Genomic DNA, 144179 nt, shown 5'->3' on the forward strand with positions numbered 1-144179 from the left:
AATTCACACTAATGAGCACTTTTCAGAGTACAGAAATTTTGGATTCTTACAGAAACACTGCTCCTCAGTATAAGGAAGGGCAGTGGGATTTGTCTCTAAAGCACCTGCTGCATACAGTGGAATGTTAACCTCAAGGTGAATTTGCCAAACAGGCTACAAGGGGTTAGAACTCATATTCCTGGCTAACAAATATATATTTAGTATATTTAAGGACCTCCAATCTCAGGTGACAGAGACAAATTATCAGCACACACCCCTGCCTAGAAAGACTACAGCCCGCATTTGCCAGGTAAACTGTGTTATTTTGCATTACTGTGGGGTTTTGTGTTCAAATGATAAACTGTGCTTAGTGACATTTTCTGTCATGGTCTTTTGCACTAAACTGAGCTCTGAAGAAATCAGCTCAGCAGTAGCATTTGGAAGAGGGTTAAGTTGCACAGAGAACAAAGACACAAATTACAGCTGAAATGCTTTTATCTGTAAGTACCTGTCTATATCTGCAAAGCTGCAGAAAAGTTGACCAAGAGCAGTGAGAACTACCAGCTGCCTGGAAAGAGGAGGCACCAGCATGCCTTGCCTATAAACCATAGTGTTATGGAGGTGTGCAAACCAGGGAGCACTGAGAGAGAAAAAAAAGATCTTTTTGAAGTTCTGCCTCTTGTACCAGCTCCCTGCACTACCTGCGGTTTCATCGCGCGTGTTTTTCTAACCACCTTTCGGTGATATTCCTTAATTACACAGCACAGTAATGAAATACACTCCAAATCAGTTGGAAATCTGCAAAGCAAATAGACTGTGTACAGCACATGGGGAGAAGGGAATCGGCTCAGCTCGCACTATTCAAACAAAACACCACGCATTTCCAGGAGCTCTACCACTGCCAGGCTGCAGCACGGCAAGGTTTTCAAGTTAAATCATTGCATAATATGATGGTAATGAGTTTCTCAGCAATCATTATGTCTCTGTCAGATGGTAATAAAATGGAGTATTTGTATCTCTTCTTGGTGTGCTTGGAGAATATGCAGATATGCCAGTCCTCATTATATCTTGATAGAAACAAAACCCATTAGCGCAGGTGCTATACGTTTTAATGAGGAAGACATGTAGAAACTAATCCAGGTCAATTATAATGAAATGGTTACACCTAGCTGAAACTGATAAAAATCTAATTACATCCATATCAATGGACTGTTTCATAGATGCATGCTGCTGATCTACTCATGATAGGAGTGTATAATCGGCTTTCAACTAAATGACTTCAGGTAATTTGTAGGTAAGGAATGATGTTTGCATGGTAGGTGCTGGTTTTCAAGTGTGTATCAATATGTAATAGGAGATTAATCCACTGGGGGAAAAATATTTTTAAACAGTTTTGTTTCTTACAGTCAAGAGAAGAGGCTGCCAAGAAAACAACAGATCTTATCCTGTTGGTAAGTTGTAACGGAAACAGTTTGCGGCTTTATGCAAGGCAGTGATCCTAAAATATAAGAGTCAGAACTGAAACCGTGGTTACCATTTTCAGGGCAACCTACCCAGACATCAACATATTCCCTCTTTTCAACTGTACTACAAATAATTTAGCAAGTGGCCACCGGCATAAGGGAATTTGGCTGTTCCAAACTATCCTGCCATACCAAGCTTATCCAGGGCTTGTCCATCCCAAGCCGCATCTGGGATAGAGTGGAGGATGGCCAGCTGTTAAGTACAAGATAGGAAAAGCACGCTCACACCAGGCAGGGAGGATACATGACAACATGTTTCTTTACTAGCATCACCCATTCGTGACACTCACCATGTGCTCAGGAAGCTCAAATTTAAGCTTTTAAGAAGGGAATCAGCCTGCCCTCAGTAGACACCCATGTCATGAGGCTTGCCTTGCTGTATTTTCATAGCTCTGTTTCAGCAGGCCTGCAATCTGCTGAAGCCATCATCTGTTTAAGACTACCAGGCTGGGAGGATAAATGTCTCCAGGCTAAGCTTGATTTTAGCCTCCATGAGCAGTAACCAGACTATGTTTTGGCTTCAAGAGGCCACGTGGAGGTGTGAAATGCTAATTATTTTATTTTTTTTTTATGACTAACATCCTGAAAGGAAATAAAAGCTCTATGAGACCGCTCCAAATGAACACCAGATGAAATCTCCCACTAGCTCCGATCCCCACTGACTTTAGTGGATGCTTTGAACTGGCACAAAGGATAAGTCTGATAGCTCAGAGATTGAAAACGTTTTCACATATATATTTGCTCCTGAAAGCAGTGGAATTACACATGTAACATGGAAGTATAAGCATTTTTTCCCAATCACAGCCATATGCACTAGATAAAACAGTCATAGAGTCTCCTGCCTTCGACAGTTATCTGTACTAGAAGATTCACAGAATTACTTTCCCCCAGTTAGCCATTTATGTACTTCTTTTACCTGCTTTTATCCTTCTTTAGTTCTTTTTTCCCACAGAGAAGTTGCTTTACATTTGTATTTTCAGGTGGTTTACAAGCTATACTTCAGAAAGTTACAATGTTAAAACAATATTTACTCTTTCCATTCAGCTCACAAACTTATTCATGCCATGAAAGGGCACCAGATCTATTTCTGCCATTTATATAGCATCTAAATAGATCCCTTTTCCTTCTGCAGCATAACTGACAGTTTACTAAGAGGGCCTTCAGGTTTCTCCAGGCATGCTATGTACTATTTCCCTAAAGCATAATGATGGGGAAAAGAATTGCAATCAAGTTCACATATTTCTTTGGAAATGGGTTATTTGAAATTCAAATTCACATTAAATAATAATAATTGTTGAAGTAATAAAAAATCTATTTTGCATAAGGGAATTAGCTAAACAGGAATTTAAAAGCCATTTTTCAAAGTGGCTACAAATAACAGTTTCAAGGAAGCACATTTGTTTTCTCATATATATAGATTTGTGTTTTCCCAGACTGAAATCCTACAGCTTGTTTGTGGAAATCCTGTCTTCATTTCAGAAGACCCGTCCGCTTTTCACTCAGGAGGTGCCTCAGCTTAGCATGGGACCAACTCATGGGTTCTCAATGCAGCTCCACACCAGCCATGAATCCAAACAGAGCACTGGGTCACAAGTGTTGTGTCCAGATAGGAAGCAGCCTGGGCACACTGTGTTTACTCCTTCCCATCATTATGGGTGCAAGGAGTGGAAAGACCAAGGGGAATAGCTACAGCGATGAAGAGAAGTCCTACACTACCGAGTGATTCAGTACCAAGCCAGCATTTAAATGGTTGCTCTATTTGCAAACAAGGACAACGCTCTGGTGTCCCTCAGACTGTGGGCAGTTCTAATCTCACTCTCACAGCAACCAACTCTTTGGCCAAGAACACATCATGTAACATCTCTGACCCAAATTCCTCTTGCTTGCAAGTGTTATACAGGGGCCATATTACAGGGACAACAGGCTAAATAAATCTTAGTTGTGCTGAACATAACTGTTGCCATTTGGGTGTCCACCAAACAATGTCCTACGTCAACAGAAAAGTATGAAGATCACAACACACATTTAACAAATTGCTCTCTCCCCTGAAATATTAACCTTCATTTGCTTAGTAGTAATCACAGTTGTGACAATCCTCTTTCTGTGCCTCTGTCTTTCTACCTCCTAAAACTGCCAGAAGAGGACAAAAGCAGGCTTTCTGCCCCAGCTGAACAGGTAGCCAAATTCCTGTCACAATATGAACATGAAAAGAGCTACCATATAAGAGCTCACATTGCCTACAGCAGAGAGAGCTATAGGTGAGACAACACTGAAGCCATGTCTGCTGTTTATATATGCTCTCATTTGCTGCTTACATATTCTCTCAAATTAACAAGAGATAACCTGTGACTGGCCTACTGCCTATTATGCTGGTTTGCAATTTAATGTCTGACCTGGGGCTCTGTACGTCACTGGCTGAGATTAGCTCATGTCATTACACAGTACCTGATAGCCTCTGCAGAGCCAGAGCTGTAGTGGCAAAGCTTAGCACAAAACCTGATAAATACATCATTTATGGATTTCAACAATCAGTAAAGAGCCTCACAGATCTACTCAATACCTTATTTTATCCAGTCTGGTCAACCCCTATATAAATTAGGAGAGGCTCTTTGTCTTTTCCACCATTATTATTTATTTTAAAAGAGCTTATTTAGAAGTTATCAAGAATCCATACACACTTATTCACCAGTGTAATTGCCTGGAAACTTTTTAGCCTTTCTGGTGTGACATTTCTCACCTTGAAAGGGACATTTGCATTGAGAGTTGAAAACAATTTTAAAACTCAAGGCTGAGAACACCTAGGATTGCTATTACTCATCTTTACCAGGCACTGACAGCCTTAAACCTCCTGAGTACTGAGATAGCTATGTAATTTCCTAAGGGAGTCAACTATTGTGCGACACCATTGTTTTCATGTGATAGCACTTTCAAATCATTAGTCCACAGAATTCTATACATACCTGTAAACAGGTATGATTTATAGCTTGTAGGACAGAAAAATCAGACTTAAAATATTACATTTTAAGCGGAAAAAAATATTGTACTAAAAAGCCCCTCTGGATTTCTGGGGAAAAATGCATCAACACTTCATTATTTATACTGGGATATATGAGGAGGGATGAATAAAATCCCCATTATGGTGAGCAGTATGCAAATATAGAAAATTACCGCTCTTTCACAAACAGCTTAGGTATCTTTATGTGTAGAGCTTATTTGAGCCATCACAAGGGACTGAGAATGCAAAAGTCTAAGTATAATTAATGATATCAAAAATGAAATTGGATCCATAACCTTGTTTATTTCCATTTATTTTTCTTTTTAAAAAAAACCTCTCTACCACATTTCAAGAAAAAGGATATTACAGAGTACCTAGAATTTAAATAAGTTTCTTGTAGCTACCAAGGCTGGATCCCTGTGTGATTTGGGATAATGTCTTACAAACTTTGCAAAGAGGACAACAGGTTTGGGTGCAAAATCATGAAAGAAAGAAAACTGGTACAGATGTTAGACAATAAAAAATGTTTTAAGAAACCAAACTGCCTTTCTAACAGACTTAACCAAATGAAGGATAAACATGAGACTTCAGAATTGCATCACTGTGATTAATAAGGGGTACCTAATAAACAAAAGTTCTCAAGGAGCCTCACGGCAAACATAAAACAGAGATGCCAAGAGGTAATTCTCACGGACAAACTAAACTCAACTGTCCTTAATTCTTGCACATATTTACTCAGGAGATGTTCCAAGGCCTGCCCCATTTAGATCTCAATTAATTTAAGTAGATTATTATAATCCACCCTGTTTACTATGTTCTCCTTCACTTCCAAACCATCATCTCTATCCCTGGAGTCAAAGGCCATGCAGCACCCAGTGGCTCTGCCACAGAACTCTAGATACTTTTACCACTGACAATCCAAAGCAAGTATTAAACAACTTACAATGAACCATCCCAACTTTCCTCATCTCCTTCATTTTTGTCTATGTACCACACAAACACTCCCATTCAGTGTCAGAACACAACTTAGTCAACACTAATTTGTCTCCTTAGTGCTGCACTCAGGAAGTGTAAGGATTCATCATTTTCTGGATGAATCTTTTCAAATTCTGTCTTTGCTAACTGCGTCTCAGGCCAAAAACATCTATTTTTTTATCCACATCAAATTCATAATCTCAGAATAACTCACTGGCTTTAATTTTAACACCACAGTGATCTAGTCCCCCATCACTGTAGCAGAATCACGATTATTTTTATTGGGTAGACCCAAGGGAATCCAACACCAAAGCATAACACGGCTCAGTGACATGCAGCAACAACTTGAGGTTCCTTAAAATATCATCTGCAAATCAGCTCCTGCTATAAACTATCAATAGCATAGTATGAAAAAACAACTTTTCCAGTTGCTTGATGTTTTCAAAAATAAAAATATGTGGTTTGGTATTAGGCTGACATGGAACAGAACAGTAGTAAAGTTGAGAATACCTCAGTTGTACCCACCAATAAAACTGCAATTCACTTACTTTTTTTAGTTCAACCAGAAACAGATTTTTACTTTTAAAAGTTTGAAAATAAAGTTTTCAAAAGAAAAACTTTTTAAATTTGAAAAAATCAAAACATTTAAACTGAAAATGGTTTAAAAAGAACAACCATTATAATGCTTTCTGAAAACAAAACAATTTCATAAAATTTGAAAGAACCAATGAGATGCCTTGATGTCTCTGGCTCTGTGTTCCTCAGCAGGTTCTGCTGACACTTTGACCTGGTTTTACCTTGTGTGGTAGAACTTTATCCCCAAATATTTTAACATTAATACTTGAAGTGGGTGAACTCTGACTCCATACAGGGCATAGTGGTAGAGTGATACCACATCTGAATCAAGTACTAAAATCTACATGACTATGACTTCACTTTATCAAGTGGACATCCACAGACCAGAAAGTAGAGTAGTACATTATTCCATAACAGTATCAAAACTCTTCTGGAAGAATACTTAGGATACTCAAGAGACTGGTGACAAGACATTGAGCCACAGTGTATTCTGCTAATAACAGCACCCTCATCTGAAGATTAGCTTGTCTAAAGGGCAAGAAGTGAGTATATTCATAAGGCTTATTCTGTCAAACGTCCACCAGTCTTTTTCCTGTCTATCCTACATAATGCATATTACGTAGGATAATGCAATAATAAAAACTATTCCCCTTTGCTGCCGTAATCAAAGTAATTGTGTTTCACATCAAACCCAGTTATTTATTGCATGGATCAAAGGATTAAATAGTATAGAAGTACTCTGCCCAACACTGTTCCTGTGCTAGCATTCAGCTGCCGTTAATCTCCATACCATTGACACAGTATATCGATAAAACGGTTCTCCTGTTATGGCTTGTTTGGTTGTGATGTATACAAAATTAAAGTAACAAAAATAAGATTCCTAGGTCTTTTTCTCCAATGATGTTAACTCCTCAGCCACCTTCATTAACATGCCATGTATCTCCCGCCCAAGCATCATTTCCTTCTTGCAGAGAAGATAATGGAAATACGTTCCTATTGAACCTGTACATTTGTAGGATGCTTTAAGGCAGCCACACAAAAGGGAGGAGTAAGGGCTGTGCCTGCTCCCAGCTGTGGTACAGTTAAGTCAAACAAGTCGTTAATGTCTTGACCAGCCGTGAGTTAAATCAACTTTCCATTGAGATAACCAATGAGACCTAGGAGTGTCTGCAGTGCACAGCAGAAACCCTCACCCACGAGCTGCATTCATGCACCACAGGGAAGCCATGGCTGCGATAATGCACCCACAGATCTCAGAGGGGGCCACATGGCAACACCAGCTTCAGCTCTAAAAGAGGTACAGCCAAATTGCCCTGTTTCTCTGCCTGAGCTGATAAGCCCTACCCTTCATCAGATTGAATTAGGTTGGGCAGATCATCCAGTTGACGATATTACATTACTCTTAAGTCTGGAGATGGCTCAGGGATCTCACACTGTGTTGTTCGGGGCAAAATGGATATGCTGTAGTTTATAGACAGGAAGATGGTTAATGTAGGTATGAACTGCAGCTATCTAGAAGCCCAGGGGAAAAATCAGAAAATGGTCAAAGTCACTGCTGAAAGAGTGAAAAGCCACTAGGAAACAAATTGTGCCGCAACAAACCCCAAGACGTCTCCTTATCTGGGCTAGTGGCTACAGAACAAGATATACTGCTTCTAACCTGCAAAACACTCACTTTGCTGCTGCATCTATTGACACATTAAATCTCTGTGCTCCCACAGCTAAACATCTATTCTCTTTTCTGTATTTGGCTTCAAGGCAGGCCAAGTCTTAGAAATATACCCAAAAGGAAAATGATTAGAGATATCCACTTCTAGGCAAGAAGAATTAATTTAAATTTTGATTGTTCACTGACTACACCCTGAATTCACCCTTCAGGTTGTTCAGGAATCCACATCTGAATGGAGCTTGAGTGAAAGGAATCTGTACTGGGAATTAGTAAACTAGGTAGTACTAGTACTGATGAATAAGGTGATATCCGTGAGACCATGGTACTTTCTAAGCTAAAGGAGCAGGTGCAGTGAGGCCCAGGCACATCCCATGCAATCACCTATCCTATGTTAAAAATCCAGGCAACTATAACCAAATATACTGCATTCTCTGTTAGTGAAAGTACTGCTCATCTGTTGGAACAAGTCTGTGCACAGTCATGAGAGGGTTTAGAGTAGTTTCCAAATTTAAGAGGTTAAGCCAAGCTACCCTGGTGGAAGGCACAAAATTCCCCTGCTGTTGTGGAACTTCCTTGTGCCCATCTCCCAACACAATGCAAGTAAGATTTTAGTGCTGTCAACCGTCCGTTATGACTGTGCTCATTACCCTTAATACACACCCATGCATCTCTGTTCACAACAAAGTCTACAGCCTGGATAAACTGCCCATGGAAGGTCACCATCAACTGCATGATGCTTGCTCTTCCTTCATGAACAGAGACAGAGTTCACAGTGCTAATTCCTAAAAACATCCATGCCCGGCCCTGGTGTTAGCAACCACAACCAGTTACAGAAGGTGAGGTGCTCTTCACCTCTGATTTGTTGTTTCAGGGTTTCTGCAAATTCACGCAGACATCACTGCATTAAGTTACATCTACTGACAGTTCCCCTAAGAACATAAGGATAAAAATCCTCCCCTTTTTTATCCTCTAATAAGAAGAGGTACATCCACTTATCTCCTGTTCCAAAGAACTTCCTACCTAGTTCTCTGCAGCTTTTGCTTCAAGAATTGTTGACTTAGTCTAAGCAAATATGGCAAGCTAATTTAATATTACTGCCTAATGATCATGAAAGAGGAAAATAGAAGTGTCCCAATCACTCTTTTATTAATCTTTTTTTATATTTTACAGGGCATGTGTTGGTGTGTTTCTGCTGTTGTTTAGGAATACGATGCCTTTAAGGTTTATTTTGTATCTTCATGTTTCTGCTCTTTTGTGATTAAATGCATAAAAGCAAGAGGAATAATAATTATGCAATTTATGTTCATACGCTTCCTCCCACTGGCACGCTGCTTCTTGACTGAAATTGTATTTGATTCATGAGCAGCTACCTATTAAAGATGGGGGGACAGATACTGCAAATCCCTAAGAGCAATCACGAAATAATCTTCCAGCTACACCACTGATGTCAGGTCCATTTGCACATTTTTATCACTGATTCATGTTCTGTAATCTATCGCTTCAGCTGACAGCATTTATCCCTGCTACTTCTGAATAATATTAAAAGCATGTATAGAGGTGAATCATACAAATCTAAGTGTGCAGTTCTCACCATTGATTCAGGAAAAATAGGAACATGATTAACCAAATCTACACATACAGAGAGAAAAATTTTGCAACTGAGACAATTAACTTGTGCGTTCGTGTTGTTTTCCACTCTAGAAAAAGTATTATAACTCACAAGTGCTAAACTAGCTTGTATAAATTAAATGGGAAAAAGGTAAAAGGGGCAACATTTCTACATCCACATCCAGCTCCTGGGTGATGAGACATGCTGTAGCTGAACAGCAACATCCTATGTACTAAACAAGGATGCCTAAAGCCACTGGCCTTCCAGTGTGCCAAGCACTGTCCAAGCTTTTCCCTCTATGGAAAAGGAGTAACAGGGAAATCAAAAGCAGACAGGAGCCAAGTAACTTGACAAACAAGACAAAGCGAGTCAATGGCAGGGCAAGAAATAGAAAACAGATCCCAACATTTTCCAGCCTGTGCCCTAGCTAGTGGGCATCAATTTCCCCCAAGCCCTCAGATGTAGGCATTGTAAACTAAGCTACAATTCATTCAGCTGCAATCCTCCAAGAACAAATTCGCAGTCACTGGACAATACCAATTCTTCATTTAGACTTAATTCTGCCTAAATTAAAGGGAGATGTTTAAGGCTGTGATCTGACAAAGCTAGCTGTTCTTTAGCAAATTCAAGACTACATGACTAAATTACGTTCCATTAATGCTTATTTTCTTGCAAAGCTGCAAAAGGAAGACTGAGTCTTTCCAAAATCGCCTGATCAAAACCAGGTAGCAGATGGTCAGAGGAAGGGCCCCTGCTATTTTAGTCCCTCAGTGTCTCTATTAAGTTTCTGGGTCTAAATCCTTTTCCAGAATACCAAAGATCCCAATGTCTACTTTGATGTTTTGCTGAAAGGACTGGACTGTCAAAGCTGTGGAAGGCTGCATGGCAGCTCTCATGCTATACTGTCTTTAATTCACAGGTTAAGGATTAAATTATTGTCCCACTGCAGTCAATTAAGGACCTCTCATGAGCAGTATATAGAACATTCTGAAGGTTTTCAATTTAGTATCTATAGCCAAACTCAACAATTAAGACTATGTCTTTGCAGCAGGGTTGGTTTTAAGTTACCTATTGTCAGATTGGACCCTCCAAAACTAGTCTAGGTCATCTGAAAGCCAGGTAATTCTGAAGCTATGGGATTCTGTGGCCAACCGACAGCCTGGAAGCAGCTAGCTTGAATTGAAAGTGCTGCCACAAGAGGAAGGTGTGATTCCTTAGAGAATCCTGATTCTGGGCAGCACTCAAATTCAAGTTGAGAGCACTAAAGATGAGCTATTTGCATAGAGAATTGGGTAAATCCTTTTCCAAGATACCATTCATATATTTATCCACATATTCTTGGCCACGGAGAAAACCATATACAAACCACACTCAGCAGTAAGCAGTAACTGCTTTCCAAAAGTACAGAATCCCATACACCTGCCCAACATTTCTACCATGAGTAGAAATATATAATCTTAGAAAAATACTACTTTCCCTCCAGAAGTTTCCAAAGGCTAAAGCAAAAACACCTCCCACACAGGATGTGTACAGCTCCACATCTGGAAGCCAGATGACAGAGCCTGTAAGGCAAATTCATCTGACCCCCACTTACTTTTTTAGTGCAATCCTGCCACCTCCTATGTATCTGTGTATGTCCATACATGCAGTCTCTGCTAGGTTTTGCCCAACATATACCAAAAGAGACAAGAGGAGGGTAAAAGGGCTATGGAAGATCACAGAATTTTGGACACTGTCCCACAAAAATATCTCAAAAACTCATTTAATCCAAACAAAATCGAGTTTGGACCACCGAGATCGCAGTACCTTGACAACAAAGGTGAGATTATTTTAACTGAGAGCAGCATTTTCCACTCCTGCTACAAAGCAAGTATGTTTTACACCACCACCATCCCCACACACACTTCATAAGTATCAAATCTTCCCTTCCCCTGCCACTTACTTCATACTGGAGAGTGTGCATCACTTGCAGAAGACGACAAGGAATCCTGAAGTCCTCACTCCCAGTTCTCTACAGAATCTCATAAAGAAAGAAAGTAGTCCCTTTGTATGCTCAATCTGAAAAACAAACAAACAGAATAAAATAGCAGAGAGTTAATTGTAGGAGATGTTAAAAAATAGCCTTTTCAATACACTTAATTTACTGAATTTTGATGTGGCATCAGTCCCTACTTGAGAATTATTTTCTTTTTTGTTACAGAAAGGAATGGGGACAATGAAACAACACTTCAGTGACACCACCAGACCTCAATTAAAAGTTCTGTGCCACTTGTATTGCTTCAAGGGATGGTTAAGCAATACTGACCCACTGCAAAGTGGTTTATGAATTGCTACTGATGAGAACTCTTGCTGAATAGGCAGAATTGGTTCATTTAATGTCAGTTTCTTATAAACAGCAGCAAGGAGAGGAGAAAGACAATAATTAATGTGTTAGTATCAAGAGAAACAAAGAGCCTGCAAAGGTCTCCAGCCTTTCCCAGATAACAGACTGAGAAAGCTGCTTTAATACAGCTGGTACTGTGATGGTTCATAGAAGCTGGACTGAGGGTAAGCAGTGGTTGACTGATTAAGGTACAATCCTGACAGCATCTTAGAGCCTGGATAAATATCCTTTCCTAAAAGAATAAAACGAGGCTGCAGGCAGTAAGTGAGGCCTGGTATTAGGACACAGGGCACATGAATTTTAAAAGCCAAAACTAATATCACTACTGAATATTACAAACGTCTAATACCATGTTCAGAAGCACAAGAAACAGGTGGATTGGAAATGGAATTTTATCGGCGCTTCGTTAAGACAGCTGATTTCTGGGGCAGTTGGGAGTTTTCTTTCAAGATTAAATGGCAAGATACGTATTCGTACAAAATGGTGAAGAGCTTTGCATTGTTAAACACAACAATAAGTAAACTGTTTCTCCCCTTGTAAACCCAGACTACACTGCCAAAGCACCTCAGTTCTTACAAGCAGCATGGTATGGTCTTTCAGGACTAGACAAGGTCAGCACAAGTTTCACAGCTTACTAAAAAAATTATTTTTTCCAAGAGCGTATTAACCACATGTGGTGCTTCAGCAGAGTCAGAGGGAAAAGCATCACCTAATGCAGAAGAAAAAAGGTAACCGCTTTTTGCAGCACCAGAATCTCCCTTAATGAGCTGCCATGACAATGTCTTCAAAGTCCTGGCTGTGGTACAAGATCCAGCTAAACAAAGTTGCCCCATCTAAAAACATTTGCCAGGCTGCTTCCTCGCCTCAGCAGCACACTCTGGACTGGGGGAATTTCACTCAATTCAATTCACTGCCAATTAACATAAAACTTTAATTACTCTGTTATTGAGGGGAAAAAAAACCAAACCAACCAAAAAAACCCAAACAATGAAACAAACCCTTAGGAAAACACCTTTTTTTGCGCATCACCAGCCTCTAATTCCCTCGGTTTGGCAGCCGGTTTCACCCAGTTCCTGTCCTCCCCGGGGCAGCACAAAATGGCGCCTCTCGGGCCAGCCGGACCTCCTTCTCCTCCGTAGGTCCTCGCTTAGTGCCGCTGCTCTGCCCCGCACAGGTGTTCCGCGGCCGTTGCTGCCCCTGGGTGGTGGGTGGCGGCGCTCCCTGCTCGCCTTCCGACCAGCTGGGAGCGGTTGGCGCCAATTGTGGCCGGCACAGGGCAGCGGGCAGCCTGCTCCGCTCAGGGCGCTGCTTCAGCCCCTGACGCTTGCAGTTCACACACGCGGGGTTTTCTGTGGGGTAATAGAAGGAAATTGAATGATTTCTAAAGGAAAAGATTAGATCGTAAGAGCGAGGGGACTAGTTTGAAAGCGGAGAAGGAACACAAGGTGGCCAGCACAGAAATCACATTTTTCTGCGCTTTTGAAACTCTCAGGGAAAGGCAATGCTAATTCAGAGCTAATGAAAAGGCTGCAGTCAGGAGATGAAATTCTAAGTTAACAATTTCCTAGACTTTTTTTTTCCCCCCTGCATTTCAGGAAATCCTCCTGTAAAAGAAATCCCATGCAGCACTACCTGCCTTTTGACTAACACCCCCGAGTGCCTGCAGGCGTGGGCGCCGAGGACCCCGACACGTCCAACGAGCCGTGTTTCACGTGTGCTCTCTTGAACCTCTATAATGTGAAATGCACCCACACCGAGCTGATTAAAAGCTCCTGTGAGTGTGAATTCTTCTCCCTGAATAGGTTTCTACACCACAAAAGAACATTTCATATATCGCGTTTGAAACAGATTGGAGCCTTAAAAGCAACTTTATTCTACTGCCATTACGAAACAGAGCTTTCATTGTCTGCTGCTGAAATGCTTTGAGTCATCTTCTTCCAGTAATAACTAATCTCTTGCTTGCTCTCTTTGTATCTGACAATTCACAGACAGCCCAATTACAGGAGAGGAAAGCAGCATCCCAGTTTCGGGGGGGGGGGGGGAACGACACAACGACACTCAAACACCCAACTTATGTTAAATGATTTTGGTTTGGAGTATAATTCACATAAGCTTCTTAGTTACTAACATTTCTGTCACTCAAGCAACCTACCATAAAGCCCACTTCACACCAACACAGGTATGTGTGTGAAAGTCTACCGACATGTACATCTCTCTGCATTTCATACAGGCTTAAAATATGGCTGGCACAACTTTGGTGTCAAGGACTTGTCACTTGTTACCCACATGAAAAAAAAAAAAAAAAAAACAACCCAAAAAGACAACAGGAGGAATTTTAAGAACAGCATAATGCCCATGAACACAATTTCAGAGACAACTTTAAATTTGCTCTCTCTTAATTCTCAAGCGTTTGATTATAGAGAGTAATAACATCAGCTTTTTTTTGGTGCAATATCTAATCTGAGGGAAGAAACCTTAAAGGGAATACTTAGAGTGAATTGACAATTAATGTATTTCACTTTCAAGTATCTGCTCAGCAAGATGCACATTGAGCATGTATCTGAACTAATGAGACAGAGGGAACCCTTATCTCCAATCATAAAAAATTAAACGCGGCTAAGATGCGTGCCGCCTGTTCCTGAAGATAATCAGGAGCTTCACGTACTGTACTATGTCAAACCACTTACCTGGTAACGGACTGCTGCTGATCAGACAAGATACAGCTGATTTCCTCCACACACTGAAGAACGCTCATGTAGCACTAAAACCTATCAGGATTTACCTCCTTGGAGCCAGTGGTAAAACTCTGGAGTAAGGCTGTGTAAGCCCACAAAGTAAGGTAAATCCAGAGCATATATTCACGAAAGATGATAACTGAATAGTAACATCTGCACATTAACACCATCAGGGACCTCATTAAAATAACTTTCCCTATTAGAACTGTTCCCTCACACCCTGAGTTGTCTTTTAGGAGTAGATTTGAATAAATGAGAAAGGCGTCACAAATCTAAAAACAACGGTTTATCTCTCTCAACTTACATTCTCATTTTTCCATGATGATTTCTATTATGAACAGAAAAGTTGCCGATTATCTGATGGTTTCCTTTCAGGGAATGCTGTCACACCTCAGAGTTGGACATTTCTAAGACATGCAAAATGATCAAGGAAAAAATACAACTCCTCTGATGCAGCGTGTGTCATATTTCACAGCTACAAACGTTACAATCTTCAATAAAAGGAAGCCAACAATTCCCTTCAAGTCATGAAAGCACAAAGCTTAGTTGTGAATGACTGCCTATAGAACATGTTGTGACACATGCAGGAAGTGTTATGTTTTAGAAGAAGGTTCAGATTCTTCTTGCCAACATGATTTTGATACAGAAGCAAGAGTTTGCCAAAAAAGATACATTTGTTTTCCAAATCCTTACATAGTTCTTGCCACTCACATATTCAAGCTTCTACTTGTATTTACTGGCACACAACACGACTCAAGCTATCACCCTCTCTTCCATTTATAAGCACACAAACCAAGCATGGGAATAAGGGGGCCACACTTTATTCTTCATGCAAGGAAACAGAACAGTAACCTAGAATAAAAAGTATCAGGTGAGAAGTGACAAACTCTTCCTTCCAGCCATATCCCATAGCAAATCCTTTGATCAATGTAAGAATCGTGTCAAGCAGAAAGGTTGGATGGATGTCCTTGATCAAAATGCCTGCACCTCAAGACCACAAACCAACCAGCTTTACCTGTCCCTGTGCGGCTTTATTTCAGGTCAACCTGCCAGCTACTGTTCTAAGCTTTGTGGGGCTGAATGCTTACCACCTGTTTCTGTGAGACCTTACCTGTCCCCGGCTCTTCTGGACCCACGGAACAAGTAAGTAGACACCTCAGAAAAGGCTTGCTTGCTGAGACTCTCTGCTCTTGCTAAGGTCTTCAAACCAACCAATGGGAAAGGCAGAAGTGATTCAGCTGGAGAAAGCTCTCTGGTCTGTCTTGCCTGAGAAAGAACTAAAAGACACTTGCATGGGAAATCCTTTAACTGCAATAATTTCAGAGACATATAATGAATTACTGCAGTTGCAGTTTAAGCCAGCAACAAGCATTTCCAATTCACTTTTTATTCCAAAACTTCTAGGATTAGATTACTAAAACTCCTATACAGAATAAGCTGAATTTATCAATGATCCTTAGTATCATGTTGTATTTTACAATGAAAATGGAATGTTTATTTATTTTCCAGGCGTTTTATCTAGAAATACAACATTTTTCCATAAATACATTATTGCACATTTACTCCTCATCTGTGAGAGCTAAGGGTAAAGCTTTTCTTTTCATTTACAAGTCAATATCATCTTAGCTTCCAAAAACTGCGTTTTATTCTTCCTGCGGTGTTGTAGGTATATCCCAAGGGGGGGGGGGGGGGGGGGGGAATGCATGTAAGTTGGAGCACAAGATACCTTCATTTTTAGTACTAGATCTACTTGTTACTCACCAAAAAGAGCAGGGACAAACTAACCAAGCAAAATTACACTTTCTCCTATATACTGTTTAATTGATACATATTGCAACATCTATGCATAACTAATATCCAAAAATACTCTCTAGTAATGACCAGAAGCTTCATACCCAGGACAACGCTGGAATATCCCACCTGAAAGGTAATGAAAACTGGGCGAATAACCGATACCTGAGGTCTGCCTGACATGACAAAATGATGCCTCCCAGCCAAATGTACACACTTAGCCTTCAGATGGGTGTAAATTCAACAATTTAATGAAACAATTTTGAGTTCACTTTTCAGTCAGGGCTGGAAACTCTCTGTATTTCTATATGTACTTGTACATACATAGATAGTCCTTTCTGTCCACCAGCCTCACTTCTCTCTGTGCTGGGTCTCCAGGGCTGCTTACAGTGATGGCAGAGCTGTGGTCGAAGAGGAGCAGCAGGGAAGGACACGTACTCCTGGCAGATTGCTGACATTCAAGTTCCTATTGACTGACTGGTCCTGCTAATGGCTGTGAAGATGAAGGGAACAGGTCTTTTTGCAACTCTAAGAGCTCCATGGAAAGCACATGGTGCTTTGGTTTTACACAATGACTTGACTACAGTCATACCCACAGCAAGCCTTGATCTGTAGGTAACCAATGAATCAGGTTCATCTGTTAACTTGCAGGTGAGCTCACCCACCCAGAAGTCACCAGATTGGCTTTTAGATATTGTCTCACAGACTGTACACTACTGAACATGGTGATTAAATTCAGTTTTGCCTCTCAGGTTATTCTGACATCTCTAAAGAACCTCCTGACCACTTATTTAGAAAAAAAAGTAACAACAGACAGACCGACCCATCTTTGGCTCTGGCAACTGACTCATCCTTTGCTACGGTGATCGAGCTCACCTTTGTTTCTGTAGGAATAGCAGAAATCCCAATAGAGTTCATCTACAGATACAATCTTGACCTCTGAACAATTACTTAAAAGCTGAATTTCTTGTAGATACAAACCAGATTATTCTGTCCAAAGACACATTTAGGAAACAGATGGTTAACACATTAATTGACTGGCTGGGAAGAGCGACTGCACACTGAGTAAAGACATTCTTGTCATGTACATACCTCCTATTTGCAGCCCTTCTATCAGCAAATTCACCGTGCGCAAGAGCAGCGCATCCCCATCTCATGATTACACCAGCTTTTGGGTCTGTTCTCCTTAGTCCCTAAGTATTACGTTAAAATTATTGTAAATAAATGAATACCACACAGACTTTTATAAAATATTTATTTGGAAAAAAATCACTCTGTACAAATTTAACATTCTCAACACCAGAGTTTTATAAAAACGCTCACACAACAGAAGGACAAGTGGAACATTAAACTGATCTTTTCTTAAATTACCAACGGATTCATTCTAAAGAAGCTGCTGGAATTCTAAACATTAAAAAAAAAAAAAAGAGAGAGAGAGAACTTAATAAGATTTTACATTTTAAATCTATTACAGCCAAATACATGTAGCAAAGGATGACGTTTTCCATCCTTTTTATAAACTTCCCCCCCCAAAACACTGTCCACAACTAAATCAAATACCCTAATTGGTTTACACTTTTACTGTACATAGCTTGTGCTCCAAGAAAAGCCAGCACAATTTTAACATCATCATTTTCTCAGTGCCTAGCAAGAAGTCACCTTTATACATTTGGTACAAAATTCTCTGTACAAACCAACTTTCCTCATGTAAATTTGAAGTAAACTTTAACAAGAAGTTCTTACTTGCACCTACAATTTGGTGTAATGAAGGGACAGTGATTAAGTAAAATTTCACAAAGGAAAATTCAGTAACCGGGAATACTGTGGGTTGGGGTTTTTTTTTATTAATTACCATTATATAAAAAAAAATATACTGCAGATGTTTAGGAATGGCAGACCCTAAATCTAACAGTGCTAGTTTAATAGCCCTCATCATAAAATAAGATCTTTCTATACATTACTTAAGTTTCCCCTCTTCATTTTACACTATTTGTGAATGCTGTTGTTGCATATTAAACAACATTTTTTTTAAAACAGGAGAAAACGTCCCCTCATGAATTTAAAACCAGGAAAATTGTCATATTCCTTTAAACAACATTAAAATGAAAACTGGCAAAATGCAGTGTGACAGGTAAGCCATGGTCTGGGAAGCTTTTTTCACATTTTCTTAACACAATATATGGCTCACACCACAAAGAGCAGCAGAAAAAGCTATTGAAAAATATCAAGTTACAGCCAGGGGTGCCAGGCAGGATCCATACGACAGAGATTATCCAAGCTATTCGCAGCTGCTACCAGAGTGTTGACTTTGCTTTCTCCTCCTTCAAACTGAGCAAGATTATGCAGTCGAGTCATGATAGCAGTAACAGCTTTTTGAACGAGGGAAACCAGCTGCTGGCTGTCCATATTTTCGGGCTGCCCAGCTGCTGAGAGCGGGGAGGAAGTATCCTCTTGTGTTTTTTTGTGCCACGCAATTATTTCGTCCCGCAGCACAGTTTTTAGGATGCCATCAACCTATATGAAAGAGAAACATCATATTATTACATTTCCAAAGAACCATTTTGACACTTTTGGCCCCACTTTGCAACCTCAGGCTTCTCAGGATGAGTGTGGCTTCCAACTGCCTGCACTATTTCCTCTCAAGGATTTTCTCTTCCTTAAAAGCTTTCGTTATGGAAACCCCATACAATGACATAAACTAAAACATACATTAAGATCTTCACACACAAATACAGTTACATATGTTCTATTTTTAAATGACTCCACTGAATTTGACTTTTCCCTCACACATACACAGGAGTCTGGTGCACACCTAAAGAGTGCTCGGCAAAGCTAGGGGTGTGTATGGTTTGGGGTTTTTAGGTAATAGTTACACTCTTGAGGAACACTGCTCTCTGCCAGACAGAGAAAGGGGAAAGGATGCTGACTATGGCATATGTTCTTATGCATATAATACATATATATGTATATACGTATATAGAGAGGACAGTTCTACTCTTGGATGAAAAAGCAACACCTGCAACAAGGAGCTTCCTGTTTTTTCTCATACAATCACAGAATGATCTGGGTTGGAATGGACCCTTTCACCACCTTGGTCATTCTGGACATACTCCAAGAGAATTTTCTGTCCTCCTAGTGAGGCACCCAGAACTCGAGGTGGGGCAGCACCAAATCAACATGGCAAGTCTAATTGGACAAACATCATTCTGATGTTGAATTTACAGGCTGTGTCTGAAAATTGGTCTGCATGTACAGACATGGCTTTGTAAGGTAAGATGGGAATTATAAAAAAAATGAAAAAACACTTTAACACAGCTTTCTGTATTACAGACAAAGAAAAAAAAAAATCACTTTAAGGTATCTTCCTAGCTCACACCACAGCTACAGTTCATTCTGGGCTATGGCATTCTGGTGCAAATTGTCTGCCTAACTGTAAGACAGCTCCTTTTTGGAAAGCACTGATACTTAAAAGGAAGTTAGACAATGTCTTTAGCAAACTCCACCTGCTAAGAGCTAGAATCCATCATAGCAAGAGTGTATCATTAACATTGTATTCCGCTAACAAAGGACTCACAGATTATTAGGAAGATCTATTCACAGATTATTAGGAAGATTCTCAACAATACTGCATTCCTCATTTTACTATTTACCACTGTCAGAATTTGTAAGAATGAGACTAGAGCACTGAAATAATCATCCTGAATTAACATTGCTTGGACAAAAAATTAAGGCTCGAATCACACCTATCTTCCTCCTAATTCTTCCCAAAAATGCAAAGTGCAAACATTTCAGCTCCCCAAAACCAGATGGTTCCGTTTCTATCTTAACCAAGAAACTGCTGTTTGGTTTATAAACTGACAAATATAACATGTCTACAAGCAACCTTTCAAAAGGTATACACACCTTAAAGTTGGGCTGTGCAAAGCAGCGAGCCACTGCGATCATGGAGGCGGTCAGGGGACCTGACACCCCGATGGTGGTGAGGAATTCGGAAATGTTTGGGGTCAGCCGGAACGGAACCGGGCGATTGGCATCCAAATCTCCAGTGGCATCGTTAATGTCAAAGCGGAAGTAAGCTACATTTAGCTTACCAGTATCCTGCATTTCAAAGCAAGATGGGCAAAAATTATTAAAGGAACAGATTTTCATTAACAAAACCAAAAGAAGTTGCACTTTTGTTTACTGTTAATACTCAGCGTACAAATACTGCTCTTTCAGTCAGTTTTAGAGCAAAAAAGTTAAAAAGCAAAGGCATGTACAAAGCCAGGCATGTATTTCTCTCAAAACCTCTTACTAAATACATGTTACGGCAATGGCAAACTCAAGGAATGGCTCCTTCCGCCGCAGAGTCTGCAGGGAATCATGCTGACAGACAGATCTCTAGTCTCTATGCATCCCATTGCTTGCTCTAGGTAACCAACCAAATGCTTATCTAGAGGGATTAAAGAACTTTAATTGCTATACAGAGTATAGCCCTGCACCCATTAAAATGGCATTAAGACTTTAATATATACCACCTTTGCCCCACTGAGGTGGCAAGTCTCATTTTAAATGTTGGGTTAAACCAGAAAAATCCCTATTAATAGGAGCTGTACCTTGACGTGATGGCAATGCTGAAGAGAGAACCGTATCTGCAAGAGGATATTCCCCTTTAAGAGCATGAAGCTCTACTTTTTATTTTTTCCAATCCGTTTGACACAGAGGTTTTCAAAGCAACATATTTGAAGGAGGACTAAAGAGACTCATCAGTCATTTACATGAACATTTCCAATATCTAATAACGATTTTACAAAGTTCTAAATTCTCACCACAGAAGGTAGAGCCTATGTCCACGGGGACTGCAGCTTAAATTGCTGCCCATGTGATGTGCAGTCACATCTCAACGAGAAGCCTACTGAAATGCACTCTTAATTACATACAGCCAATTATCGTTTTGACTCATATCACAAGCACAGTCCAGGATCCCGTTTGATCAAAGACGACAGCGTGTATCTAGAACAAACTAAAGTGTACCTGGGCGATCTGCAGCATTTCAGGGTTGAGTCTGTTTAAATGAAAGATGAATTCTGCAAAGCCAATTAGGGCCAACTGAATAGTGAACATCTTCCGGAAAGTCCAGTAGTCCGTAGCGTTGGGGAACGTGTGTAAAGCCCACTCCTTGAGCATACTGCGTGGCACCATGTTACTCTGGACTTCTTTAAGGATATCTCTGAGGACCTACATGTGAAAAACATTAGTTCAAAGGGATCATTTGTAATCCATTTCTTAGCAACAGACAAATACACCAAAAGCAACTACCCAACTTTTCCTCTCAACTGCTGTGTCCCATCTTAGGAAAAATGGATGCTTCCCATCCAACAGAGTTTCCTGACTCTAATTATTGTGTAAGCTCATCCTCTGCACAGCTACAAAACATTCTTTAAAAAGATGACATTTCTAGTCCAGCCCTATAAGCGTGAGCACTGCAAACAGGCACGTCAGAAAACCTGAGACTGCAAAGTTCTAACCTGATTGGCAATACCTTCCAGTCTTTCAAGACAGTCAGAAGTGAGCAAGAGACATGCAACTCCAGATGCTGCACTTCCTTGTGGGAAACTAACGGAACATGCTTCACTGTTTTTCAGCTTCAGTGCAAGCCGGATGTGCATTTTGCAGCAATAAAACAACCTGCAGCAATAAATCCTGTATTTTAGCATAATGCCACGCTTTGAAATCATACGTTGGCCTTACAAAGCACTCAACCTATGCTCTCTGCACCACGGGAAAGGATTTTTATTACACAAGATAGGGAAAGACAGTGGGTAAAGTAATTTGTATCATGTACTATTACAGTAATATTATGTCAAAACCACAAAAAGATTAAAGCTGAGAGCTATATTCCACTGGATCTGTAAGTGAATACTGTGCAAGAGGTTTTTCCCTGGATGTAAACAACTACCAAAATATTTAATTACTAGAGCACAAACTGGCCTGATCAATTAGAAAAAGAAATACAATCAGAATCTGTTCTGTTACACCAGAAAGCACAATAGTCGTACTCACTTCAATTAAATGGCTTTTAAAGAGTTTCATAACCTGAAGGAAAAACTCTCAAAATAGAAGCAGATGTTACGTAACACTTCTGTTTGTTCTGTAACACAGAAAGCCTGAAAAGAGTCTCTCTAAATGATGCCTGTGATACGTGTCTACCATGTATTTTCTAACAGCTGTATCTGAAATGGGACTGGCGGTTTATATAAGAATTTGCACTAAACTTCAAGATAAAACCCATAAAATAACCTTATTTGTAACAATGTGATGTTTGATGGAGGTTACCAAGAATCATCATTTATTAGGATTAAGATTACTCAACTGTTTCTATTGAACTTAGATGAAATAAATCCACTGGCAATGTTAGGAGACGTTAGAAGAATACAAGGAAGCCGCCTGCATCACGTACCATGCTGTAGCTGCTTAAGTAAATTAGGAATGCTGTTTCCCATGTTATCAATTAATTATTTTCAAAGCACTATATGAAAAGGCCAAAAAGCAATCAATGCCTTCCCTGTTTTCAGCTGCAATTACCTAAACCAACCCCGAGTACAACAAATACAGCTTTTTGAAGCTTTACAAAAGAACACAAAACACCAAAGAAATTTATGAGTTCCCAAGAACACATCAAGGAAAACAAAAAACCCACCAAAAAACAAAACACCAGCTCTGCAATGTCTCTGTCTCACACCTACGAAGAGGTGAATGGTCAGGGCTTTGGGGGGACATTATATATTGGAATTATATTGGACATTATATATTGCAATACCTGATGGCTTGCTTGAGTCCCCCGTGCTTGGACAGTCGCTAGCCTGTCGTAGTAACGAGAAATGGGGTTGTCGTGCTCAATGCCTTTCTTGGCACAGCGCTGCTTATAGATCTCCACCAAGGACAGCGAAGAGGGGTTGTCTTCAACCAGACGCATCTGTGGAGAAACTGCTACTACACGTGGGACTAGGAGAGAACGGGATCAGGGGGCAGAGAGAGCAAAACAAAGCAAAGGAGTGAATCCATAAACCAAGTACTTAGAGAAGAGTTAGCAGGCATGTATCAGCCCCTAAAACACCACTATGCTCATAACTGATTCACAAGCTCAGTTAAAACGCAAGCGAGTAGGAGAGCAGATTTTTATCTTAATAAACATCTCAACTGTATTAGCAAAAAATTCTTCCCACTTCTCTTTATCTGCAGTAAAAGGGAGATATTTTGTTCAGATGCAAATGGGTTTGTAGTATCTGATTACATGACACTGCCATTATGTCAATAAAAATTACTCTGGGAAACGAAACTACTGAACTCAATAGGGTATTTAAAGTGATTCAGAGAAACTGAAAGAAACAAATCTGAACACAGTTGAGGAATAGAAGTTTAAATGACACTATGTGAAAATAACACAGGGAAGACACAGCAAAATATTCAATAAGAAAACTGAAGACACTGAGCTCTTCCCTGATGAGCAGGAAACTTGAAAAAACCTGATCTGCACTTTCATAGTGCTCAACAGAAGCAGCATCCTGCGGAGGCTGATGGAGCCCCACCACCACACCACCAGACTCTGGCTCGCCTGCCCACTGACACCCTGTGTGCTGACAGCGACCTCCAGTTACACCAGACCTGTTCTCTCAGCATTTCCCTCAGCAGCTGTAATAATTAACCTCAGAAATATAGGGAAGAGTTGTTTAAATGCAGTTGAATTGTTTGATGTAATTTCTTCAATCGTGAAGAAGAAAACGAATTCTGCCGAAGGAAGGGGTGTTAATGAGCTACTTTTTCTGGTCTGCTTCCATTAACCTCTGGCAGCAGAGAAAGGGATGTTCTTTAGGTTCTTTCAAATAGCATCAAACCACAAGCACAAAATCATTTCCAAAACCACTACAGTTTAAAAACAGCTCTTTGAAGGAAAGCACGTTACTTTACTAATCATGTTATACAGAGGATACATTTCTGTATCAGTGGCCTTATCAACTGCATTTCTGCCATTCTGCCTTTACATATGTAGAGATACTATATTTACCTTTTCCTAGAACAAATCCCTTGGCTTGTGCATTTGGCTCTTTGTAAAGTTAGAATTCTAGTTCTGTAAGAGCAACTTATATCATCCAGCCACCTAAGCTCATGGCAGCAACTCCAGGTCAACAGACACTATTAGCCCAAAAAGGAGGGCAGATTAAAAAACCCACTCTTTTTTAAAACCACATCTCAGCACTTTTTAAAAGGACAACAGCAAAGTAGCAGCTTTGTCTTTGTGTGTTTGACTCAAGTTTCCCTTATCTATAATATATATCCTGCTCCCCAGCCAAGGATGATTAGAACTGAGCACTGCAATGTGCAGAACTCAGTCGTATGACATCACTGATTCACTGACCTTCTGAAATGGAAAGTATTTATATATTATTAAGAAGTAACTGCAGAGCTGTAAGCTGGAACTTGCCAACAGACTCAGTATGGGGGAAATGCAAGAGTTTAACTATTTTAATGCATTTACATTAGTGTTTCAATCACAAACAGATTGAGTATGTTGCCAGGTGAGATCAATATTCTGTTTCTCATTTCATGAATCAATTTTTTACCATGACACATGAAAAAGACAAGATACATAAGAGAAAGAATTAAGATTGTGTGTTCAGCCTTCATTCCCTGCTTCTGTTTTGAAATGCCTAAATACGTGACCTCTTTATTACATGAGTACATTGGTAATTCATACAACTAAATCACACACATCTCCTTAACACTCCTCACAAAGGCCTCCCTACTGCTGTGTTGGGCAATTCTCTAATGGTCAAGCATTGCCAAGTGATGGTGTCAGCAAAGTGCACCCTCCAAACCCACTTACCTTTCAGAGGATGACAGGAGTACACCCAACAGAAGTCCTGCCTCTAATATCGAGATTATGAATGGATTTTATTTGGCAACAACTAGCAGGTCGGTATATATTCCTGAAGGCTAATATCACCACAGATATATAAAGCTACTTCAAAAATTACAGAGATACTGTCTCATATCAGAGAATTCAGAAACTATATATCACATTCCAAGCTCTACCAGAAAAAAAATAATCTTTCTTATTCTGTGTTATGCGGAAGAAGCAAAGGAAATTCAATTTTTATATATATTGTAACTTGGGGAGAGAAAACTTTCATTCTGTCCTTCCCCAGTTGGGTCTTAATGCTCGTTCTGAAGTACACATATCCATTTCCATAGCGACAGATGGAATGGGCATTCTTCTGCCTTATATATATTATTCACAACAGAACTTTATACCATAAACGATGCACGTAAACTCTTCTAAAACACCCTGGATCACATGCAATCAATTTTATTTCAGCAGAGTAGTGCTACAATGCCAGAAAAAAACTAATCACCTAAACAGCTGTGAATTTGCCTTCTGAATATTCAAAACCTGCAGTACCAGTGATTAGTAGCGGTCAGAAACTTTAGCAATTTTAATTTTGGAGTATAACATGTATTTAAAAATCATGTAAAATCTCTCTTTTCAGTACCTGTAAAAAACAAATGCCTTTTTGTGGTTTCCTTCCTTTTCTCCAAGCAGGGGTTCAGAAGGCGGAGGAGCTGCAGCACCCGCTCTTCTCTGCGGGACTCTGTCAGGCACGCGTCATTCATGACCAGATACGGGTAAATCTTCCCGTTATGGCCTCGGATATAGAGTCTTCTAGCTGCAGTGTTGTGTTTCTGAACTATCTCCACTCTGGGCATAAACCTATCAGGAAGAAAGGGATATTAAAGCACCTGATTTAATCTCCTCTGATATTAAATCATGATGTAAAAAAACCAAACCAAACATAAACCAAAACCAAACCAAAACCACCACAGAAATCAGGTAGTGCAACTGTTAGACAAGGTACATTTCTATTATTCAGCCAGCTGATAGCTTCTACTTTGCAGTCAAAAAGCTCTTCTCTTTGAATTTATTTGCTTTTAAGAAAACACAGTTCTTGAGCAAAATGAATCATTAGCTCAGACCTTTATCACTATTCTGAAGAACAGCACCCCTACTGAGTACAATAGAATTAATCTCAACTTGTGTCATCGTAAAGGTAAAACAAATACACTCTTCCTGTAACAGTACAGTTGCTTAATGAGGTAAATGTGTAAGGATACTGAAGGAGGATAAAATAGGAGAACGGCGTTATACTGAAGTATGACACAGGATACGTAATTTAAATATATGAAGTGTACACGACATCTGCTTTTGCAGACTGGAAGATGTTTTTTCTGTTTTCAGAATTATGACTATCACAGGCAGGTTACCTTGCTATCTTGATGTAGTAATGCGTTGGCTTTGGCATAAGGAATTCTCCAGGTATCTCTACTTCTGCAGTTTGAGCTGAAAAATTACTTAGAAAGCGACACTTCTCCTCTATGAGGAAGAACTTTGGAAGCTGTTTAGTTTTTGCCTCCAGAATTTTGATCCATTTCTTCAGTTTCGAGATAAGATTGTGAAGTTTCATTGACCCTGGGACACTGAAGTCAAAGTCTAAAGGAAAAAATAAATAAATAAATACACATCCTCAGCATTCCAAGTTGTATGCAGAGCATTTAACTGTCAAGTGTTTGAAGTCTGCATCTTCAAAGAGGTTCTTTCAGCCATGTGCCCTCAAGCAAAATACTTTTGGGAGTCCCACATACAGCACACACCCTTGTCTCCAATACTGGTCAAAAGGGAAAGTTACCACAATCATCTACTCAGACCCAAAAAAGAGAGTCCAGCAGAGAAACAGGGCTGCCTGAGAGCTGGAAAGACAAACTGGCCAGTTCGGACAAACACAGAAGAGACAGGAGAATTGTTAAGGCCAAGTCAGAGCATGACTGGTGTAGGATCATACAACAACACTGCAACTGGATGCCAGAGGAGAGCAAATCATACAATCCCATCATGCAAACTGAAGACACACAGAGCTGAACTGCCTATAAATGCCATCATTTCATCTCTACAGCCCATCTTTTAGTCATGTCCTAAAGTTATACATAACTTACACCTGTCAGCATCTGCTGCCTCCTTGCTATGCAGCTCTAAAATACTCTAAAATACTTATTCAGTAATTAACAAACTTCCCAAGATGTTCCTGTTTCACAGCCTTGGAAACATTAGAAAAGCATACTGTGAAAGTTTTAAATACTATCACTGTATTTAAGTGACTAAATAGCAGTAATACCGATTGATCGGCTATCAGGTCAGAGGAAAAGTAAGCCTATTCTACAGCCTAGCACCATAATCTTCTGCCTGCTTCATTACAAGTGATTTAATTACTTATTTAAATCAGTGGAGGCTTTTTACTTTTAAAAGGGATAAAACAGCCTCAACTGAGGTTCCAATGTAGAACCTGTGCACAACATCAGGACAAGTAGTAAAATTGCTGTTACTATTATTCTCCTTTTCTGAGCTGCAAGAAAACTCTCTGTGTGTTCTTTCCAGGCTGAGGTAACAGCTGCCTGCTGCCAGCAGAGGAACAGATCCCCCAGCCTAAGGACAAATGACAACATCACATAAACAGCCTGGCCTTCCCTTTGGAACATAACGGTGCTGAGTGTGGAATGCTCTCCTCTGGCCCATGCCTCAGTGAAGGAAGAACCTTCTCAAGGTCAGTACATGGTCTTCAATGCACTGTGCAGATAATTCTCTAACAGAAATCACTGTGGTACTAGCTGCTTTCTAGGCCAGCAAATACACATCTTCTCAACACTTCTTTGCTACGGTGTCAGAACACAGCAAATGAACAAAGAAATGTGCTTGAATTTCCCATAAGAGGGAAAATTAATAAACCCATAAACAAATTAAATCATGGTTCAGCATTTGAATACAACCAGAAATCAAAACATAATAGAGTTAAGACCAAAAACTCGTTAGTTACAGCATCCCAATCTCTGAAAGTTAACTAACAGACTTGAACTTTCAAAAAGCATTGGTATAACAGGGTCTAAAAGAGGCTGGTTTAAGTTCAACACGTTACAAGTGAAAAGGCAACAGCGAGAGAGGCACAGAGAATGTTTCGGTATTTCTGAGACTTAAGAGCCAGAGCAGAACAGAGGGAACCTTCATGATGGTTCCATACAACAGAAAATTAACACCAGCTCAAAAATTACTTTGCAACTCATTGCAGAACCTACATTTCAGCACATTACATACACACAGTGTTTTCCTAACTTGACAAAACCCAAAAATCATCCCGAACTATGACTGCTGCTCAGAGGGGACATCAATCTGACCACTTAAATGCGCTACAGGAATTTATCTGTGTGTATGTTAACAGTGAAATATCTACATGTGCACAGCAATTGCTGCTTATTAAAGTTTTTCCAATCCAAATTAAACCCACTCAAAACTGATTATCCACAACTCACTCCTACAAACAAGCTTAGAACATCAGTTCTCTTCACCACAAGAGTTCACACAATTCTGTGCATACGTTCTTGTTCTCAGAGTTCTCTTCTTTACATACCCAGGATGCTATTACCAAATAAAACAATGTAACCCAAGATTCATTTTGCTATTCTGTTACTTAAATAAAGCATCAGGGAACACACAGCCCAAGGTAGTGCACCGTACATCCACACTGATATGCTAAAAGCTTTCAGCTAAAGTCTTAGGTCTACTAGCCTAAAATTGAGCATGAAATCCAGCACATACTAAATCCCTTCCACCTGTATAAGAAAAAAAAGACTATAATGAAAAATAGAGTTTCATATTTCTGGATGTTAGAAATTCATATAACTCTGTAATATTGCCTTTTCTTTTTCCACTGGTATGGGCAGTGTATCTACTGCAGCATCACTGTGAAACAATCCCAAGCCTACCCTCTAGTGAGCGCTGGGAGTACATCATTTCATAGAAGTGACAAAATTATTGAATCATTTTATCTCCTGAATCCCTGTAGTGCAGGAAAGTATCCCCAAACTGCAACTAGTTTTGTGCTAATGAGTATTAGCAAAGCAGTAAATTTGTGCATCAATATATACTTCTTACAAAAAAAGTCATCCAGTTCTCCCTGAGAATCTCTCCCGTTGGTTCAAATGCTGATTTTAGGATGTTTGTTGTTGTTTCCCAGAGGCAGATGGGAAAAACAGAGAAGAATTAGTGGTTCTGCTCATGTCACAGAGAGCCCATCTGAGAAGAAATACCACTTTGGCTGGAAGAAAGGGAAATACAAGTCCAGACAATATTTGTGTACAAAGTCTCTCTGCTTTACAGATTGCCTAATCTCTATATATAGGTTTTTTGTTTCAAACACATCTGCTTTTTCAGTACTTACTAATAAAACACATCCTTCTCAAGCTAACACAGACTGGTCTAAAAAGCTTACACTACTTGCACCACCTTTTCCTAAACAGAACAGGAAGTTTACCTTCTTATCTCTAATGGAGATATCCACAGCAGACTGGACACAGGCTGCAACTGGAGAAGAGTGCTCTGTTCTCAGTGCTGCTGAAGATTTTGCTGTGTGATATATGTATATCAAACATGCTCATTCAAAAACTGCTACCTGAACCCACCCAGCCCAGCATAACTGGCAAGTTCATAGCATCCCACACTGGTTTGGGTTGGAAAAGACCTCAGAGCCCCCCAGTGTCACCACTGCCATGGGCAGGGCCAGGCCCACCAGCCCAAGGTGCCTAAAGCCCCATACAACCCGGCTTTGAACCCTGCCAGGGCTCCAGGTGCCTAAAGCCCCATACAACCCGGCTTTGAACCCTGCCAGGGCTCCAGGGGCAGCCCCAGCCTCTCTGGGCACCCTGAGCCAGGGCCTCCCCACCCTCAGGGAGGAGAATTTTTTTCCTAGTACCTAAACTAAATGTCCCCTCCCTCAGTTTAAAGCCATTTGCCCTGTCACTGCCCTTGTAAACTGCTCTTGCCACTCTCAATGAGAGGACAGACAGGGGCACAATCCTCCTCCAGCAGACAGACCTAAAAATTCCTGATGGTTCCTAACACAAGTAGATAAAGTGTAATACTTTTTGAATGAGGGCTGTGCTATAGCTTCTCATGAAGCAGCACAAAAAAAGAATTCACTTGAGTTAGCAAAATTAAGAGTATCGATCCCCCTGTCCACCCAAAAACCTTTATCTAAAGAGCATGGACACAGCATTAGAAAGCAAAGAAACCCCCTCCAAACTAAGATGTAATAAGTAAAACCTCCCTTCTGCTACACCAGCAGAAAATAATTCTAATAAGTTAAAAGGAACTGAGTGCCTTTAGAGCAAGCAACAGTCCATTTGTCAGAGTTTAGAGATTCTTCTGACCACAGACACAGCCTGATTATACTAAAAGTTCATGACCCAGTGATTTCAACTAAAAAGCCAGGAGACCCATCTTGAGAGATGTCACTTCAGACCAAAATGTAAGTTTAGCTTCACAAAGCAGTTCAAATCCTTTATACATCTAATACTGAAGAGGATCCAAGCATTCTCCAAGAGAGAAAAGTCTTGCTTTCTAAGTTGCTCTGCAGGCTTTTACACACTGTACTTTCCCAAAGGTTCTGCTTTGCATATCTCAAGAACTTTTGGAAAGCACCAACAAACATGAAAAAAAATCTCGGGGACAGGCAGGCAGAAATAGCAAGCAGGGCTTGTGGTTTATCACTCAGCTTCAGAAAACCAACACTGCAAAGACCAGATCAAGGTCAGACCTGATGCTGACTCCCATCTCTTGATCTGGATTTTCTGGATAACATCCTGTTATCTCAAACTTTGAAGGGAAGTTATGAGCGAGCTACTGAAGTGATGTTATGCTCACTACTGAGAAAAGAAAGAGAAAAAACCCCAACCCTTAAAAATCATGAAAATTAGCAATGGGGCTCCTTCCTCCACCATATCCCCACACTCCAGAGAAACAGTAGGACTTCAAGAAGCTGCCTTCTGATTAGAGAGTTTCCACCAGCAGTACTGAAGTCATTGTGCTGGGTGCTGAAACTCTCAAGAAAATTATCTTAGCCCTTAAGGGTACAGTTTGGAATTCTTCATTTGTATTCAGCTTCAGGGGCAAGATGGCTGCAGAAAGCAGCCTGATCCAAACTCTGAACTATCATCTGCCCACAAAAGAGCGATTGAGGCAGCTTTTCTGCTTTCACTGCTGAGAGCTCTCAAAGGCAGCATTTCTCAGCATCTGCCCATTCACTGATGTCAAAGGTTTAGTAGAAAAGGAGAGAAGGAACAAAGAACAGATGGTCAAAGAACTGTGCATGTGAAGTTTCAGGAGAGGAAGAAAAAAGTCAAAGAAGAATTTGGTTTTAAAACACATGATGTTAGGATGGAAAAAGTTGACCTATCAAAGCTCCAACAGTCCAGACGGGTTGCAGACAAAGCATTCAGAACATAAGAAATGGTGTGAGAGTCCCCAAGGTCTCCAAAGAGGAATCAAGATGCAACTCAGATGTTGGTGGAAGAGATTATGCAACCAAGCAGAGTTGAAAGTGTCTATAAAAACATAGCTGTCAACATTAATCTGGAAATAACTGTGGAAAACAGTTTACTCCAAGGCAGTTCCTCAGCTTGGATACTTTTGAAAAGGAAGGCAACCACTGTAATTATCTGTCCATCATCTAAACACAACTGGTGCTGAGAATCAGGAAAACAAACACACACAGGTGTTCCAGTGTGACAAAAGGACATGGGAGGCACGATTTACAAATGGATCCTCTGGTGTTAAAACAGCCTTTGCCACCTTTAGTCCAGTAATCATAATTCTATTCATTTATTTATGTATATTCTACTGTTATCCCAAACCCCAACCTTATTTTCATTTTCTGTATAATGAATTAAATGGCAAAAATGCCTAAGTATAACCATCAGTTTAATTTCTTCTCTTTTTCCACCCTTTCTTTGTGAAATAAAACACTGGATTTATTAGATGAAAATAAAATCAAATCTAGCACTAAGCAAAATAATTATTTTAATCCTGCAGACATTGGTCTTTAATCATATTGAAAAATAAAACATGTACTCTGCATCCAAAAAAAAAAAAAAAATGTAATTACTTATTATTAAATGGAATTTCACCAAGAAACACTTCACATGTTCTGACTTCCCATGTTATTTATGTCTGGGCCAATGCTGTTGTTCATTATTCTATAGGTTTATAAATGCTGTGATTAACTGGCCAACCTCAAATGCCATTTATACAGAGACATGCAAAAAATACACAACAGCATATGAAAACTGAAAATATTCTCCATCCTTTAACTGAAGCCTGCAACTAAATTGAAATTAAACTTTAATTGTTTCTCTAGAAATGGACTGAAACATTAGTTTCCATTTGCAGACCCGAGCCTGGGGGTGTATTCAGCTTCCCTTTACACCTCTGAAACCCTAAATGTCTCTACCACTCAAAGGAAAGAAAGAAAAAGAGGTACAACAGACCAAAAATAACTCAAAACCAGCAAAACCTGAGTATACTGACAACCGTAAAAGCAATAAAAAAGTGATTATACCACTTTTGTAATGTAAATACATCTAAGTCATTATTAAAAATGAAAAACAAGTCTAAATTCATATTAAATGTATTTTTCCCCCTGAAAGCTTATGTCAAAGACACACAAAATGTTCTACTTCCATTACCCTGCCCTAGTACACTTCATCCATTAAAAATGTAATCATATGGATCAGGACATTCATTATCTGCTGTCATGCAAGTGCTGTGCCTCAAAAAGGCCATCATGCCACACGCAGCGTGCCCAAGATACACAGGTCATATCTACAAGTGAGTTACTGTCACAAGATTCCCATCAGTTCACATATTTTCACAACGTTATCAATAAAATGCTTGAAAAACCACCACAAGCCTCCTTGTCAGCCTCTAAATACTCAGGATCTGTGCTGACCTCAAGTAATTTTAAGTTGAGGCAACTTTGTGTAACTTAGAATTCTAATGAGAGGAACTTCTCAAGGCAAGATTCACTTCTGCAGAGGAACCAGCTTGATGTGGAAAGCGGGTAGCTTTTTAAATCATTTTAAAAGCTAAGACGGTGAGAGCTTTAACTCATGCCAGAATCATCTAAGGCAGAGTCCCAGTAGGGTAAAGAGAAAAGCAGATTCAGAAGAAGATGAAAACCCAGCTCTTCACAAAGATTCGCTCTTTCTGGGTTTGAACAACTACTGAATTCAACTCTGCTTAAAAAACAAAATCAACCCAAAGAAAAAATCCCAACTGCATTTAACTATTCATTTTTGTCTAATCCTACAGTTACCTTTAAGGAAAAAACAGTGTTGTTCAGATTGGAATCTGCAAAACTCAAAATCCTGGCAATCCCCAACAGTGAGGCCAATCAGTGTCGTGTTCTGACATATAAAGCTGCATGGCCACACCACTCTTTACCAAATATATCAACCCCCCATGCCACCATACACAAGCTTTTCCTAAAATTTTAAATCAACATCAGATACTCAAGCATGTAACTCCTCTGATAAAGAGAAAACAAGTGAAGCAAAAAAGCTACTTAAATATCTTTTTATGAGATCTGATTAAAGTTATCGATTCAATTTATCTAAAAATGATGTAAACTCCTGTAATTGGATTTTTATACTCTAGTTATCCAAACACCGAGTAATCCTCTTCATCAGAAGTAGGCTGGTTTGAAAGACTTCACACAATACTGACAGTTTGGAGTTTTGGGGTGAACGTTTCATTAAATTCTACCATAAGCCAGACACCACTGTTCTCCCTCATCTGGACCAGGCAGAATGGGAGTGGCAAAAATCTTGTAGTGAAGTAATCTAATTTATCTTTAAACACAAATGTGATCTGCCCAAGAGTTTAGGTAATGAAAATACAACAAACTCATTACTGAGGTCAGTTTTCACTTGAATTATCTTTATGACTCCACAGAAGACTGGAACAGAAGAACTGTGTCAGGTTTGTTGAATGACAAAAAGGTTTTCTGCATTTTCTCTCAGGAAAAATAGTGGAAGAACTAAAAAAACAGTACACCTTCACAGCTGAACTTTGGTGAGGAAGTTTCTCAGGAGATTAAAAGTAATATTTTTAAAAAACCAAAACCCAAAGCATTTCAAACATTTACCTGTTGTAAATTGCCCTTTTAACTTCTGGAACACAGGGTCTTGAGCTGTTGCCTGTGCTCTCCTTGCTAGTGACTCTGAAGCTGCACTGGAGAACATGGTGGACACATTAGAGACATTCTCAAGACCTACTCCAAAAGTGCTGACTAACTTCTTGACAAAATTTAGCGTGTGAGGAGTGATTTTGGCATCTGAAACGGCTCCACTTTTCTCAAAGGCAACGGAATAGCACTTCGCCAAGCCCTGCTGCAGCTGTCTAAGGACCTAAGAAATGAAAAACCAAGACGACAAACAGTCAGGAAGATGAGGCTTTCTGCTTTGACACTACATTTTATAGTTATTCCCTCAGAAATATTTATTTAAAACTGTATTTTTGAAGTGCATCAGAGGGTCAGTGAGAATGACAGCACTGATTATTATTAGCACACAGCTGAACCACCTGGGCAGTGGAAATGCAGCATCACAAAGTGACTCCTGCTCTTTCAACAGCAGCAAACTTTTATATTCCCTATTTTGTGATAGATTAGAAAATTGTGTGAGATGAGGAATCCTTCTTCAAACAAACACCGTGCTGAGCAGACAGAACAGAATGGACTGATGCTCTGAGAGGTAAATAATAAAACGAAGTGGCATGTCCATCCCATCTCTGTTTAATTCAAACTTTGGCAAACAATCACCACCTGTCACAGACCACCAGATCAAAGAGGAAACTGGTAACTGTGACTTAGGGTAAGAATACAAATTTTCAGTTAACACAAGCAACAGCTTAAAGCCAAGAGCCACTCATCAAATTAGTAATTTTTGGGAAACCACTCTGTTACTTCCAGAAATAACCAAGATCCTGAAATCTCCAATTGGACCAACCAGTTCTACCCATAAGTCAACTTACTAATCAACACAAATAGCTATGTTTAAAAATAATTATAGCTACATATTTTGCATTTCCACTTTCATATCTATATATCACCTAAGGAAAAGTTCCTAAAACCAAATACCTCTTCGTGCCAGTTCTCTCTGAACCAGACCATCTGATCCACGATGCCTTCCAGAGAAGACAGAAGCGTTGGATGTAACTCTCGCTGCATATGCATGATCCTGCTGCATCGCCACATCGGTGCGGTGGCTCGGATTGGCCCGGGATCCGAGGCAGAGTGGGACTGATTTCCAACTGAACTTGGCTGCTGTTGCCCAGAATCTGGAAAATAAAAACACACACAAAACCAAAACCAACAAAACTAAATTACACTTGATACGTGCCTGCATGAAATGAAATGAATTGTGCCAAGAATATGCTTTACATATTAATCAGGGATTATTTACTGAATTTGAGAATGTTTGAGAACTACTGTTTTTTAGAGAGAAAACTCTGCTCCAATTGCTCTTCAGGGGTACAAACTTCACAAAGTTAGAACAATACACTCTTCAAAACAAAAGGAGGTGCAGCCATAGCTTTTACACCACCAAACCATGCCCTTAAAGTAACCGATCTTGTTTCACACAGGATCAAATTATTTAAATTGGGGGGAGGGGGTTCCCCAAAACTTTTCAGGAGATCTTTGGCACATAAGTGACAAATAAACACGCTGGTGCCAACCCCACACAGATGCTGCAGAGTGTATCTTTTAGCACAACTCAGCTCTTGCACTACAACTATTCCAGGCAGGGACTAAGCACAGAGCTGTGCTTTGGGATGACCCCACCACTCCACACAACCCACCTACACGACAGGAATTGGTCATCACTGAATGTGCATGTGGCAACAGCAAGAATCTGGCACGTGCCAAATGTCACTGGGTATGACTGTATTGAAATATTGGGGTATATGGGCATTTAACTCATACCCTTCAAAACCTTATGCAGAAATTTAGTGAACTGACTCCCAAGTGAAAAGGGCAATTAAATAAACAAACTTGCAGCGAAGAATACAGAACAGAAGGGAGTGTTCTTCAAGCAGCTCTCCTGGGGTTTCCGTGAGATTACAAGGGACGAAAGAACAGTAACATTCTGTAGAATCATTTGACATTAACAACTCTGAAGAGTATCTGTTCTTGGAAAAAAGGTGGTGTGCAAGTCGTTCAATGTTCTCCCCACCTCCCAAACATTTCTGCAAAGCCAAACTTCGTTTTATTTTGCGTAAACTTCCTCGTTTCACTTGAAAACTCACCAGATATTATGGAGATGTTAAAGTACAGCTTACTCAGAGCAGTTTACCTTGCTGGAGTTACATGACTTGATCTCTTAAATTATTCTTGAAAGTTTGACTCATTTGAAAACAAGTTGAATGTTTGCATGGTTCATGCTTCTAAAGTGAAACCTCTTAGAAAACTATGATGCTCTTTTGTATTTGTAATCCAAGAATTTTCTACCTCTTCACCAATTTTTACAGATAAAGAAGGTGTGATTCTTAAAATTAAGGTCACATTAAAGAAGATGAAACTCTTCTTGATGGGTATTTTATTCAAGACAGCAAGCCATCCATAGATTTAACTTCACAGAAACAAATGGAGGCAAGTATCAAGTATTTTTTTTTACCTAGCCTTGATAACCTGGAATGTGTTTTCTAGAGACTCCATCTTCCCAGTAAAACCAGCCAAAACTCAAAATTATACGTAAGTTAGAAAAAGCCCAGACAATTTGATCATTATCAAGCTCACCACTTTTGTAGCGCTCTCGTTGTTCTATCTTCAAGGTCAAATAGAGGGTCCTGATAGGGAAGTAGACAGCTTGGGGATAGACTCTTCCCACCTGTTTGGAGAAATGCATATTTCCCAGTTAAGGAAAAGTGACTGTGGGTCAAATCAACACGTATGGATCCTCTTTGTATATGAGTGCAATTCAAAAAGCATCAGCTCCTTGTTTTAAATAACAGCTTATGGAAAACTAGTAGTTTTCAGGAACAGAAACCCAAAAAAGGATGAAAGGCAACTCCCTATGCACAGTGTTAGGGCATTACCTAATTAGGGCTTCCAGTTCACATTGCCTAATAAACCTGAAAGCAGCACAATGCCTGAGTACCAGCTGGGCCAGCTCACAGCTCCTACTCCTGTGCATAATGGGAGAAAAACAGACATAATGACAGCAGCTAGTCTCTAAATGAGACCGCAACTCCCAGCGAGCCCCGTGATACTCGATATGAAGGCCCATTAGAGAGTAACTTTACTCCACCTAATTGTGGCACTTAATGTAAGAGGATACCAACTTCACCCAAAAATTAATTAAAAAAAAAAGAAAGAGATTTTATGGCTTCTGTTAAAAAAAAGAAAAGGGCTGAAGCGATGCAGCCATTCAGCATCCCCTCCACAGTCTGTCAGTCCCAGTATCTGCTACAGGAAAGACACAACGGGTCGCAGTACTACTCACATTAGAGCCCATCTTAAGACATGATTAGACTTTTCCAGACACAATTTTACTAAATCATGGATTCTTTCTCCATCCTAATGGGTATGGTAAGTGGCAGAAATTTTGCAATGGTATTTCATGTTCAATAGTATGGTGTTTCTGACAGATCACTACCCCGACACACACACACTTCATGCTGCAATTCAAGAGTATATATTATTGTAAAGAATTGTAAGGTTTAGGTTCTAGTACCTCTGCAAACTTGAGTTTAAATCAGGAACACAGAAAAGTTGGTCTTTCTTATTTATATTCCTTCTACAGACCTGAAGTTTAAACACAAGTATCTGCAACATTTACAAGCCCAAGCTCCAACTACAGCAGGGCTTGAGTCAGCACTCACTTCTAAAAACTAAACAGATCTCAACAAACAAAAAAAATGTCTACAGCTCAAAGAAGTGAGGTTTTTCTGCCCGCTGCCAGACAGCTGAGCACACTGGTGCTGCAGGACAATGCCAAGCCACACACATCAGGAATTTTGCCTTCCCTACTTCGCTTTTTTAAGCTGTTTGGGCACGTGGTGGTCAGAGAAGGCAGGACACAGGCACAGGCACACACAGCCTCACTGAGATTTATGTACACAAGTATCAGTGCACGTGCTAACACACATGGACATACCCTCTCTCTGCAAAAATACACATGTTCAGAGCTTTGAAAGATCAAGTGTGAGGGATAAAAGGAGCTGGGTATCAGAAAGTATCTCGAGCCAGGAGGGACACACATGAATCATCAAGTCTGTATCTCAAAAATCAAGAGTGGAGGGAAGGAAAGCAGAATACCGAGGGAATTCAGCACAACAGCTGTGCTCTGCCACCTCTGAGGAAACAGCAGACAGAAGTGAGCTGGGTACAGGCTAAGGCCAGAGCTTCCTATCATCACCAGTGTGTTACTGGGCTTCCCAATTGTTTTACATTAACCTGAACAAGCAAACATCAGAATGCTTCCAGGGGAGCCGGTTAGACCATGAGCTCTTAACATCTCTGAAAACACGATGCTGAACCCCACTTGCACTCAGCCATAATAAAACACCATCTAAACCCACATTAACTGAACGAAATCACTTTATACTGACACACAGCTATATGGTCTTTTCTTAGATTCTGTCTGCTTCAGAGCAGACAGAGATAGGCACCAGAATCTTCAAGTCCCAAAGCAAGACTAATCAAAGCTCCTGTCTGTCAGTTCAGAGGTACAAATCCAGGAAGTTTCCTCATCTAACTCCTAAACCTTATCCTTGTATGTCTAATCCTTTGTCATGCTAAACTGTAAGTGAAAATTTACAAAGCTCCAGTAAAGATTTCTGATGGAGACAGAGCAATCCTTGCCTTTTAAAATCACATCTAATAAAAAACAAAGCACTAATGAAACAGCTTGCCCTTCAGTCACTAAAGCTAGCAATTCTTCATCCCCACTCCTACAGTACAAGCATTTCACTATGTGTTTCTAAATGTGTCTTATAATGTTCATAAAAAAGTGATAAATAGAGTTCCAGAGGGAAAGCTCTAATGCCTCATGCACATATGGCATATGATTTCACTGGATTTCATCTCATTAAATAATACTCACTTGGAAATTTGAAATATTCTGCTTAAAGCAGGGTTTAGATCATCAACAGTTGCAACCCAACTGTATTTTAAAGATTTGGCATTTTGAAAAATGTTTGTACCTCATCTTGAAAACAAAGGTTACAGATCATAAAGAATCCACAATTATCTTCATTACCTGACTAATGAGGTTCAGGAGGAGTTTTCCCTCTGAGCCAACCAGGCACGTCAACAGCTGCGGAATCCAGGCCAGCCACTGGATGGGTGGGACACCGATACAGTACTTGTCCACTGCATCTGCCAACGTGTTCTTATCATCATCGAAACTCAGGAGCCACAGAACCTAGAAGAGAATTTCAAGAAGACATCTCAGGGCCTGTAATTCAAGACACGTAAGTCACAATGCACAAAACCCCACAGATATGTTATTAATATGACAGTGGACTCCTTGCAACTGTTAAAGTTGCCACCGACACAATCATGCACTCATTCTGCCTGGTCAATGTAATTTTTACCCCTTTAAATATTACTTCTAAGGATGCAAAAACCAAACATAAGCATACTGCTCACTATGAAACATGATTAAAAAACCCTAACTATGAACACGACTGCATTTCACAAATTCCTTGAGTTTTTGGTTAGGGGAGGTGTGGTGTGGAAAACACAGCATGTTTACAGAACCTGGAGTGTGCTATTCAGATAAATTAACTTTCATGCAAGAACTTGAGTATTTCTTTGGGTGTTTGTAATTATTTTAACAGTCCACCCTTAATAATACATTTTATACGGTTTAATTTAAATGCAAATACATTAAGCACTGAATAAAAATCACTAACAGATATGCAACCAGATAGGGAGAGTAATACACAGGGTGCTATGGAGGCCACTCTTCATTTAAAAAAAGAAGTAGTTTCTGTGTTTGTTTCATGTTTGAAATAGATTGCCCTCCACAGCCTGCTATCGCTCTTTAAATTCTCTTCATGAGAGAGATTAAACATCTCCCAACTGAGAAACACTTAATACACAGAGCTTTGGCTGAAATACTGTTAAGAGTCAAAATTTACAGAAAGTGCTTATTTAGAATAAAATGCCACATTGAGGTAAAAGTTCAGATGTGTTATCCATAGCAGGCATGAAATTAGTTTACTTCAAGCACACAAGCTACAGCAGTGACCCAACAGTACCCAGATGCAGATCTGTGCCAGAATTAAAGCTTTCCATCAGGTATTTCCCTAACCCCGCAAATCTGGGCACTGAACATTATCCCCAGCCTTTTCTGAAGGGGTGCAGATCCAGTTCTGTTTTAAACATCCCCACCTTACCTTTGCTAAGTATTTTCTTGACTTGCTCTCATTCTGATGGCGACAGGCGTGCAGGTAGCAAGTAATAGCAGAGACACCCAGGTGAAGCTGCCGCTCCTTCACAAAGATATTTTCCAGGTAATCACCCCACATGGCCCATGCTTTCACCAGCACATCATGCATTTGCACAGCTGCAGAAAAAGCTTTATTTGCTTCTTCAGACCTGCATTGTGACAAGTAAGAATATTGGTTTTATACTACAAAAAGGTTGTTAAATTATCTAAGAGTTGCTTAGATATTCAGCTCCTTTCTGAATTCTTGATGCTATTCTTTTCATGAGGCTCTTTAGTGAGTTCTTACACCTGTTTTGTCTTAGCTTTGCTCAAAGTTCAGCACCTGGGAATGCAACTGCTTTGAAATGGAAACAGGTATGTCAACATCTAAGATCCCTGGAGACTCCCAGAAAAAAAACCTCAAAACCTTTCAGTGCCCAGCAAACGAGCAGTGGAGCACGATAGTGGGAAACAAAGAGGTTGAAACACAAGAAAAGCAGAAGCAAACTGCATTAAAAAGTGCTTCTCCACTGAGCAAAAGGAGCAGTAAGAAAAAGCAACACTGGGAAGATGTTACACTAGCTATCCTTTGGAGGACTACATCTGCCTTACCTGTTCCCCCACTAGTGTCATGAAAAAATTTACAATCAACGTTACCTGGCAGGTCAGTTCCTCATCCTACAGCCTTAAACAGTTTACTTCTCAACAGGAAAAGAGAAGGAACATGAAGGTTGATCACACAGCTCTTGGTAACAGAAGTTGCTTCTTCTCTAGGTTTCCTCATGTGTTCCTAGTTCAAGATCTGGCATAATTCACCCCGAAATAAACACACACACACACAGAGCCCCCTGAGTCTATAATTTTTCAGGCTTATAAACAAAGGATGAGAACACTCCCACAAGTGTTACTGAAATGAAGAAACTTTTAAAGCATTCCAGGACTCTTTACTAATAGAAAGCACTTCACCTCCCCCTTATAGAAAAGCTTCAAAATAAACTGTACAATGGTAACATAATGCTTGTTTGACTAATTTTTTTAATTGAATTTTTTTATATAAAAATACAGTTATTTGGAGGATTATAGTGAGAAAACAGTCAGCTATAGAGGCAAAGCTGTAAAGAGAAAAAAAAATTGTCTGTCAAAGTATTTATGAGTTCCTATGTTAAAGGAGTATGTTACTTGCTTCCAGAGGCTTTCTGCACCCTGCATCGAGGTTCTGAAGTGAGCTACCCCAGCAGCAGCCTGATAGATGACTCTGCTTTGCTACTTCCCCTCTATATACAGGAGACTTCTCAGTCGGTTTTCTTTTCTCCTTCTCTACAATCCATCATTCCTGACACCGGAGATGACTGTTTTAAACCAGTTTGTATCACCTTGCTCAGCAAATGGGCAACTCAGGGAGGTGCAAGAGCATAGGTGACCTTTAACTTCCAGTTTAGTTGACACAGGGGTAAGCAGTAACCACCCAGAGTTCAACACTGCCGTTCCTGTGACCTTTCTACACCCCTGACCTCCAATGCAGTGCTAAAAAAATACCTGTATGCTTTTTGGTGAGATTAAGAAACTATAAGTACATCAGAATCATGTTTTTAAAATCATGTTTATCTATTCCATCCTGAAATCCAGACTGTTTACCTTTACCTGCATGAACTAATTAAATAAATAAAGATGAGGGGAGGTACTCTTCCTTCTCTTCGCACCTCAACTGAAACTAACTTCACTTATGGACATAAAAAAGTCCATTGCACTTTCCATCACAGTAATTACATTCTGCCTATTTAAAATTCTCTCTTGCATCCACAGAAGACGATATTCATCATTTCCTGACTTAAATTGCTATGTGAAGTTGCAGCATACAGCTTAAAGCCTGATGGATTTCATTCCGTAGGTGTCCACCCCAGAGTGGTAAAGGAATTACTCCACCGATCCACAACACGCAGCGATGCTGCCATTAAATACCACCCATACAGAGAGCTGGTCAAATCTGAAGGGGGTTTTTGGCATCACCACACAGAATTTGACTCCTAAGATTTGTTTTTAACCAAATTAAAGAGATCTTCCTCAAAATAGTAAAATGCCTGTCAGCACAAAGCAGAAATACTACAGAAGTATCTGTGTGAATGCAAGGCTTGCACCTCAGTGTTTAATTGCTGCAACACAGGATGTCTCCAACACACACTGCATCAGTCTTTTCAGTTAAATTATCAGAAACAAGTGTTGCATTTCCACAGAGATTCAGCTCAGCCCTCAGAACTATTCCAGCACACATTTCCTTATGCCTTGACTGGCTACAGCTGTTACTGGGACATACAGAAGTGAGAGAAACAGAGGTAGGTTCGTTCTGTTTAAGTAGCTGTAAACTTTATTTTTTCCCTCATGTTTTTATATGTAAGAAGCCTCCTTTAGTAAACTACAGCAAGACATCAGTCAGACACCAGTTCATCTAAGTAAGCACTTACAGAACCGGGGAGGAGGGGATAAGGTATCTTAAGGTGCAAAACTTAGGACAAACCTATTCTCCCCACCTCTTCCAATCTCACCCCTTGAAATCTCACCCCTTGAGATTACTTTTTAAAATAAATGGTGCAACTTTCCTTTAACTAGTTCTTTCCTACAACACTTGGAAATATGACCAACCATTTAACTTCAAACCATGAAGGAGCTCTCACATTTACTTTCTTACACAGTTGTGACAAATTTTAGGCTGCTATAAACATATGGAACAACTTTCTTGCTCAAATACTGTGCTGAAATATTTCAGCTTCATTTTTCTCAGAAGTGTGCTAGTGCCTCTTCCATCCAACGTACTTACTTGTTAATCTGTGCCAAGAACATTCCCTTCAGTGCATAAAACTCAGCAGTCATCTCCTTGGTGAAGTACTTCAGATTGGTTGATTCAATAACTTCAAGACCCTGTTAAACAAGCCTTGGTGAGAAAAGCATTCTAAAATGGGAGGTTTTATTAAAATGAAAGCACCATAAAAACACAGCCAAAATATTCTCTTGGAATTTAAACAGCCTGAGTTTCTGGTATTTAACTTTCATTTTAAAAAATCTGAACGGAGAATAATTTTAAGCTTCCACTGGCTTATGCAAAGCTATCAGATACTATAGGCAATGTTCACCAGGTGATGGGTTACATTTACAACCCTGGGGTTTGTGTTTATTATTTATATTGAATCACCTTATTATTACAAGGTCCCAGTTAGCTGCCTGTACAATGCTGTCAGAGGGTTTTGCCTACAACCACATTTTTCAACACATGATTTTAGGTCAGCATGCCAGCGACCCTCACTCCCGAATAAGACACTCCCAACTGACTTGACCTTCAGTTAGTATTGCACTAGTATTATTTCTTTCTATTGCAATTAACATAATTATCAAAGTCCCTTCCATTTATCTATCTTGTAAGATCTCAAAAAAACCCAACTTATTTCCACTTCACTTTGTACCTGGCTAATTTTCAATATATTCACAGTATTCAGAGAGGACAGCTACACTTTTGACTAGGAGCGGAACTTCACACAAGGCTCTACGCATAGTATGACATGGCCAAACAAAATTCAGACCCTGTTCTATATACAGGTAGTTGATTTAAATCAACGTATCTGATGGCCCTTGGGACACTCCAAGTTCCAACCATTTCAGAGCTAAAGCTGCCATACCTGCATACACTCATTTTTGCCCATGACCCCGGCCAGCTGAAGGTAACATTTCACTTGCTGGCGGATCTTCTGGAAGCAATCCACGATGGGCACGGTTGGGATTGTGTGGATGCGACTCAGGATGTCCAGAGCCACGTTGACCAGCCCCTGTTTTCGAGCGATCTTTCCATACTGGATAATTGCTGAGGCAGAGGCATGAACTCCCAACATGGCATTATTGGAACTAGGATCATGTTGAGTACTGTTTTCATATGCAGTTACAATGGCTAGAAATAAAACATGAAATATTTGGCATTAGAAATGCATCTTACACAGCAATAAATATAAAAATGGTGATTTAAGATAATGAAGCATTTAAATGGAAATTGAATAAAACCAAACACTTGTCAAAATCAACAATGTTCCTATAGGCTTAAATACAAAAAAACATACAAAAAAAACTTATTTCAAACTATGCATTGTCTGGAAAATTACATGATGAATGCATGCTGGACCAGGCAGTTTTACCCTGGTAATGATGTTGTCTCCACATGAAAATGCTGCTCCAGTGGGATAAATCATCTGACACAATAGGTAACCTGTTCCTCCACGTCTTTACGACAGTCTTCATATCATGTAAGCTGTTGTTCCTCCCCAGATTAGTTGGTTGCAATCCTGCATTTATTTGGGCTGCTTCTTGAAGTTCAATTATTTGCTGTGCTGCCTAGAAAACAAAAAACAATATCGATATCATACAGTACAATAAGCTGGCTGATTTCACTGCTAGAAAAAACCCACTCTCCTTTGCAGCAGAACCTGTACACAATTAACTCCTTGTCCAGGGAGAACTCTCTCTTAAGACCAGATTCCTTCCTACTTCCTTCCCCTGTTGCAAATCAGAACATTTAGCAACATGAAGTAGAAATGACAGAGGAAAGGTAATGCTCACGTTGGCCAATACCTACAGCACTGTTCCTAAGGGTCACAGTGCTCATCTGAAAAGTGCTTTGCTAACTACACACTTTTACAGGCTTTGGCTCTTTGTCCTTAATGCTTAAGCCACAGGGATGTTCAAAATGTGCTTAGTCTCTTGAGATCAGTACTCCTCAAAGAAACCCTTCTAAATACATTTTTTCCATACTGAACTAACTAATTTTTACAAATAAATAACTTCAAAAAATAAAATTAAGTAAATATACATATAGGAGTACCTTCCAGTTGATGAAATTCCACACCACATTTAACAAAATCTATTCATTAACAAAAAAGCAAAAAAGTACCCATGAGATTGATTCAATTGTCAGTCACTGATTGAAATGCTGAATCCATCCACTGAATCACCTCAGAGAACTTCCCCATGACTTTAACAGACTTACCAGTAGAAACTCCCTGGTAATGATCTGGCTTCTCAATAGAAACCTGACTATACTGTGTGCTCCTGAAGGTTTTACTTCAACATACACTGCAAAGCCCTTTGCTCTGGAGAGTTCACTTAAGTGAGGAATGGTTTTCCACTGATATCTACCCCCAGATAAATGAAAGGAACAAACAGACAACAGCAGCAGCCTCAAATTTCCTAAAGGCACCAGACATTTCCTTAAAACTTCAACAACCCAAAGAAAAGGCCCACAAACTTTAATGGAATTTAATTACCTGTAGTACAATAAAACCAATGTAGTATTCTCTAAGCTACTACTTGGCAGATAACAGTTGTATTCATTGTTAATCAACCAAATAAGATAACAATTAAAAAAAAAAAAAAAGGCAGTCCAAATGTAGAGTGAAATCTCTTGAAACAAAATAAATTAAACAAAGTAATATTTTCCTACAATCATCTCAGTATCAGCTCTCACAGTAGCTTAACCTTCATCCTACACCCATTCATCACGTAAATTTAATTTTCTCACAGGTATTTAATCACATACTATCTGATATTAAAAAAAAAAAGTAATTACTGCAGTGCAAATTCATGGCTGCATTTGTACCTCTGTCAGTCAGTGACTAATTTATCATTTCTTCATGAGGGATATATACATATTAGATTATTTTAAAAGCTTGTTTTAATTGATATCTGAAAACATTTAAATACTTTATTTAGCAAAACTAATCCTTTCATGCTGCAGATACTGCCATTCTTAGGGGAGGAGAAACTCAGAATACCAGGGAGAGCTGGGCAGGAAGGAATTCATTTCGCCAAGGAGCCTTCTAGTGGTATCGTATCAGCTCAGACAAGGGGAGCGCTGTGCCTATTTACTGGACAACTTCCTCACAATGGACAAAACTTCCATATTCATTCCCTTTATCTGATAGATCAACTTGTATTAGAATCACAGAATCACCTAGTTTGGAAAACACCTTTAAGAAAACTGAGTCCAACCACAGCCTGACCCTGCCCAGCCCACCTCTAGACCACATCCTCAAGCACAACATCCACCCACCTTTTAAACCCCTCCAGGGATGGTGACTCCACCACCACCTGGGCAGCCTGTGCCAATACTTGACAATCCTTTCAGTACATAAAATATCCCTGACATACAACTTAAATCTCCCCTGGTGCAATATGAAACCATTTCCTCTGTCCTGTTGCTTGTTACCCAAGACAAGAGACCAACCCCCCACCTCTCTACACCCTCCTTGCAGGTAGTTTTAGAGAGGAATAAGAAAAGGAGGTTGAGGGGAGACCTTAAGACTAAAAAGCCCCAGCTCCTTCAGCCATTCCTCATAGGACTTGTGCTCCAGACCCTTTACCACCTGAACACAAGGTTCATCTTCAAGAAGCTTCTGGAAGCATCTCAAAACCAAATCTCATATTTAAAGATGAGTTTAGGCACCTACCTCCATTTGATTATACTTGGCAATAACATCTACTCTCAAAAATCCTTCTCCTAGCGTTGCAAAATGAATTATTCACATAATTAAATCCAAGAGAAACAAAAGGCTGTTGACGTTTCATACTTCTCAAAAGGAAACAGGATTCCATATTTGTTACAGTAATATATGCATAAAGTTGCAATGCCTTTTTCACCACGTAATACATGTTATTCCATCTCACATGATAATTAAATTGAATATTCTATGTTATCAGAGTTGTGGCAGCTGCTTCCCAAAAATATTTCTGGAGGTCTGAAGAAAAACGGTCTCAATTCTCACAAGTCCTTCTTTGAAAGGGCAAGAAACAAAAACTTTTCCCTAATTTTCTAGGTGGAGCATTTGCAAGACACACCTATGCCAAAGACAAGGATTAAAAGCCCAGGATTTAAACATTCACATCTTGAAATTGAATTGTCAATGTCATGTGAATGAAATAAAAGATTTCTCACACCAAAAATAAAGATGCACTCAGAGTACAGCATCTGGAAACCAGTTTACATTTCAGTAAGTGCTGGAAAATAGAATATTCTTTGCCTTGTAATATTTAATGATTTGAGAGGTAAAATATGGCATGCTTAAGTAAGCAACAAGAACCTGTTTAGCAAGGATGGTAAAAAAGTCATCTTGTAGTTTCTTTATCTGAGCACACTCCTTTGCAGAGACAGAAAATAGCATGCCCCCTTCTGAGAACAAAATGCTTTTATGATGCAGCAGCAGACAATGAGCTCTACCTTCCAGAATTGGAGTTAAGGAAAAAAGCAACTAAGGAGAGAAATGGCACAAAAAATGCCAGCTTTGCCCACCCTCTGTGTATGCCCCGGGCTATCCAAGCAGAAAGCGACTGATCCTTTAGAAGTCATGGACTCAAGCGTGGACACAAGAGTTTCTGAACACCAGTGCTGGTAAGTCATGTGCAACATACTGCAGTAATTTTACAGGACTGAGTGAAATCCAAGTTACAAACTTCCCCCCGTTATAAAGACCATGACATAGAATTAAGCTACTTACTCTTTTTAAAATATTACTAAAGGGTTTTAATGCTGTGTGGAACAGAATCTGCCAAATGAGCAAGCTGGACAACCAGTAAAGCTGCAGATCAACGCCTGAAGCTGAGATACCCACATCAGTTTGTCTGGTAAAACCCACCCTCCTTTGCAGCAGAACCTGTACAAAATTAACTCCTTGTCCAGGGAGAACTATCTCTTAAGACCAGATTCCTTCCTACTTCCTTCCCTTGATGCAAATCAGAACGTTTAGCAATATGAAGTAGAAATGACACAGCAAAGCTAAGGCTCACGTTGGCCAATACCTACAGTATTTTTCCTAAAGGTTGCAGTGCTCATCTGAAAAGCCCTTTGCTAACTACACACTTTTATACGTTTTGGCTCTTTGACCTTAATGCTTAAGCCACAGGGATGTTCAAAACGTGCTCAGTCTGTTGAGATCAGTACTCCTCAAAGAAACCCTTCTAAATACATGTTTTCCTTAGTGAGCGAACTGATTTTTAAAAATAAATAAATGAAATTTTAAAATAAAATTAAGTAAATATATATATGAGTACCTTCCAGTTGATGACATATCACATTTAGGAGGTTATTTTAACATTTCTACAATAATATACCTACCCAATGGGCCTCACTTCAAAACTCACTAAGGTCTCCAAGCACTGTGTGGCACTATGCATTAGCCCACAAGAAGAGGTGAGCCACCTGATCAGTTTTTAAATAGTTACCTGTGTTGTGCAGACAGAATGGATTCAGGGAACCTATCACAACTTTAAAAGGAATCCAAATCAAAATGCAACTTTTAAAAAAAGTTTATGGGGAAGAAGATAAGTACTCTGCAGTAAAACATTTTATGCTCACAGTTACTGAAAGTTCTGAAACCTGCTACAGTAAAATAAGCAGCAATAAAACCCCCTTTCGTTCCTACCTGGAGAAGGGGAGTATGAACGTGCGAGACCACGTGCGGCAGCCGCCGCCACTCCCGGATAGCCAGGCTGCTCGCCATCTCCACCAGCCGCTCGATGAAGTTCAGCTGCTGCTCCTCCGGGTGGCAGATGGCCAAGTACCCCCGGTACATGTTCACTTTCCAGGCCATCTCTTTCGGGCAGCTCAGCTCCACCTGGCAACGAAATGGAAAGTCCAGTAAAGATGATTCATACTCCAATGGACACTTGGACAAATTATTTTTTAAAAGCCTTAGGCAAACACTTCGTGTTATTGTTTTATAAAAATCAGGTTGTTTTCGAAAAATATCAGCCTAAAATACCATTTTTGTCATTAGTTTCAGTTACTGGCAAGAGCAGGCTAGCCAATAATCGGTACGATCAGCACTGGAGTAGGGGCTCCCTACAGCGTGCCATCAGGGTACTGTCACACTGAGAGCGACAGCTGAGCAAGCTGAAAGCAGCCTTGCAACAGGAGCACGAAGTTCTGCACACCAGCTTCACCCTCTGTAAAGAACATAAGATGCTTCTCTGCAGCTAATGCACCCTACCTCTGAAATGCTTCAGGGGTTCCAGAACAAGCAACCTCAGCTCCTCACTGAAAAGGATCCCATCCCTGGATGTCAGCGCATTTTGCTTCCTAACTGCCTGCTCTAGGTCATTACTAAGTTTACGAGAATAAACAGTTAATAATTTTTAAAGTCATCTACAACTAACCTTCCCGTTGTATCAAAGTAATTTCTGAGAACAGGTGCAAAGTCAGGTCATAGTGGTAAAATAAGTTTTATATATAATTTTAAACCATCTTCTATAAATCTTGGAGCAGCAGAAATACTGCAACTAACCCAGGACAGTACTTGCACTGTCCAGCAACTGAATTCTGTGAGCATTTTACAGTGAACTTGCACTTAACCAACACTCACTACCTGATACTACAGGCCTTAAATCTAGAACCTCTAGACTTCTCTTTCTCCCATGTTGTATCAAACCCTTTATGGTCCAATATGCAACACAGAAATCCCTCAGCACGATCTTCCTGTCGATATACTGCACCTTAACCATTACAGTTGTTATTTCTGTTATCCTCAACTGACTTTTACGCCTGAGCCAGCAAAGAGAAACTGCCAGGTAGGAACCTACACAGTGAAAATCCTCTCATTCTTTATTACATTATCTACTGGATCATTAAACACAACAGCAACGGAAAGGAGTCTTGGGTCCTATCAAAGGCCACTTGCCATTTTAATGGCTTAACTTTAATAGGTAGATTATTAAAAACGTTTCAGAGAGATTTACAAAAACTGATAGGTATTTGCCATCCTTTCTGACCTCCCTTGTGAATCACCCACGGAACTTGATAAAAAACAGCCACATTAAAGAACAGCAATAAAAGGGGAGTCACGACTACAGCAGCAGAGACTCAATTATTCTTTCACATCCTAATATTTATGCAAACGTGTCCTGACACTTTTACAAGAAAGTGGGTAGAGACACAAAAGCTCCGTTTACAGCTTCTCCTCAGTCGTTTAGTAAATGTCTCATTACTGGAAATATCTCATTTAATAAAGCTGCAGCTAAAGCGAATCGGCAGCTATTTGTGATTGTCACTTCTGCTCAACTTGCAAATCTCCGAAGCCAGAACCTGTCAGACACGATCTAGTTCACTCTGCTCCAACTCAAGGTTTATAATATATCCTATCATACAGTGCTTATTTTAGGTTTCAAAGGTTGCTCAATTATTAACACCTCTACAATCAGCCACTGAAGTCGCATACTTAAATAGGATGTAAAATATCAATTATTTTAAGAACAAAAGTTAATTAAAATGTAAGTATAACACATGTGGTGATTTTTGTAGTATATGCAGCTTGCTACTTACAGATTTGGCTTCACACAGGCTGATAAATGATACAAACACATCTTTAGAGACACCTATTCTGTTTGAACCATCAGTACTACAAACATTGAAAAAATCAAATTTCAAGCATTGCAATGTTTAGACACACTTAATTTAGGCCCATCAAAAGACAATGCTACCTTTAATTAATTAAACAGCTTCTACTGTCTTCACAGCTTAGCCTTTCACACAAGACATACTGATGTCATACTTATTTTCCCTTCTGGCAAAACGAAGTGTTGCAGAAGAATAAACATACTACATTTAAAAATGCAGTATTAGGTCTGATTTTGAAGAAAGTAAGAGAGACACACAACTCAGCACATTTATCATGCCAGACTAAGTTGTCAGAATGAAGCATGCTGTGTGGATCGTTTGTACACAGGAACTTAATCCTGCAGGATACTGGAATTAAAGAATGCTCAGCATTTTTCATAACCATTTTTTACCTTTTGCAAATGTTATGAAACTACAGACAATCAGCTCTCAATTTGATGTCTAACAGGTAGGTATTGGTTCAACACTGAAACCAGTCCTGATGAAACAATAAACCCCAATTAAGTGAGAGGTTAATTCTTCTGGGTCTCTCCCCGCAACATGAAAAGCAAAATCTAAGGCTTTGCTCAGAGCTTTGTCAGTAAAACTGCAGTTTAAATATGCAAATTCACCCCCAAATTCCAAACTCTGGCATCATTAGCACAGTAATCCCAGTAATGGAATACCACATGCAATGGTGCAATGAAGATCAGGAAGCTTTCCACTTGTGACTTACTATGGTATTCTCACCTGTCAGGTTTCAGTAATACATCTGGTTTATGTTCCTACACTAACTAACCACAGATGAACATCTCTACCCCCCATGAGAAGAGAGTTTATTTGCTTAAAATTAAAAAACCCAAACACAAACAAAAAACCAAAACAAAACCCCAACCAAGTTTTCAAACTTCTACAGAACCACATACAACGTGATAAAGCAAACCCTGATGGAATGGTTCTTAAACAGCTGGAAGATGCCAACAAGAGGATAAGGAGAAAGTTACCTAGATATGGCCAGCTTTTGGATGTGAAAGAATTCATCAAAACGTCCTCCCACATGTCCCATCTTTCAGAAAGCAGGGGGTCATTTACAGCCCGCTTCCCTAGCCATTTAAACTTCATTAAGAGAAGAAATGTTTATGAAACTTGGCAAGAAAAAGATCTTCCAGATTTAAATCTTTCCAAGTGTTCCTGTCTGTGTGCAGCGTGGCCCCTCCTGCCTGCAAGTTGTTCTGTAACAGCCAAAGTTTCACCAAGCATTTGGCCATCGAGCACGTGGATAGCAAAGAGCACGATGCCTCCCAGGTGAAGCCCGGGGAAGGTGCATGCTGCTCAGCAAAATTAATTACAAGGAGAAGATAATAATGAACTTCAGAATGAATCTGGAAGGTCAATAGCAGGAAAGTACAAACAATATGTATTATCCCTTCCCAAGTGAAGGTGGTAGCTCCCTCCCTTGCCACAGGCAAGTTCCCTGAAGCCAAGTACCGTGCTGGCTTCTAAAACCACGTGGAAGTGGCAGGGCACAGCTACGCTACTTCAGACGAAGGATATGTCCAGAGAGGCTGTGGCATCTCAACTCCTAGAGATACTAAAACTCTACCAGACAAGGCAACCTCATCTACTTGGGCCCTGCTCTGAAGGGAGCGTCGGACCAGATGACCTCCAGAAGTCCCTTCCAACTCAAGCTATTTTATGGTTCTGTAAACTTCACATTAAACTATAAAAAGTAGAATCATTGATTCGTTACACTTTTCAGGAAGACTTGGAAGAACAGAAAACTCCAAACTCGAGTTTTCTGATACCAGAGAACATCAAATAAAAGAAATTACAGAAACAACTCCTACAGCAGCGCTATCTCACAGCCTCAGCTCTCTGTCACAAACGTCTCTATCTACAAATCTGTACAGTCATTATGGTATTTATATCTAGCACAAAACTTACCACAAATCGTCACCATTTGAGAGGAGATAAAAATAATTTTTAGCTTTACTTCTTTTCTTCAGCAAAGACTGTTCATTTACACAGCGCCGCTTCCCAAAAGCCTGCTCTTTTTCCTAAGTGCTCTTAGTGTTTTTACGTGTATGCTTGCTAGTTTAAAGATTATACACACACAAAATTGTTTGGGGAACACATTTGAAAGTCAATCATCTAAAAGCTAAGCGTGTTCTTGTGCTTATGCATTATTTACTTTACTTTGGCAGAATCAAAGCATCTTTCCCCCAGAGTAACCTACCCTTTCTTTAATCCCGGTGATCTTGTCGAAGCCCAATCCCCATCTCTGTCAGTCAATTTGAACTCTGTCTCCTGCACAGCCAGTCTCACTGAGGCACTCCACAACATCTAATTCAATGCCCCTCTCCTCTTGTCTGGTTTTACCAAGTCCTTTATGCTTTCTCAAAGGAAATCACTTTCTTCAACTTCCTGCTTCAGGCTACTCGCCCCGTAACCCCTGTGCCACTTCTAGTAGAATTTGTACTCTTCCAACCTCCTTCACCCACACCTCCTGTTCTTCTCATTGCTTCCCAGTTTCAGACTCATCACCTGAGGTTCGTTACCTGCTCTTCCTGCCCCTCATTTCTCATTAGATCTCCACTTCCAGTCTTGACCACACCGGCTCCAGTCTCTGGTAATCCACACATTTTACAATTCTATAATGTAACGGATATATTCCAAAATCAAATGAGCTTTATTTAAATGGAACTGAAGTAGACTCAAAGTGAGAATGAAGTTAATCTAGCACTTGATTTGCAGTTGTTCCTGTAAAGGTGTAAAACACAGAAAACATCCCTCCCCAACACTGCACTGTCTGAAGCACTATCGTATGCTTGCAAGGGTTCCATTTTACACACACTCCTGTGGCAAGCATTTGCTGCTTCTTAATTACTGTTTTACCATGCCATGTATCTTTCACTTTCCCTGCCTGAAAAAAAAGCCTGTACAGCTTTATCAGCAGGTAGAAGAGAACCAAGTTTGGTGAAAGGACATGCTTCACTCACTAAAAAACCCAGCTGGGTGCTAGGACATCAAAGAAAACTCCACATTGTCTGTGAAATGAACTGTAATGCTGCCTCGTTAGAAGGCTAATCAGTAAAATCAACAAAGAAATTAAACATGAGCATAGAAAGCCCTCACTCACCTGCACCAGAGCCTCTTTCATAGCAGTCCAGTTTGAGACCCTCCATGCACATTCCAGTACTAGGTAAGGATTGATGTGACCTTTCGATTGGCCGTATTCTGTCAAAGGTTCCCATTGGTTCAGTTCTTTGGAGCAACTAAGAAAAAACCAAAACCATTCTCAATTTGGGTACAAAAAGAAAAAAAAATCAATAAAAGTGACTATAAATGTTGCGTATCAGAATATTATCTGCACATGGCTTTGTCTGGATCAGCTCTGCAAGCACTGCAAAAGTGTTACCCAGATGGGAACTATTTTTTTTTTTTAATTTATTACCAGTTGTAATACAGAAATCTGTGAACAGGGAAGAGCTGCCTTTTGTGTCTCCCAAAACAACCATTTTAAATAGGAAAAACAAATTTTACCTCTAGTCTGTTTCCACCAATAGCAAATTACATTTTTACAACACTTCAGGCATATCACTTCTGAGGGTCTGTTAAGGGAGTGAAAAATAACTTTTCCTATTCCCTTAAGTTTCCCCCCTATTCGAGCTAAATCCCAAGCTAAGTTTATTCTCCTAACTAATGCTTTAAACCAGCTGGGTATTTTAGTTCTATTGCAAGGTAGAAATACTTGTTCTATATCAGCTTTAAAGTCTTACCGGATCCAATGGTCTTCCCAGAGCTGGTACTCAGGAAAGATGGAAGGGGAAGCGTTGTTCCGCTCGTGCTCTTTCTTAGCCTTTTCCATTGCTTTTTCATAGGTTTCCTGTGCCTAAATAAAAATCAGACCATTTTATTGTTCCATCTGCTATATATACACTGACTCACATCCTTTTCTTAAAATAAAAAGAAAATAAAGGCAGAAGAATACTTTTAAAAAATCTAAGTTAAAGAAAAAGAAAAGATTAAGCGTGTCGAGTCACTCCTGAACAGAGTCATTATTTGGTAGCTTTACAGATATCATGAAAAACTGATGGATGTGCTGAAAAAAATCTCACCTTATCTAGGTATTACATGGCCTGAAACCTCTCTGCAGCCACCAGAGAAGCTGTGGCCCTCTCTATTGCCGAAGACTGAAGTTATTATGCAGAATATTCTCTTGCTGACCAGAATATTCATCCTGCCAGCAGAACTTCTCAAAACTGTTTCTAATACCAAGAGGGTACCTGCTCAAAAAAGCCATGCTGTTCATAGGCAATAGCTGTTGCTGTCTCTGGGAATTTGCAGCGTTTCTGCCACAGTCCAGCCCACATATCTTCTTCTTGGAGCAAAGAGTAGAGCTCAGCAAGGGAATCCAGGATCTCCTAGAACATTAGACACACAGATTTCTCTGCAGTCAATCTGTCCGTACCAAGCACAACAGATAGAAAAACTACACATCCTACTCTGAGGCAAATTGAGAAAGACATGGAAATAGAGAAGTGTTTATATCAGAACTCTCTTTCAAACTCTAGAAGGCAATTAGTAAAAACCAAGTCCTGAGAACAACACTAACACTGCATTACATGATAAAAACCCCCCTATGGCTTGTACATTGATTCTTGCTTGTCTTCCCTAATGTAACATATCAAATCCTAGAACACAAAATTGTTTAACCAGCCAACAACTTGGTCTCTAATGTAAAAAGAAAGAGCAATGTTCAGCTTCCTCATCTGGTCACAAACATGCCAAGGTAGATTACAGTGACATAACAGACTACTAAATACAACATGAACTGTACACAGGGAACTCAATTTTGTTCAGCTAATAATTCATTAAGGTCCTAAACCAAACAAACTTGATTAGGGAAAGCATACTCTCTTTGAGGGACACAGAAACAATACAGACTTCTACTCAAGACTTAAAACTAGGGGCAAGAATAGTTTCATCTAGTTCTAAAGTGCTGCAGGGAATTGGTGTCAAAAGTAAATGGAAAAGAGGAAGACAGACAGAAAAATATTAAAACATCAACAACAGATGAAAGAAAAGCAGGAGAAGCAGGTAAGATACAGAGTAGTCACTGTTGCAAGTGTCTGTATTCAAACATAGGACTGGAATTTCTTCACTGAAGTAAAAATCTACATTACTGAAAACACTTCTACATACTCAGATTCAGAAGCGACCATCCCCCTGTGCTGGTGAGACTGCACCTCAAGTATTGTGTCCAGCTTTGGGCACCTCACTGCAAAGACACTGAGGCCCTGGAACATGTCCAGAGATGGGCAGTGAAGCTGGTGAAGGGTCTGCAGCACACATCTGATGAGGAGTGGCTGAGGGAGCTGGGGTGGTTCAGCCTGGAGAAGGCTGTGGGGAGACCTGATCGCTCTCACAGATACCTGATAGAGGTTGTGGCCAGGTGGGCATCAGTCTCTTCTCCCAACTAAGAAGTGACAGGACAAGAGGAAAAGGCCTCAAGTTGTGCCAGGGGAGGTTTAGTTTGGATATAAGGAAAATTTTCTTCACCAAAAGGGTTGGTGAAGAAAAGCCTTGGAAGAGGATGCCCAGAGAAGTTGTGGAGTCACCATCCCTGAAGGTATTTAAAAGTTGTGTGGCTGTGATGCCAAAAGACATGGTTGAGAGGTGGACTTGGCCATGTTAGGTTTATATTTGTACTCAATGATCTTAGGGGTTTTCATCCAACCAGAATGGTTCTATGATCCTGTTAGACTACAATGCCACTGTGTTTTTGTCTTTACAGCACATGAGGTATTTCAATTAATATGACACTACCTGTTGAGGAGGTGTTATGCTCTCCTGCTCATAGAACTCTGTTGTCTGTTTAGGTTTAATCTGTAGGCTCAGTCCTTTTTCAAAGGCTTGATGTTCCAGCATCAGCGTAGAACGAAACCAGAGATTGTGAGTTTTACCCAAGTACTTCAGGACACAAGGTCTGATGGGAATGGGAGGAACACACTGCGACATGGCTTCCACAAAGCAATTCAGGGCACTGGGCTGGCAATCCCGCTGGACCTGATGGCTACCACTGCACAGGAAAGGGCTTATTTCACCTGCCAGAGCCTAGAAGAAAAGAGCATAGTTATCCAATCATTCAGATTCTTCAATTAGAAAATTTAGATGAAAAATCCCTTCCATACAGGGAACAATCCTTTGATAAGTGTACTTCTCTTTGTAAATTGAAATGCCCTATTCATCTCAAAAGATGGGCTGATAGAGATGTACAGCTTTCACTACTCGCAAAGAATGGCAAAGTTCTTCAAGCAAGCAAAGAAATTACTTATCACACAAATACATTTTCCTGAAACACCCCTCATTTACAAAGAGGAACTTCTATGTGAGGAGAGAGGTTCTCACATGTTGCTGCCTGTCAGACAGGATTTTCCAAAGTCGTGAAAAGAGCTGGATCCAAGTCTTCTCTGCTAATGGCGTAGAAATATGACACAGCTGAACAAAGGCACTCAGCAAGGCTCCAGTCTAGAAACAGGAACAGAGAGATAGGTGAAAAGTGGGAAAAATACAACTGATACTATGGAAAACCAGTTCAGGGTTATATAATTATTTTAAGCAGTAAAACAAATGCCTTTGCCAGCCAAAATCTCAAAACTTGCCTTTCCTTTAGCAATACAGGTTACTGTAACAAGGATTTAATCTTATTTGCATGTCAACTGAAACTGATTCATGACTGTAGTCATTAAAAAAAAAAAGAGGGAAAAAGGAAAGATGTTAATGACTTTGTCATTAAGAATGATCACGTTATTTGGATAGAGCTGTTGGGGGATACAGAAAATAAGAAGTTACATCAGTTTATAAGGCAGATCTACAGAAAAAAATAACACTAAAAAAAAGGTGTGAGGAAAAAAGAAAAGAGCATGGAAAAAAAAGGCATGACAGGTCAGTTTGAAGATTTCAGTATTGAAATGATTTGTCAGGAACCCTACAAACTGCACCAACCTTCACTTCTCGAAGAGAGTCAAGAAATTTGTCGTGGCGGTTGGTCAACATGTGCAGCTGATTCCCAATGTCCTTCTCAGAGAGTTCCTTCGTTTTCGGGGTACTGGTCTGATCTCCTGGAGCCAACTCAATGTCTATTTCAACATCCTATACAGAAGGAAATAACCCAAAGCATGTGGGTATTTTGTGAGTACTTTTGCTTTTATTCCTCAAAACCACAAAATACACATCAGATCAACTTTCTTCAGGTCTCACTATTTATTTCTTCTGGTTCTTCAGGTTCAGACACAGAATTGCTATGGCTAAATGAATGAACGCAAGTCCTGAGGAGCCCAGGCATGGTTAAACACACGATGTACTGAACAACCTGTGCACATCATCCTCAAGACCTACTGTCTAAACTTATTTGATGAGAAACTAGGAAGAGCTGTATTCCATCAAAAAGATTTGGGTTTTTTCTAGAGTATCTGCTGTAAGTTACCTCTTCTTTGGATTCACTGTTTTCCCTTTCCCGAGGCTCCTGCTTGACGTGGGTCACCATCGCGAACGCTGCTCTATCGTGACTGTCGGCGAGGTTGATGACGTTGGTGATGGAGGGCAGCATGGCGCCCTGGCAGCTCGTCCCAATTGTTGTGTTTCTCTCACACACTGCCAGCAGGAGCTGGGACATTAAAAAGCAAGCAGAGTTTTTAAATCTCCATTTCCTTGAAACACTACAGTGAAAACACCACCAGGGTTTTAATATTTGTCAACAAGATAAACGTGGCAATAATACGTTTAAGACCTATTTATCACCTCAAGTCAATAAATACACTAACACATTTTCATCTTAATCCAAACACTTTTTGTTATCATTTTCAAGTTCATGATCACACTTTCAAGACTGACTTTCAAACCTCTCCTAAAAATGCTGAAGGAATAAGAGTCCTCTATGTCTAGATTCTGTACTTTGTACTTTTTAGCACATAGATTTAGTGTCCCGATCACCTAATGTATACAAACTCTGTTACAATGAAAGCCCTCCCAAAAACGATGTGGGAAAAAGAAACCCACAACGCTGGATTTTCTCTCTCTGGAAGGAGTTCTAATACTCCTAACAGTCCAAAGTTATCCTCACAGTCACTTTAAACTCATGTTTAGTATTAGTCTGATAATTAACCAACATTCAATTTTATTTTAATGCAATGCCACCTAACAATTGTCATACCACCAGAGCAGACACTCTAGTCTTACGGTGTTCTTGAAATCATCTACCATAACTACTCTTATTTGGTTGGTTTGTTTTTTGCATAATCACCATCACTTAGAAGAGACGGATTTTCTTTAGAATTATTAACCTGGCCATTAAGCTTTTCACAAAGAATGTAAGATGTTAAAGTCTGATATTAAAGCCACTTTCCAAGAATCAGCATTTCATGGTTTAGACACTGTATTTATTTTTAAGCACCACTGGAAGTGTTAGGAGCAGCAGACTCAGTATTTTTAGCTTTGATCCAGATAATACATACTTCAAAACTGTATAACATTTCTAGAGAGAGACAAGGAAAATGGGGAGTAAAACATTTCTCATATTACAGTTGCATTTCTGACACAATTTCCCTACCTCAATGCACTGTTTTATCCAGAAGTGATTTCCCATGGCTTCCCAGTTCTGTGAACAGGTCACATAGAGCAGCCGCTCATACACACGACGTTTCATGGAGTTGTCAAAGACCTCAAAGAACTTGGCTCGGATGAGCGGCTGGGCACAGCGCAAACCCGACAGAAACGCTGGCTCAAGTTTAGCAGTAAGTTCACTACCAGACAGATTCTCATCCCTAAAATGAAGAAGAGAAGAAATTAGAAAGAGAGAGGCATCACAAAAAGAAGCCTTCTTGGTTTTGTATATAAAAATCAAGAGGTGACATCCTGTGGAAGCCCGCCTGGTGTGGCATGCATCGATGCGGCATTATGAGAGAAACAGCCCAGAAAATATTGCTGCTTGTTAGAAAACTGCCCCAGAACCACTGTAAAATCTTTCAGGATAAAGTCTTATCAAAAATGTGAAACTATTTCAGACACATCTGTATCTTGTTTGAAATGCCACGTAATTCGTCTCTAGAAACGTGTGAACACCACATCCACAGCAGCAGCAAAGAGCAACTCAAGATAGTGAGAATCAGCAGCACAAAATGATATATCTGGCCTTTTTTTTTTTTAAGGTAATTATTGTAATTATTTCATCCTGTTACAAACCCCATCAGTTTAGCTATCACAGTGACTCTACTGAAAGGATAATTTACAATACATTTCTGGAGGAGGAGGAGGGGTTGAGGAGGGGGAAATCCTTCTACACTATGGATGTGAAAAACAAGAGAGATTTCAGCTGTCACCACAGTGTCTATAATACAACCAGCTACAAGGATGCCCTGGTATCTTGGAAAGAGAAGAGGTTGGGACAGTAGAGATATTTTAGTATCAAAACAGAAATCCTATTTTCACACTGTATTCTCTAAGTAAGTATTGTGGTCCCAGTGAAATTAATGATTTTGCATTTTTTGGAGGGGAATAAAAAAACCCAACCTAGTAATTCAGACCTAAAAAGATTGATAGCATGTTATAAAGGTCATATATGGTACAAATTATGAACCAATAGGCTGCAATAAATGATTAATTGCTATAATTACCTATAGACATAGTTAACAAGGTCTAAGAACTGAGCATTTAATTCAAGGTCTTCTGGAAAACGCTTTTCAATGTAAGTCATCATTTTCACTAGTAAAATGGACTTCTCCCGGAGAGTAGGTGTCTGTGTTAAAAAACGACATGATTAATGTTGTCAATTCATCCTAAAACATGCAGGGAACCAGTACATTCAAAGCACACCTCAGCCATCCTTTTCATCACCTCTCTCACTTCTGAAGTACTGAAAACAACTTGGTAGAAGGTCATAGTTTGTAAAAAGAAAAATAACTCAAGTATTTATCCTGCTAATATATACTAGACATCTTCAAAATCATGACTAAAACAAGGTTTACATTGTTCATTGATTATAAAAATCTAATTACTAGTTTTACACAGCACAAGGTCGTCAAGTACTCAACTCTACCAGAAAATATGGCAAATTGAGGATGCCACAGTGTTACAGGAATAACAAGACAACCCAGCATTAGTCATGCTCCTTCTGAAGAATCACTACCCAAGGTAATGTGACACAGATTGTACAACTTTTACTTTAAAACAAGTGTTTGAGATCCAGCACCTGATAGAAACCTGTAAAACACTAAGCATCTTTAACTCCAGCTACTTTTACAGGGGATGCGAAATACTCCAAACCTCATCAAGGGCATCTGGACATATATAACAGATCCTCACAATCCTCACTGTCATAAACAGATGAGCTAGAACAGTCCCTTATAGCTATTCAGTATTTGAGAACAATAATGATTTATCTTTGCCATTTACCTGATTATTTACCTGATTAGCTGCCATTGGGGAATTGTTTTTCACCCACTCTTCCACTATTTTTACCACTGCACGGAGAATTTTGGCATCAGTAGATTTTTCAATGAGAGATGTTAGAATAGCTTGTATAAAGTTCTTCCTCATTTCCATGCTCATCACAGCCAGGCGAGTTTTCACAAGATCCAGGCTTAGCATCACCAGCTCACTTGTACCTGCTATGGATGCAAAAACGGATTAGAACTGTGTATGCACCTGTAGAATGCAGAGCGAAGAAATCTTTGAGATAAGCTACTGTCATTTTAAAAACAGCAATGAGAATGTGTTAAACTGTAAATAAATCCCTAGAAATGATCTTTTCAGAATTACTCTTTCCATCCCTAAACAACTGAGACAGACTCCTTCCAAAAAACCCCCAAATCTATTCAAAATCCGAAAGACAAGCTGTGGTTTCATGTCAGTAAATCTCCAGCAAAGGGTATTACAGAATCCCAGTACCAAAAAACTGCAATTCATCTTGTGAAAGAAACGCTCTATGATGCAGCACACCTCTTCTGTCCTGCTAATTTCCTGACTTGCTTATCTGTCAAGTTTAATAATTTTCCAATTGTTTTCCACTGTTAATAAAATTTCCAGGGTTCTCATTTACCTAATGAAAATATGGGCTGGGAATCTATTGGCAGCAACTCTTTCAAAGAATTTTCTTCAGCAGCTTTTTCATTAATAAACTGCCAGTGCCCTCTGCCAGCAGTGGATTTCCTTCCACAATAACATCTCATTTTTTCAGTGACTCATGACCTAATTAATGTGATGATAGACAGAATTGCACAGACTGAAAAAGATGCTATTTTAAGATTAAAACAAAAGCATCAGCTCCAACGAGTTAATTTCATAAACAGTTGTTCCAATGTTATCAAAGAGGAAGGAGTAAAAACACAGATGAAAAAAAAATTCAGCCCCTCTCCTCAACACTACAAATGCTTGAAGAATTTCAGTACTTCTGTGTTTGCTGTAGCTCAACACTGATTAAGGTTCACTGAAATATCTTGGTTAATACTCCGGTTCATGTATTAAGCAGGTAACAGGAACTCCAAGTGCATTTTTATCCTTCAAAGACATCAGTAATGATTCTCACTAACGCTGAACTATTTTTCAACATCTAATAATGCACCCAAAACTCTACAAAATCATTTAAATTCTCTTCAGGATGAAGAGATTTTAATACTTTACAACACTTTGATCCATTAGCATATATATAAAACGCAATACCTGTATTTGCTTCTGCTGTTCCCGCTGTAGCCTGGGGGTTTAAGTGTTCCCTGACCATCTTCTGCAGCGACCGCATGAAAACTGAGATCAATCTGTCAATATAGCTGGGATTGTTACTGCACGCAGACTTCAGAATCATTAAAGTACCTATAGATAAAAACAGTATTTAAGGACACAGAACTTAAGATTGTGCATGACCTCAGTATGGTTTGTACCCAGGTTACAAACACTAGAAATGCAGATAGTTTTGAAGAGATTCAGTTTTAGTCTAAGACTAAAAGAAGTTATTTTTGCATTAATCCAGATATTAGAAAGTTCTGTTTCTAAGTGTGTGATGGAGGGAAGAAAGGGAAGACACAAAGAGTGGAACTGAGAGCAGAGGCTTCTCCAAGTCCTTAAAAAAATATGGTTCACCAGGCAAAGTAAAATTACTCCTAATGGTGCACATTTGTTTCCATAGCAGTAAGTAGTGAAACAAGCCTGGGTGTATTAATTAAAATAAAATTGAAATAGAACTTAGTTTTATAAAATAGAAACTTGATCAAGTTTCGTAAATCAGTTATTGTGGATAGAAGTGAACCCTGTTGAAATGGGTAATTCGGGCAGTTTGGGAACACACAATGCCTACACCACCACACTCCCTGCAAATTACACCCAGTTGTTAACAATGCTTATGCTAGTATTAGTCAAGCCACAAACATACAAACTAATTTTAAGTATTTCCAAGCATAAATACTGTTAACTCTTACAAGTACATGTCCTGTCAAACGGTACCCCACAGGCTTTCCCTCTCCTTCCTCCCAGCTCCTAACTCAAGGACAGCCTACACCAGCATTTACAGAAGCATGCTTGGTTCAGTGAATGGCTGCTTCCAAAGCTTTTCTTTCTTTTCCTGCTCAGACTTGCACAAATACAGCACTGGAAGTTCAGCCTCACACAGGTTTAATAAGGTTTGCAGCACAGATTGCAGCGCTGCTTTTCAGCACGCTCTGGACACAGCTCAAGAAACCTCTTGATTGGTTGGTTTGTTGTAAAGCATGTCCTGACATCTGACAAACAGGCAATTCCCAAACCGAAATTACAACTATCTGCCCAGAGCACAGAGTAGAATAGTGAAGGACATTTGCCATTTAAATCAGCACTGTTCCAAAACTCTGCAATTTCAGGTCTGCATTACCTGAAACACACCTAGACCTGGGCCAAACTATACAATTCCTATATATCTTTGTCATTGTATCATGTAGTTGAACTCTCTACCAGCTAAGTAACTACAAATAACAAGAAAAGAAAAACATCTCAGCTCTGAATTTTAAGCCTGTACGATTCTTAAGATTTGCTAACTCAAGAAAAAATAGTATTTTTGCAATTTCTTACCTAATGAGAATTCAAGACCTATAAATAAGTAAATCTTCCTAGCTATTTGAAGTCAGCTGATTAATGAAGCTTTAAAAAAACCTGAAAACACATGTAAAGCAGTAACATGCAATGTTACTGCATATTCCTTGAAATATTCCAGAGAAGTGCCCACAGGATTGTGGTTTTTCCACATTACAGGGTTCTAGTAACTTTTACTTTGTATTTCAGTTAACGTGAATGCTGCACTTTGAACAGAGAAGGCTCCCATCTAGTAGAGCTGCAGCTCCCCACCTCCAACTACGGTCCCCAGTCAGCTACTGAGAGAAGACAGAACAGAAAGAACCTCCCAACCCTTTTCTTCACAAATGAGAGATGTCCCCAGCTCATCTCTCAAGCCAGCTCCCAATGTTTCCCACAGCTGCCCCTGCCTAACATCACATTTCTATTTCCTTATAGAAAATGAAAGCTCATGACATAGAACATGCTCATGAAGGGACACTCTGTGTCTACTGGAGATGTGAGAAACTCACCAAAGAGCTGAGAAGGGTTAGCATTAGTGGCCTTTTCATAATTAGTAAGTCCTTCATAAATAACCTTTCCAACCGCAGCATAAAGGCACTCCAGCTCCTCGTACTTTGAAGCTACGCTTGAGGTACCTGCAGGGTTGAGAGAGTTGTGTTTACCTTTGGTGACAGCAGCCACAGAACAGGAAAGGAACCACTACCTACAGTCATCTACACCATCATGGAATATAATCCTGACAATAAAGCAAGGTAACAAGTAGATCCCTGATTTATATAAACCTTGTTATTATACAACCAGTAAGCCTTCTCTACCACTTCTTCTTCAAGTCTTCTGTATCACTACTTCTGAGTAACTCCTTTTGATGGAAGCTTTAGATTATTGACTCTTCTCTAAGAAAATATTATCTAAATTAGTTTATATTAAGACATGACCTATTACCTATTGTCCTTTTTTCTACACTCTTTCTCCTTTCCTTGTTTTAGCAAGACAGCAAAGCTTAACAACTACAAACCTGCACATCTGAAGCTGAAAAATTACAACTGCAGAAATACATTAAATTTATAGCATGCATTTCTTGAACCAAAGTTATGACAGCCACAGGTTATTAAGTTTTTATGTCAATGGATAATGATGTATTCCACGCCATTACTTATTTCAGCTTTTCTTTTTGTAAAGAGAGGTTGAAAGTGCAAGCTAAAATGGACCATTAAATGCAGGAATCATAAAACAGAATATTCACACATTCCAAAGAGCGTCTTCCCCCTGCCCTTAATCACTTAAGTTATGCAGCAATAAAGCATAAAAGGAGGAAGAAAACACCACATACTTGGTTCTGTAGGGAAAATGCCCATCAGGCGAGAGAGCAAACTGTGGACTGCTCTCAAAACCTTGGTGTTTCCACATGTCATACAAGCAGCTACACCTCGCTGCAGCGGTTTGAAGCTGCTAAGGATGGCAGGGGGCTGCAGTACAGTTAGCAGGAAACTCAAGACCTCTAAGCCAGTGCAGATGTTGGCAAAGTTGGCCTGATTGGGTTGCTCCTGAAGAAAACACAGACAGAATGTGAGTGATAGAACTCACACAAGTATCAAAATCTAAGTAATACAGGACGCTGTTACACCTGCTCCTAAGTATTTTAAAACAATACAATTTACACGCTTAACAACTTGTGCATTTCACTCCAAGGAAGAAAAGATGCAGACTGTAAAATCAGTATCCAGACATCACTAGCATTCAATCCACAGATGCGCCAGCCAAACCTAAAGTCCTGCAGGACTAGAACGTTACCTACCACAGTCATGAGCAGCTTATCAAACCACTGCAACTTCAGTTCTGACTTGGGCCACATATCTGGTCGTAAAGCTGTTTTCAGCAGGTTGACACAGCGGCGAGACAGCAATTCTCCAGGAGATCCAGCAGTGTTTGAGTTGTCATTTACCTGGCAATTAATCAGAGTTAACAAAATGACACCCTTTTGTAACCAACTCATTAATTTATTATATGTTCCAAGCAAGCATATAATTTCTTATTTCTGAAATGGATAAGCTTAAGTAGTTTTATCGGTGTAGTCACAGAGCATTTAACTGCATAAAAAACTGACAACTAATAATAAACAGCAGAACCAGTATCTAAACTCCTAGCTAATTACCCTAAATCACCTGTCAAAGGTACATCAAAAAGAGTTTAATCCCATGTGCTATTACTACAACTCTAAACATGCTTGAGATGGTTAATCTTTCCTGTCTGCAAGGTATCTATAAACATTGAGCTTTCTACTCAATTCATGTTTACATTTCAAGAGCACGTCTGTTCTGTGCAATGGACTGTGGTGTACAAAATCCCATGGTACTTCCCAGCTGAGTCTGCTGCAGGAGTCATAAAATGACAGTTCTGAGTTACACCCATCTCATTTTCCCCACTCTAGAAAAGTTAATTCTTAACAGAATTTGGGGAAAGCTTTAATTCTATATGCTGCATGAAAAGTAGTAATTGCACAATGCCAACAATAGGAAGCTAAAGCATACCTCTCATGAATACTATCCATCATTTGGGAAATGAAAAACAGGCAGAAACTGATTATCAAATTGAATTTCTTTCCTCCTTAAAACATTTTCCTTTTTGTAGAACTGCACATAAAAGTTTCTGAACCTTTCAGCAAAAGGAAGTATCTCATAATCCAAGCATAAAAGGACTCTTATGAAAAGAGGGGTTCATCGGTTTGGCTACCAATGCCACATCAGTATTTGCACATCAGAAGAAACACGCTACCTGGCAGGCAATTCTGATCAAGAAATTCACGACTGTATCTGTATGCTGCTTGTCAATCGGCTTGGAAAGGAGTGCATCAGCTCCTGGCAAGGACTGGCTACGTCCAAATACCTGCACATATACAGAACACAAAGCCTGTAAAAACACTGAAGAAGGGTAACAACAAGCTCAACAGGTATTTTCTAGAAGTATAACTTTCAGTTTGGGGAGTTTTGAGTTACAAGCACAGTAAATGGCTTAGTGAGTGCAGGGTGTGATTCAGAGCCTCTGAACAAATCCTGAATTTTTCTTACAGCACTTATTGCTCCTGTAGCTGTCCTGAACCGTTTCACTTCTTGACCAGAATCAACAGACAATCCTCTTTTAACGACAGATGAGACAGAACTTGCTCCTTCTCCACTTGCACTTGAATCCATGTCTGAATCTGGCTGAAATACCAGCAACATGCATGTTAAAAACACATTTAACTGTAGAACCGTTTAGTCTTTACCAGTTTAGTACTTAAGACTTCCTACCTGCTGGTCTTTAATTCTTTGCAATTCCCATTTAATAACTACTTCTGCAAGATCCACAGCTAATTTTCTTTGCTCTATGGTAACGCTGGGAGTGAAGCCCAGTCTCTGCATGGCACTAACCATGTGCTGAACCAAGTGATGCCTCACTGGATAATAAACCTGAAAAGATGGTTTCACAGTCATGTTAGCCATTAACCAACACAATTCTACACAAAAACTACAGAGCCAAAATAAAACAAAATGGTAAAATAGTCTTTAATGCTAAAGCTTGCTGCATCCTGTTCAGATTGTCCCATGTTCAAATTTTGCAGTTTGGAAAGTAACTGGTGCTTTGAAAAGAAAGGTTTGGCCACGATGTTCACTACTGATCTCATCTACCCAAATGAAGGTGGTTGTTTGAAGAGATATGATTTTTCTCAAAGACCAATCATTCCTATTTTTTGCCAATCCTTTCAGAGCTCCAACTCACATCCGAACACACTCAGGTATTTTTTCAAAAAGCACTTATACATTGATTCCTGAGAAGTGACTTAAACACCTATTATCCAGCTGTCCCTTTGGATCATATTTTCATAGGCATTTTCCAAACTGCTCCTATATTCTGCAGCATTCCATGTATTTAGTGTTTCCCAACATGTGTGAGCTGGAAAGCCACCTAGTTAACCCTGCAGAATACATTAAGTCAAACAAGGATTACTAAATTAACTTTTTTTAAGCAATTCTTAAACAATTCTCCCCAGGTCTGTTAAAGAGCACTGCTAATGCACGTGCAATGAATTAATCTCACCTAACACTGAGTTCTACCTTCAAACATGACAAAGATTAGTAAATGGCTTGCTATTTAATTTTATTAGTTGTTTTCAGTGTTAAATAAACAACTCTGCAGACAGCTGATGCCTTCTGAGGCTAAGCCATACAAATCAAGCTACTTTTTTCCAATCAAACTGCAGTTTCCCTCCTTGGTATCTGTGATCCCCTGACTCTCAGAGTAAGCAGCTCACGCACCTTGAAATGTTGTACTATCAGGTGCAAAATATGGACTAGTTGGGGAACTGTATGACCTTCCTCCACAATGATCTTTCGTGTCCAGTGAGTCAGCATCTGATGTCCATCCTCCATTCGAGCAGGCACAGCTGGAGTCAAAATAGCCATCGCTTGCCTGACAATAGCTCGGGCCTCCATGGCATGAGCTTTTAGAAGGCTGTGAAAAACCTAAACAGCAAAGTTTTTTATCAGCAATATATACATTTACAAAATAAAGCTTTTATAATGAGAGAGAAACATACATTTTCTACACAGCCCCTTTTTTTCCCCCCCTAAAGGCTCATAATTTGGCAAATCTACGGATACTTTCATCCCCCTTACATTTAGTTCTCATTCCTCCTTCTCCACTTCCTTTGGTCTCCATATTCCACCTCAACAGAAATGTCTCATAAATGAGGAAGTAATATCAATTTTTTTTATTCAACAGAAAGGACTGCTCTTTGCCCCATTTACCCTCTCTTTTCACTTACCTTCAAACTTCCTTCTATACTCTCCTATCCCCACGTAAATACCCATTAATATCTGGCTTGCTGCTTCTGTATTTTCCTAGTTGCAACTGAATTAAACTGTTATTCATACATTAAGCATCCACAAGTACTGTGCACCCTCTACTTCACATTTTAAAACAAAAGGAAGCACACAACTAAACTTATCAGCATCCCTTTCAACTGTATGAGTACAAGCCCACAGTCAATACCTGCAGAACTATCTTCTTATGTATGGCAAATTTGGCAATGATGTGTGCCAAAAGCAAGTGCCCGCTGTATTTGCACGCTGGGTCCACACAGGCCTTGGACAGGAGGCAAGGCCAGGCAAAGGTCATGAGGCGCCGCAGTTTGCTGTTGCGGTTTTTGTTGTTGTCGTGGATGTGATGTGGAGCATGTTCAACCAGCAGCGTGGCAAACTGCAAGAGGTATATCCTGAGAGAATCCAGCATATCAGCTTGTTTTTCTGGATCAAGAACCTAGTTCCAGGGATGACCAAAAAGAAAGAGGTGAGAAGATGACAAAACTGAAAGAAACTAACTTTATAATCTACAGAAGCAAAGACACAGATTTTTGCTTTTTGAGTGGTTTTTCAGAAGACTAGTAAATATAAGCACCTTTGTGATTTGGTTTCATATCCACAAAACAACTGCTTGAGGTCAGAACTCTTAAATATATGAACACATCTAGGAATTTCCAAAGTGCTAACCTATATTACAGAATCACACAACACGAAGGTTGGAACAGACCTTTAAGATCATCAAGTCCAACCGTTCCTATCCTATGCTATACCATATCCCTAAGTACCTGATCTACTCATTTTTAAAACCATATTAAAAAAAGAAACACAAGAACCAATCAAAAAAACCCCACAAAACAAAAAAATCCCACGAAACAAACAGAAAAACCCCACACCCAAACCCATCACCAGAAAAAAAAAAACCAACAAAACAAACAAAAAAACCCACTGAAAAAACCCAACTCATCTTCCACAGCATCTAACTGAAAAATCAACTGGCAGTTTTAAAATAATTTTGCTTATGAAAAAGACTGGGGTTACAGCCATGTAGAAAGAAGTGGTGGGGGAAGGCTCATTACTTGGCTTTGATTTGACTGGTAATAAATCAAATTTTCCCAAGTTGAGTCAGTTTTGCCCATAGCAGTAATCGCTGAGTGATCTCCCTGTCCTTGTCTTGACTCACAAGCCTTTCATTGTATTTTCTGCCCCCTGCCCAAAACAGAGAGGTTTTGGCAGCACCTGGCATCCAAAGGAACAACTTTCCACCTTAAATTTTCAAACCCTTTCACACAGACAAGGATTGTTACCTTTGTTATAAAAACACTAGTGATGCTTTCTGGATTATCTCCCTCTGGGTTTGGGGGTCCCAACAGCTGTTCACCTTCTCCCTTTTCAAAGCTGTACAAGAAAGCAGGATTCAGGATATGTTGCAGCACCTACAGAATATAAACAAAACCCCAGTTATATTCAACTATCAGATTCTTCTAAAGACAGTCAACATTCAAGTCACTCGATATGCAAACCTGCATGTCAGACATGCTCACTGCATGTTAGACAACACTCACTGCATTATAAAAGGAAGCTATAAATAGCATCTTAAGAAACAGGTTTTTTCCCCCATCTTTCTCCCTTTTAAGGGCAAAGATTCTTAGAAAGAGTGAACTTGAGTAGTCAGCACTGAAAGCAAGATGAATTGCTGTCTCTGTTTATTAGCACCCTGCTACAGGTATGATATTTTCACCTAAATGGCTCTGCCAATTATCAAACTCGTTGACATTTAAGTAAGCAAGTTTTGTTGCCCTAGTTCCCAAGAAGAAAATTAAACCTAAATACCAGGCTGCTTTGATTTAATTGCTTTAGTTACCTTGGCTTTGAGCTCATCTCCAAAGTTTGGGTCATTGAAGTCTACAAAGCGGAAGAACAAAGCCCGTTTTTGGGGAATACTGTAGTTTTTAGGGATCTCTTCTTCCATGTATTCCTTTAGGAAAGTCATATTGCAGAGAAAGCGACCCGTAAACGCCCGAAGCAGCTGAAAGAGCAACTCTATATCACCGTAATTCCTTCTGTAAAAACACATAAAATAAAAAGGCTTTGTGAAAAAAATACCCAACCAAACTGTCATTCTGATGACCTGATGAAGTAACTTATCTCAGTATTAAATGAGCAGAGTGCTAAGATGAGGCACAAGCTTGGAGCTAATGGCAGCATAATGAAATAGATTAAACTTGCTCTTCAATACCTGCAAACCATTTTTAGTGCCCCTGTAAACCTTTACAGTGTTTTCATTTTTTAAAAAAGAATAAAGTACACAAGCTATAATAATATAACGAGGTACAATAAATGATTTTACTTACTTGCAGTAATTCAATAAGCAATATGCTAATAGCTTGGGCTCTTTCCAATTCGTTGCTGCCATGTTCTCCTTACGGTGTCTCTCCTGAAAAGCTTCGCTCACCCATACACGTTTCAGCTGATTCACTAAGGAATGCTGATTTGCCAACCAACATTCCTCATTCTTAACAATAATACTTATGATCTGTCAAAGCAAAACAAGACAAATGCACAGTCAACACGCAAGAGATCTGTCAGTGGAAACAATGATATAAAACACTTCGTTAAGGTCAATTAAGGGTTCTAAAATATTCAAGAATCAAATAAAAGTTAGTTTAGATCAATTTTTAAAGGAATTTAAAAACAAATTTCTGTTGCCATGTTTTCCTTATTTATCTTATTTTCAAAAGGGTATATAGTTCATTTGAATCTCTTACCCTTGCCTAGAGAGACTCTGACTGCAAAAACACTTTCACATTTTTACAGGTGTTTTTCTATAAGCTCCAATACGTACACACACGAATTACGTAGGCTAACAAGCCTACAGCTACAAGGGTTTTAAGCTATCCATTGCAGAGACAAAGAAGAATAAATTAATACCTTGATAGCCTGAAACTGAAGATCGAGACGCATTGTGGTAGTGCTTGGAGAACCAGGTCTAACAGCTGCCTGGGTACCAACGGGTAACAGCAGAGTGATAAATCGGTTCGGGTTCGCTGCCAGCACATCTCGTAGAGGTTTGGCATCTTTATGTTTTAAGAAACTCTGGAGAAGGGGAAGAAATAATTTTACTAACAGTTTTTAAAAGCAAAACACCAAAAGGCTATATCATCCTGTAGCGTTTATATTCCTCACTAAAGCTGCAGAGGTTCTATTTCACATAGATCAAAATAACCTCTGCAACTTCAGTAATAATCTTCCTGACCTGGAAAGGTATAAAATCGACATCTGAGGACAAACAAATACAAACCAGGGAACAGTCAGAGTGAAACCGTGATTAAGGACTACAAGGTCATACAGGGAAAAAATCTGGAAAAGACTTAAAAGCTTCTCCTTCACAAATCTGATGAAGAAGAGGGCTTTTTCTGCTCCCCTCCTCACACAGCTTACCATAAACATTCTGCTCCACTGTGGATCATTTAAAGTGGCTTCCATCATGAACAGCTCCACAGTCTGGGACGGATGACGTGTCAAAAATTTTATCAGTGGTTCCCTGAATGGACTGCCAGCCTGAAAGATTCATCAAGCTTAAATTAAAAACCCAGAGCAGTGAGTATTTCCTACTAATTTACTAACACTCAGAAAAATACATTTGACTTGGCATTTATGAAGACACAACATGTTCAGAACTTCTATGATGGAATTTATTGACAATTGCAAATCTTGACTTTAAAAGGTCTAGGACAAACGTTAATACCATGTAAAAGGCTGGAAGAACATATTTATTACATCAAATGTTCCCACACCACGATTAAACTATTATAATTATTACACACTAATGTTTAAAAACACTATAAAGGAAAAATATCAGCAATGTTAACTTCCACTTTTACCTCAATTAGCATTGCTCGTTCTGTTTTCATAACAACTTCCAGCAGAGGTTTAACCAAAGTCTGAGGAGCTGCTGGGATCAGATGGAATAAATTTATAATTGCTGAGCAGATCTTCATTTCCTACAGGTAAAAAGAAACATGATTCAAATAAGATTATCAGCTAAGGATATACAGTCAGATTCACACATCCTACCTTCTTTTTTCCCCTCTATGTTAGCATGGCCAGCAGCCAGCCATGAAGGGTTAACACAGATACAGCACCTACTTACCAGGATGCATGGAGAAGGCTGCCCTTGGGGAAGTCTGCCCTTCCCCCTTGTAACATTATGGTTCAATTTTGTTTTCTTTGTTGGTATGGTGGAGTGTAGCAGGTAAGAGCTAAACACTGTGTGTCAGTAATGGTGATGGGGGAGTTATGGAGTGCTCACTGCACTACACCAAGAGGCTCACACATCAAACAGCCTGACCTCCCCTTCCAAATAATTTCTCATACACACCCCACGAGCCTGGGCGTGAAGAAAAAGACAGCCAGCTTTCTCACAGCACAGCTCAACGTATCTTGCAAACAGCTGGTTACTTCAAAGAAGTCAGCTCTGCTCTCCCACTAGATATCAAATTCTTCTGAAGTCCAAAATAACTTTGTGTTTTTCTTTCATTAAGTGATTTAAACAGGGACTGTATTTCGGTTAACCAGAGGGCGGATTTTCTTCAGTAAGAAAAGGGAAAAAAACCCCAAAGCACAACAAAACATCCACCCTCATCATCCCACTAAAACCAACTTCTAGTTACAGTATGCAAAAGAATATCATCAAGTGCACTGAATTCCTCAGCTGAATTTAAACACCAAGTATTAAACCCCCCTCATGTACCATGATCTGCCCAGACAGACCCACTTAAGGCTACTCTCATGAAGTGCAGGATGGAGAAGACACATCATATCTTTTGAAAGCACTTAGGCCTTCACGAAAATGAAACCTCCTGCTCACCCTGGTACAAACATGCTCAACATCCTTAACAGCAATTAAACCCAAAGGACTCTGCCACAGACAAACAGAAGACAAATCACAGCACTGCACACAAAGGCACAATGCACTCTGCCCAGAACACAACAACAGAACTAACAAATCACAGTTTAAAAGAAAAGGGGGAGGAATAAAAAACAAACAAAAATCCCCACAACAACAAAACTTCCTGGTGCCTCCACTGAGATTCTCACCTCTACCCCTTCCGTGGCAGGCTGAACCAAAACAGAAGTCAAAGCATGAAAAGAAAAAGCCCATCAAAAGATTAAATAAATGAACAAATTCGTATATGCTGTTCTTCAGTTGCAGTCAGAAACTGACTTCAGCAGGGTTATTTTCTCATCTCAAAGAATGGAAAGAATGAGTATCTTCCATGCTCTGAGTTGCTCTCCTAATCATTAGGATGAGAAGCATCCTTTTGTCTACTTTTACACTGTTTAGATATAGCTTCTCAAATATTTGTACTGAAAAAAAGTGATAATAAAGATTATTTCATCAGGGCAAGCAATATTTTAGCATCTTCAAATACAGATCTGTTTAGCACAAATTACATAAGCACTTCCAATACAACTACCAACCTACATAGTCCCTCTAACAGGCTGTAACAGAGAACTCCCACCATCGTGCCATTGTTCATGAGAGGGACAATCAGAGGCAACCATCTATTCAAAACCTGTTTTTCAATTCCTGGATATGACCTAAAAACCACACTGTTCCTTGGGGAGGCAGGGCAGAGAAGAACATCAAAGCTTTTGCTCACTGGGCCGATGAATTAGAACTTAATCACTACTTAATATGTTATGTTTTAATTTCTTCATTTATCTAAACAGCCAAGTCACGGCTTAGGAAGGCAGTAGTGCTGGCATAAAACCACTCAGGCGAATGAAGAGCTTACTGATTCTGCCATCAGTGGCTGTTAATTATCATGCAGCATTTTGAACTGAGATGTCTGAAGTTTTTAGTTTGTCTAGAATTGCCATTTACATACAAAGGCTCATTCCATCGACTTTTGGGCTGCTTTGTTACAAAGCCTCAGTGAATGGCCACTACCTGCACCATGCTGGTGTCACACCACCAGCACCACCATCAAATGGCACCTTCAAAATGTGCTGCTAGAAAACCATGAAAACACTTTTGGTGAGTGAGTGTGACCAGTGCTGCTGGAGCCAGCAAACACAGAGCTTTCCTGACAAATCCCCTTCCCCACTGTGGTTATGTCCCTAGGTCTAACAGCTCCCTCAACCCTTCTGTTGGAGAACAGTCCCCAACATTGCTTCAAGAGAGTAACCTCAGATTTGGGAACCCCACTACGGTCAAGAAGAAATCAGGAAAGTGAAAGGCCAGCTGTAGTAACCCTGCCCAACAGTTTCTCCATCCTAGTTTTCCCACAAGTAGAAGATACAACTACAGCACCACCACACTGTACATACGAACACGTGCACACAGACTGCCACAGCAAGTGTATGAAGACCACGCTGTCTATGCCCTCCTTTGTCTTTCTACAGCTTCTGTTCTTAAGGGAATGTTACAGCAACAACTGGCAGAGGGGAAGCAATATTTCAATCAGCTCTGCAGTCACACAAGTCTATGTGAAAATGTTTTCATTGACTTCTCCCTCACAATGTGACAGGAGATTCCTTCTCAAGTGTCTGATGTGCACCTCCCCCTCAACATACACATGTTTTAAACAAACAGTAAAAAAAAGTGTCACATGTTTAGGAGACTAAACACACAACTACATAGAAAACATCAACAGAAGACATTAAAAGCAGAAGAATTGACAATTAACTCTGATTTTGGGTCAACTAAAAACTGTTCTGCAGGTGACATGCTGTGGTTTCAAAGACTGTTGCTATAAAAAGATCTGGAAGATATCCATAATCATCCTGTTTGTGAAACAGTGAATCCCAGAAGATTCCAAAGGTCTTAAAACTACTCAAACCTGAGGAAAATGTAACGTGTTTAACTGGAAAATGCACAGCTTTTAAATTTAGGCAAAGGAAACAAATTAGAGAAGACCTAGATCAAATAAAAAGCAATGACTTAATCCACATTTAAAAGCTCTCTTTGCAAAGACCGGAAAGAGTAATGAAAAGCCATTAAACTACGTCCATGCTTTGAGGGAAATAAGCCCATCTAATTTTATTTGAATTTGAAAAACAAATAAATTAATAAAATCAACAATTTTTCCTAGCTGCAATAACAAATCTCAACACTTAATATAAATTGCTAATAAAATCTGTATAGAATTATGGGAGTCCTGGTAATCTACATGAAAAGCAGGAGCTCCCTAAGTGCTGTATTGCTAGAGCACACACTGGTGGTGTCACACTGGGCAATTGGCCATTTATGAAAAAAACTGATCAGCTTTCCATCCCCCAACATCGAGGCCATCGGTCTGGGTGTGAGAGAGATCTTAATGTGACCTCAACTGATAAATGCTGAATTGATTTTTCTTCAATTAGATTTAAAACTAACTGGGATTATATTCTCATGATGTATAAACTGCAAAGGACTATGTCATGAGCATCAAACATGTTAAGGTGGAAAAAGAGGGAATTTACTGCTGAGCTCATCAGCTATTCCAATGAAGAACAGATTTCTAAGCAGAAAATCCTGAGGAAAAAAAGTAAAAATCAATGAGCTGTTCCACACCAGCCTGTATAGAACAGGCTTTAAAATAACCATTGTCAGGAGGTAAGAAGCTCCTTTTGCTAAGTTTTATAACAAATATTCGACATAAGTTCATTAGCTTGTAATAAAACATCAGTGTGTAATCAGTTACAACACAGTTTACAACTGAATGAGTTCTGTAAATCAAAACACTAATACTTTTTATTTCTTGTCTCTCCACAAAAGAGCATCCATTGACTTACATTGCCATCACTCCGCTGTCCACCTTTGTGGGTAATAACTACAACTTCCATCCATTTACGCAGGTGTTGCTATAAAGAGAGGATAATTAGTATTGTTCTTCCAATGATACTGCCCTACTTTACCAAGTGTCAACACATGCTACAAGAAAAGTAGTAGTAGAGGCAAAAATGACTTTTTGAAGGAAACAAAGGGAAAAAATTAGCTATTTTAATTCCCTCAGATTGAAGAGTTTATTGCTAAAAGTCCTCAAGACTTAAGAAAGTGGGGTTTGTAGAGTACACATTAAAAGGCACAAAAGTCTGGTCCAATACACAACAATGATAGGCTTATGGCTTACACTTGTATAACGACTTGCTTGATATATATATATATATATGTATTTAAATATCTAAATGTCCATGGCAAAAGGATGAAGAATTCACACACACAGTTTAAAAACTGCAGGTAAGAAGGGCAGTACCTTCCATCATTTCATAAAACAATAAAACGCCAAAACAGAGAAGTAAAGCGTATTTTCAAGGGTTTCCTTAGCATATGGCACTACCAGCACCTTGCCTAAGGATGGTTCTGTCCAGGCAGACCTCAGCATTACTGTGTTATGTCTGCTAGAAAAGAACATCTCTTAACTTCCTAGTTAACTAGCTCTTTAGAAATTAACTCAAGATGTTTACTGATACTGATTTTCATTGGGAAACAAAAATCTTTTACTTCCAGCACATACACCGAGTCACTACTGACTTGTTCTTTGACTGTTCAACGATAATACTATTAGCCAAAAGAAAACCTGAACGAGCTTACCATCATCTGATCACAGAATTTATCATTAAAGGAGTTTGGAAAAAGCCTGGTGACAGATGTCAGGCGGTTCACAACGTTCAGTGTCAGACTTCGATAGTCTCCCAACATCATAAGCAATGGTCTCATGTGCGTATGGATTTGATCAACTTCTATGGTAGCTCCTTCCAAGAACTGTAAGAGAGTACAGGATTAAGCAGCAAATGAAGAGGTGAGTGACTTTCATGCAAGCAAGCATCTTAAAATAAACTCTCTCTTTTATTTTATAATTTCAGAACACTATAACTTAACAATTTACTGCTGGAAATACATACAGTGACAAGATGGATTTGGGAAGCACCTAAGTATTTCTGGCACACAGTAGGATATTCCATAAAATAATCAAGTAGGAGATCTTAATTACAGATGGACTGAAAAATCTGCCATGGTTATACATCAAATACAAAGCTATGGACAAACTTCTCCGACATCACTATTACAAACTGCCTGAGAAATCTGGAGGAAGGCAACAGAGTGAACTTCTGCGTTCCAATCTGCATGAGTCCTGGGTAACACAAAAGGTCAAGAGAACCTGACTGCAAGCAACCAGAGAGAGAATTTCCTGTCCTAACCAAACATCCCCTGGGCACAGATTGATCATGGGAAAAAAATCATCACAAAAATGTCGTGCCAAACACATAGGTCAGAACCACCTTTCTTTGCTCCCTCTTACCTCTCAACTGTACTGCCAGCAAGCCATAAATAATAAGTACATTCTCTTGCATGACCAGAATGCCATGAAAAGACATTGTCTGACCTCCAATCAGTCAATGGCCTAAACAAATGTAAACCACCACCTAGCTACATTCCCTGCCACGTGGCAGACATCTACACATCATTACAAACAGACCATAAGCATTATTATTATTTTCTATATTTAGAGAAATAGTATTAAAGTCTTGCTGAATCATGTTTAGGCATATCTACTGTGCAACAAAATCACCATGAGAGAACATCGTTTTCCCTGTGCTTCCAGCTGTTTTACACTCCAACCCAGCACCCACAGGACAGGCAGTGTAGCATGGCACCATGCGAGGATACTAATCCTGGCCTTAAACTGCCATACTGTGATACAGAATATAACTCCACTGTAGGGCTTAGTTTACCAAAACCAGCTACGGGGTCTCTGCCACTTCTTTCAGGAATAAAGACAAAACACAAGAAAAGCTTTTACCATAAAGCCACGCATGCACATCTGTGAAACTGCTGGGAAGGACTGACACTATTTATTTAGAAATAAAGATACATTTGCAACAATCAGACAAGCAGAAAGATGGAAATATCAGTCAGACAGAAAGACTGAAAGACTATGTTCCTGGTCCAATAACTTGTAATGTTTAATTTCAACCAGAAGAAATTTTTCTGGCTAAGTTCAAACCCAAAATCACCCCACATCTGACAGAAACCTCATCATACTGGTGCCAGTAACAGAATGTTAACAGAGCAGCCGTTGTTTCCTGCAGATAACTTTCCCAAGAAGCTTTGTAACATGGAAGTAAACAGAGAAAACAGGCCTCAAAAGCAACATAAATTTAATACACTAACCTTTCTCATGCATGCTTCTCCTGCCTCCTGCAGTTCGTTATTTGTTGAATTAAGTGCCTTGAAAAGTGCAGCAATGATTTTCTCTCTGGACTGAGGCAAGTAATTGCAGGCAGCCAGAGCATCTGCAAATATCAAAGTAAGTTTGTTCTCTTTGTTAATTCAATTTCAAAAGAGGGGGGGGAAAAAAAACCTCTAATTCTACATTACTTCTCTTCAAGTTTCTTTCATTTCATCTTAAATTACAGACAGCTAAAGCATAGCATGCTTTGCTGAAAGTAGCAAGCATCATAAAATAGTAAGAGAATGGAAATTCTATTAATAGTGCTCTGAAGTTTTCCTAGTGCTATATAACATAACTAGTCTGAATTATTTTGGGTTCATTTCAGAAACTAAATCCTAGTCATTAAGAAAGCAGCGATCCTTCCCCATCTCTCTCCATTAAACTGTGACCTCTAGAGAGCAGTCATCAGTCTTCAAGCACTCCAGTTTTCTGCTGATCTTGGGAAGAAGCCTGCCCGTTGCTCACAAGGACACTTATCTACAGCACATTTCATTTAGGAAGTTTCGCTTACTTAAGGCTGCAATCCGAAGGGGTACGAGTGATGGGAGACTTTTGTAACAAGGTAGCTTCATTAAGGCAGCATCTTCAGCCTCACACAGATTCAGTAACTAGGGAAAACAAAATAAACAATCATTTTGGCAAAGCATTGTGAGTCACACTGGAAACACTATTATCAGTTACCTTTTGAATCTTGTTTTCTCTAAGAGGCAAGTTTATGCAAACACACTAATCAACCTCCAAATTTCACCAAGAGGCAAAAATTCTACTCAAAATTAGGGAATGAGTTCCTACAAAAAGCAGCAGTTAGCCAGAGTCAAGACAGCCTGTTAGCATCACTGCCAGAGCATTTTGTTGGCCTCTATCAAGCTGGTCTACTTGCAAACATCCAGCTGCTCATATGATGAAATAATAGGTGCACAGAAAGCTTCCCTCCTGAGCAGCAGTAACAGTACTAAAGATACTGCAGAAAGGGGGAAGAGAACAGAAGGAGATTAACAGGGAAAAAAAAGTCCTGAAAATGTCTTCAGTAATTCTGATGGTGATGGTTCACTGCCCAGAGGGACAATTATTTCCAAGACAGCTCTCCTCTTTGCAGGGGAGTCCGTTCAGGTTATCTGTATGGGTTGTGCTAGTAGACACTGAACAGGCTGAAACAAAATTATGCAGCAAGCTCCAGGTTGTACCTATATCCAAGGCAGCTATTGAGATTCAGCCCTTCATACCACCAATGCACCACTCTCCCCTTTACAGGCTTTTTTGATCACACCACTTTGGTTTTGCCTTAAGTAAAAAAACTAGAGGATCCTCTGCAATGACAGCTACACCTCATTCCTGCCCTGCTGACTGCAATCACTGTCAGTATCAAAGACCTTCTGAACTTCCGTTTGGATCAAGGGACTAGACAGTTTCTCCACCTTAAATCTACACACTGGTTTGGTACCAAACTATTAGGAACTCAAAAACCTTAACAATATCTGTGTTTTTGGGGTACAACAAGAGATATACTCTGCATAAATATGCAAGTTAGCACAACTGGAATGGAAGCTACTACACTGGAGGTAAAGGCCAACCTCAGTTCACATTTCTAAAGGTAAAATCTTACATTTCAGTGACAGTTTAAAATGCACAGAGGAAAAAAAAATATTTTCAACAATTAAAGTTCTAACAGCATCACAACTCCAATATCTACGTTCAAATCCAAGAACATAAAAAGGAAGTACCTCTGTGTAGAAAACCTTGTGTTCCACAACATTCAGATCCATTGTAAACAGTCGGGGCTGCAGGGTTGTGCAAAACGTGTTTCCCTCCATCAGGCCAATCTGGGCATTGGCAGGTTGATGCCTAAGTAAGTGCTTTTTAGGAGGAACCATGTCTTGAAGAACCTACACAACATATAGATGACTGAATTAGCAGCTTACTCAAGGGACCCCACAGACCTAGCCACTAAGATGACATCATTAGTCACAGCTCCATTTGTTATCCTGGCTCCAGGTATTCTTCTGCAGAAATCACTAAGCAAGGAAAAAAAATATTCCTCTGAACTAATTTAATTCACAGGTAGTGAAATGATTCAGCATCTGCAATTATTAAATATTCTCTGTGACCAGAACTATGGCATTATTAATTTCACAAAATGTTATAAATAAAGCAATTCAAAGGGTTAAGCATTTCAACTGTTCAAGCCAAGTCACCAGAATATTTTAAGCTCCTGTAACACCAACTTCTCAATCTCCTCCATTTCCTCCTTTAGGAAAATTAAGCTATCAATCAGGGGGCTTCTCTGTGTGTTTCCAAACTACAATAACGTCATCTGTAATTCCATAGGTTGTGGTTGCCCTTAGAGGGCTTATATTCATTCTCTTGCCTTTCAAGAGAATAAAAACTATTAGCTTTAAGAAGTATGTAATAAAAAGTGATTTGAAAACAGCTTTGACCTTTATTGTCTCTTTCTGGATAGGGAAAGGCATAGCAATGTCTCTCATGCTTTAGAGAAAAACACAAAACTGAGGCTCAAAAAAGTAGTATCTGCCTGGCCTAGCCTATGTCTGATGGTAGTAGGACAAGCAGTCCATAATTTCAGGAAGTAAATCAACCTGAAGACACAATGAATACTGGCTCTGTAGCCAGGCACAGCTTGTAGAATCTCTGTAGCTCTCCAGTCACGGTGTATTTCAGAACAATGAAACCCAGCACATGATGGAGCACTAACATTAACTAATGTGGCAAAATACCCAGAAAAGCACTTTGTAAAGAACTCCAAACTCACTTGGACTCCCAGCAAGTATTTCTGTTTACCTCTTTATGTGGCTCCATAATGACTGTGACACTTTTTCCAGTGACCTGTGCAAGCACCTGCAATGAATGCATGGCCTGTTTCCTCACAGTAGAGTTTGGGGAGGTTACTTCTCGAACAAGGTCGTGTGTTACATGGTGGAAAGACTTCTCCTGTGCTGCCAGGATTTCTTCTGTTTTTTCTTCATCTTTTAAAGGCGTTGCACATCTAATCAAAAGCTGTTCTAACGTGGTCTTGGCCATAGCAACTGCTCCATTGGAAACCTAAGGTATGACAGATTTTTACTGAAAAGTACAGAACACAAATCTACACACCACTCACCAACAAACTTAGCATTTGATTTTGATGAATCCTCCACAAACAGCTAAAACCATATAAGGCTCAAACAGAGCACATATTCAAGCAGTCTTCCCACCAATCATTCCAAAACTACGAGCTGCAGTACAGACCAACCCTTAGCAATGTTGTCACCATACAATCCACGACAGAGTAAAGGTCAGGCAGCCAGTTTTCTAGGTACCTGTAACTACAGACAGCTATTTGATAAGATGAGCATCAAACTAAACACAGGACGAAGGAAAAACCCAGTGTGCTTCACACAAGTGACAGTGATTCTAGTGCTCTTTCTCTGATCTGAATGCATCCTGTATGTTTCTACTGTCAAAGAATCAAGTGTAATTCCAACAACTCTGGCAGAGTTACAAGGAAAAAACAGACCTCACTGCTAACTTTAGGCCTCAGTGACTAAAATTCACTCCTAACTTTGGAATGTATTGTGTCTGCAATAGTTAAGTAAAATCAAGATTTCTAGGAAGAGTTCAATCTGTATGAATCTAAGAAAAAAAGTTTGTTTCCCCCATGCTATTTGCCAGAATTAATTAATTAAATACCTCTCCAGTTAGATCCATCATAACAAAGAGAAGTGCCTTCAAGAAAGTCTGCTGGTTCTGAAGAACCCAAATGAGTGGCAGTCGTTCCATGAGGAATTTAATGGATACAACACCTCCCAGTTTGGCATACCAAGCTTGTTCATAACAGCAAGCACAAAGACGTTCCACAATGTAGGAAAACAAGGGAAGCTGACAAGCCTGGAAGGAAACAAAGAAACATATTGCTTTGTTTTTTCAGCTCACTAGTGGCCTCCACATTTTTAGAAGCTTAAATTGGATTATTAAAATACATTTTTTATAAGTAATATGTAATATATATATTACCCTTTCCTTTGAACCCAAGATAATGCTTGCAACATCAAATATCACTGCTAGAGCCACCTCTCCTATTTTGCAGAGTTCCTTCTCCTCATAGGCCATGCAGATTGCTATGGCATCAATAAGCACCAGGGGATCCATGCCTTTTGACCCATTTTCTTCACTGTGAAACATGGCTGTGCTAGGCTGGCTTCCAACCTGATAGCACTGCAGCAAAAAGGGACCTATAATTTGTATTGGGGAAGAAAAGAGAGAGAGGAAAAAAGATAAAGCAATGGATATTTCAATACAAATAGTCTCTTGATTAGATTTTACTACTCCTCTGACTAGCTGATGGCAAAACCAGTAAGCACTGTATCGATTTGCATATAAATGGACTGTAAGGCATTCTTCACTCTTAGAAAGAAAGATTACATCTACTCCAGCATTTCCTGCTATGCACTGCGAGAAGGTTTAATTAAAATGAAGAATCATAAAAGTTCAAGTTGTGTTAATGTGACAATGAAGAGTGATATGCTTATAAGAATGTCTTTACCCAACTTATTTGTCATACAGTCCAATTCCAAACAAAAACTTTTCTTCATAGATACAGAAACACTGCAGTGCTTTAACATTCACTTAGTTCCTCTGATCCTCCAAAACCACGAGTGGAAACACCCCAATTAAAGACCATCTGTGAAAGTAACTGTGTCTATCAAGTTCCACAAATGCTCTGGAAATATAAACCACTCGGAGCTGCAATTATTTCATTGGTTGTAGCATTCTACATGCATTGCTGACTGGTTTTTAGAAACTTAAAAGAGGTTTTTTTAAAGCTTATGAGATCTTCACTGCTCAGAAGAATTAAAATATAACCCAGTCATCAAACAAAACCCGACATATCTACCCAGAAACATCTGCAATATCATTAGAAAAAGCTTCTCCACCCCTCTCCTAACAGTCCACGGGATCACTATTCCACTTGACTTACCACACTGCTGAGCCACTGCCACCATGGTGTAATGGCGGATTAAGCTGGCGACAAAAGGCAGAGCACTAGGCCTCAGATCTTTGATGACTGCTGACATGAAGGCCCCTGTCAATGCCTGTTCAAATGTTTTACGAGCTGGTGTATCCTGAGCTTTGTATCGATGGGAAATAATCACACTGGGTATGGACTTCTCAGTAAAGCTGAAAGACAGCATTAAGATCGTTATAGTCCTAAACTGCAGCACTGGCAGCTCAATCATGAGCACTGGCAGTTTAAAGTTTGCTCTGAGTATCTCAATGCCTTCTCCACCTCCCATTTTCCCCTCAATTTGATAGAGCTGGACCAGTTCACTCAGTCTCTATTAATTTTGTCAGCCACTGGTCTCAAACATGATGGATAGCTCAATTTCATCAGGAACATTTAACGCCAGTGGTTCAGGAGAAGCCACGTACATTGCAAATAACAGGCACACAGGCATCATACCACAACTCAATTACAGAATGTCATTTGCAGAATTTTGACATTTTTCGCTTTTTTAAAATGACATTTGATTTTAATCTTGAAAGACTGAAATATTGTTTATCCAATCACTGCCCAACAAAACGTATTCATTGCAAAGCTCTATTTAGGTCAAGTCTAACAAGTCCAAATTGTAAAAGCTACTATACTCTTGAACTCCCTTTACTATACTGCAAAACTCTAAGTCAGCACAACCTTTGTGGGCAAAGATGTCAAAGTTGTTCAAAAGCAATACACTGATTCAGTATCAATAACGAAAATTGTAAAAGGAAAGAAAAAGAAAATCAATTAAAAGCTCCCTCCCAAGAAAAATAGGTTAGATCACTAAATTAAACTGAATTTTGCATGTCTTCCACTTCAGTGCAAAGTACATACAAAACATCACAATCCAAGTTAATCTTTAAAGCTCAATTAGGGACCAGGCCATTCCAACTGTTTAAATATACTAAATCAAAAATAATTTTTTAAAAAGCTATCTGATCCTATGTAACAAGCTATACATTGGACTGTGATTAAGAGAAGAAAATTCAAGTATGAAACATTAACGTGTCATTCGCATAAACAGTCTAACAAAATTCCACTTGCTATTAAGTCCTAGTAGGTAAAAATCTCATGAATACATTGCTTAGACTAACTATTGTCTGTAAGTCAGGTCACTCTAAAGACGCTATAAATTTTACATACACATTGAGGTTTAAAGAATTGTCATACTTGGGATGCGCAAGAAGCTGGTATAATGCGTGTTTATTATCATCCAGGCTCATCATAGCCACTAAAAAACACTTGATGACTTCCCACGCTTGCCTCCGGTAATAGGGTTCTGTGTTAGCACTCTTCAGACAGTCCAGAGCAGTCTCAATTGCCTGGAATGAAAAACAATGACAAAAAATGATAGTAACTCAACACCTCTTGATAGAAATATTTACAATAAAGGTGTTTAATCAAGGGAATGATATCGTTAGTACATATTAAATGTCACTTTTAAGGTGTGCACAATTTGCACTGCCTAAGTTAAGAAATGCAGAGAATGCCTGAGAGCAGACTTGAAATAATGAAGGTATTGGCTGTACTTTCATAAATGCAAAAGCTGTGTGGCACACACATTGATTTCCACAGTCAGAAAGCATCTGAAGTCACCAGTGAGGTGCACCTTCATTAACTCTCACCCCACTCAAGAAAATTTTCCTCACATTCCCTCCATCAATAATTGCTCTTCCTAATCCCTCAATACTACAGGTGTACAATGCATTTATAAACACATATAAATAGTACCCAAAAAGGTTCTATATTACAAATTACTTTGCCATATTTTCCATGCAAATCAAGAGCTACATCATACATGATATGTCCTGGTAAGCAACTTCTGAACAGTTCACTGGTGGAAACAGTAATCTTCCTTTGTAAGAAGATTTAGCCAATACATTTGAGAATAATTCAAATAATCTCTTAAAACAGCAAATATATGACAGAGGGGTAAATCTTTGTGGAAAATTTCTATTTTGAATATGTGTGTGTACGTGTGTGTATGTATGTGTGTGTGTGTGTATATACATATATAAAAAAAAAACCTCCACAGCTAGATACTTTCTCTCCTTATGCCCTTCCAACCAAAAAAGGAAGAAATTCAAAAAGAAAGGAAATAGTTAAAAGCAAATGGAGACAGACACTAAGTAAAAAACCCCACATACTAATTGTTCTGAAGTGCACAAAACAAGGAATTTAAATATTTGATCAATTTTAAATAACACTTAATCTTTTTCACTTAAACAGGATTATGCAGAAAAGGGCTCTGCTACATAGTGTGCATTTTCCTTCTTTGAAAGGAAAACCATCTTTCCACTTACTGAACAAACTAGCTGTCATCACATCACTGTTAATATCATCAGTATCTCAACAGAAAGAACAGTGAGTGTTATTTTTTGGGGAACGGATTGAATTAAACCTAGTGAAACAAGAAAACGTCAGCAATTCCAATACTTATACACATTGGACTCATTGGTTTCAGTACAGGGGAGAACTCAGTGAAGCTCTCTGCATCCTAAGAATCATTTTTCCAATCTGTTTTTAAGCCTGTTGGCTGGAGGGAGCCAACGAGTCAGCTGCCTACAGAGCAAGTTGTTTACCACATTCAGATCATACCTATTTATGAAAGTGTAATTGAAAAGGTAAGCATGAAAACTCTACAGGCCAAATTAAGTGAGAACCCAGCTTCACTCAGATCCCAAGACGTAGACACAGATGAGATTGCTGCAATTAGCAAGAACCAACCATTTGTGCTGCATTCAGACTGTCAATTACAGCCACAAGTACAAACTGTCTTTGCAGCTCTGAGCCCTATACCCAACCCAAACAAAACCAATCACTGCAGCCATTACAATAATCATCACTAGAGAATTTCTGCAGAGTTTTTTGTATGCTTGAAAAAGAAAACAGGGCAGTTTTAGATTCTCCTAACCTAAGCAGTACACCAGAAGTTTGGAAGGAAAAAAACATGCACAGGAAGCCTTTACTTGTGCCACTTCAGCTCCATGTCCTATCACTTTCTGAGACCAGAACAGCATGTTTAAATCTCTTATTTTGGGGTGACATGAAAAAGAGTTTAAAGGGGAAATAAGGAAAGAGCAGGCTGGCAAGCTTCTGCTAATTTAGCATGTCAAAATGAAGCAAGAAGTTAGTTTAAGTCTCCCTGCCTTAGATGGAGACTTTCAACTGATGGCTATGGAGTCAAAAAGAACAAAGTACTTTGCAGGGATTTCTGAAACAACATTTTGTACTTTACCTGCCCAATCTGACAATTGAAAATTACTCAAAACAGAAAAGCTAACAAAAAGAATGTAAATGTATTTAGATTCTGTTTCTCCATTACAATATACATTATTTAGAAATGTTTTTGTTTTTTGCAGGTACTAAAAAAGAAAAAAAAATCAGGTATGCATAAGATCTGTAAGCCTAGTTTTAATTAAGTAAATTCTATACTGTTAGATATTCATTAACTCATATCTGGAACTGGCAGACATACCACATTTTATCAAGGTTTTACAAGCAAACAAAACTTTAAAAAAATCTGTAATTAAGCAAGTAAGAAAGATGGTTTCACAGCACAGAAGATAACTTGAGCTCTTACTTTTTCCATCGGGAGCTGAATGGACGCTTTACAGTCTGAAAATTCAATTGTAATACTGGGTCCTTGGATTTCTGTGACTACATACTGTAGTTTCTGTGACTCCTTTAACATCTTCCTGTTACTTCCACCAAATTTACCAAGCACACGGTATGCCACATGAGAAATACTGTCTGCAGGATTGCGCAGGGTACGCCACAAAGCCTGGAAGTGTTTTCAGTGTTACATGGTCAGACCAGTCTCACCTCAGATTTTTTCAAATGTTAATGTAAAACAGTCAAGTAAAACACTTATGCTTCTACCTGGATAATTGATCCTGCACAACTTCTACAAAATACTTATCTAGCTTGACTAAAAGACAGCTTGGTTCACAACCGTTCGGGTGCCTTCTAACACGGTTGTCCTACATGCAGTTTCAGATTAATGCCATCAGCAAAAAACCTTTGCCACACTGAAATGTAATTTCATGTTTATGCCTGATATTAGATGAACAACACAGATAAATTCCCTTCAGTCTTAACTGGCCTGTTTTGGTTTTTTAATTCACAAATTGCTGATTTTGAACTATAAAAAGCAAAGAAAGTAATTATTATATTTAACATATATGTGAACACCTTACTGGGGGAAAGAGCTGCCTTTACAAAATTGTTCTAAATTTCAGCCCCATCTGTATATATCACATATCTACCCATCATGATATGCTGAAGATAATTAGCTTTTTCTTGTTTTGTTTTTAAAACACCAACAAATTTTAATCATTTTCTGTCCTGACTCAAACGTAGTCATATTTTTACCAGTCCCAAGTTTTAACCTTGACCCCTTAAAAATGATTAATTCACTTATGTTTTTCAGAGTTTTCAGATTAACAGCAAAACACCGACTGGCCCTTTCCACACAAACCAGTCTGGTATGGTTCTCATGACAGACTGTTCAAGTTTTAATAACCCAGGGATCACAGAAATTTCCAATAGTATTTAGGGAATCAACGACCCCTTGTGGTCTAACTAGAAATGACACGTTTACCTGCATAAGCTCAGCTCGAACTGGCTGAATGTGATCATACAGAAAGTCTGGCTGCAGGTTATCCACACACAATTCCAGAGTTCTTAAGCCTTGGCTAACGAGGGTCTGGGATCCGTTAAGAGCCGACACCAAGGGATCCATCAGCATTGGCAGGTAGGGCAGCAACGAGCTCAAACGCACCGGCACGGTGAGGCAGAGCTCTACAAACAAGTCTTTCATGTGTTGTTTGTGAAGGCCACTTTGCAGCATATTAAGTCCTGAAAGTCATTGAGAAGTTATGTACTCAAAAGTTCGCCCACAGTTTACTGTTAAAAATTGCTATTACCTAAGTTTGGGATAACATGACTCTTTAGGACTCTCTAAACCTTGTATCTCTGTAAGTAGTATTATTTACAATGCATAATGCCATTCATAAGTGTAAATTACATCTAAGGATTCTATACACTGAATGTTTGAATGTTTCTGTAGGTATATACACATTCAAATAAAAATTATAGCTATACCTATTTTAAAATTTAATACTAGACTCAATAAAGGAGCATTTGAATGAAAATGAAAACCAGAAGAAGACAGATTAACTCAAGCTTCAGCCATGTATCGACAGAAACAAAAATCCACCCAGTACAAGTTGTTTTTAAAATTTCTGGACTCCTGAGATGAAACAGTAAGTGAGTTCAAGTACATTCACTGCCCCATACAAACAAAACAGATTCCCCACTTTATTTTCTTCTCCCCACTAAGATTTCATAAATTCCATAAACCTAACTAACACTTTTACACTGATGTGTAATTTGCAGAACAACTTATAGGTGACATACATACATATTTGTTAAGTACAATAATAATTGCCCCTACAGCTGTAGGATTTCACATGCCTGGAATTGTTCCAATTAGCTAGTCCTTAGCTTTAAGGACTCCTTATCCTTTGTATCTCAAGAACACAGTCCTTGCAAGCACAAATATTCAGCTCATCAACCTGACTGTTATTTCCATTTCCCTTTTGCAAACCAACACTACTTGCATTTATATTTATCATGCACTTGCAGGTGCACACACATGCCTTCAACTAGAGAGCAAATCTGCTACGTTCTGGTGCTGGCCTGGCAGCATCACTTCTCTTACTGCTCTTACACCTCAATGCTTTATGCTGACAAAGTTATAAATAGGAAAAAAAAAGGAATAAAAAAAAACCAAACAGGAAAAAAAAAAAGTCATCAACCCCAGAAACAGCAAATGAAAGAAACAGACACAAAACCCCCTCAACAGCCCCACAATAGAAAGCAAAACAAGAAGCAGCAGAAATTGTGAAGCAGCCAAAACTATGGAGCCTGAAGCAGCTGAGAGTAAATGAAAATAAGCCACAATCAAGATACTTAATCAACTGCTAAGCTCAAAACCAGAAGTGATTTAACAGGGTTAGGGCTTTAGTTTTGGGGGGTTGATTACATAACTTTATTATTGCTATTTACATAAAAACATCAGAAACTGGGGTGTGGAAAAAAGGTATTGTTCTACCTTGCAGTAAGTTTGGTAACAGCGGCAAGAATTCTTGATATAAGAGATCATGACTGCCTCCTCCAATAGATCTGAACAGTGCTCTGAGCAGCAGGAAGTAGTTATAGGGCTCTTTGGCAGTCTGTGCAAGTTCCATAGAGCTGTTCACAATCTTGTGCAAATGTGGCTACAAAAAAATAAAAGTAAAGCTTGAAGATTAATAAATATGTTTCATCATCACTGCACTGTACAAGAGTTTAGCGTGAGACAAGTTTATCACATGAAAAACCTTCCCTGTTCCACATTGTGATACCACACTTATTTTATACCACTGTCGAAGAACTGCTAAAAAGTCAATCAGTATTTTAATAGCATGAAGAACCCAGAGCATTCTCTAATTAAGCCCTGCTTTTGTATTCATCAAATTTAAGTCTGAGTGCTACTCCAAGCAGGAACTGCATTAAAAAAAAGAAACCTTCAGCAAATCTGACACAATGGAAAGCGTTTGCTCCACAGAACCTAGGGAGTGGGATCCCGAAGTGTCAGGATGATAAAATACTTCACAGTATTTACACCTGATCTAACCTCATCACTAATTCTTAATTCGTCTGATTTCACTTGCAAAGCAAATTTTACAAGGTAAAAAAATGGTTACAGAACTGATGGCCCTTCCAGAGCACAGGACACCAACAATTTGCAGGAATCATTAAAATTAGTGGGGAAAAACAAAGATTCTCACAAATCAGGGACAAACAGTGACAATTCTGGATTTTATTAACATCTAAAAGCTTTCTACATTGCTATGCAAATGCTGCAAATAGCCTTCATTGTTCAAGTAAATTGTCTACCCAAGGCCCATACCATCAATCCTGCTGAAACAAAAAAAGTAACAGAAGCATGGAGCTGTGAAGGTAGTAAAACCACACTCTAAATTGGATCTCCAGCTTATAAGATCCAAATGACCTTGATTCTGGTGACAAATCAGGAGAATTTAAGGAAGATAACATGAACATTGCCTCAAATTACTTTTATCTGGAGAAGGAGTTGTCACTACTCAGTTCTACCCAGAAAACTGAACTAATCCTGCTATAACAAACCATTAAGCACAGAAAGCATTATCACGGTTACCTGCATCAGAAGTGGTGTTTATTTTAAGGTAGAAGGAAGAGAAATGGAGAGAAAATGTGAGAGATGGAGCAGTGTTAAATTAGTGTCTTAATGTTTTTTCTAGATAGAGGCAGCTGCTATTTTTGAGGGAAGCACACTCTTGCCTCAAGCTCAGTACTTCTAAACTCACTGAATAATGAGATGATCTCATCAACATAAGCAACATCCTCGGAATACACTGACAATATGTTGTGGATAGGATAAAAATTGGCATTCCTTAATCCAGACTCCTGAAGAACACACCATCTTGAACTCAAGACTCACACAGCGTTGCATGGGACATGAGTGAACAAGATTCAGCAATGCACTAAGAGTGATTCCAGGCTAAGCAAAAGTCTGAAGTCAATATGGAAATGGAGAGGAAGAAATATGGGAGAAGGTATGACCTGACCATGAAGTTATACCAGCTCACAGCAATCCTAATCAGGCAACAAGCACAGATCAGCCATTTATACTCAGGATTAGTACATCACCTTACAGGCTCAAATATGAAGAAAACATTCAAAGAAACCATCACGTCTAAGTAAGGTAAGGCAATGTATTTGGAGAAAACAGAGATGCCTCACCAGTAGTGGTTCCAACATGATAGACTCTCAAACTCTACATTTCATTCAAAGTCAAAACAGATATTTTTTTTTTTGTTTTAACACAAACGACCTTTACCTTCAGCATTTGTTCATTTTCAGCTGCAAATAGTGAAACTGAGCCGAAGACTAACTTGAACAGCTTGAGATACAGATTGGAGAGTTCCACATTAGAGCCCATTTCTGGCAGCCGATCCAGAAGATACTCAACCAAAATCGTTGCAAAGAGGGCAGAGGTAGTAGGATTTGCTAAGAAGGAATTGGCAACAATCTGTAAGAGGAAACCACAAAGGACTTAGTGTTGCTGTAATGGAAAGAACAGAGGGATAAATGCACTACCCATTTAAAACAAAAAACGAAGATAAATTATTTTCCCCATCTCCAGTGCTACCCAAGTGATTCAGGTTATCCTCAGTGGAAAACAACCATGCACATAACTTCAGTGTTCAAGTTTAAAGTTTAATTTTAAATGTGTGTTATACAACTTGCATTCTCAGAGTGTTAAGAGCCTGAACAAAAAAAAAAAAAACACTTCACAATATTCAACACTTTTCAAGAATAACATCGTTTCATACATTCCAAACTCAATCACATGTTTGCATTGCTTCACTTACTCTGGAAAGCTTTATAAAACCACTTTGTAACGATAGATCTTAAGATTTGAAACAATCTTGCTCATTTCAACTTTATTATTTATATACTTCAAGTCATAAGCTATTTTCTACAGGCTACATATTATCAATTAATAAAAACCCAAAATGACCCAACAAACAAAACCACAATACCTGAAGAGCATAGTTTTTTGAGATTCTCTCCACCATATAAGGAACAGTTGTTTGAAAGATTTCTTTAAAAGTTAGAGGGTTCATCATTGTGAACACGCCAGCAAAATGCTCCAGAACTTCCTTTTCCTCTTTCATTCTGACTGTCTGACAGTTTGCTACTCGAACATAGGTCTGTCCGTTTCCTGCTATTTGGACCTATGGAAATTCAGAAAATGTACATATTGGTTACAGAATTTGAGTAATTTTCCCCCCACTACTCTTGAAACACTCTCTGGAAAAAAAACCCCTAAGTTTCACAGGTTACACATGCAAGCACCGTGAAGAGCTGGGCACAGGAGCCAACAGTGACAGTAAAAACACACTAAATACACCTACACGTCATCAGTACTCGGTGGATCTATAGATTAATATAGCCACATGCATGCTTCCACTGAGAGCTACCTGAAGAAAAGATTCAGCCCACTACATGAAATATAACATATTTTTAGTCCTATCTGTCTGCATAAACACAGGCAGTAATGGCTGTTAAGAAAATAATTGGTTCCCTGCAAGTCGTAAGTACTTGGAAATTAATAAAATCTCCCAATAACTGTGGTCTTGAAATTAAAGACTTAATGAAAATATACTACACACTAAATTTCTCTTTAGCTGACAAATAAATCCTTATTAAAAGATCTAATGCAGACTAACTAAATAAAAGTGCTATGTGGCCAGGTGACATACCTGATAAATATCTAAAGCTTGCATTGCGTATTTTACCAGTTTTATATAGATTTGAGTCTCCTTAGGTTGCAATTGCTTATTGGGAATGAATTGTGCTTCTGAAAGAAGACAGAGAATAAGACAGCAGTTAACTATTAGAAATACTATTGGCTCTTATTCTACAGAGTTTTAATTGTAGAATTACAGAAGATTAATGTAATTAAATATTAAGCAGTTTTACCACCAGGAGCTTTGCATGACGTGATGCCCCACGTGATTGTCTTGACACCACAGACCAAAGTTTTTACTAAACTTCTGCAATCTGTGACCTGAAACGTCTGTTTATCTTCTTTCTCTTTCTCCCCTTGTTTTTCAAATACAGGTACTGGGGCAGGGGCCACCGGAGTGGCTGGGGCAGGGGATGGAACAGGAACAGGAGCTGCATTTGCTGCTGTGGGAACTCCAGGTAACGCGGCTTCGACAGCCCCGAGTTCAGACTGTGGTTTGCATTTTTTGAAGATTACAGAAAGCTGGTATCGTGCTATAGTGTGAAACTTCAGAACAAAAACCTAAGGCACAGAGAGGAAAGGCAGGTGTAAGAGCAGGGAGAGGGAAGTAAAAAAAAAAAAAAGAGAGAGTGAATTTCTTCAAAAATAATTCTGGATTTAGTAATACTAATACTCATCATATTGAAATCATTAAAATGTACCACTAAGTTTCATTCAAACTACATGTCATTCAAATGTCAGCAAGTATATACATGTATCAGTTTGCTTACTCTTGACAAGTTCCAGAAGTAAAAATATTTGCTGAGAACTAGTTAAATCATCTTTTGAGAGCTCTACAATTCTACTTCATTTAAAATTAAAAGCTGTTTGGGTTTTAATTAAGACAATATTTCAGTCTATAAATACTTACTATAAAAAGCTCAATTTTTTCAGATGTACGTGAAACGTATGTCAGAAGTGTTCAAGTTTTTATGTAACATATCAGATTTACAAATCACTAATGAACCCTACAGAACAGTGACCTCCCAACATTTCTGCCTCTTGGCTGATACTAAACAAGGGGCATGTTCCACAAGGTTTCAGTTTAAAGCAGAAAAAAGTAGAGGTTTATTTCGAAGACAAACTCTACTAGGAAGCTACTTCTGTGTGAGGAATCGGAATAAAGCACCCATTACAATGCAGAACCTCAAGGTTTTTCACTTGCATCTCGTACATGGAATGAAATTAAACTGCTGCTACCCTAAGAAACAAATAAACTTCAGGGGTAATTCCAAATAACCTGGAAATTACTAAAATGACTGTCTACCCTGGTTCAGTCAGAACCATGACAATCTGTCAGTGACAGAGAAGAGTCAAACATGAGGAGGATCTACTACATTCACAACTCCAGCTTCCTCAGTTATGTTAAAATATGATTTAGATTTCAAGATGTGCTCTCACATCCCAAAATGAGATTATTAAACCTGTATTTACCCTGGAAGTGTTTCACCCTACAACTAAATGTATCTTAATGCTGTGGCAGGAGAAACACTAGGCAAAAACTTTTCCATTAACAACTTGGCTACAGCAAGCAGGCAGCATTACATCTGTACTACACCAGGAATGAGAGTTTTTCAGGTGCATCCCCCATTTTTAAAAATAACACAAAAATAACCCCACCCCAAAAAATGCTCCATATAAAAAAAGATCCTTAAAAAGGATCAGTTGGTGGATGTTCCACACTTTACAGATCATGAGGACTTGCAAGATAATCCTTTTGCAGGATCGAAAAAAAAATAAAAGAAACCCACCAAACCACACATAACCAGAAAGTGTTAAAAAATACCATTCATACATACCCTTACATGGGGAGAAAATGAGATTACAACTAAAATTTTCTTTTCAATTTAAAACATAAAAAAATACCCCAGCAGTTAGGCTAACCCCAGCATCGCAGACATTCCTTTTCCTGAGCTGGCAAAGCACCTCTGCCATACTTGAGACATCATCCCAGTTGCAAAGCATTTTAAAAAGCACTTCTCTAAGGTATCACAATGAAATACAGCATGCAGATTGTTTCTACATACCCTCATTTCTGAAGAAAGGACAAAGCAAAATGTGATTGACAACATACTATAAAACAGGCTATTTGAGTTATTATCAAATATTTTAATACCTCCAGCATTCTCATAAGAATATCTCTACCATTTCCATTTTCCTGTTCACTTTTAGACCGGATACAGTCTACTAAATTTAGCAGAAGCTTGCAAGACATTGTCTGGATACTGCTGGGCAGGGACTCATCATCAATGTTCTTGGCAAATAACTGGACAGCGAGGGAGAGATCATTGAGTGGTAAGTGCTGACGGACGTGATGGACCAGGTCTGCCAGTGTACTATATGCAAGAGGTCTATCAGCAAAAACAAGAAATGAAGAAAAACATGTTGAGGACAATGAAAAATGCTATTAATTGTACTTAACCAATAGTTACTGCCTGGAGCTATTTCCAAGATTCTAAATCCAAGTTTTCTATTTTTATAAGCAAATCTGTAGTCCAGGAGGCTTTTCCAGTTACACAAGAAAATTATACCCTGTACAATCTAATCAGCCCGTCCCACAACATTAACATTACCCCTCTGGTATTTCTTACCCCACTGCTGAACATCCCCAGCATGTATTTTCATCTAGATACAGTTAAAAGCAAATTAGCATATTTTAAACCACATTTTAAGCAGGGTTGGCAAGCTGTTTCAGAATAAAGGGGCGATTCTTGATTTCAAAAGTTGTCATGAAGACTAATTAAAACTTTGAAATCAAATACCAGGTTTAAGCATCCAGTAGAGCAAATATTTCCAAATCTAACACATGTCAATAAAGTCCACTTGACTCTTAAGCCAGAGGAAAGAATTCTCTGAGTTCAAAGAAAACCACCTAACAAGTAGCAGACTACTGAAGACACAGAAAGTAAATATTCTCCCCATTATTTTTTTTTCAATTGTGATTAAGTAAAATTTTAAAGTACTTATTGACAACACAGTTTAAATCTCATTCAGATTTTACACTGGATACAGAGCTTGGGCTGTTTCATGAGATAATGGGAAGATATTGAGCTGACGTCGCTGTGACCACTGTTTTCAATGAAATAGTTCTTAGTCACCCATTTATCTCATTTTGCCCTACTATGCTGCATCAATGTTAAACAAGAACCACTCTTTACACCAGCAGAAGCCTTTCCAAGATTTGAATCTAATGAAATTAGCTATTTAAAGCAATGATTTAGGAAGCTATAGAGATGCTGTTGTAAATTATTAAGAAGCCTTCAAAGAAACCAGCCCTAGCAGGCACTTAGATGGCTATTCCAAACTGTCATACCTCAGCGTCTCTCGGGCAGTGTATCCAGAGCCAATCAGTATAGATTCATCAAATAGCTTGTCCATACATGGTATAAATTCTGTAATTTAAAAAAAAAAAAAGACAAAAAAAAAAGCAGCATTATAAAGACTGGCAAAGGAAACAATCAAAATAAGTTAGTTTAATTTTAAACTGTTTACATCTGAAGTGGTTTTATTACAACATTTATTCCTGAAGCTCATAAAAGGCCGTGCCGTGTACAAGGGAACTTCCACTTAACCTCTTGTGACCAGACTCCACCGACACCAGCCCTTTGAGTAACACCACAGTACACAGCCAAAGCCACAGCACTGATACAACAAGCACAGTTACGGCTGGAAAGAGGAAAAGCCATTTGCTCAGTGTGCCATCTTACTTATTTTTGTTAAGACAAAACAAAAATTACACCCAGTCCCAAAGTACTCAGAAGTACATACCAATCCAAACCCAAGTAAGCAATAAGCCTTTTAAATACACAGAAATAGTTGAGAACTTCCCAGTTTATAGACATATTTTTATAAGTACTACGTACGGCTCCTCAAGTCTGTTGTCAAGATGTGCTTAGCAGCAATCAGAAGCTCCTTCCGGAGGTGTGCCGTTTCAGCTGGACAGTTGGAGAGCAACTGCAACATTCCTTTTACCATTTGCTGAGAATATTTAGCCACTAACTCCTACAACAAAAATCAACATTAATACAATTATTATGACACTGTATTTTAAAGCTTTACTTCACATTTGTGAAATAGCAGTTAATTAAAATCCATTTGTTTCTCTTTAAGAGGTCTACTTGTGAAAATAAAACACGACAGCCATTCCACAAATACCCAGAGCAGTGGAAGCAGAGTGTTTCTACTTCACTTTCACATGAGAACACTCCTGAAAGGCCAACCAAGTACAGCCCCATCTTCAGATCTGCCACACAAACAGCCCCTGATGCACTGTGGTCCTGCTGGTCACTCGCCTGCCATAAAGTAACTACAAATCCATTGCACTGCAAGTAACGAAGTAACAAAAATGCAGCCTACCTGATAAATTCTTATGATGTAAGCCAAAAAAGACAATGTTTTAATTTGAGCAGCGATAAAATCAGCGTACAATTCCTTGTTATAAAGTTTATGTTGCCTGAAATGAAATTGAAGAGTGGTTACGATTTTGTTCCTCCTCTTTAATACCTTCATTCAGAAAACTCACAGAACTTTGAAGTTACACCACCTTGTAGTGAGGTTCTTGCTTCAGAAGGGAACTACACCACCATGGGAGAGCCCAATTTCAACAAGCATTATCAAGCAATAAATTGGGATCTACTATACACCCAAGAGATTTTATCAGTGACATAGAATGGAAATGTTCAGATATGCCAACTTCTTCCCTTGCAAAACTTTAAATTACCAAAGTCAAATAACCGTTGCTACTTTTGAGATGAAAAGCATTAAGACTGGAAGCAAAAGTCATAGAATGTAAGAGAAAAATATTTTGGGCAACACTGAATGCCAGGTTTAATTAGTTTATGCCAAATATCATCAAGATAGCATTAAAATGCTCTTACCTTGCTTGAGCAGAAACCTGTATTATAATAGTGTTCATAATCAAGGGCACAAATTCAGCTACTACATTGTGAATGTTCAGTTTGTATAGCTTAAAAAAAGGAAAGAAAATGTTATCAGAGATATTCACAAGTCACACTTGGAGTCAACTTATTTGAGAGCTAATCAGAAAAAAAAAAAAAAGAAATCACCACAACTTAATTTTAGACCATATTTTAATCTCAGTAACTCATTACATTCCTTTCTACTAATATATTAGCCAGCAGAAGTTACGCAAGTCACTCAGTAATAAAAAGTATTTACATGCAAAATACTGTAGTATACTAACCTGATACATAAGAACAACAATAATAGGTAGCTCAGCCAAGACCTTAAGAGATAAAGATCCCCTGGGGATTATAGAATGCTGAAAGAAAGAACACATGTTCTATAAACAGTGTAATTGAAAAAAGCATTTTAAATACATTTTAATAGTGATATACTTAAAGATAATAATGTTTAAAAAGCACAAAAACATTATGAAATATGTATTCTGTAATTATAGCTGCATAGAAAATATCTGAAAAGCTTCAATCACCTTCAACAAACAAATCTTGATAAGAAAAAGCAAGCAAAAAGAAAGCCTATTAGCTTTACCCACATTTACAATCTGGGGTACTGTGATACACAGTGTCGTAGTAACAGAGCTGTTAGAATACTCACTGTTCTCGTTTCACTATCTTCTCGCTCCGGGTTCACTTTCACCACAATTGTTGTGATCATGCCAACCATTTCAGGAGTGGGAACAGTGTTCTCTGGAATCACCTGAGGGTTCTCAAAATACCGATTCTACAGGCAAAAAGCAAAGAAAAATACAATAATGCCAGTTGATCTCACTAGACTTCCTCCATGCCATTTTTCTCCACAACTTACTGCAGACAGTTTTTCCTTCTCACCCATGGCATTTACACTGCAAGACTACAGACATCCTGCTGTCTTCCAGTCCCAGCCCACCAAGAAACGGAAAGGCATCCCCAACCAAGGCAGCTCTTCCGCTAAAGAAAAACATCCCAACAGGCACCCTGCAGCAGCCTCCACAGACACTGTGCACATTGGAGATCTCGACCTGCTGGAAGGTGCATCACCTCACCCTTCCCAAAAACACCCCAACATTTGGCTGCATGGACACCCCTGCAGTCAACTAATCAGGTCTTTATTATATACAATTACCACTGTTTTCTTATACAAATAATACTGTGCTAGAAACAATGTTTTCTAATACAAAATCTAAATTTCTCCATTTTTAGACTTTCTAAAAAATATTTTTCTGAAAACTTAACTTACTTGTATCACCAAGTATGTAAATAAGCATCTCAATATCTTTTCAAGATAAAATTAAGAAATTAAAAACCTTTTTTTTACTATAGCAAGGGCAATTTAAGAAATTAAAAGCTTACCACTACTTTTGGAAGTTCCTTGTAAATCTGTTTCACAAAGTCCAAAAAATGATGGATCTAGGAAGGAGAAAAGACAGTTTAATATAAAAAAAATTAAAATAATCATAATTTAGAATATATTATACTATGGTATATTTTTCATTATATTTAAAAGAATCTGCACATGATCTATTTCCTTCTCTTCTACCAATATTAATTAGAATTGCACTCGAAAACAATCCAATTGACCTATCAGCTCAACATAGTTCCAATAGAGTATTGCTAGAAATAGTTACCATAAACCAACTAAGTCTTCCTAGGAGAAAATCAAGGAAAGAAAACAACAGAATAAAAGTGCAATCTTCAAATAGTCCTTCACGAGCCACAGGAGAGAAACAAGGGGGTAGAGGAAAAGACAGCCATGGATCACTTTTCCAGGCTCTTCCCTTCACAAATTAAAAAGGCACCGATTCTCTTCCATTCTGTGGGAATTTTATTCCTTAGTCTACTCATATGGCACACGAACACTTAGAGCAAAACCAACCAGTCTGGCTTTTTTCCCAGAGGTGCTAGCACTATGCAATCCTCTTTCAAAAATTGTTTAAGGTAAGAAAAAATACAGTTACCACAAGTCAGCCAACCTAAAAGGACTGCAGGAAAAAAAGACAGAAAACAAACAAACTCACTCAACCAAAGTAACAGTTCTGAAGAGCAGGGCTGTAAGTTCTATATGATACAGCAAGATTTCTGACTTACCTCTTGAGTGATCGCTGGTCGGAACTGTTTGTGCAATTCAATAATTATCCTGAGGCAAATCAGGACATTTTCTTCATTCTCCGTCTGAAAAAAGAAAAAGAGACTGTAGTGAGCCCACTGCTCCAAACGTCACCTGCTCTGTGAGTACTGCAAAGCCCTATAAATCATACTGATCTCAGCAACCTACAAGTGCCCCATTAACATAAATTTGCACGAGGAAGATGCCTTTCCTCTGGCATAAGTTTACTTTGAGCTCGAAGAGCATAGCGAAAATTTTAAGAGGGGAAAAACATACCTCTAGAAATCTAAACATCACTGACAGGATATTCTTGGTGTGGAGACGAAGATGTTCATTCGTTGGTATTCTGTGAATGATTTCAAGCACTAGTTTCCGGAGTTGCTGTAAATAAATCAATACATTAATTAATTAATACAAGGAAAAAGATATTGTAGAGCTTTTTTAAGGCCTGCAAGAAATAAAGATCAGCTTCAACACCTTCACAGCTTAATACTTCTGCATGCTTAAAAAGAAAAAAAGTCTTTTTACTTCATGTAGATACATTTGTATACAAACACACAATGCTTCCCCTACTCACATATGTGAATGAGGCAAATTTAACCAATTTACAGTTGAAACATGCAAGCTATTGGACTTGAAATTGTACACAATCTTAAGCATTTAAGGACATGGATTCAATTTTCACCTTTTGTTACACAGTGAAGTCAGTAATTTGTAACAACATGTCATATCTGAGTGAGAAAGCCAATTCTGTTGCACTTAGTTTTTCCTCATGTTTGACAAAACCTCAGACATGAAAAGTTTTCAAGTAATTTAAAGAGAAACTGGACTTTTCCAATTTCACTGCAAATGGCAGATCTCTTTTTAACAAAGAAGTCTACACCCAAATCAGTTCATTACGTTAATCGAGTATTTCACAGAATGAGTCATCTGCTGCACACATTGTAGAAAGGTCAGAGATGCTCTACACAGTTTACCTGTGCTGGCTTCTCCTGCAGGAACTGAACTTCTCCATCCTGTAGAAAGGTGAGAAACCTAGGGATGATGTGTTCCAGGAATGTAGAATATTGAGGTGATGATGTTACATTCTAATTAAAAAATGAAAAATAGAAATAGAGACACACGTGACAGACGTTACACTGATGATATTAAGTTCATTTCAAAGTTACTGTTACCCATTTTCAGTGACTTTTTAAGACATTCAGTGATCCCACATCTATTCCAGCACTACTGACAAGAGTGAATACAAATTAATCTCTACCAATCCCAACAGACTGCACTATACCCTCCCCAACTTTATGCCAAGAGAATGGTCCTGCTTTGGCGAAAGAAAAGGCCATAAAATCCAGTCCAACAACTGGCACTGTCAAGTTGGGTAACACCATGGTGAAGCACCAAAGCTTTAACCCATGCTTTAAGTAGTCCCCCAAATCATCAATCCATGTTCAGTTCTATCCCTAGCTGGGGAGACATCCGGATCAAGAATTCAGCCAACAGAACTGGAATGCCACAACTTTCAATAAACAGCTAACTTTCAGGGGAAAAAAAGTAAATTTGCTTCAAGAGAAAAATAAAACCTGCCAAAATGTATAGCTACTGGAAGCTGAAGCAAGCAATAAAGAAAAGTTAATACCAACACTATGCAAATAGAAGATGAAAAGAAACCATCTAGTAAAGCAACATGCAGGTATACTGCCTGCAACCTCTAAAGAAAAAAGGAATCTAGAACTGTGTTAGTGGGTCATCTTGTTCCCTCAAGTACTTTCCAACAAACAGAACTGCCCTTCAGCATAAGACATTTCACTGTCTCCTCATGTAGGATCATGCTACTGAACCAAGTTTGGGTTCCAAAAGAAACCTACTCCATCTGGAAATCTATCAAAACAAATACTAACCAAGTTCTTCCCTACTGAAAACAAGGGGAAAGAGATTCAACTGAGCCTTCAGGTTTAAACAGATCACTAAACTAAGCTGTTACAACTATTCTTTTACCCAGATATAAGTTGGGTTAGATATGCAGGGCAGTTTAAAGAGATACAAGACTCTACAAGGATATTTCCAGATGGTCGCTCATGGTAACAGAAAGCCCTTCTCAGTGTGTGTGCATCTAGATGCAAAACTATCACAAACAACTATTTATTCATTTATACACACTAAGCAAGGATTAAACCTTTGAACTTTTGTTTATAATACACCACCACCAGATCTAAATGTATTTTTCCACTATGTTAACCTGAACAAACCAAAAAAATTCATTGTATAAGAAACTCCACTGATACCCCAGGAACAACTAAAACTGGCACAGCTTTCAGAATCCAGTGCATGTGGATAAAACTTTCATAAAGCTTACTTTAAAATATCCAAGGATATTAAGATGGACTAAAACATGTATTTGTGCTTCCATAACACGGACTAAGTGAGATCATGTCAAATAAAGCAGGTAAAGACAGAATGTTTTACAGTGGTAGAACTTTTTTACTGCAACAAGACTAAAAACCCTAGATATAGAGAGAATTACAGCAATACCAAGTCCTTGAACTTGATGGTCCCTCACTATGCAAATGACGTCACTAAAGCCATCTCCAGTTCTGATGTCAGATTCTGCATCTGGCAACTTCCTCACTTCCACACTACAGAACGGCTCAGAGGAATCAGAGGGGCCTCTGCCTCCTGAGGACACAGTGCATATCTGAACTACACAAAATTACAGAGAAATTTCACATCATTCAACAAAAAGGAAGAAAAATCTATTTTTTCACCTCTCTTTAAATGCTTACTGAATAAAGAGAACGAAAGAGCTCTAAGGCCAAATATTGTCATTCTTCGATAACCTAGCTAATTCTTAAATACAATCCTAAAAGCAATGATTCAGAAGAATATAAATCATAAGTCACAAGATATTAATATTTCAACCAAATAACATCAGAAATCAAACCAACCTACGTTAAGCATGAGACAGACTGATGTTTCAGAAGGCTGGCAGGTTGGAGTGGGGGGAAGGGTTGTTTGGGGGTGGGGTTTTCTTTTTATTTACCTCAAAATTCTCACTGACTTCTTGCATCATTTTCAATTTGGTTTCATCAGCTGAAAACGGAAATTTAGGCAAAAAAATATTCAATTCCAGACTACGTTATGAAAGAAAACATCAGGCTCATTGATCAAAGAAGCAATCAGATCTTATCAGTTCAGCTATCACCGCCCAGTTTTAAGGAGCACACACAACCCTCACAACCAACCATCACACAACTGCACACACACACACACACACACACACACACAGAGCTCGCTCACTTTGGCTCAAGCAAGGATTATTCATCACTTTGCTTCTTCAAAACTAAATTTAAAGTGAATGCAACACTCATTTATACCAACAGTATAAATAATACTGGAACATCCGTGCGATAAACTACTGAAGAACTGCAGCTTTTCACAGGAAAAAGTCCCTTACGTGTATTGACATCTGTAAGAGCAGCCACAAACTGAAGGTATTTTTTCATCAGAGTGGTTTGGTCCACCACCGTAGGCCCCTGTGCTGAAACGAATGCCATCTTGGAGGAGGAAGGCTCAGCTTTCAGTACACAGAATCAGACCAGCACACCTACAATGAAGTGTTAAGGATGTCAGTTTATTCGGCTGGTTACCAGTGACTATCTCATCTTTGGACCCGCTGTAGCGTTTAGCTCGGCTTACAAATACAACACCCAGCATGTGCAGCCCTCGGTATCACCGGGACTCCCTTCTAGACACAAGCTCCTCACACCTCAGCGCTATAACGTTCACACTTTGTCCGGTTTCGCTTCACGCAGGAGCGGGCTCGGGGATGCTCCCGGCCGGATGACGACCGGACAGCTCCTCCCGGCCGCAGCCCGGCGGGACGCACCCCGAGCTGTCCCGCCGCCACGAACTACCCTTCTGCCTTGGAAAGAAACCCGAGATCAAGTTCAGCGCGAAGACCGGCGGCCTCTCGCCTCACGCCGGCGCTTTCCTGTCAGTCTCCCCGCACAGCCCGCTTCGGCCGAACCGCCCTCTCGGCATCCGCCGCAACCAGGAGCTGGGGGTATCCCGCGAACACCCCCGCCCGCGTCCCCCCGCGGCTGACCCAGGGCCGGGGCGCTGCCCGCAAGGGCCCCCCGTCCCCTTACCTTCCCTTCCCTTCCTTCCCCGCCTCAGGGTTGGCCGCTGCCGGGTCGCTCCCCGCTGCCAGGGCGCCATCACGCCGACCCCATCCCCGCCGAGGCGCCCGCCCTGCGAACAGGGGCAACCCGTGAGCGGCCACAATGACACTTCCCCCCGCCCCTCGGCCCTCCCGGTTCCCGGCCGCGGTCCGAGGCCTCCGAGGGCCGTGCTGCCGGGACTCCGGCCCCTTCCTCCTCCCCGCCGTGCGCCGGTCCCGCCCCACAGGCTGAGCCGGGCCGGGCCTCATCTGCCGCCGCGCCGCTTCGTTTCACCCGGGGCCTCACCGACGCGCTCCCACCGCTACCCACAACGCTCCTTACCCCACGGTTCCCCGGGCTCAGCCGGCCCCGGCCCCCCAGCTCCCTCCTTTGTTGCTCCCGGAGGCCGGCGGCAGCGCATGGGCGCAACGGAAGCGCCCGACCCCAGTTCCGGCCGCCGACGCCTCCTCCCGCGCATCTCCCCGGGCGGAGGCGGGCGCTGAGGCCCGTAGCGCCGCCCGCTCCCTTCACCGCCCTCCGGCGCTAAGAGAGCCGTAACCACCGGAGCCCCGCTTTCCTTCACCGGGGAGGCCTCGCCCCAGCAGGGGAGGGCCCCTGGCAGCTCCTGCCGCCGCCGGGCCGCAGTGCCTGAGGCGAGGCCGGCCAGCCCCCGTCCCTCCGCTCGGCCCCGTACTCTTCGCTAACGCAGCGGCCGCCGGGCACGACGCCGCTAACAGCGGGCGAGGAGTTATCCCGGGCGGGCCGCTGTCGGTCCGCCCGGAGGGCCCGGACCCCTCCCGTTGGGGACGCAGCGCCCCGCGAGAGCGGAGGCAGAAGCGGCTCCGCCACCCCCGAGAACCGGGAGCAAAGGTGGGGAGAGCGGATGTGCGCTAAAGGGAAGAAAACGCAGGCAGGAGTAAGAAAGGGCTTCGAATAAGTACCTAAAAAAACAAACCCTGCGCTGCGTTGGCGAGAGCTCTCCTGGCTCCCCCCAGGTGCTCCCATCGCACGCTTGCCCCGCAGGCGCCTCACGAACAGCCGCCAGCCCGGAGCGACCCTGTAACCGCAGGCGAACCGCCCCCCCCCCCCCCCCCCCCCCCCCCGAGCCCCAAGACTCTCTGCCGTCTCAGCCCCAAGCCAGATCGCCCCCAGACACCGGCTCAGAACCGTGCCCACCCTCCCCATAGATGGGCGGCACCTGTGTGTTTTGTTTGTTTAGTCTTTTAACTCGCCGGCGGTTCCGCAGCCGCCCGCTCCGTCGGCGTGACAGCCCCGCGGGAACGTCCCCCGGGAGAGGCGGGTCGGGCGCTGCCGCGGGGGAGCGTCCCGGGGGCGCGGACACGGGCGGAGGTGCCGCAGTACTGCGGGCAGCCTCGGGGGCAGCGCCTGGACCCTGCGCGGCGAACCCCGGCCCCAGAGGTGCCTGCCCATGGCTCCCGCCGCCCCGAGCATGCTGCGGCTGACCTGCGTGGTGATGCTGCTCGGCCGCGCCGCCGCGGGGACAGGTAAGGGGCCGCCGGTCTGCGCTGTCATCGCCGCCGGGGAGCGGTTCCGGGGAGGCGGCGGGGCGAGGGGGGCAGACCTGAGCCGCTTCACTTGTGCGGGTGGCGCCGGTTCCCTGCTCCGGCTTGCCAGCCCTGTCAGGGGATGGAAGCGGCGGCTCCGGGCACCCTTTCGCCTCCCCTGAAGCCTCGGGCGCTGCTTCGACCTTGGTGCTTGCAGCGAAGCCGGGGCATCCCGAGGAGCCACGTTCTGCTTTGCACTTCCTGACCCAAAAGCTGCTCTTCTGCTGCCTCTGCTTCCCAGCACAGCGGGTCCCACGGCAGCTGGGCACTCTCTCTCTCGCTCTGGTAGCCTCGCAGTGCTGCATTTGGTCGAAAAGACAGACGAAATCTCTGAATAGGATGAACTGCCTTGCTCCAGTGGCGACTCACTGAGTGACCTTGGGGTAGCCACTTGATCTCCAACTGCTGCAGCTTGGGCTTCAGCGTGGTCCTGGTTTGTAAAGCACTGTGATAACCTCCAAGGAGACACGCTAGATAAGCCTGAGGTAGCTGCCTGGTTTTTTTCCCAAGTTTTGCTAAAACAAGGGAGGATAGCCTGAATCTTCCAGAGACCCAAAACCTGTCTGTGCCAGATTCCATCAAATCACAAGTATTTCTCTATTAACTCAAAACACTGAACTCAAGGTTATTGCTTGTGTTGTGAAATGGGAACAGTGGAGCTGCTGCTCAGCTGTAATCTTACAGCTATTTCTCACCATCTTTTTTGCATCCAGATTTGCTCAGCACCTGTGATCTGTGGGATAAAACATGGCCTCTAAGTAGATGCTTCAGGTTCTCCTTCCACCCCACCTGGGGTGCAGGAAAGGCAGTATGAGGGTTAGCTGACCCCAGTGCTCTCTCTGCATTACAGTGAGAAATGCAGCCTCTAAAGCTCAAAGGTCCATGTCCCCAGCAGCAATCTGGTGGCTGCCGAGCAGAGAAAGAAGGTTCCCAGCATGAGATCCCCCACAGTTTTGCTGCTCTGCCCAGCATTGCCCCATCACTCACCAGGCAGAGCACTGGCATAGGAGGGAACATGCTCCATGTTGAAGGCAAACAACTAGATCCTGCTCCCAGCTCTGCCCCACTTCCCAGCTCTCGTTGTTTTCTTTCCTTTATTTGGGGTTTTGGGGGTTGGGTGGGTTGGTTGGGTTCTTTGTTAACACACTCAGGTCCTTTATTCTTGTTGCACTGCTATTTTTTTTGAAAAATTGAGTGTAACCTTTCCCTAAAACCCAACCTCACTCACGCTCTACCCATTGGAGAAGTTATAAGAGCTGAAGTAAGCAGCTTGTAAACATGGCAGGGAAGATAATGGAGAGCAGTGCTAAGGCAGCAGGGATGGGTCAGTATCTCAGGTCCTGTGCTTCTTCCACCTTGCTGTTCCCAGGCATGAAACTCAGAAAGCAAGAACCCTGATTCTGCCCTTCTGGAGTGCACTGATCTGCCACTAAGGCATGGTACAAGTTCCATTTACAGTGGGATTTTTGGTCTTTCCTTGGAAAAGAAAGTCAGTGGTGGACCGTAGAGAAGCTGGTGCTGAGAGGCTTTTGTTCAGTTAGGAGGAATGTGGGGGGAGACTTGTAGGTCAACAGAGCTGCCCAATGAATCTGGCAGATGAAATCCTGCTTGAGTTGGAAAGTTCCTTTTTTTCAAGGACACAGATTAGACCTGAGCTTGATTCTCTTCTAGTAGCTGGAAGTTTAGTGGCGATGTTAGATCATTGGTGACACTGAACCTACAGCCAGCACCCAGCTCTGCCTATAAAACCTCAGGAAAATGTTGGTAATGTTTTAGTTTGAAGCTCCCTCCTGCTCTTAACATTTCTAGGACTCACGCTGTTCAATGCTATTTGTTTGAACTCAGGGACACATGCAACAGCTGTTGTTCCAGGCTTCTGAACAAGGTGAAAAAACCCAAAGCATTGGTCAAAGTCTTTGCTGGGATGAGTGTCATTGAGTCATATAACTACAGCTGACTAGTTAAACTGTGTAAATAAATAAATACAACAAAAATGCAATACAACGAGGATTGAGGGGTTTTTCCTTCTGATTTCCACAGAGGATTATGGTCTGGAAATAACCAACAATGGTCCCATCACAACGGGAGCCCAAGCTACTGTTCACGCCAGTCTAAGTATAAAGAATCACAGTGTTGCACCAAACTTTTATCACTTCAACTGGATCTATGCTCCTCTGATTCTGATAGAGAAATCTGAGCAGCGCTTTAACTCCATAATTAATGTGACTGGAGAGTTTCCTGGGACTTTTCCTGTATCTGTCTGGGTGACTCATAGAAACTGTTGGCTGTGTCGGCCAGTGGCTAGAAATGTCACCGTGCTTCAGATTACAGGTAAAGTGGCTTTACAACTTCTGTGTCTTCAGGAATTTGGTACATGTCAGGAAGCTTGCTGGCTGTGTTAGCATCAGAAAAATGAAAGCTTCTACCAACAGAGTTTGATTTGTGCAGGTTTTGACATCCAGCCTCCTAAAACAGTCCTTCCAGTACTGTTTCCCAGCAATTCTAGTCCTGAGGTTAGGATGGCCAGCAGCAATCTACTGATCTTCCCCGTTGCATGACAAATTTTCATTTCTGTTTAAGTAGCTAAAACTAAACCACAAAAGCCAGCAACACAAAAGTCACACTAAACAAACAAAACTCCCACCCCAGACATGAAGGCCAACTGTACTGGTTTGATTCTGGATCGCTTGATCTAGATATCTGATGTTAACCTCAGTTCTTTTAAAATCAAAAGAAAAAAACTGATACTGACCTCAGTTAGTCCAGGATTATTTCTCTTAGTTCTTTCAGAAGCTTTATCATGACCCATTGTATAACCCTAAATAAGTAACTTCAGCTCTTTGCCTCCCTAACACATGTAACACCACGGAGAAATAGATACAAAATGCACTTAACCACTTGTACTAGGACACAAAGACACATTTTAAATACTGTTTTGATACTGGCATAGAGGGTGCTGTGAACGTGATCTCTGCTGTCATTCTTCCTCCTCCTTATCTGCAGAATTTATCACAGGGAACCTGACCATTGCCCAGATAGAAGACAGCAGATTTATCACACGTGGTTCCGGTTCCTCCACGGGGGCCGTGACCCGTATTTCTTTCTGTCTTCATGACCCAAGTCACTACTTCAAATCAGCATCATTTGTCTACAACTGGGATTTTGGAGATGGGTAGGTGTGGCTACTTTGTCTGCTTTAATGGCTGTTCAGATGGCTCTGATTCAGGTGCTCATCTAGAGAAAAGTCCTGATTAAACATGGCCGGTTGGGACATTCTTCACCTGCCAGCCAGGGGAATTGTGGAAACTGTGGCACAGAGGTCACTGTGTGCTCACCAAAAGGTGGCATTTTAAAGACCCAGGTTTCTTGTTCAAATACACTTAGCAATGAGCTGGACTGACCTGAATGAACTGGGAAAAGTAACTTATTGTAAATTGGTTTTGTTAAACATCATTACACCTGCAGATCTCCATTAGCAGGTTCTTGGTTTTGAATAAGTGAATAATTGGTCCACTTAAGGAAAAGGCAAACAGTCTCCTGTCTTGTGGTGGGGCAGTAAGTAGCTGTTACTATGACCAGCTACCCAAAAACATATCGGTCTCTCCAGTAACATGGATGTGCACATTAACAACACCTAGTAACAAAATGGAGGGGAAAAAAGCAACAAATAGCTCATAACCATCAGAAATAAACCCATGGGAGGTATCTAGTCCTTAAGCCACTCTGCAGTAGTGAGGACAAAAGACCTTCAGTTATTTTCCTCCTCTGAGAATGAAGATATGTGCAGTACAAATAAGTGTATGCAAATAGACATGTAAGCTTTAGTCTTTGAAGACTCTTCTTTTTCCTTGTGTTCCACTCACCTCAAAGCTTCAGGTAGCTTACATTCCACCTGCTGGAAAAGTAGTTTTCATCATTTATTAAATATTCCTGCTCCATTTTGTGAATTCTTTTAGCATTATCTTTAGTTTCTTTGATTCAAAATGCATAAATATACTCTGGGTCTTATACTGAATGTCATTTTAATGGTAATGCCATGGGCATTAATCCTCATTGATACAGACATGGAGCCACAGCATTGCATTGTCTATAAAGAAAATACATTCCAGCTCGTTCCTTTTTAAATCAGAAGTACACAAAGACTTGGTAAAAGGCATTTTTGATTCTAAATCTTTTCATGTTACCCCCAGAGTTTATCAGATTACCAAGGAGACCTTTGTCTACTATAACTGCTCTACCATGGGGAATCGCACGGTGCATCTGAAAGTCATTGCTGAATGGGAGCAAATGGGAAGCATCATACATGAAAGAGAAACAGTGCAGAAAACTGGTGATTTTACCACTGCTCTGGAGCTGTTAGGTAATTATAAAACACTTTGCATATTTAAAACAGAATGTGCTATATATGTGCTATATAATCTAGCTCCAATGTGATTGTTCAACCTCAGCATTGTTTCACATGCACATTATTCAATGGAGAGTTTCCATCTCTACATGGACTTTGCACTGTTCTAATGCAGAAAAAATGGGGGGAAATATATGAAATCTTTTCTTTCTTTTTTTATTTACCCAAAGCCCCACTGTCATTTGTAAAAGTCTCACAGACTCTTAAAACTTACAATAAAATGTTTAAGTTATGAAGGATTTCTTTAAATTCATGCTGTCTCTCCCTAAAAAATAAGCATTAACTAAGTCTCATTAATTTGATCAGCTTCCAGAACAAATAAACAAGTAAAAAAATGTAAATTATTAATAAAGTAGTAAAAAGAAATAAAATATTTAGAAAGCTTACAAGTCTACTGGTAGGATTCCTTTTTGGATGTGAGTCAAGTATTATTTGTGTGATGATGCAACTAAAATCTGCAAAGTCTATGAAAACAAACCAGTTAATTTCAAGTTTATATGTGGAGTGTGACATACTTCTTTGCTTCCTCTCAGATGCTGTTAAAAGTATTAATGTAGTGGGCTCCAGAGAGACTCATGTAATGGAAAACTTAAGTTTATCTCTTCATATCAATGGCACGTAAGTAGCAAACACAACTTCCCCCAAAAGCATTGTCTATTTAAGTGGGTTTCCCCACTGTTTCCTTAAAACAGTCAGTTGCACCCTGCAGAACTGCTTCTTAAAACAAAAGGAAATTTCCTTTGAACAAAATACTGTTGAATATTCCTTTTTCCTGACTTGAAACACTGTGAAGTCTAACAGCCTGAAAGAGCCTGCATCTTTGCAGAAACGTAGATTCCTCCTATCTAAAGGAAATGTTAGTTTTGTATCTTTGTCAAAAGTATGTTAAAAGAGAACTAACCATAGAAAGGCAGTTGAAATCATTCCATTTTAAAACTTTTTTTTGACTCTTTCTCCTTGACCATTTTCTCCACCACTAAATTAAACTGTAAGCTAAAGGGCAGGATGTCCTGTTGAATAGCAGCCATCCTTGACTGGCACATGGGAATAGGGGTTTTAGGAAGTACTTTTACCAAAGGTAAGATTGCCACAAGATGAGTAAGACACAGAGTTTGCATTCAGAAGGTGACTGGAACATCTGCAGCAGTGGAAGCTGGACATGGCATATGAGAAGATACAAACAGCCAAAAAACATTACAGGCAAACTTCAGATCTCTAAAAGCAGACTTGGTTTTAGGATGGACAATGTTTGCCAGACCTGATCTCCTCATTGCAGGACTGGGACTGATGCAATAAGAGTTTATGATACAATAGAAACGACAAAGGTTTGAGAAGTGGATTATCAAAGACAAAGCTGGAAAATGAGCTAAACGCATAAACACGCTGCTGCTTTAGCAGAGAATGTCCTCCAGAGATAAGGAACAAAATACTCCTAAGGCAGGGTAAAGAAAAGCTCTGTCTGTTGTCAGACTCAAAGTCCATAGTGTGTAAGGTGAATCCAAGCAGAATCAGTGAGAACAAGGGTCTGAAAATGTAAATAAAAAGCATCAGCTAGGCATGGTGAGAAGACACATAGCTGTAAAGTGGATAGCCCCTAGATGGCTTGATAGCAAATAAAGCCTTCTTGTTCTCCTAAGGGGTACAGCCATCCTTGCAGTTTATTTACCTTTTCCAGCTATCAGTCCCTTGTACAGAGCTCATCTTACATTCTTTCCAGCCTGAGTTGGTGGGGGTTTTTTAATCAGAAAAGTCTTCATTAGCACAGACAGTGATTTCTTCTGTGTGAGAACAAAGAGAAAACCAACCTATACTCCCTTGGAAGTGCAGGGGAAAAGTCCTCCTTTGATCTTTATTGGAGGAGGCTGAGGGGGTTTTCTGCACGCGGTGGCCTTCCCATGACCCACGCAGGTACTCGCCTCTCAGCTGAAAGCTTTGCTTTCATAGAGGCATCACAAAGAACTTTTTCTATAAACCAAACAATTGTGCAGTTAATTACTTCTCTATTTGTACATTAACTTCATTACTTCCAAAATTGTTAGGCTGTTTTAACCAGGTGACTCATCAGCTCTTAGCTGAATTTTCTGCAAACTTTTCACCTAATTTTTAATTTTATTTTTCTTTGTTTTTCCCTTTGTCATTTCAGCCCCCCACTAGCACTATGCTGGCTTATCAAGTCTGAGTGCATTCCCCTGGAAGGTGAGAAGTGCCACCTGGTTGTGATCAACGGCTCCTGCTACAATCTCAGCCACACCTTCAGCGACGCCGGGCAGTACTGCCTCAGCGTCAGAGTGGAGAACGGTGTCACCATGCTCCAGACATACCATGAGATAAAAGTGTGGCCAACAGGTGAGGAGCAGCTACTCATGGATATTCCCAGTCTGGGAACAGACAGTCTCAAACATGTCAGGGACAGTTATGGATTAACCAGCCTGCAGATGAGGTTTCTGGAAACCAGATTAGATCCCTCAAAAGCACAGGCAGGAGGGAGAGAAAGGAAAGCCTATAATGTGCCTCCTGGAATTGCTCTGAGCTTCTTGCATGCTGTTGAACCCTTAGTCTCAAGAGTGTCTTGAAGCTAATGAGTTTCCTGGGAAGGCTGAGTTACTCAAATTACGTATTTTTCAGTGTAAATAGTCTGGCTCCTGTAGTTAGAGAGGATAACTAGAAAAACATATACAGCTGTAACACTCAAATAAGCAATCTCAATTCTGCTTTTTGGTTTAGTTATGGTTTTGTTAAAAGTATTTATATATATATAGGAAGAGAAGGAGAGAGATAAAACTTTCTAGGCCTCCATTTCATTAGAGTTTTCTGGCCCCCCAGCCAGCAATCCCAGCTGGCTCCATATGCCTGCTCACACACATGCCCCAAATCCACTTAGAAACAGCCTCAGAACCCCACATTCCACTTCTGAGATTTCAGAAAGACCTGAAGTGATCTGGGCTGAAAAATGTATTCCATTACATAGATGTCCTTTGTTCTAAAAATACAAAAACTTCTCCTAAAACATTATTTCCTTCTCACTGTTGCCTCTTCTCAGTGTGCTTTATCACTCCTTGTGCTCTTTCCTAGGGATCCACCCAGCTTTCTTTGTCGTGCTCTGTATCACTCTGGCTTCAGTGACACTGGGACTGGTGCTGTACACGACCTTCCGAAGTAACACACAACAGAAAGACCTCGTGGAGGTATTCAGTTACTCTTCCTTTGAGCTGGGATAGGAATTTGATAACTTTCAGCCAGGTCCCTTCTTTAATCTCCAAACAGAGCAGGAGGGAGCATTCTCATTCCATGGGAAAATCTGAATGGGGCAGGCAGACACGTTAAGTGACAGGCACAGTTCTGGTTGCTGTGGAGAACTGTAAGTGTCATTCAAGTTACCAGGGCTCTCCTGGGCAGTTTGGTCATATTCCCAGGTAGGTGTCTGTGCTGAAGTGTCCCTTGCAAAGGATGTCCCTCAGGGTGGTTACATGAAAGAAAGCAGGGGGATAGGGAGAGAAGATGCAGGATAGTAAAACAGGGTGGGTATGTTACCCAAAGTGGCACTAAATTCCCACCTGACCCTTATAAGTGACCTTTATCTCCCCAGCTCCCTTCCCTCTCTGGTGTAGCTTCCACCTGATGAATTATTGTATCTGCAAGAAGCATGAGCTTCTAATCAGAGGTAGCTGTCTTGGCCCTTGGAAAGTACCTGATGCCCTTCATATCATGCCAGTGTGGCTAACATACCTGCAGAGAGACTGCCAGTGAGCAATGAGTGCAGCAGATAAATCAGAAATCCATTGGAATCTATTGACTGGCTGAAACTGGTTGAGGACCAAGTGCTATTTCTTGCTGGACACGCCTGAGCCAGTAGGACCCAAATTAAAAATTATCTCTTTGATGTTCCTTTTCCAGGTAGCTGACTTTGACTTTTCTCCACTGTCTGATAAAACCCTGTCTTCTCATTCGGAGTCAACCTGTGGCCAAATATGTTGTGGATCATGTTTTCCTCAGTCTCAGGAAGCTGCCAGGGAGAGTCATGAACTGCTACATTCTTTTTACAAGCCAGTCAAGACGTACACAGTGTGAAGAGCACAACTGCACTTGGGTTCCACGAGTTTAAGTTTTTAGGATGAGTTAACAGCCCAGTGCTGCATGAATGGTTTGGGTTTGCCAATGCAATGAAGTTAACCACTTTAAGTCCAGCACTTGAGTGATTCATTCTCTGAACTAAAAAAAAAAAAAAAGCAAACTAAAAAACAAAAAACCAAGCCCTAAACCACAGTAAGAGTAGCTTTGTATTTTAAAATTATACGGGTGCATACAGTTACAGCTGTAAATACAGCTGTTTATTCATATGAAAGATTGTTTTATGTGCAGGTTTGCTAAACTCACTACCTCTTGTAACTTCTCTGTTCCTTCTCCTGTCTGTTTCAAAGAAGAAAATGCTGAAGAGGAACATACCTCTCTTTGCTGTGTTACAATATTACTGGAAATGGAAGTCACCCAAACTGCTGTGGAACGTGTGTTTGTTATAATAAGGAACTGACTCGTCCAGGTTAGAAAAGCTTAGCTGCTTCCAGGGAACCAGACTACCTAATTACGTTGTCTTTTGGTCCCCTGTCTTAAAAAGACCCCTTTTTTAACTTCATGGGCATCTGGGGGACTGTTGTGACCTGCTGATGGAGTGCTAGCTGCAGTTTGGTGGGATCACAGCACTGGCTGTAAAAGACTCCACCTCTCCACAATTTCATGAATTAATACAAATAATACACCACTCTAATCCATAGAAGTAGCTTCTTTTTTTTTTCTTTCCAGGCTGTTCATGCTTTTCTTTCTTACATACCACCCAGCTAGTCACAGAAGTTCCTCTTCCAAAAAGTGCAACAACCAGTAGCTCCAAGCTGCTCTGCAAAAACACTAAATTCAGATTCACAGCCCATGTTCAGGGCTGAACAAACCCCAGGCCTGTTGCAGACTGTCTTCTACCAGCAGCTTCCTGCTCACCCGGGCTTCACCCCCTGCCACGACACACTTCAGAGTGTCTGGGAAACAAAACTGTAAACAAAAGCACCTTTGTGGCCTTTTTTTTATATAAAGGTGACACACCTTCCTAACCTTTATTTAAGGACTCGGTACCGCGGGCTTGGGGATTGTCAAGGATGTCATAATTCAAGTGCACTGATCTCAACATAACTGTCTGCACATGAAGGCATTTACCATAAGGGTTTTGGGGTGCTCGGTTCACACATTCATCTTTTACCTTTCCTCAGAGAAGCCCAGAGCTTCTGTTCATTTGTGAACCAAATTACATGACCTCAGATTGGCTTTGTTAATTAACTAGCTACATTCCAAATAGAGTAGGATCATCTAAGATACCAAGCGATACAGTAAAGCTGAAGTTTTGTCAGAAAGCACTTTCCAGGGTAGAACCTCTTTTGGCTTTTTTTCTAAAGAGAAATCATATTTAGAAGCAAGCTTGTTGATTAGGAATGTGGCCTTTGTATTCCTTTGCAGTGCACTTGTGTCACTCTTATCTTTAGTCATATTCACTCACTGTTACAAATGTGCCCCTCCTTAGGCTAGCAGAGAAACTATTGTTTTCTACAGCTTCAATTTTATTCCTGAGATCCCAGACAGCAGAGCCACTGCCAAAGCTACGTATGGCACTTGTTCTGGGAGGTTGGTATGTCCTGTAAATGGCTGCATGGTCCTTGGGCACTGAAAAGAACAGATTTCTGATGTGAAAAACATGACTCAGAATGACAGGGGCCCTAAACAGGCTGTGCAGTGGCTCTCCTCAGCTAGAGGTGTAGTTGGGCCTTCTTGTTCTATTACATTTGTGACAGGTGTGTGACCCTTGCTACCACAACACACCTAAAGACAGCCCCTTGGCACACGAAGCAACAGGCGAAAGCCCATCCTTCCACTGTGGCACTCCTAACAAAGACTGTAACTCTGAGAGCAGAGTGGGCTGTAGGTACCTGAATGGGGTCGTTTGGGTTGGAGGGAGATTGTATCACAGGAGTAAGAACTGTGCTTTGCCCTGCTTCCTGTTAGTACCCAGCTGACTCAAAGGGCATCGAGGGGTCTTACACCATGAACATCACTGCTTTGGTTTTGTGCCTCCATGCTCTCCCAAGCACATCTGAGCTGAGATACAACTGATCACACCAAACCTGGCTAAAGTGGATATCAACCCCCAGTTAAAGAAAGAAGGACATGGAGTTAGAGGTATGAAAAACAGGACTAAGAAACCCCCCAATTTCCTATTGAGGAAAACAGAGCAGATGTCCTTCAGAAGAACACTGCCTCTTATTGCTCTTACTCTCTTCCTAAAATGAACAAAGGATGGCAAAGGAGTCAAATGACTCAGAAAGTTAGAAAGGATAAAGTGCTGCAAAGTGGAAAGTCAACACTATCAAATAGTGGAAGTTATTATTCAAGAGCAAACTGAAAAGAACAGAGGTTAGAAAGAAAGGCATCCCTTGCAAAAAATAAGCAGTGGAGAAAGTACACTTAAAAGGGCATGTCAAGAAGCAAATTAACCAAGAAAATTTAAACAACCTTAACAAATTGAGGTATAAGTATGAGAAATATTCACACAAACGTGTTCCCAAATCCAATATGAAACTGCTTCCTGCACAAAAGGCTGATCTGTGGGTTCAATAAATGCCTCTGAAATTGAAGACAAAAGGTAATTGAGCGATTCAGGATATAGCAAGGAGATTAGTGGGACGTAACAAGGATCAGCGGGAGGATTCATTTTGTTAACCTTAGAAATCAATGACCTGGAAAAAGGCATGTTCAGCAAAATGATGAAACTCACTGATTCAAAACAAGAGTCCAGTGACTGCAAAGCCCAAGAGCGATTAAATTCAGGTGATAAGCATGAGCGTGAGCAGATAAGAAGTTTGTGCAATGAGAATTAATGACAAGGAAATGCATTGGAGGATAGAACTGTTCTGGAAAGACAAGGTATAAAAACACAGAGTAAAGCAAAAGAACTCTTGTTATTCTGTAATTTGTCACCTAAATAATGGTACCAGTTTGTGCAGTAGATGTGGGACAAATTAGCCCTTTATCTGAACAGCGGAACATAAGGCTCGGTGGCTGACCAGGCCAAGGCAGAACTCTGTCTTTCATCCCTGGGAAGCAGATCACACAGCCCTGCTGTGACAACAGCTCGAATTCACAAGCCCTCTATTGCCTCTGCCAGGTGCTGTATGAATGGAAATGGTTTTAGCAGGAGGAAGGTGAGGAGCTTCATATTTAAATGCTCAGCATCATTATTAGATAACCAGCCATCACTGCGCCTTGATTTTGGTCAGCCAGTGCCAGTTGCTGAGGAAACCCAAGTGCTCTCTGCAGCTGCCACACTGCTGTTTTAATCCCACAGCTCTCAGCTTTGACATCTCACTCAAAGGTGCAGTTTTAAAACTGCAGCCAGCAATGTGGGGAACACAGAAGTTCCAGAAACTTCTTGGGCCTCATCTTTCAGAGCTGGACACGTTCCTCACCAGTGTGTGTGATTCCCAAGCAGTGTGTGTAAGGAAAGCAGTTGCAATGTATAGCAAGTTGTTGGACATCACACCTGTAGCAGGGAGCCGGGCTGTGGAGCTGCGGTCTGGGGACTGCACAGCAGGTGTCTCCCGATGCACAGGGATATTTCCAGTGCATCCCCACCCCGCGATGGCAGGCGAGAGCCGCTGGAACACGCTCAGGGAATGTTTCTATGCACGCCTCGCTGTGGCACGTCAGCTAAACGCACAACCAGGCTCCATAAAAGATGCACATTATTCACAAGTATCATAGTTTTGGGTGCCACCCCAAGCAGCTATGAGAAATCAATGACTCAGTCTCGATCGCTATGCAGAGAGATGCTTGTCCCGTGTGGGGTGAGCCCCGAATCTCTCGCTGGACTGTGATGGACGGACAAGCAGAGCAAGTCGTGCAGGCAGTGCTACTCCTGGGAGAGAGCTTTCTGTACTTCATCCAGTGCACTGGATGTGCCAACACCCCGTACTACAGTCCCTTGGGTCAGTGGGATGTACACTGAGTGATTAGAAGCTGGTGGGACTCGGCCCACCCCAGCAAATGAAAGCGGTGTCACGCTCTGTAAAGGAGGGTAACTGTGAGGTTTCAGTCTACGATGACTTATCTGAAACTAAGAAAGCAACCCACCATACAAACACAGCTGGGTGAGAAAGCTTCCAGAAACCACCTGGAGATGCCCATTGCTGTGGTGGCAGGTCTCAGGAAAGCGGTCAGCAGAAGCAGCACGAGACAGATTCTCATCTGACAGCTCGGTAAGCTCTCTCCTTCCTGGCAATATAAATTAGGATTCTCTCATTTAAAGCATCCTTTCAGCTACAATTTAGATACAAATGAGAACAGACCACAGCAATAAAAGCTCTCTTATCTGATCAGCAGCAGGTACTTAATAGCAAAAAAACCCACCATGCCATAGGTGTTTAATGCCTTTTCCTGCCCTTAGTCTTCTTTCGTTATATGCTTATAATATTTGCAATTATATTAAAAAATTTTTAAAATCCAGAAGCACTCGCTAATTAAATAGCAATGCCCTTACTTTCATTCAGGCAATCTTGATAAATTACAGTCTTCCCTTACTAATTAACTTCAAGCTTATTGGATTTCTCTCACCACCCCAAGCTCTGTAACAAAACACACCACGCTCAATTTACCAAAACCAAACCCAGATTGAAAGTGGCCAGTTGGATTCTGCTTCAGCAAAGTGCAAACACAGGAGCAGAGCTGGAGGAGCAGCTCCTGGGGTGGTGGAAAGGGTCTGAAAGGCAAGGAGAGATGCCTGGCTTCAGTGGGAGAGCCCAGATCTCAGGACCACATCAAATGCCCTACAGCGAGCACCGGCACCTGCAGAGCTCGTGTCTGATGCAAACCCCATTCCTTAACCCTCAATATGATTTTTTCCAGCTATTTTGTTTAGCAATTCACACTTGTGATGAATCCTGCGCATTTACTTGGGTGACAGGGGACAAACAGGGCTGGTTTAGGGCAGGCAATCTGTGTCCCCCTCTGCCGCCCCAGGCGAGTGCCCCGTGCAGGAACCTGCAGCCATGAAGGCAGGTCTGCACCCTGAGCTGTCCCCAGCAGCAGCCAGAGCAGTTCCTGGGAGGCTCTGTGTTCTCATTAAGTGTTTTATCATACTTAATTAGACCATTAAAGTAAGGTATTTCTGTTGTTAAACAATCTATATGCTTGTGGAGTTGATCAAGGTTAGAAGAAAGGAAATTTGAGTGAAAGCACCGTGGGAGGGCAAGCGAGCTGCTAACCAAGGCAGGCCCTGATCCTCAGCACAGAGATGGGTCAATCGTGTCCTGGAGACACCAGGGAAAGACCTGGGGGGTCTGTTACAGCCTGACCTTTGAGTTTGAAATTATTCCAGGTAGATCTACTGGTGATATTTTGAGTCCTCACAATTTTGTTCTCCCTCTAACAGCAGTAGGATAGTGCCACTCCAGCCTGTGAAACAGCTGCAGTACTCCACTTAGGGATAAAACTATTCATACTCAGTAAGATGAGTGTCTCCTGACACAGGTCCAGCTCCACCGATGGAGTGAGGCATCCATTCCTGTAGGTATCCCATAGGAGTTGTACTCTGAAGCATCCTCAAGACTGATCAAGCCATGCAGCTTGGATGGGGAGGGGAGAAATTTCCGAGGCAGGTGGGTTTGCAAGTAACCATTATTTTACTTGGGTTTTAGTCTATTTTGTTCTTCCCTTTGTCTTGGTAATAACTAGTGGGGGAAACCTGCTTGCAGACAGGAAGACACCACACAATTAAAGGTAAAGTATTCTGTTCAGTTCTGTGGGAAGGAGGCCCATTTGCATAGCACAGAATGAAAAGCCAGGCGAGCAGTCCATGCATTTTTTATGAACAGGAGGACCCTCAGCTATTACTAACGAAGTACAGAACGAAAAGACAGGACTCTCAGTAGGGAAATACCATCCATTAAATGCCTCCCTGGGGATCAAATGACACTTACAATTGAGAGACACTAACTGCCTCCTACATTTCAATTGGTACCAGCAGGACGCCTATTTGTAAAGATTTGTGCTGCCTGTACTCTGTTAGTGTAAGATGCCACATAAATACCTTCTGACCTTTGCAGCAGACACTACCCTCGCCTTTTCCCACAGCCAAGCAGTCTGATTTTGCTTTTTAAAGCCGTGCATCCTGCACGGAACGAGGAGGCAAGAGCGGCGCTGTGAGCACACACGGGCCCGCTGAAGTCAATGGACCTGATGACCGTGTGTTCTGAATGGCTTCTGATCAAGGCTTTATCTACATCACCCTTTACAGTGAGACTTCCGTGGTTCTTCTCTTGTAAAAGCGTGCCTGCCTTTTGCTAAATACCTATCACCACAGATCAAAAGGCTTTTGAAATAGGTCCCCTGAGAAAAGCAAAAAATGAGAACTTAGAAATTCATTCATTTCCAAACTGATTAATCAAAGGCAGCTCTTTGATGAGGAGAGAAAGCCCTCAGTTCTGGACCCACGAGCACTTTGACAGAAGCAATGACATTTCTCAGGGTGTTCTGTCCCTGAGGGGCACTGGGCTCTCATGGGGTCACCCTCAGGGCTGCCCAGGGCTTGGGGGCACAGCAATCCAACAGCTCCATCCCAATACCAACTGCTGCCCCCCTTCAGCTTTCCAGACTAGGCAGTGATGTTTGCACTGGAGCTGACGGTGGTTTTACATCTTGTATTGCTGGGTGGGTGTGTATATACACACACCTGGACACACACACATCTGTGCAATGCCCACTGCTGTTCAGAAGAGAAACACACAGTGATTCCTTCCTGCAGAGGATTTTCTGTGACTCCTATAAAAACAGCAGAACTGTAGTCACAAATAGCAGAGATTAACCAGCAATGGCAAGGTCTGAGAGGAGAGATTACAGATCCCACAGCCGCAGATGTTTGCAGCCGCTGTTCTGTGATTTAAAGAGCTGTTCCCCACGTCACTGCAGGACAGGAGGACACCTGCCAGAAATAATCACCAACAGATCCTGCCCTGCTCGGGAGAGCTTAGTTGGGATCAAAGGGAGCCCGTTCAGAACTTGCTGTGCCCGCTGTAGAGGTGGCCACGGTTCAGTGACAGGTGAACTGAAACCAACCTCCAGCATCAGGAACTTATCAGGGTGTAGGACGCAGTGAGGTCACTAACAGCCACTAAACAGCAGGAATTCACCCCTTGTGCACTGCTCCTTTTGAATCGTTATGAGGTGATGAGATGTGGGTGGTTTTGGGAGGGTCAGGGTGGCGGCAGGAATGCAAGGGATACAGAGTTTTTATTATTAATAACCAGCATTCTGCTGGTTTTCACACCACAGACAGAACACAGATGTGCAAATTATATAAAATCAAAATAATTGTTGGGGACCAACTGTCATGGAAGGAGAAACAACTCCAAGGCAAGCTTTTAAATTTAAAAAAACCCAAATAAAACAGGAACATCAGCAACATCATGACATTACAAAGGGATTTTCTGTCCAGAAAGAGACAAAAGGCGGCACAGCATCCTTCAGGGAAATATCCAAGTGAAGCAAAGAGCACAGAAATTATGAGGCAATTCTATGGGTTTGGAATTTTCCAGGTAACATCTATACTTCTTCAAGCCATACTCCAAGGAAAAAGAACAGTAATGGGGGCCTGTGTGCAACATTGGAGAGTTCTCGGAAGAGGTGTGTCTCCTCCTTCACTGGCACGCAGCAATCTAATCACCCTCTTGAAGAGAGAGAGCTAATGCACAGCAAGGTGGATGTGAATTCACAGCTCCTTGCTTCCTCTGCACTCCTTTTCCAGGGAGATGCTCTCCCACACAAGGTGCCATTAGCCTCTGAGGGCTGGAACGTTCCCCAGCTTCTCCCTGTCCCCACACTGGCTCTGCCACGCTAAGCAACCCACAGACGGTTCCCAAATGCAGATCAGCCAGATCCCTGGGGCCAGCTCACACCGACCCCTTGGACAGTTTGCACTAGCCCTGGTGATGCTGCCTGAAGCAGAGCTGTACGTGCTCCCGCAACCCCCCTCTGCCAGCAAATATGAATGGGCAGAGCAGCAGCCTCTGGCAGAGCAGCACTGAGGAGCATCTGGATCAACAGCATCTTCCACTGGTTCAGCTGGACCCGCTCAAGGACATCTGTCCAGGGCCTTGCTGAGTAAACTGCTTCACACAAAGGAATTCAGGGTGTTAGCTTACGTACTCACACCCTGGCTTACTTGCTACTAATTATTTACACAAGCTTTGAGCCCAGGTTTCTGTTCAGTGTCTCCTGGGTACATTGAACACACGGAGGTCCCTTTGCAAACCCCAGATGTGTGGCTGCTGTTTATGGCAGTAACATGCTGCAGCACTTGGTGCCGCAGACAAACCCGAAAGAAAACGGAGCCCTGTTCAACTCCAGCCACAAAGGGACAGGTCTGTCATCTTATAGAGCTGCCTCTCTCTACCCCAGACCTGAAGTGCCAAAATCCCAGGTTAATGTATCTTGGGCTGACTCCCCTGTGGTCAGCTCTGGGGTACACCACCCATAAGTCTAAAAAAACATTCAACCCAGAATTGGAGGATGACGGATTCATGGAGGGGAGCCCAGGGGGTCTCTCAGGCTTTTAATCCACTGAGCTGTCTGTCCATCCTGAATGCCATATCCCATGCTAGCTGGTAATATATTCTGGGAGACTGTTGACAGACCTACTGACGTCAAGGTAAGTGACACACACCATTCTTCCCTCATCTACAAATCCTGTTGTTTCACCACAGAAGGCACTCAGGTCCGTCAGGCATGCTCAGTCTTGGTCAACCAGTGCTGACCACTCCCAAACACTTTCTCCTCCCTGTGCTCACAAGCATGTCCCAAGAGGAGCTGTTACCTGATGCAATGGCTATGGAAACTTCAGACATCTTCAGGAGACATCTTCAGGTATTCCCAGTGCAGCAGCACCAACCACAACCAAGTGTACAAGCGCTATGGCCACAGCATCTTGGTTTTAAAGATGGATATTATACATCAGATGGGCCATGGGCTGGCTGGTGCCACAATGCTCTGCCCTCTCCTAGCAGAGCAGAACCTACCAGCTAAGCCAATTCAGTTATAAGATGTGACAAAACACAACATGCAAACAGTTCATGACCAGCGCTACACACACAGCAGACAAGGCAACGAGGGCATTTGACCAACTGCTTCCTACCCAGAAGTTGCTGTTTCTTATACAACATCCCAAAGTTTGATGTATACTGGGGCACATTCTGAGTGCTGTATAATTTCCAAAACAGATGGGGCTTGTTTAGTTCCAAAGCTCCTGAGTATGTCATTTTTAAATATAAACCTGGAAAATTTCCACCTAATCTATGCCTTAAAGTTCACATGATTTTTCAGCAGCTGGATCTGCTTTGCTAACTCACACACTCCATGAAGGCAGCCTGTACCTGCATGCCTACATCTGTCTTCAAGAGGGATGCAGACTCCTGGAATGAAAATGTTTCATCAGCATGCATGTGGGACAGCGTTACCACTCGCTGAAGACTTTACTCAGGCTTTTAAGGCAGGCTGTGCCATTAGGGATTCACATTCCACTCTCCATCTATGCTGCACATGCCACGCTTCTGTGAAACTGTTGGAGAATTTTTTGAGAATTTACTTTCTTATTTTAAGCAAGACCATTTTTTATGTTCCTTTAGCATTGTAACCAAGTGCCTTAGTACCATCTGTTGAATTACTCACATGGAGCCATAAAAACATTCTAAAATAATCTAATACGCCTTTTATTTGCTGGTGAGTGCCACAATTTAGCATATTCCTAATTCAGATGTGACATGGCTACTAATCAGCCCTCAAGAGCAGTGGACAAATAAGAATTTTTTCTTTCTAACAACAGGCAGCACTGTAACTTTTCGAAAAATTCAATATATATGTTACCAGCCCAGCACTGAATCTCAGAAGTCATGAAGTTTTGGGGCATGATGTTGCATTGTTCAGATGTAGGGGAGCCTGCAGAGCCACAACCACAACATCTTAAATGTGATATATTTTTCAGCCTAGAAATGCTGGAGATATATGTGGCTATATATTTTTTAAAATTGCTTCCTTTCTCCTGAAAGGGAAGAAAGATTGTTAAGTGGTTTTATTGTGGCACAGAGGGAATCACATTGGCTCTGAGAGGAAATGACATTGCAATCAAAAAGCCTTCAAGAGTGCATCGAGGATCCAGGAAGCTGCACTGAAACTACTCACTTCCCTCCATGGATTCAAGGGGGATGAGCTTTGGGGCTCTGGAGGAGTCAGAGACACCAGGAGGGGAGGGAGGCAAACAAGTTCACTCACATTTCAGCACCTTCAAGTCCGTTTGCCTGCAAACCCACAGAACATTCTCAAACTCATTGGTAACTGCAGCTTACACCATTCTCCTCCAACACCTCAATACCACCTTTAATGCCAGGTTCACCATCACACCCGAAAAGACAACTGCCACACAATCTGTCAGGAAGACAAACAAGTGGCTTTATTTTAGGTGGCTTCAGAGGAAAATGCAAATAATACCACATTGCTAGCTTTTGTGCCAGCAGTGCCTGGATTTCCTCAGAAGCCCAGACAGCAGCAAGGCCATGGGTGCTACCGAAAGGCAATGAAGCAGGAGGGTCCTGCTAGGGACAACCCTGGCTCTGCTTCTGCCAGTTATCCTTCTAGGTTCCCACTTATCAAGCTGGATTTTACAAAATGAGTAACCCAGGAGGGCAGCGCTGCCAGAATTTCACTCATCTTCAATGTACCTCTGCAGTTCCTCATCGCAGCTTTGATAACAACGCTGAAGCAAAAAAGCTTGTCAGAGCACCATGCAGCTGTATCTTTTCAGATACTTGGAAGCACTGCAGGTCTGCCAGGAACTAAGGGCAAGGAGCACAGAGCTACTCCAGGAATCCAGAGTGGCCAGGCTCTGCATGGCTCACTCACTCTCTCACCAAAAGGGGAAAAAAGGGTATTTCTTGTGAGACTAGAAGGCTCCTACTGAAAATGTATCTGTTATGAAAAGCTGCCATCCCTCCTTCCCTCCTAAGGGTGCTGCCTTGGGGAAAGCCACAGCCCAGGTCTGAATGCAGCCAGGTCACTCCATGCAGGGACACATGCACCACGTCCAAGTGGTGCTGATGGGAGCTGGCTCCAGACCGCTGCCTGGGAAGAGGGACCTGCCTGGCTCTCAGTCCCTGTGAAAGTCCCTGTGCTGCCTGAACCACAAGAGGAACCCCAGCAGCTCAAGTGCTGGAGTGTGTTTTGCCTTTGCGTTCAGATGGTGGCAGCAGGCTGGGCTGTGTTACCCTGTCCTACGCTGGTATTTCATAAGCAAGACTGAGCAAACACCATCTCTATTTACTACTGAGTAAATAGGGACAGGTTGCAAAGCCCTCCCCCGTTCGCTATCTAGAGGCTTCCCACAGTTCTTACATTAAGCAAAGATGAGGGTTTCCATTGTTTGAAACCAGTCACAGGGAAGCTCCTCCAGCCTAAATCAGCCTGTTCCCAGTACACCTCCAACTCGTGGGCTTCAGCTTGAAATGACGTGAGTTTTGTGTGCCTTTGCAGTTCTCCTCTCCAGTGGGAACCTGAGAGGTGGAAATACTGCCGACAAGTGTGTCCTCACAGGGTTTCAGCCCGAGTTTGAGGACTCGTGACATTCAAATGGATGAGAGAAGCTTTCAAGAAGTGCCTGAACTTCGGGTTATTCTTCTGAACTGCACTCAGCCTCCAGCCCCTAAGGAGTTCACCCATCATTTTTAGAACCTTATTAACTAGAGCTTAAGGGAAATAGCTATAGATTTTATTCAGCAGGGACAGTCAGCCGAGTGGAGCAACGCTCTCTGCATTCATTTCCTTTCCTGCAGTGTTTCAGTACTGCACATTATTTAGGCATCTGATCTGAACACAAATAATTGTATAATAAAAAACGGTGACTCAACAGGTTATTGCCACAATAACTCCTACACCTCCGGTGCGTGCAGAGTTAGCTCGCTGCTTACCCCACTTGGGAAGCAGATGCAGGGAATGCCATTCCCAGTCCCAGCTACTCACTGTGCACCATTTATCACCCGATACGCAGAAGAGCTCATCCCTCAGCCAGTGTGTCTTGGGATCACAGGGCACACTCCAAACTGAAGGAGGGGAGGGGGGAAGCAGATCTCTGCTTACAACTATCAGCAAATCCGCCACACACCTCTCCTTTGGGTTGCTTCCCCATTCTTTAGTTTGCAATTAAATGCACAGCTCACACAGGGTAAAGGTTGAGCAGGTGGAAGCCCTTCTATCCCCTCACTCTTAACTGCTGTTTTCTCCTGTGGTGCCCTCTTCCAGCTGACTCTCTATCCCATGGCCAGGGGGATGAGGCCATCATTTCCTACTCTTCCTTACTCATTTCTGGAAGATTCACGAAGCTGAACTTGAGAAACGGGAGAAGGAAACCATGGATTCCCTGATCTGAACACTCACATTACACCTGCAAGTTTGCTATAATACACGTGGGAGAACACAGACCCCAAACTCCACAAAGACACTGTGCTTTTCAAAGTCTGTATAATTAGAGAGCCTGACACCCTGCCAAATTCAGGCAACACGATGGAAAATCCCAAATCTTCACATTACATCTTCAGCTCCAGCAGCCTGGAAAAGGCTGCTGTAAGACTAGAAAATAACCTAACAGCTTTACAGTAGAGTACAGTCACCTAACTCCCCTCTCCTGTTGGAGTATCAAAGTCTCTGCAGTTTGTATTTCAAAGACAAAGAAGGAAAAAACAAACAGTGAGCTAGGGAGGTGGCCAGCATGCAGAGCCAACCTGTGCAGTGCAGTGATGCTCTCTCCCCCCCTCCCTCCCTCTCCAGCCACGTCAGAGGTACACCCATAGGGAATGTCACAGCCATGCAAGGAGCAGGACTGATCCCCCCATGTGCATGGGCATCACCGAAGTCACTCCACACGCAGCCATTCCGGTTCATTTGAGTTCTTAGCGCTTGCAACTCTCCTTACAGGACTCATTACAGCTCCCTGCAACAGCAGCCGCTCGCCCTGTCACATCTCATCGCCCGCCAGAGGAGGCTGCCCTTTCATCTCTGTGGTTTTTTAAGCTAAGCTTTAGCACATCAGGGGGAACATCTTTGAAATCCCCACTGATTCCCACTGGAAATGGTGCCAAGCGAAGGAATCATTTCCCACGGACGTTTTCTTTCCCTGGGGCCATAAGCAGGCTCAGCTCAGCCCTGCTCACAGTGTCATATAGAAACAAAGCAAGCCCAACCCCAGCTTTCCCTCTCTCCCAACAACATTTTCTGGGTCTTTCCAGAGCCAAAACCTCTTCCATCCCTGCCCCAGCCGAAGGCACACTGGTGGCAGAGGGCAGCAGCCAAGCTACCAAGGCAGCTCTGACAGCATTTTGAAGCTCACTTAGCTTCAGCTTGAGCATTTCCCCCCACATTGTGTACAGGAGCTGGGCAGGAGGGGTTTATGGTTTGGTACATGTGCTGGAGCATCCCTGGAGCAGGGCAATAAATGGTGTCCCCAGGCACAGGCACCGCTCAATGTACTGTTCATTCCTGCAATGCACAGGGCCCTGGTACCAGAGCAGATCTTCTCTTGGCCCATCACCTCTGTGCTTTTCCTTGGGAAGCAGCACTGGGAAGCAATATTTAGCTGCAGGAAGGAGCCTTGTCTCATTATCTGTGTGGCCTTTTTGATGAATTATAAAGCGCTCACGCTGCTTGCTAAGCATGTTACAGATGCCATGCCACAGGCAGAATTTTTTGTAGCTTTGTTTTAAGTGTAAGAAATGTTTTCCAGAGGTTTGCTGTGAACTGGAGAATGATCTTTGTGCAACGTGGAGCCTGGGCAGGCTGGCCAGCTTGGAAACACTTGTACAACGCTCATGCCAAGCGTGCCCTCCAGATTTTGTTCCAGGGAACGCACGATCGTTCTCTCTATCACATCTACATAGCCTCAGAGTCAGACCTTTTATTGTTTTCACAATCTTTAATTTATCCTCTAAGCATTCCTGTGAGACAAGACATTTTATGATCCTTTTTTTTCAAAGAGAAACTTTAAGATTTTTATGGATCACACAGAGATTTAGGTACTTAAGTAGAAAGTGGAAACCTAAATCCCACTGAAATGAACCCGAGATAAGCCCTCAATAGGACTGAAATGCTTTAATACTTTGCTAAATTTCTGCCTAAGTGATTTGCCCAAGGTCATGCAGGACATTTGGAAACACAGCTCTGAACTCCACAGCTTGCTCAATAACTACTCTCCCTGCCAAAGGTGGAAGTGGAGGGATTTTGCAAGGTCACTTGGGAAAAACAAGACACACCCATTATGTTCCCCAACCCCACTGGGCAGCAGGATCTCTGCCTGGACAGATCAATGCAACTATTCTGCTTCCCAGCTTGTTTGGCAGTAGCCTGGAAAGCCCAGCACAGGACTCCACTGTGCCCAGCTGACGTCACCTAGGGCAGGGCAGAGATTGGAGCCAAAATCCCATGAGTTCCACCCAATTCCTTACCCACCAGGGCAATCCTCCCCACGTCATTCCGCTCCCCTCTGGGGGGGTCAGGATGAATGAACGGTGCCTTTTCCAACACCGCAGCATGTTTGATGTGGTGGGGCCTGAACTGACCCTTTCAGAGTCTCTGAACCTCCTCCACCCTCCTGGAAAAATAAAAATCTTCAGATTTTTTGTTTTAAATTCAGATCCAGTTACTTCTGAGCTCTAGAAGCAGCGTGTACACACAGGAAGCTTTATGCCTCCCTGACTGGTGTCAGGCAGAAAGTAAATTATTTATGAAAGCGCTCCATGTGATACTTTATTTTGGATTTAAAGAGGCAGGAGTGATGGCAAGGATAGGTTTGGGGTTTTTTAAATAAGAAAGGTTAAAATGCATTCAAACCTGAGGTTTTAGTTCTGTTCAGGATCCGCTCCCTGCTGAGATTGCTTGCACAGAAGCATAAATATAATCTCATCTTTATTTGCATGGATAATCCCATCCACTTCAGTGGAGTTGCTCCTGATTGCCACTGCTTTATAAAGGATAAGAATCAGGGTTTGTCAACAAACCTCTCTGGTGCCAGCACTTTGGGGTTTTTGCAAACACAAACCCACTTTTCCTCCCACTTGTGGCCTTCTCATTCTCCATGCACCAAATTCCTCAATCCATTCCTTATGTAAGCAGTAGCCAGACAATCTCCCCCAGGCACTGCTACGAAAAATAAAATCACCTGAAATACTGTGCTGCCATGGAGGGACTTAAGATCCCAAGTATTGGAATAAAACTGACATTTATATCCCCAAGTTTACTTCAAACCAAGTGTTTCTAAATGCCTTCAACAATGTCTTCCTCTTTCTCGTTGTCTGAACCCCTAAATACTATTAAAACACCAGGAAGGACAAGAAGTGGAACTGCATATACCACTGGACATGCACCAGGCAGGCTTTACACACACAGCAAGTGTAAATAACACACAGCCTGGAGACATGCTTCAGGTGTTCCACCTGGTCCCAGGCGCTGGACCAATTCCAGATGGGTAACACAAGATGCTCCTGGGTTGGCAACACGTGCAACACTCGGGCTGGCCTCACCTTTGGGTTTTAAACCTCAGAGTTGGTCAGGCTTCACCTTACTCAGACACACAGGTATGTTTCAGTTTCCCTGCAACACAATTAATACCTAATTATTCAAGTGTTCTGGGGAAGACCTAAAAGACTGGCATCTTCTCCTGGTCATGAGCATCAGCAATTGCTGTGCTCACAAGGCAGAAAAACAGCTCCATATTTCTCAAGCTGCCTTGATAACTGGGTTGTGCTGAAGTTTTCCTGAGTCCAGAGGACGTACACAAGTGCAGACTCTGCTTCACAGCAGATAAATGATCTACCAGTCTGGAAAAAGGGCTCTTTGAAGCCCTGCAGTAAGATGAGCTGCCACGGCTGGAGTACCTATCCTTGATGGACAATCCAGCTGCATTCTGAGGACCCTGACAAAAAGCTGTTTCCTGCCCATGGGCTTCTTTGTATCCATCTGTACTGTCAACCACTGGTGTCCATCACACTTCAGTGTCCTGATCGTTTACACCCTAGAACTGAACAAGAAAACTCTTTCTTCCCCAAGGAAAGGCTGCAATAAACCCTTATTAACTTTAATTTTGAGTTTTCACACTTTCACATCCTTTAGTGTCCACTGTGATAACTGAACTGAGGCTTCTATACTCAGAGGCCCAGCGTTTACCCTCCTGCTGTGTTTTGTGTGGTCAAGCCAACATTTGCCCTTGTGACAATTCCAAGCCCTTTACTCCATCAAGGTGGATGTGACGCTTGGTACCAGAGCAGCCCCAGGGCAGGCAGGCAGAGAATTTAGCTCTTCCTTCCCTACCCCTTAGCCAACTACCACTTCTAAAAATCACTAGCATTTAAAGATTCCTCCAGTTTTCTTCCCAGTTTCTTAGTTTATTTCAGTAAGATGGTGTTTATTTCCACTGCTATGCTCAGATCCTGAATAGGAAGATTCTGACATATCTGCTTCCTTCTCTTCTTTCAAACTGCATAACAAGTATCACTGACACATCCATGCCACCACCCCAGCAATGAGGCCCTGTGATTCCATGTCAGGATAAAAACAAAACAGGAAAAATAGAGAGAAACTTTCCTGTACCATTCCAGCAGCTGTTTCCATAGTAATAATTCGTCTCACCAAGCTGCCAAACATCATCTCAAGGATTTTTCCAAATGCCCATAGAAGAAGTACCAGCCATCAATAACCTTTTTCTATAAAGCCTCCCCAAATTGTCACAGACTTCTCTCTTACATTACTTGCTGCAAGCAGAAACAAAACAATGAGGGCTAGAAATAACATCTCTATTAAGATGGATGGATGGGAGGAAAGGTAGACATGAGGAAAAAAGAGAGTGCCTCATCTCTATGTGCCCAAGGCCTAAGCTTCCCAAACAGTCAGTGACGCCAACTGTCAGCTTGAGATATGTCAGCGCTGAGGCATCCAGGACCCTGAACAGGAAAAGCTGTATAGATCAAAGCCAGCTCTTCTAATTGTCTCAAGGGTCTGGCCTACAGGGCAGTGTTTTGTAGAACCAAGCAGTGGAATGAAACAATGGCATTTTTCACTGCTGGAAGTTTCTGGGCACGCAGCAGGGCATGTTGCTAAGTGGAACAAGGGGTAGAGGAGATCTGCCACTCACCCCGTCTCTGCGTGCAGCAGAAACACAGACTGCAAACAGAAACACAGTCCTGGAGGCAGAAGGGCTGAGATCCAGTTCTGCCACAGAAAACCAAACCATCAACCTGAAAGTTTTTCCCCTAACTTCACAGGGATGGGAGGGTTAGAGAAACAGTGGGGTGGGCAGCAGGAGGATCCACAGCCCTGAGCAATACCTGGGAGATACACAGGGAAAATTCCTTCCAGGTTCTGAAAGTGGTGATGGCTTTAACTCTGTACGGCTGCAAGAATGACCAGAGTTTACTGATCTGCCTCTCCAGCACACCAAGAACCATCACTGACATCCCAGGACCTATGCCTGGGTTTGCTGAACCCCTGTGATACAGCTCCTCCTGCAACAAAGAATTACAGAGGGGAGTTGCACCTCCTCACTTGGAAAAAGTGCCATACATGCGCCCTCCTCAAGTACTCATTTTGTAATCCCTGTGAAGGTTGTTTTCCCATAGAAGTTTACTTCATGTGAGTTCCAGGGCAGAAATATGTGGAGTTAAGTACATTCATAACACACTCCTCAGCTACAAAGCGCTCTAATTTTTCTCTTACACTCACACCACCAGTACAACAGATCCCAGACTGCGACTGGAGTACCTAGCAACTAGCAAGGCACAAATAATAAATAGAAATAGTCAGCAAAGCTCTGACCTTTGCAAGAAGTTAAAGACGCTTAAGGAAAAACACTGCCGAATCCGAGCCATGCTCAGAACCAACATCCTCCTGAGCTGTTGTCAGAAAGCATTTTTTTTTAAAGCACTCCTGATATCACAGGAGTTTGTATACTGGAATTCGCAGCATTACTCATTTTTGACATCATTTGAGGCACAGCTTACAGCAAACTGCCTCTGTGATCTTCATCTGACTGCCCGGGTCTGCTTTTCTCCTCAGCTCAGACTCACCCTCCTGAAAATGTGGGAGTGCAGCGGCTCAGTCACCGGGCTGGTGCACGCAGGGAAGGTCAGCAGTGCAAGCAAATGGCTAATTCCACCATATGTGCCTGGAGTTACCTGCTGGGAATGAGCAATCCCGGAAACCGAATGCACAATTAGACCTCCTGTTGCACGTTTCAGCCTCTGCTGAAAATCTATAATTAAACTGATACAAGGATAATGAATAGGAGATTTAAAAAGCAGATTCGGGAACTGCAGAGACACAGAGACGTGCTTAATTCCACCAGTTTTCCCACTGGGTATTACAGAGCTGCTTCCAGTTTGCTTTGTCTAAAATGACAGAGCTGAGGAGGCTTCCAAATCTGCACAGTGGGGGCTTGCCCTGGCCCCAGCCCAGCCTTGTGGTGTGGGACCGGGCTCTGCCACCCAGCAGAGATGCTGCTTTCTGTATCCTCACAGGGGGCTGCTTGCGTGATCAGAACCAGAGCTTCAAAAGGGGGCAAGGAAACAGTCAATTAAACAGAAAACCAGACAATTGCAGTTTAGATAGACTAAGAATTTGCCCAATTGATAGTAAAATACTCTGTGCAGTAGGGCAGGTCTTCGTTTTTGCCAAAGTGCACTGACCTAACTAGCTAAAGGAAGCAGGATTCCACAGCAGGAAACAAAAACATTCCACGTAAGAACACATCAAACTTCCTCAGTTCTCAGGCAGCAGGTACAAGGCTGAATCTGGTTCAAACAAGGTTGCAGTCAGCCCAAAACCTCACCTTCCATCAAACAAACTAGTAGCAAACCCAGTTATTGCCCAGCTAAATCAGCTCTAGCAACAGGCTCCAAAACCACGAGCCCAAGAACCGGCAGCCAGGCTGTGCCCCCCAGGTGGGAACAGACCCATGGTCCCCACAGGAAAAGGCAACCAGGAAACCCACAATCCTTTTTAAACAGTGGGTCACACACATATATCCAGTGCTAAGTCACAGAATCATAGAATTGTAGGGAGTGGAAGGGACCTCAAGACACCATCGGGTCCAACCCCCCTGCCAAAGCAGGGTCCCTAGGAGAGGTCACACGGGTCGGTGTCCAGATGGGTCTTGAATATCTCCAGAGGAGGAGACTCTACATGCCCCTGGGCAGCCTGTCTCAGGGCTCTGTCACTCTCACTGTGAAAAAGTTCTTGTGCATATTGGTGAGGAACTTTCTATGCCCTAACTTGAGGCCATTCAAGCACAGATCAATTAACGCAGGCACTTCAGCGTCCATGTAACGTTAATACTGTGAGATATCATGGCTTTTGTGTTACTTTAAAGATACCACATTAGACAACAAGAAACAGTATTTGTAAACTTCAAGACAGCTTGTATGCAATACTGTTCTGTCAAAAGATCTTTCTCCATGTCAATCACACAGCTTCAGGGATAAGAAAGTTTTTTACATATTCATTAATTAGTGCTTAGCTTTATTTGAAAAATGCATCCTTCACCATGTGTCATGTTAATATGCCAGAGCATTCTGAACATTATTGTTTTTATGCTTATTAGGCATATCCTGCTAGAAGAAAGCATTTTAAATTAGATTAAATCTTATACATGTTTAATGCGGTGTTCTCACAATTTAAAATGCTACTCTATTAAAATAGCAGAGAGAGGAATTGACTCACAGGATCGGAATGTGAAGAGAATAGATCATGAGTGAAATGAATAATAGAATAACTGAATAATCATATTACTACCTATATGAAGAGTATAAATCACACCAGTCTAACGCTGTCACAGCAGAAAAAGGGAGAGCAGGCTCTCCAGTACATAACTATGTTCGTTATCTAAAATGAAAAGCAAGAGGTAAGCGTGATTAGTGTTAATGAGAGGGCACTTCAGTGCAGATCATGCTGGGTATCAGTCCCAAAGCATATTGGAGAAGAACACTCTTTGAAATCCTCTTTCCAGCCCATGGAAAGTCATTCCACCCTCATTCATCCCGAAACAGCCCTGACTGCCCCTCAGCAAGGCGGAAAGAAAAGTCTCACACACCTTTCTGCATCGCTAGCAGACATTAACTTCCAGTGCCATCCTTCAGAGGGAGCACCCACCAGGACCTGACAGCCCTGAGCCGTTCATGGCAAGACATTCTCTGTATAGCTTTCAGTAGCAAAGTCAAATCATAGAGAAGCCAAACCTAAGGCTACTAACAGCAGTGGAAAGATTCCCAATGAGTCAAAAGAGATTTGATGCAAACTGTAATTCTCTACAGACAACTTCATGGTACAGTTTTAAATCACCATATTTATATATCTTTTATATATATATGTATGTATTTGATTCATTCACTTATATAATTGCTATGGGTGCCTATCTGAATCCATGTCTACCGCACTAGGTCAGAGATTACAGTGATAATGAGGAAAACCCATCATTCAGCTCACATAAAAGCAGGGCTCTTCCTTCAGTCTATTTTCCAAAGCCAATACACCAGGCAGTTCATTTTCCTTATGTGCAGGACACAACGTTAAGATTCTCAGCTGAGTCTCTAGCAAACTTCAGTGGCCCTCTGCTAACAGAAGATGCTGAAGGTGTGCGATGGTTTGACCCTGGCTGGAAGCCAGATGCCCACCAAAGCCACTCTATCACTCTCCTTTTCAGCTGGAAAGGGGAGAAAATATATATTGAGAGGGTTACGATTTGAGGTAAGGACAGGGAGAGATAGAAAACTGGAATTATGGGATCTGGAACCAGGACTTCCACATGGAAGAAGTTTCCCTTTAACAACACAGCTCTACGGACCACCCGCAATCTGTTCATGATCTCCATCCCTCCCTCCCTCTCACCCCTGATGTCTCCTGTTCTGCCAACTCATCCCTTCCTCCTGAAGGAGCAGAGAACACTCAGGGTCACTTGGAAAGTGGGATTCAAATACTAATTGCTGTAAAAATTATGAAGAGCTAGATGCCATGAGCAGAGAGACCTGCTGGCTCTTACGCCATTTGCCACTCTGGCATTACCAGCTATTCAGATACGAACCTTACAGAAGAGAGAGCTGATTAAAATGGCAACTGGCATATACAAAACAGGAGTTGCCACCAAACAGGCTGTCTGTTAATGAGAGAGTAACATTTGTTAGAAGTTTCTAAACTTGACCTTGTCGACATCAGACTGAAGGAAGAGGATACAAAACAGGAATAGCTGCTGGCATTAGGAGCTGGTTGTCAGCTGAATTCAGCATCAGAAGGGCTCACAGTCAATCTGCTCCGTGCTCGCTGAGCGCTCTTGGTAGGATGTGTTTAGATATCTAGGGACATGCACTTCAAGAGAGGGAAGAACACAGGGAGAGATATCACACAAATGCCAAGTAGAAGACAATAGCAGGAGAAAGGTAGGGCCAGATTCTGCCTTTCCAGCTACAGCTGCGTAGCAGGAAACAGGGAGCAGAGAAGCTCCTTGGCAGCAAACCTTGTTTGTGCTTCAGGGTCCCCTGTGGATAGGTTTATACCTCATACAACACAGCATAATGACCTTGCTCACATGCTCTGCCACCGGAAAAATCATGGTGCCCTCTCAAATCCCAGAGTAGATGCTCAAGAGAGATACTTACAAGGGGCTGCTGCAGGAAACTATGATCGTGCTGTTCAGTCTGACCACACTCAGCCACTAAAGCATCTTGGTGCATGGGCAGGTGCAGTATGGAGGAAACAAGGTTGTCTCTGGGTTGACTGGTTTGACATGAAGAACTTTCCTAGCCAGTCATCTGGAGTCCAGGGTCACTCATCCAGCCCCTGAGTGAGGCCTGACATCTGCTACATTTAAAAAAATGTTCCCCTCAATGAAGCATTGGTGATTCAGAGCCATGACAAGGCAAAGTGACTCAGTAAGGGACTGACTGGGAAGGCAAACTCAACCTGCCATGTTCCTGCAAACCTCGACTTTCAGCTCTGCAGCTTGCCACATAGCTCACTGGACACCCATGCAAGAAGAACAAGATCATTCTGGCAGCTTGAGCTGCCAAATACTATCCCAGAATTGCTGCCACAGCAGGAGCAAATTATTCATAGCAATTGGTGCAGCAGTGGCTTTGGAAGCAGATCTAGGAGCATATGCTAGTTTTAAGCCAGCTCTCGGCATCTCACAGCAACAGGTCTCACAACTCAGCAGCCCAAACCAGAAGTTTTATCCCTGTGATAGTCTCTTCCACACACAAAATTGCCATTACAGAAGATATTCCTGCTGTCAGGAGTCCTTGTTTAGTGTAGTCTCCTAAACAGGATTATAACCAAATCCTGTTTTCCAGCAGTGTAGCTGTGGGAATCTAAGGATGCAAGCGTGGTTTGTACAAGGAGGAATTATCCTTTATTGTGCCAATTAATTCGTGTTGGAAAAACCCCACAGATATAGCCTGAGGAACATGGGCACTTCTTCAGGGCTGAAAAGGAAGCAGCACACAGAATGAATTTGCTCAGAGCTCAACTTCATCGTGTTAACTGAGAAAAGGATAGAGAAGAAAACAGCCTCTGCAAAGACTCCGGACCACAGAGGTTATAGGACATGATTCTCAAGGTGCTGTGCAAACATATTGATAAGACTGCTGCAGTTTAATATAATACTATGCAAAATGTAATAAAAGAGATATTAAAAAGTGAGGGGGGGAACAGGAAGGAGAAGAGCAAACGTGACATAAGTAATTTCATACCTGAGGCTTCAAAAGGGCTATTGCCCAAAAACACAAGAACATACAACTGACTGCAAAGAAAAAGCAGACAGGAAGAGAATTGGGAGTTCTTGGGGGAAAAAATCCTGAGATGGACAAGAGCCACGATACCATAATTAAAAAATAAAAAGAACAAGTTTGGCTAAAAGCACATTCACATTTGGTGCAAAGTGAAGGAGGCAATTAGGAACAAGAAGCCAATATAAAATGACTAAAAAGGAGGAAATCAATAGGAATTACTGTAAACAAAATTAGAAAAGGTGAAATATTTATGAGGAAAGCTACAAAGGACAGAGAAAAAGCCATTGCAGGACTGAGTTTAAGCAGAGCAGAACCACCTCAGCAGCACAGCAGCCACACAGCTGGCAAAGTTTTCCAGAGTAATCACACAGAGGAGGTAAAATTGTTCAATACCTATTTCTGTTCCATATGTGAAAATGAAAATTAAACTTCTTCCAATCCTTGAGCAGCTAAAGAGGGAGTTACCTAGAATAAACACTTGAAGGCAGTCAAGGAGAGCACGCACAGAGGAGCCACACCAGAGTTAGATGAGATATTTTCAATTTTTAACAAGTGTTGCTATCCGAGGGAAATCCATTTGTTTTCACCAGGTTCATTTAAAGCTAAATCTGTGGTTATGTACCTAGGAACAAGAAGTGTACCCAGGCACAGCCACAGAATAAGGGGCTGCAAGCTAGAAAACAACCCTCGGGTGTATAAACAAGTAAACAACAGATAAAGAGGTAAGCACAGTTCTGCTCACAGCACTTGTGAGACTGATGATGGAATATTCTGGTACCCCAACTTTAAAAATAAAGTTGGAAACCAGGAAAGGTGCAAATCGACGTAATTTCTTAGAGGGTCAGAGAACATGGCTGGTTTTGTAGAACAAAAAGCTCAAACCAGAGACCAAGAGCTCCCAGTTTACAATGCACAGAGACCTCGGCGAAGGAAAGAGAAGGGTAGAAGGAGAACAGTTGTTACTAAAGGGTTCTGTGGTCTGGAGAAGCACAACTGCTCCCTGCAGCCGTGGGAGGGTGGAGGAGGAGGAGGAGACAAGCCCGTCAGGGCTGAAAAGAAACAGGCTGCTGCCACAGAGGTTGCCCGCATCCCGCAAAGCCTTGGGGCAGCCCTTCCCTCATCCAACAGGCCTTGATTTAACAGTGAAGAGTTTGTCAAGGGCAGTACCCAAGTCCCAAGGCGTCCATCAATCCCCACGTACTTGCAATCAGCAGCATGTCTCTAAAAGAAAAGCTTAGATACTCCCTGAGCCCAAGCTCAGGTTGATTTCGGGCTTGCAGAGCAGGGAATCCCGGCCCCGTGCAGCAGCACTGCAGCAAATGGCCAACCCAAAAACTAAAGGGAGGAGAACTACAGATGTTCTCTAGAGGAGGATGAGCCGTACGTCCATCTGTGCATCTCTGTCAAACTCAACCCGAGAAAGCAGCTGGAGACAGATTATTTCAATACAGGAAAACAAATCAAAATGGATTGAAGCCACAGAAAGACCAATTTGCTATCTCCTGAACAATAAGTTTGCAGAGCAGGACACAAACAACTCTTCCCTGAGTGCAGTGCAGCAGCATACTGCTGCTCATTTATTGGCTTCCCAACACTGAAGCCTCAGCCTTCACGTAGTCTCTGCCTCCTGAAGCACCCGCTGCTTCTCACCAGCTTCAGGCCATAACATTGCTCTCGCCTACAGCTCTGTTGTGTTGAAGCAGCTGCATTAAGTCTGTGCGACAGGCATTAAAAAGCCACCTGAGTTACACAAGCTTAACTGCACGTTGAATTGGCTACAGGAAGGCAGAGGACCCCAATCATGTGCCCTTAGGAATGGGAAAACAACAAGGCTTGGCTGGGTTTCTCCAGTTAGTACGTAAGGACTTGACTCAGCAAAGAGGATGCACAGCCTGATGCCGTAATGATCGAGCCCAGGCAGCACCACTGAGTATTGGGCTGCCTGTGATGAAACGAAAGCAAGGAGAGAGCGTGTCCTCTGAGCACTGAAAATTATATTTCATGTTTCATTATTCATAGCAAAACTTGCTCACATCCTGACAGATCTGCAAGGCATTTCTCAGGGCAGTTTTGGGCACGAGTTGGCAGGGTTCTGCTGTACGAACACTGATACAGTTACCCTTACGCAGGCATCTCCCCCAACAAACTCAGTCCAAGGATGAAAGACACAGCACCTTTCAAATGTTCTACCTTGTAAAATTATCCTCTATGTAACCCATGTCTACTGGATACACGTACCCCCTCCACAGGGGTTAAACCAACATTCTTAGCAGCTGCCTCAAAACGCAAATCAAATCTCAGTGAGATGCTACACTGATTTGCATATGATTAAGCATGATCCTTCCCCTCCACTGCAGTGTCACTTCATAGTTTCTCTCCTGCGTGCAGGTTGCCACGAGCTGCACGTGTGACACTTTCCCTGCGGCTGCCTGCCGCTGGCAGGAGCGAGGACAGCACCGAGCTAACGAGTCCCAGGGAGACGGCCGCGTAGCTGGAGCTGCCACTTCAGCTTTGGCAGAAAGGGAAAGCATTAAAATGCTTCTGGCAACTTTGGGATCCGCTAAAATTTAGTCAGTTGGAGAGTGTTTACACGATGTTAACATTGAACTGGGCGATTTCTGGCCCCAACATGTTACATTTTTCTTTAATCAGTTTTGCAGCACAGTGTGTGACACAGCCATGCAGTGGGACAGGCTTTAGGTGTCTGCTAAGTAGGGCACCGGGTGCTTTGTCTCCCTCTGCCTCCCTCCCACCCTTTCTCAACATCCTGCCCCTAAGGCTCAGATCTGTCCAACTAAACCCCAGCGTAGCCCTTGGATGTCAGACCGCAGTGAGGAGGCCAGCTGTGGGGCAGAGCACTCACCCCGTGGAGGTTAGGCCTGCACAATGACATGTGACAGCTACAAGCCCAGAGCAGGTTTTTTTCCTCCTGCTAGGAAACTAAGAGTGCAGAAGGGAGAACACGAAGGGGTGACAAGCCGCACACAGACTGCTAATGATTCACCAGCGTGTGAATGAAATGAAGGCTCACGCCAGAGCAGAGGGCACGCGGCTGCTGCTGGGCAGAACCTCTGTGAGAGCGAGCCCACACACCGAGGCAGCGCCGCAGCTGCAGCACAAGGTCAGACGTCTGGAACAAAATAAAAAGCTTCACGTTAAGTGGGAACAAGAGGACTGTTCTGCATATCAAAAGCCAGATTCTAGTTTCGTTTGAGGGGAAATCCAAAATAACTCCCTGGCGGACAGACCACGGTGCTATCCTGGTCTGTGGAGCGTTTCTATTGCCATAGGTAGCTTTTCTGATGTAGCATTAGCAGAGGTCTCAGACAGGATGTAGGTCCCGATTCACTAGCACTGAAGGTCATGCTGCAACTGAAGCCTGGCTCCTCCAACTGCAAACCTGGTCCCAGGCACTGGGCTACCCCCCCCAACAGCTCTCCTCTCACATCCTGATACCCTTCCGCAGGGCAGGTAGACCTTGGCCTTGGCTGCTAATGGTATTTACCTTCCTTACAAAGCTGTTGTAAAGCTTAATTAACATTTGTATTGCAAAATGCTTCAAGACTGTCTGATGCCAGGCACCACAGAAAGCCAAGCGTCCTGTGGCAGACAGCTCAGCCTAGCTTTGGCAAGCTGCACTGCTGCAGCCCAAACATCACCCAGTGCAATTCCATTGCAAGTAGGAATGAGATACGCAGTTTATATGCACCTATTGCAGGACTACATGTCCTGGGCTGCTTGCAGGCATGTGCCTGGGCCCTGTCCTTCATACATCTGTGAGTACTTTTATGATACGGCTTCCCAAATAATGACTTTCAGTCCCTGCACTACTCAGCACAAAGCCTTGAGTTGAATGGTATATATAGCTGGAGCCTTCTGCTGCCCATAACTCCCAAGACTGTAACAGCAACAACAGTTAAAAGCTGCTTAACGGAGACCGGAGAGTCACAAAATTGATTCAGGGTTGGAAAATGGTATCATTCACTCCTTCCATTACTGCCAAGGACGGCATCGAATATTGAAAGGTACCTCTAGATGCCATTTAAGTGGCCCGTATAAACCTCCATGGAAATAATCTCTCCGAGGACAGAGATGGAGACTTCACACAGATATCTCTATTTTCCCATCAAACCAGCAAAGGGGAGCACTTTCAGCAGGGGTCCTTTCTACGCCACCACAAAGCATTTTACCTGAAAAAAGCAAGTATCAGCATAGGCCTGAACTTGGAAGCTCTACAAAGTCTGACATGTTTACAGTTCAAACAAAAAGCCAGCTTAAAAACACAGAGATGGCTTCTGGTGAATCATCCATCTGTACACAGCTCTGACGTGTAAAGTTGAACTCTTTTTTTCATGTTGGAGCTTTTTATTATCTCTTTTATTTTTTTTTCCTATCAGTCTTTTGAGGGGAAAAATGAGGAGCTGAGAGAGAGAAATGTGATTCATTTTTACTAGAGCGAAGCAATAAAGCTCTTGTAAAGTGTGGTCACCCCTGTGCTCCATTTCAATAACAGCAATAACATCTAACCTGCCGCTCCTGCTGCCATGCTCTTCCCCTTCACACGCTAAGCTCCTTATTTTTAATGGCAGGCTCCTATCACACTTATAAGGCCATGGAAATTGTATTTTTTTTCTTCTCTTCTGGGTTTTTTTTTCTTTTTGATCATTTGCTATGATAAAGTGAAAAGCATTCGGTGAGTCACTGATAGATCATCGTCTCTTCCATATGCAATAGGCAGCTGCTGCTGGGAGATGGATCCCTGCAGGAGCCGCACTCTGGCAGCTCTGCTTTAGGAAGCCTGCTGCACGCTGGTCTTTTTCCTGTCGACTTCTGGTTTGCAGTGTGTGAAAGGGAAGCATTATAACAGTGAAATCACTGCATCAGTCAGTGATAATGCTGTTTCAGTGCTGCAGGTTCTGTCCAGTGGTGATAACTACAGTACGCCGCTGCACCAGGCTCCATCCTGCCCTACCTACACCTGAGTCCTGGTCCTGATCCAGCTGCAAAACAGAAGTTGAATAAAGGGCTCTGACCATGGGCTTACTGCAGGGCAGTGCTTTTTGGCAGGGGTCCACTTTCACCATGGTTTAGCCATGTCTCATCCCAAAAGAACCCACAGGGACAAGATGTAGGCTCTTTTAAATCACTGCATCCACTCCACGCACACACATCACAAGTGGAAACTGGCCCTAGCAAACCCAAAGCACTCCAGATTACCACCAGCAACTGGCTAAACAACTTTGTTATCCTTGCTGGAAGCTACAAATACACCAGACTCAGGAGCATCACTGAAGCTGGGAGAAACCTGGAACACTGAGAACCCCACTGCTGGAAACTGGTTATGTCCTTTCTGTTTGCTTTCCTCTCCAGCATTTCAGGTAGAGGCATCACTTCTGTTTCCAGAGGTGTTTATCAAAGGGGCTAAAGTATTTCCATGGCTAATGCTGATGTTCCAAGGTGCTACATTGCTTCTCTGTAAAATCCCTTTCTCAGCATTGCTCAAGCTCATGCAGTCTGGCACTAGACACTTTGTCAAAAACATTGTGCAAACGTATTAATCCTCCAGCTGATTCACTCTGAGCAAGTGCCTGGAGGAGAGGCAGCGACTATGGGAAGGAAAACTGAGATTCCTGTTCAAAAAGCAGCTGTTTTTCAAGCCATGGGGCATCAAGCAACCATTCTCCATTTGTGGTTTCTAGGCCACTGCACTTTTGTTTCAGTTCCTTGTATGACTTTACATACTTCTCTTATATTTTGGGTTGAGTTGTCTAGAGATGAATATCTATAGTATGAACAAAATCACAGCATTGTGAATATTTTCATTTATATTTTATTTTATGAATATTAAACACTATGACAAACAGATCTGATTTCTGGTAATAAATACTATCTTTGGAAAGTTAACTGCCATGTTAATTTTTTACCAGTATCTGCTTTGTTTCTGAGGACTCAGCACATTGGTGGACAAGCTGGAGAACTCAGAGGTCCACATTCTCCTTTGGCAAAACCAGTGGATCCTCAGAATAAATGGAATTATTCTAGCCTTCTTGTATTTCTTCTCCCACTATTCCCTGACAGTCTGTATCTTACTGGAGTAATATCTTCACTTCTCCAGCTCTGGTGTGCAGGCTTTGCCACAGCACACGTGCTACAGCCATCTCTCAGACTCCCTCTTGTGTTAATGTATGCTGCAGTAGCTTCTTGGCAGGCTCTCACCTAGCACAGGCTCTGTATTCCAGTTTTCTCCCTCGCTGAGCACAGGACTTTGTACTCCTGGAAATCTTCTGAGGATTTAAAGAACCAGTTGCTGGCCAACTGTGTTTCCTTTAATCTTGAACTCTGAATTCATTCTACTGCTGCCCAAAGATTTGTTTTCCAAGATGAAAAGAGAGTCGGTCACTTCTCTGCAGACACAAGCACACATACCCGTAACCAACGGGGTGGTGAAGCTCCTCCAACATCTCCCAACACAAATACTTTCCATTCCTTGCACTGTGTTGAGCTTCCTTAGTTGGGATGAGGTTTGTAGCAGCCATGGGAAACCATGGGGTGCTTA

The 144179-nt window shown here is 41.3% G+C and overlaps 2 protein-coding genes across 4 annotated transcripts; one reads left to right on the plus strand and one right to left on the minus strand.

Annotated features, from left to right (window-relative positions):
- Window positions 1-17473: 17473 nt before the first annotated feature.
- Window positions 17474-104162, minus strand: TRRAP (transformation/transcription domain associated protein; the record flags this gene model as incomplete). Of its 3 annotated transcripts, XM_084270780.1 has the most annotated exons (72): window positions 17474-18749; window positions 20139-20333; window positions 21249-21452; window positions 23035-23219; window positions 25766-25983; window positions 26535-26760; window positions 34295-34556; window positions 35288-35487; window positions 36947-37037; window positions 39411-39575; window positions 40555-40756; window positions 43399-43499; window positions 44252-44517; window positions 44759-44954; window positions 49034-49225; window positions 54122-54257; window positions 54762-54874; window positions 55269-55406; window positions 56812-57099; window positions 57394-57513; window positions 57991-58137; window positions 58472-58651; window positions 59594-59807; window positions 60657-60778; window positions 61447-61646; window positions 62701-62847; window positions 64587-64712; window positions 65408-65621; window positions 65873-66019; window positions 66850-66960; window positions 67143-67277; window positions 67365-67523; window positions 68370-68576; window positions 69106-69372; window positions 70220-70348; window positions 70777-70975; window positions 71267-71448; window positions 71844-72008; window positions 72354-72473; window positions 72797-72916; window positions 74013-74033; window positions 74162-74209; window positions 76695-76763; window positions 77494-77664; window positions 79075-79196; window positions 79647-79743; window positions 80857-81018; window positions 81932-82192; window positions 82820-83017; window positions 83144-83361; window positions 84108-84307; window positions 85338-85489; window positions 87751-87951; window positions 88771-89027; window positions 90286-90451; window positions 92095-92286; window positions 92801-92995; window positions 93524-93621; window positions 93744-94071; window positions 95666-95900; window positions 96863-96941; window positions 97413-97551; window positions 97906-98002; window positions 98427-98515; window positions 98753-98830; window positions 99127-99252; window positions 99861-99917; window positions 100596-100679; window positions 100891-100995; window positions 101592-101702; window positions 103649-103698; window positions 104063-104162. In XM_084270780.1, 72 exons carry the CDS (start codon window positions 104160-104162, stop codon window positions 18465-18467), a joined length of 11580 nt encoding a protein of 3859 aa, XP_084126906.1. In that variant the 3' UTR covers window positions 17474-18464. The 3 variants fall into 3 exon arrangements, with proteins under 3 accessions (XP_084126906.1, XP_084126907.1, XP_084126908.1); XM_084270781.1 differs by lacking the exon at window positions 74013-74033 and having other exon boundaries at window positions 35288-35460; window positions 36950-37037; window positions 44726-44954; XM_084270782.1 differs by lacking the exons at window positions 74013-74033; window positions 74162-74209 and having other exon boundaries at window positions 35288-35460; window positions 36950-37037.
- A 2035-nt stretch (window positions 104163-106197) lies between these two features.
- TMEM130 (transmembrane protein 130) lies at window positions 106198-115218 on the plus strand (the record flags this gene model as incomplete). The annotated part of the gene is made up of 8 exons (XM_084271284.1): window positions 106198-106273; window positions 108374-108664; window positions 109337-109505; window positions 110524-110693; window positions 111272-111356; window positions 112882-113084; window positions 113811-113923; window positions 114633-115218. The coding sequence occupies 8 exons, from the start codon at window positions 106198-106200 to the stop codon at window positions 114804-114806; spliced, it is 1281 nt and encodes a 426-aa protein (XP_084127410.1). The 3' UTR covers window positions 114807-115218.
- Window positions 115219-144179: the final 28961 nt, after the last annotated feature.

The sequence above is a fragment of the Gallinula chloropus genome, assembly GCF_964237585.1.
Source record: "Gallinula chloropus genome assembly, chromosome: 15".
NCBI lineage: Eukaryota > Metazoa > Chordata > Aves > Gruiformes > Rallidae > Gallinula > Gallinula chloropus.